Source organism: Cupressus sempervirens, chromosome 4 (assembly GCF_028749045.1).
Source record: "Cupressus sempervirens isolate cs-2001-9-10 chromosome 4, ASM2874904v1, whole genome shotgun sequence".
In the NCBI taxonomy this organism is placed as follows: Eukaryota; Viridiplantae; Streptophyta; class Pinopsida; order Cupressales; family Cupressaceae; genus Cupressus; species Cupressus sempervirens.
Window position 1 is genome coordinate 558154834 of NC_143121.1, and position 144179 is coordinate 558299012.

The window sequence follows — 144179 nt, forward strand, 5'->3', positions numbered from 1 at the left end:
TTGCTAAGATATATGACACAAATGGGAAACTAATTGGAAAAGGTGATCAAACTAGAAATAATCTATTCTATCTTGATATATAGGGTGCTACTTGTCTTATTGTAAAATTTGATGATATATGGCTATGGCATAAGAGATTATGCCATGTTAATTTTGATAACTTGGTTAGTATTAGTGACATGAAGAAAGTTAGAGGTTTGCCTAAGTTGAAGAAGCTTGATAATGAAATGTGCAAACAATGTTAGTTAGGTAAAATGACAAAGTCAAGTTTTAAGAGTAAAACTTATACCTCTAATGAAATACTAGAGATTGTTCATAATGACTTGTGTGGACCAATTGAAGTGCAAAGCTACAAGGGAGATAAGTACGTAATACTATTTGTTGATGACTATTCTAGGATGATGACAGTTATGTTTTTGAAATAGAAATATGATGCTTTCCAAATGTTTGAGTGGTACTTAGCAAGAGTTAAAAAGGAAACAGGTAAAAGAATGAAGTGTTTAAGATCTAACAGAGGAGGAGAATTCACATCAAATAAATTTGAGATGTTTTGTAATGATAGAGGAATCAAAAGACAAACATCTGCCCCTAGAATCCCTCCACATAATGGAATAGTTGAAAGGAGGAATAGATCTATAATGGATTTTTCTAGAACACTCATGATGGAGAAGAATGTTGCTTTAAAATACTGGAGAGAAGTTTTAAGTACAACTGTCTATACCTTGAACCGTGTGCAAATCAAGAAAGGTACTCATTTAACACCTTTTGAACTATGGTATGGATACTCACCTAATGTAAAATACTTTAAGGTATTTGGAAGTAAGTGTTATATTATTAAAGATGTTAGGAATGGTAAACTTGATGCAAAAAGTGAGGAAGGTATATTCCTAGGATACTTCACAAGAAGTAAATCTTATAAGTGTTTGAATACTAACACTAACAAAATTGTGGAAATTGCAAATGTGAATTTTGATGAATATACAGAAGTGTATGAGGTTGAACCCATGAAAGAACCAAAATAATACAAATAATTTTTTATACTTTTATAAAGGTATGTCTATTGAAAAGGATGCTACAAATCAAGTTACAAATCAACAACAAGTTACAATGACTGTTGAATCACACCCTATGAATGTCGAGTTGCATTCAGGAACTGAGTCACATTCAGATGCTGAGTTACAGAATGAATCGGATGCACATTCTGAATCTAAGATTAGCATACATGAAAGAGATACTAAGATACTTGACAAAGATATACACAATGATTATGAAGTTGAAAGACAAAATGAAGAAACAAGAGCTGAACCAAGATTGTCCAAGAATGTCAAAAGACATCATCTTGTTACTCAAATCATTGGAGATAAAGATGGTAGACCAATGACAAGAAACATATTGAGAAGTGAAACGTGTTTTCTAAGCATGAAGGAACCCAAAATAGTAAAAGATGCATTAGAATATGTTGACTGGTACAAAGCCATGGAAGAAGAGATTGAACAAATAGAGAAGAACAAAACATGTACTCTAGGTCCTAGACCAGAAGACAAAAATGTGATTGGTACCAAGTGGGTATTTAGAAACAAGCTAGATGAAAATGGTGAAGTCAAAAGGAACATTGCAAGATTAATTTGCAAGGGATATGCACAAGAAGAAGGAATTGACTAGCGAGAGACATTTTCCCTTGTTGCTAGAATGGAAGGAATAAGAACTCTACTTGCTTATTCTGCATACAAAGGTTTTAAAGTTTATTAGATGGATGTTAAATCTATATTTCTAAATGGCATATTAGAGGAAGAAGTTTGCATAGAATAGCCAAAAGGTTTTGTTGATATTAACAATAAGAACATGGTATGTAAACTGCATAGAGCTCTATATGGTTTGAAACAAGCACCAAGAGCATGGCATGAGAGACTTCATAATTATCTTGTGAAGATTGGATTTGAAAGGATTGATGATAACAACAATCTATACATGAAGATAGAGAAAGGAAAAGGTATTTTGTTATTTGAAATATTTGTTGATGATATCATATTTGGAGGTCAAAATGCTTTATGTAAGGAGTTTGCAAATCAGATGAAGTAAGAATTTAAAATGTTTGTGTTTGGAGAGGTCAAATTTTTTGTGGGTTTGCAAGTATATCAGATGAAATATGATATATACATTGCTTAGTCAAAGTATTTCAAGGAAATATTGAAATTTTTTGGATTAGAGGATTCCAAACCAGTAAGTACACCTATGGTGACAGGACACAAGTTGTCAAAGAATGATGATTCTGCTGAGGTGAATCAAACATTGTACAGGTCTATGATTGGCAAATTACAATATGTAGTATAGAGCAGACCTAATATTGCATTATCTGTAGGGATAGTTGCAAGATTCTCTAGTAAACCCAGGGAGAATCATTTAATGGTTGTAAAGAGAATAATGAGATATCTGAAAGGAACATAAGAATCTGGTCTATACTACAAGAAGAATGAAAAATTTGAACCAAGGACCTACACTAATGTTGATTGGGTTGGAAACATTGATGATAAAAAGAGCACTAGTGGAGGAGCATTTTTCTTAGGCAAGAGACTAGTTGCATGGACTAGTAAAAAATAAAATTGTACGTCACAATCTACTACTGAAGCTGAATATTTTGTTGCTGCTATAAATTGCACAAACATTGCATGGATCAAACAACTACTCAAAGGAATGGAGGAAGAAATCACAGCACCAGTGATACTTTATTGTGATAATACAAGTGTTATCGATATATCAAAGAATCCAGTAATGCACACAAAGACTAAACACATTGCAATCAAATATCATTACTTGAGAGAGTTAGTTCAAGATTGAGAGAGTTAGTTTGGAATATGTTAACGAAAAGGAGTAAATTGATGACATCTTTACAAAAGCATTACCTAAGGATGCTCATGAGTATCTAAGAGGTAAACTAGGGGTGATACCCCTATCAAAGGCTATCTAAGTAACAAGAGGAGTGCCCTACATCAAACAAACTGATGTTCATATGTTACATGTTGATGCAGAGGATCTTACTTTAGGAGCTACCTAAAGTAATCACAGAGCTGAAAACTTTAAATCAGTCACAAGTAAGGTGACAAAGGGAGAAACTAAAGAAATTGAAAAGCCTACATCTACATGTTTAAAATGACAAGTTTTTGGCATATGTCTTTGGCATTGTTGTCAAAAAGGGAGATATTCTACTAATCAATCCAGTATGCACAATTACAAAGGGAGATAGATCAAGCTAGTATAAATGCAAAGGGAGTGATATCAAGAGGGAGATATCAAGAGATTGTTGTCAAAGAGATGGAGAGCAAAAGCTAGTTGATGATATTGTTGATCAAAGGAGAATACAAGTATGATTAGGGAGATAGAGAACAATATAATTAAGAGGGAGAAATCCTAATCTACCTAGTCAGAGGGAGATATAGTAAGAGGGAGTTATAAGAAAGAATATTGTAACCTAATCATTAGATGGAAGTTGTTGATAGTGGAAGAGATATCAATACAAGTTTTCTTTTTTGTATTGTCTTACTATTTTAACCTAGTCAATTTGGTTGAACAAAGGTGTCTACCATTTTGTTGATTTGGTTTGCCATCAATGCCAAAGAGGGAGATTGTTGAGAACTGATTGAAAAGATCATTGAAAGAGGGAGATTGTTGAAGAAGACTATGTGTTTCAATCATTGTTTTTTCACTAATGTCAAACCTACTATTTGCTAGTAAGACAACTACTTATAAGATTCAAGTACTATCACTTAGTTGATTGATGAACAGGATTTGATCAAAAGATGTAACAATAGCACCTAGAGGAAAGGTTGAGTAATGATTATGTAATGAAGTATAGGGATCAGTTAAGATAGTGATGACATGATGTATTGATAATCTACTTAAGGTTACAAAGGTTGGTTACACTTAGAAAGTTTAGAAGAACAAGTTACACAAATTTTGTCTGCCAAGCTTGACCGAGTAGATAGTAGCTGCCGAGAAAAGTTAGTACAAGTCAAGCAGAAAATTAGTTGGAGCTAAGTAAAAGTTCATTCTAGTGTATGCCAAGCAAAGTAGTTAATGCTAAGTAAAGTTTAGTTGATTTTGAGCACTAGTAAACTTTAGTTCGTGTCAAGTAATTTCATAGTTGATGTTGAGCAATGCAGTCTATGCCAAGCATCAAAAGGTTGATAATGTTGAGCTACTACATTATTTAAAAGATCATAGATTTGATGAATCTAAGTTGACAAGTTTATTTTCTTGGATTTTGTGAACTAGGTGGAAGTTAAGGTTGATGAGCTAGTGGCACAGAATTTTTGAGGTAAACCATTTTTAGGCAAATTCAAAGTGGATTCTAGGAGAAGTTTCTAGAAGAGATATGTGATATGGGGTAGATACATTGTATCCTACCTAATCCATCTGAACCCTAAATTGGATGTTGGAGAATGAGCGAAAAAATATCTTAATTTCTCATTTATAGGGATGGTTGGTCATGAAGCAAGGTTGTCATGTGTGAGAACCTAAGGAAGGAGTCAAGGGTTTTGCTTCATCAAGTGACCTAAGAGAAGAGTCTGCAATGGCATGTTAAGCAAGAAGGCTAAGGGAGATGAACACTTGAAGGATGAACAAGCTACCAAAGCTATGAAGTATGAAGGCCAAGCAGAATTGAGGACTGAACAAAGATTTGTAATCTGTAAGAGAAGTTGTAAGTTGTATCATATCAAAGCCTTATTGTTACTCTCTAACAATTGTATTAGTCTAGGGTAAATCCTTTGGATTAAGGTTGACCTAACAGTCATTTGTAAATCCTTTAACTGAATGACATTCCAAGTGAATGGTCTAAAGTCCTCTAATGAGGCTCACTTCTAACAGGGTGATTGAAATCCTTTAACAGGGTCACATTTAACAGTGTGTATTGTAACCTTTAATAGGTTCGGCCTTTCATAGGGCATCACTTCATAAGAGTGAAAAGAGTATCATGTTACTGAGTGGTTTTTCTCAAATTAGGTTTTCACATAAATCATTGTTTTAAGTGTGTTGATGAATTTTAGTGATTATGGATGCATGCATGAGTATAAATATTTTATGGGTTCACTAAGCTATGAAATTTTTTATTTATACATCTCGACCTTGGATAACTAATTCACACACACCCCCCCCCCAGTTATTCTAAAGTATTCCAACAAGAAGAACATAATTATTCTATGCTTTAAGGTAAGGTAACACATACTTTGGAGAGAAGTAATTAATACTATAGTATACACCTTGAAAAAAGTATAGATAAGGCATAGAATTGGTAAAACTTCTTATGATCTTTGGTTTTATCATGTATCTATAGTTAGGTACTTTAGAATAATTGGAAGAAAACTCTATATGGCAATAAATGATGAAATATGTATGTTTGATCCTAGAAGTGATGAAGGTATCTTTCTTGGTTATTCTACTAAGAGTAAAGATTACATATGCTATAATATAAGATTAAAGAAGATTGTTCAGAATGAAAATGTGAAAAATAATGAAACATTTTAGGTGCAATAAATAAATTTTGATATGATTTAGGTGATGACGAAAGCAAGATAGGCACAAGTTAGAGACAAAACTTAATTTGGAGTTAGAATGTAGAACATGAACAATTCTTTGAAGTAAATAATAGGATTCATGTTTAGATTGAGAAGCCAAGAGAAGAACAAAGAACATGAAGGTATGTATCCCTAAACTACCCTGATGATCAGAATATTGGAAATTCAAATAGTGGAGTAATGACTAGAGGAAGAATGGGAAATAAGCTATTTTTGATTTTATAAGTTTAATCTAAGAATATTGTTGAAGCGTGAAAAGATGAATAATGGGTTAATTCAAAGAAGAGCTAGAACAAATTAAAAAGAAAAATGCATGGGAGTTTATTCCTAGCCCTACAGGTAAGAATGTTATAAGAACTAAATGGGTTTTCATGAACAAGATGAATAAACAAGGAGAAGTAGTAAGATTTTTATTTTTTTTAAAGGTTGGAATGTAAAGATTACTCAAAATAGGTAGGTATTAATTTTGAAGAAACTTTCTCTTGTGGCTAGATTAGAAGTAGTTAGACTATTTTTGGCATATGTAGCCAACAAGAAATTTAAAGAGTATCAAATAAATATTAAATAAACTTTTTTAACCGGAGAATTGGCAAAAAGGATATACATTGAGAAACATGATGGATTTCCATTGATAGAGAAAGAAGACATGTTATATAAACATATGAAAGCAATTTATGGATTAAAGAAAGCTCCAAGAACTTAGTATACAAGGTTAGATAAATTCTTGTTGTAGTTGGTATTCAAGAAAGGTAGTGTAGATAGAAAGTTGTATATGATAATTTACTTTGATGGTTTGTTAATAATTAAAGTATTATGGATGATATATTATTTAGAGGAAATGATAAGACAAGTAACAAATATTTTGATTAAATGGAATGTGAATTTGAGATGCCAATGATAGGGGAAATGAAATACTTTCTTTGATTTTAAATAACTCAAACTAAAGAATGGAATCTGTATATGGCAAACTATTTATCGTAAGGAATTGCAACTAAATTTTAGTTTAGAAGATTGTAAACTAGTTGGGACACCTATGGTAATATGATGTACACTAACTATTATCGATGATTCACCTAGAACTTTTTTGACAAGATATAGATATATGATTGCAATACTTAAGTCATAGTAGACTTGATATAGGAAACAAAGTTGGTATTGTGGCAAGATATCAAATAGAACCTAAAGAATCTCACATGGAAATAGTAAAACAAATATTTAGATACTTAAAAGGAACTTTGGATTTTGGCTTATGGTATGAGAAATATAACAATTTTAAAATTTAAGCTTATACCAATGTAGATTGGGTAAGAAACAATGATGACAAAAAAAGTACAAATAGAGGTGCATTTTTTTCTAGGAGGAATATTGGTTTCATGACTAAGTAAGAAAAAAATTGCGCATCTCAATCCATTGCAAAAGTAACATATGTGGCAACAATAAATGATTATAATCAATTGATATGGATGAAGAATGTGATTAAAGACATTGGTATAACTTTTTATGATCCTATCATTATGAATTTTGATAATATGAGTACTATAAAAATGTTAAAGAATTCAATGTTACATTGAAAGAAAAAATATATAGCTATCCAATATCTTTTTCTAAGGGAATAAGTTATAGATAAAGAAGTATGATTGAAATACGTGTTCACAAAAGAGAACGTTATAGTCATCTTTACTAATCCTTTTCCTAAGAACACTATTGTGATTCCACAACACATGCCCCATTTTCGTACTTGAAAAATGGGGGTCCCTCCTTTTTCTTCTGTGGTCCAGCCTTTTAATCTATAGCCTTGTGACAAGTCAGATGATATCCACTCTCGAGTGTTCTTGATAGAACAATATATATGAGTAATGATTATAGATATATTAAATACTATAATACATAATATAATAATACCTTTCATATTCTGGGTCTACAAAGTAATGTGCTCTTGTGGGTCTCCTTATATTGGTGATATTGTCTACTCTTTCATAACTAGGATCAAAGAGCATAATATAGATATCAAGTATGAGCATGTGTTCAAGTCTTCCTTAGATGAGCACTCCTCCTCCACTAAGCATCACATTGTTTAGACATCCCCTCATCCTTTCTAAAGAAGAGATTCTTTTTTTTTAAAGGAGGCTTAAAGAGAACATTAAGATATTTAACCATCCCACCAATCTGAATTGGGATGAAGGATGCACTTTAAGATCCATGTGGCACCCCTTGTTGTCCTCGATCAATCTCCATCATCATCCTCCCTTACAAAGTTTCATCTCTTCCTCTCTCATTTCTTCTCTTCCCTCTATCTATTGTTTATGCCCTTGGATTTCCTTTATATCCTATGGGTTGTGACACTTCATCTTCCTTTCTCCCCTTAGGTTTCTTTGTTTCACCTTTTTCTAGTGGTTTTTTTCCCTTCATTCAATATTCTTTTATTTCTATTCCCCTCTTTGTTTCTCTCCCTTACCCTTTTGTTGATCTTTAGTCTTTCATTTCTATTTGATTGCTTGGATGTATATATATAGATAGATATAGATATATATTTGATCTTAATAGTATTTGTTTATTTATATAGTTAGCCTTTTTTCAATTTTTATTTATACTCTTTTGTGTTATATACATACATACATACATACATATATACATACATACATACATACATACATACATATATATATATATATATATATATATATATATATATATAATTGTTTTTCTTTCTTTTTTATTTATTACAATATATTTGTGCATGCATTATTTTATTTTACTTTTATTATTTTTTCTCTCTGTCATATATTATTTATTTCATCCTTCATCTATCCTTTTTATCCTTTGTTTAGGTTTTCTTAAATATTCTTTTTAAATTTTCCTCTTCTTTTGTTTTTTTTGTCCCTCTCTCTCCTCTTCTATTTCTTCTTACATCCACTTCTCTACAACCTATATATTTTTCTCCTTGCTTCTCTCTTGCCCTAATAATGGTTCACAAAGAGTGACCCAAAAAAAATTCTTGAAAATATATGCAAAATATGAATCTAGAAGAAAATATTTAATACTATGGATTGTGTAAACACACTTACAATTCTTGTCCATTATGTTAAGCTTTAGTAATACTAAAAGGGATTAGAGCTTTGCTCTTCATGAAACATGAATGCTAGGAAGAGATGTTTTATGTGTTTTTCTTATGCATTTGTTATTTATTTATTATATGGATGGGTGTCAAATATGGTTTAACAAGGAAGGATATGTATTTTATTTTAATATAACTTCTAGGAGAATATGTTAAAAATAATGCTTTGGCCAAAGCGACCATTTTCATTCATATGATACTAGTGAATGTGTATTGTTATACTCCCTACCATATTCACTATGTAAATGCTACATTATTTCATTAAAAATGTTAGATAGGACACAATGTTGCACTAGATTCCATTCGAGCATCAGTTCTAGTTTTCTAGGTTCTTTATGCATGGTCTGACAGACAACCTCTCATTTTGAGCACTAAGGGATCTAATAACTCTAAGGAGATAACTACTCTATGGTTGAGTGGAGAAAGTGTTTGGATCTCATTCTTATCCCTTGGAATAGAAAATAGAGAGTACTCCAATAGTTAAGGTAGGTGAGGTAGTGTATATTATTACTTTATGTCTCATATTATGTATCGATCTTTTCCATTGTATTATTGTTGTGTCAATGAGTAGGTCAGTCTTCATGAATTTTTATTTTAATAACTCCTCATGTGTGAGAAAATTTTCACAACATTTATCATTTTATAATATTAACCTTCATTAACTTTGTAGTGACCTATGTTTTTTGGGTCTAATTGTGATATGTGGATTTTAGTATATTACATTCCTCAAATTTAGGCTCATCAGTATCTTCATATTCATCCTCTTCCTCTTATTTTGTGCCACCTACAAGGTACTCCACAACATATTCTTTCTTTCCTCCATTCAAAATATCACTAGAAAAATAAAAAGAATTATTAGCATTTTTATTTTATGAAGGTATCTTCTCCTTTGCAACTTTGCTTATATTTTGTTCACTTGTTTTACTAACTATATCATTCAAACTATTATTTCTTCTTTTTCTTTGTCTCTAACTTTCCAAAGTCTCTCTTTTATCTCTCAAGCCTAGGAATCCTAAGAAATAATCCAATGAAAAATGTAATTTTCTTCTTCCTCTTTTCCATACTCAAGCCCTTGTAAATACTCTACATAAATCCCCTTATCAACTTTTTTTTCTATTGAAAACTATCTAAAATTCAGCAATATGTTTACAAACTTATGAACCTCTTCTTTTTAACACTTTAAGTATATCTTCTTGCAAGTTTCACATACATATGAAGTAAACTGGCATTCATCTATCCTTTACCCAACGAAGATTTTTAAAGGACATGCCTCTCAACTACTCTACCTACTCTCTCTTAGTGAAGGAACAATGTGTACCTTCTACCAAATTTGAATCTCTATTAGAGGACAACCAACATGTTATTATAAAATAATCATCCAAACAAAAGTCTTGATGTAGATTGCCTCACATTCAATAGTCTATCTACACGCTCAAGCTCTCTAGCTTCAATACCACTAATGAAGAGAAGTTCCCTTATAAACTCAATGTATGTCTTGATACCACTTGATGAAGGGTCATACCAGACTTACAAACTCATACACAAAAACATAACAACATAGAGACAAATTGAGAATAAAAATGGTTCACAAGGTATACATTGATAATACATTAAGATTATTACAATGTTGCCAAATGCTTAAGGATGAGATCCTTAGAACTAATTACAAAATAAGATCAGTACACCAAATTACAAAAAGAAATCATTACAACATCTAAAATATGAGATTGTGTCAACTCTAAAAAATGATATCAGTACCTAAACTTATTAAAGAACTAGAGATAGTTTCTTACAAATTCTCACATGCCTTGCTTGGATAAGCACTTACCACCCAAGAAATTATAGACATAACCAATGTGGGATAAAATTTTAAATAGTAGATATAACTATCCTACAAAAAACATTAAAGGCATGAGGTAATTTAATAAATTGCTAAATTAAATTAGTATATATGAAACTTTCTTTTGTCTTTTAAAATTCCATACATGGGATACCAATTACTTCTTATTCATATTCAAGATCTCTAAAGGTATGAGTAACAATTTGGAGAAGATCTGAAGGAACTTCCTTTGGATAAGTATGGAGGAAAAGATTAGACTTAGTCTAGTTGATTGGGACATGGTTTGTAAGCTCAAATCAAAGGGTTGGCTTGGGATCCAAAAGATAATAGATTTAAATAAGGCCTTCCTATCCAAGGTTGGCTAGAACTATGGCCTATGATTTGACTGATTGTTGTAGGATCATGAGAGAAAAATACCTTAGGAATGCTTCCTTTGTTTCCCCCTTAATGAGGTAGGATCTCCCCCTAGGCTCTAGAATTTGGAAAAATATTGTGAAAAGATGTAACTTCTTAAAGTAGAGAGTTAGATATCATATTGGTAATGGAAATAAAATTAATTTTTGGGAGGATAGATAGGTGGTTGATAAGCCTTTGATTAGAAGCCACTTAAAACCAAATTATAATGCATACCAAGCATTTTTTTTAGTTATATGGTCAACAACTACATCTCTTCTACCAGGGACTAAGCCATACTTGTTATGACATTCCTTGGGGACTCTCCCCATCTTCTCCACTTGGTGGAGGGCCTCTAGGAAATGCTAAAAGAGATCAAAGTACCCATTTTCCAAAGGGATGGTATCTTTATTTAAGACATGAATTGCTTGGGTGAGTTCTCCATTAAAATGACTTACAGTCTTCTGATTAGCCCTACCAAGGACCCCATTTGTTCAAGTCAAGTTTGGAATTCTAAGCTCATCCCCAAGACTAATTTTTTTCTAGGATGGATGCAACTCCATAGCAAAATATTGGCTATCAACAACCTAAGATAAAGGGAATTCCAACTCACCAATTGGTTCATCTTTTATAAGTGTGAGGATGAAACTATCAACTATGTCTTCATCCTTTGCTCATTTGCCTCTATAGTTTGGTGCATGATCCTTTCAAGATGTGATATCCCCTACCCCTTCAAGGAAAATCAACAATAGCTCATCCATAGCTTGGATTGCCCTTCTAGCCACTAGATCTAGAAGGGCATTCCACCCTACGTTTGCCAAAACATCTAGAAATAATGAAATAATAGAACTATTAGGGACATTGAAAATAACATTGCAACAATGGTGGCTATCACTAAAAATTTGAGAATGCTTATGTTTATAGGTGGAAAACTCTGGTGAATCCCTCCTCCTCAATGGATTATATGTAGGGAAGGAAATGGAACCTCCCTAAATCCTTAAAAATGGACAACTCCAAGAAAATTATAAGACTCAATGCTAAACTATTGGCCCTTCAAGCTCTTTGGTTGAAGTTAAATTTTATGGTGATGTCTGAAATAATGTGGCTATTAGAGGTGGGGTGCTAAGAAATCATAAGGTGGAGCTACTTTTGGCCTATGTGAGGAATTTTTGATCTTCCTCCAGCAACTTGATTAAAGCCTTGGCTCTCTTTTGGGGTCTAAAATTTTTCTTAGTTGTGGGAACTAATTGCCTATGCATTGAAGGGGGCTCCAAACTAATCATTGAAGCTATTAAGGGAAACATTCAGACTAGTTGTCAAGTGAGTAGTATAATATATGACATTTGGCCCTTGCTAGCATAGTCGAATGAGTTATCTATACAACACACCTTTAGAGAAGGAAATTCAGTGGTTGACTTTATTATCTTAGTTGGTCTTGGAATTAATGGAATGAGATGTTGGAGACACTTGTCCTCTGTTATAAGCAACACCACCTCCCTTATTGGGAAAGAGAAAACTCATGAAAATCCTAAATGACTTATAACCCCTATGTTGTAAGATTTCTAAAGAGGCCATGAAGGGTGACAAAATTGAAGGCGGGTTATTCCATGCTAGCCTTTTAAAATTTAACATGGCTCCCAAGGAGGGATGGGGTGGGCCCCACTTATAAGGTAACTATAATGATACAGAGGTGCAAGCTCATATGACCCTTGGTTGTGCAATGATTATTTTAATTTGTGGCAATATGACTATTAATTAGTTCACCCCTTTTGAGATAATTACTAATATTGGGCCTCCCCATCCAAATATTGCTAGGAATGAAGATCAAATTTTCAATTTAGACACTTCACATGTGTCTTCCAATTGTGGTGTACCTAACATGTGAAGAGATATGAAAGAGTATAATTACACGCCTCATCATTTTTTGAACAACCTTATCAATACTTTTTTTTATTGTTAAAGCTTCTCTCTCCATCGCATTCTTTTATCTCTGTATTTTTTCACCATTAACATTTTAGAGGATACTAAGATGGTAGGTGATTGGGTCTAGGTGGAGCTAGACAAAATTGATGAAGATACCTACAATGACCCAAGACTTTGTATTATGTTGGACAAGGGAATGAGCATGCCCTATATGGAAGTTATGATAAGGTTTTATAAATATCTCTCTCTCCAATTCACCAACAACTCAAATGAGAGAAGAGTTACCATGGGAAGTATCTCTTTCAAGGTAAATGAAGAAGTTATTGCATAAGCAATCAAGATTTCTATTAATGGTTGCAAGTGGGAAAAAACTAGTAGGGTTCCTAACAAAACCAACTTGAAAGTTTTTTTCCAAAAGAATGAGGCATTTTTCAAATTACGTGATGGGTTCAATAGAGAGAAACTCCCTAGGCCATGTGACTAGGTATGTATGGTTATCATTAAATACTTCACCCTTGAAGGTAGATTTGAGTTTATTATTATTATTATGACTTTCCTTTTCTTAATCAATTTAGAAATCATGATATTATATCTTATCCTTTCTTCTTGCTCCACTCACCAGAGTTTAGTGTGAATGATGTAAAGGAATTCCACATCTAAGGAAAGAATTACAACATGTAGTACCCCTCCTTTGCTATCATTGTAGACTTAGTTGTTAAAGTTCTATATGACTCTTCTATAGATGTGTTAACCCTTATTTGATATTTGGAATGCAATACTTTGATATGTTGAGTAATTTCTTATGTTAGGTTGTAACAATTTCCTACTTGTAGTGATGATGTTTTAATTGCTCTTAGTTAATTAATGAAATCACTTTTATGTTGTTGTCATATAGCGTGTCTTAGAAAGATGTTTATTATGTCCTCATGATGATGAGATGTTCATGTTAGAATATGATGTTATTTATATTTAGGATTTGCTATTATAGTTACCCCATACTTGTATGTGTATAGTGTGTGTGTCTATTTTAAATTTAGTTTTGACATGTTTGGTGTGGTTGAGGGAGAGAGTCATAGTCACTTGCTAGTCAGGATCTACACAATGTACCACTCCTTGCCATTGCTTGTTTAGATTACTCACACACACACACACAAATGCTCATCTTTTATACAAATTTGTTGGTACTGGGCATTGACTTCCCTCAATTGTCAGGATGAGACTGTCCTGTGACAATAATTCAATGGTAAGAATGAGGAGAAAATGTGATGCAGGAGCATCCTAGGTGTAAGAGCAATCTTGCATCACCCAAACAAATATTTTATTTTTAGTCTTTTCTATTTTAATAAGGACTAGTAGATAGGGTGGTTACTATTTATGGGAACTTGCTATTTTTAGTAATTTTGCCTTATGAGCTTGGAATGTTCTCATTTTGTACAGGAAGGTTCATTTTAGAGTTATAAGCCTACCATAAAGATCTCATTGCTCTAGCTTATGTATCAGAGAAGTTATTACAGATTTTTGGTGAAAAAATTTCAGGCTCACTGTTGGAGGCCTTAGAGTGCCCAGATGAGGTCCAAAAACTTGACATATGGGTGTTTGCCCAATTTCATGCCTATAGATCAGGAGCTAACATTTCTAAAAAGTGATTATAATAGCCAATCAAAGGTTCGAGAGTTATGGCCTTCCAAAGTTGGGCTATCGAAATATCTAAAATAAATTGTCAAAAATGTATTTAGCCAACTCTATATGTATTGTTAGGGTCCGTTGGCCCTAGGTATTAAGTTTGAGCATCTAGAAACTTTTCGAGCGGCATAAAATTACCTATTTAAGAAAGACTCAAACATTGTCTAAAACAGCTCTGGGTGATAGTTGGCAACTTGTCTTGTAGATTATTGTAATGAAGGCACCCATGTCGGTTACCATATTGTATTTGTGAATTTTGTGATTTCGCATTTGAAGCGCAAATAATAAGTCCATATTTTTTGTTCTCACATTTGCTGCTGTTTCTTTGTTTTATGTTATGGTTTATGGTATTAAGGGGAGCTTCCTTCATCAAAATGTTCAGGTCTAATCCCAACCATAGCATAGTTACTTGTCCTAAGAAGAAGGACTCGTATTTGATTATCTACCCTTTTTAAACCCATGAGTTGATCTTTGCGTGTGTTGTTTATTTTGAGTTTTGGTAATGTTGTTTTTATGTGAATTTGATTATGTGATTTATTTGGTAAATGATTTAATTATAATATTTGGGTTAATCATATAATATTGAGAATTATAAAATATTATTCGATTACAAATAAAATATTAAAATATGAGAATATTTAATCAATTGAAAATTAATTAAATATGTGCTCCAATTTAAAAGATTTAATATAAAATTCTAAATGTAGAAATTGGATAAAAAGAAATTTAATTATTAAAGAGTTCATAAAGTGTTATTATAATTCTTTAATTAATAACAATTAAATTAGAAGTGCATTTAAATAATGAGCTTGAATTATTATTATTGATTTAAATAATAAAATTATGTTTTTTTATAACACTTACACAATTTAATAAATTGAAGAAAAATAATTAAAATAATGTTTTAATTAAATAATTCTTTGAGTGTGCATAAAAGGATTAAACCATTAATATACTAAATTTTTAATAAAGTTATTGGCTTTTGAAATATTGGAGAATATAAATGCTAGTTGGGTTATGGTTCTTTATTAGAGGGTTTGTAGTTCATCTGAGGGACACATAGGTTTTGGGGAGCGAATTTTGGAATGGGAGCAAAAGAATTACTGGAAGCTTCAAGGGTTTTGGACTAGCAAGGGTTTCACCAGATTGCTCAGATTAGTAGCAACATATTTAGGTAGGGTTTGAAACTCATGGTAGTAAATTCATTTGAAAAGGTCTATATTCTTTGTGTTCTCTTGAGTGCTTTCAATTTGATTGTTTAATTTATTGTAGTAACTTGGATATGTGCAAATGGTAGAAAAATTCATATCTAAATTGGAGGAATTGGAAAACTTGTTATTAACAAATCCTCACAGAAGAAAAAATGGAGAAAAACAAATACATTCAAGATAGAGAACAAAGTATATTATGTTTATGTTTATTTTTATTTTATAAAAATATAATATAATTTTTTTAATGATTAATTATTAATTTTATAAATTAAACTTTTTCATTAAAACTTAATTTAAAAAATCTTATTTATTTATTTCAAAAATTAAATAAATAAATACTACTTATTTTCTTAAAAGTGAGTTTTTTTATATTAATTCTTTTTAAAACTCTTAGTTGTTATAAGTTAATAAATATATATTTGTGACGTAGTTATATTTTAAGAGAAGTTATAGTAGAGTTTGCTATATAATCATTTAGTTATGAATATTTAATATTATGACAGAAATTTTAGATAACTCTACAAAAAATATAATTTCAAGTTTGAGTTATCTCTAGTTGCATTATGAATTAAGGAAAAGTAAATATTGACATTAGACTTAGATATAAGTCACATTTATATTTTAGAAATAAAATTGATATCACTATTTAAACTAATAATATACATTTGTGTTATTAACTAAGCCATTTATTATTTAAGTTTTTTTTAATTAATAACATGATAATGTTGCATGATATTTTATATGCACAAAAAGATTTGACATTTAAATACATGCTTTCTTAAATAAGTATATTAACCTAACTATTCGTGTAAACACATTGTCTATTCTTAATTCAATGCTAAACACATCTTTATGGCTCAAACTAAAAAATATAAAATGATGGAATTAAACCATATGGTTGAAAACTATGTGTTTTCTTATATTCTATTTATACTCTTCTGATGTTTATTTTTGTGATAGTTTTTCTTTGTGAGTTATTTAGTTGACCAAGTTAGGATGTGCATCAGAGGCATTTATGAAATTCTTTTACGATCATTTGAATGGAAGTCATGATGTATTTTATGATTCAAATTGAAATTTATTTTGATGAGCATTTATGAGAACTTGGGTTTTGAGAATCAATGTCATTTTTGAAGTGTCTATTAAGGAACTAAATTTGACTAGTATTATTTTTGTGGTATGAGAAACAATTGTGGTTTGTGAGTTTTGGGAAGGTAGTCTAGGTGCATGTCTATGGGAGTGACTTGCAATAAGGGATGGGGCCCAAAGTAGTTGCTAGGGTAACTCATTGGAAGTTGTGTAACAAGTGATAACATAGTAATTAAAATACTTTACTTCCCCATGCCTTGAGATAAATTTAAAAAGACAAGTTAGAGATTTTGCCTCAACCATGCCTTGAGTGTTTGTACAAGCTAAGGATGTGAATGGGATGATAGCTTGAGAGGTATGACTAGTTTTTCTCATCTTCATGAGAGGGTATTCTGGTTCCACATAGAGTCACTAGGGTGTTGGGGTTTTAAGAAACTACCAATGTAATTTTAGAGTTGGCTAATGTGATGACATTCCCTAGTATGTAGCTCGAGTCTCCTTCATGTTTTCTTTAAATTTGTCTTTAGTGGTGTATGTGTTGGATGTTACTTTTGATGATGTATTTATTATGAGTTGTTACTTATTGATTGGATGCCATTTATTATTGATAGTTGACTTTTATTGATGAGTGTTAGTTATTCATTAGTGGTGTTTTATTGTCAGATGTTATTTATTGTTGGCAATTTACTTTCATTAATGACAATTCATTCTTTGTCGATTATTGTGCTTTTGACATTTGGTACTTGGTTTGGAAATGAATATTCTTTCAATTTTATATCTCTTTATTTTGAGACTTGATTTATACTTGGTGTTTGATGTTGACCTTGGTATGTGGTGTATGATTGGTTGGGCATCTCTGTTTGACTTATGTTATCTTTCTTTATCAGTAGTTTCTGTTACCCTTGAGGTTGATTTGGATATCACAATTCCTTGCCTAAGACTATTTTATTATTTGATTATCTATGTGTTGATCATACATTATCTCTCATGCACGATGAAAGTGATAGCCCGATTAGGTGACCACATGGTTGGGAGATAATGAGTTCTCACCATTGGGTTTCCCCACATATTCACAATTATTAGATGTTCATGAATGCGGTGTACCTTTTATCATTCTTGTTCTTGTCTCAGAGACTTCCATTCACTTGATGTATCTATGTATCATGTATCTTGAGATCCTATGGAATATTGTATGTATATTGATGTACTTATATTTATTATTACATACCCTATGACATGTAGTGGATGATGTTATCTAGATGTTCTTTATCATATAAGTTGTTTTTATATATGTTTTGATGAGATCATGTATTTATCATTCATTTATGATCATGGACAATGTAGTTGAGACTTAGACTTATTAATAAAGCTCTCTTAAATATGACTCAACGTGAAGGAACCCTTCAGGAATGAAATCTGTATCATAATTGCTTATATATGTAAATGATGTGTATGTGTATATTGCTTCTATATTGTTACTTTGATGTTATTTAAACTTATTAAAACAAATATTTTAGTAAACTTTGTAAGATATTAGGTTTATTTCTTTTAGGTTCCCAAGTAGTTCATTACACAACATCCTCCACCAAGGGTTAATATCATGTTTGTATAACTTTAACCACATCCTTTTCCCTCCTAGGGACATCATGGTTGAATTTTTTCAACCCCCCCACTTCTAAGCCCCCCACCAAAATCCTATTGAAAATACCACCAAAAATCCTACAAACCTCTCCTCCTATTGAGTTTCCATCAACTGCCCTACCCAAATTTGGGGAAAATTCCAAAAAGGACCCCACCAATAATTCCATGACCTCAAAGAAACCAAAAATTAAAGCCCAGGTCCATGTTGTGGGCTTCGAATGAGAGGTCAGGGAAAACCCTTGTAGGTCTTACAAATTTGCCAACAAGCCTAAGCCTAGAATGAAAGAAAAAACCTACAAGGAAAAGTATGTGGATGAGGACCATGCGGATATTGGGAATGAGGAAAGTGACTCTAGGAAGTAGGATACCAACTCCACCCATGTCTCAACCAACTTCAATGAAGATACTGAGGACTGCCCCCCAAGGCTGAGCCAAAGAATAATAAGGTTGGGTCCCATGGATGCAAGCTTCCTAAAAAATAAAGTTGCACCTACTTAGATTTTTGAGGAAATTGTAAGGCGATGGGTCCTATGAGTTTTGTAGTGCACCCCACTTTAGAAGTTTCAACGCTTAAGTGTAAGGATAACATTTCTAAGTGTTGTTTTTTTTTTTTTTTAAATTAGTTTTGGTGGGAATAGAGTGTATCAAGTTTTGACAAGTTACTAATTTTTTTCCTGAGTTGGTGGGGCTATTTCCAATCCCACCCCATTTTTACCTGCTCAAATTAAGAGGCCTAAAAGAGCGGGGCTCCTATTTTGAAGGAAAAGATTCTAATTAATCATGTAGCCCCTCAAAAAGATTCGTATGGGACCTCCTGGACCTAAAAAATAGACTTTTCAGCCCCCCTTATGGGACCCCTTCCTAATCCCTCCCCCTTCCCTAATTAAGGTAAACATATTTAGATGGAATATAATGATGTTGCTACTGGGAGCAACCAAAAAGTGTTTGTTGTTTGTGAAGGTTGTACAATCAATGCTAAGGAAATCTACAAAATCAGGGAGGAGTTGGATACCATGGATGTAACATACACCAGATTAGCCACCTATGTGCTAAGGCTCATGAACTCCTTTGCTACTACTCTAAGCTTGTTGTAGGAAGAACAAGTTAAAAATGAGAACTTAGATGCCATGACAACAAGGGAGTTGTTTTCCTTCCTTATTGAAGATTGGACTTAGGCTCTGTTGACTAAGCCCAAAGAGGGCAAAAATTGGAAACGATGGTTTCTATTTTGTTATTTTTTATTTTTACTATTGCTAGAGGATCCTTGGGATCTAATTTTATGTTTTAAAAATTGGCCTTGCATGGCACAAAATTCTAATGATTATTTTTTAGATGAACTTTGTTGACAACCATAATGGCCATGATATTGCTTACAATAGGAGGGTGGATGGTAGCTACTTTTCTATGCTTTTAGTAAATAGTTTGCTTAATGTTAGTAGGTAAGTTGAGGGGATTAACTTCTTATGGGTGGAGTTTGTTATGTAAAGGGAAGAGATAGACTGACAATTTGACAATTTGTTGCATTCTATAATTATGTTGTTACTATTAGTGTACATTAATTGATGATTATGTCTTTCATAGATTAGCCCCCTTGTGTTAGGTACTTTTAATATATAAAAAGTAAGACCTAGAGCATAAAAAGCCCAATTATATCATTGCAATACAATTTTAACAAGATCAAGAATGGTAACGATATCAAAAAGTTAACATGCTACACCTCTACCTTTTAAGTATTTTGCAAAGAAGGACAAACTAGTCATGGAATCTCCATGAAATATGCTCTCTAGTGTAGAATTTGTCTGTGTTGAGAAATGAAACATTGTGTAGATGGGTGATAAAGAATTTGTACCTAAGGAGCCAATCTTGACTCTTAAAACTCTTAGGTAAAATATGAGAATATCCATTTTTAGAAAAGAAAGGTCCTTAGATTTGTATTGATAGAGCACTAAAAATGTAATTTTCTCCGTAAAAATGCTCCCTTTCAAATGGCACAAAGAAAACTGAGGGACATTGTTAATCTAACCATTTGAGGAAGCCAAATTCATTAGGAGTATCAAACTCTATGAGAATCAAGAGACCTACTTCTTCAAGTCATTATCTTGTTGCTCCTAATGCCATCTAGAGGATGACAAAAAATGTATGTGATATCAACTTTCCTACAACAAACATTATCCAAAACATTTGTACAAAGATAAAAATTAGTGATATAAATGTTTGTTTCAATTCCAAAATCTCTAATGAAATTAGTGGTAAAAGCATCTACTTCAGATGGATACACGTCAAACTAATATGTGGCAACATTGCAATTATCTGCAATGGAGAAGTAGACAACACAACAATTAGATTAATTACATGTCAAACTAATATGTGGCAACATTACAATTATCTGCAATGGAGAAGTAAACAACACAACAATTAGGTTAATTAATTATTAGAGTATAGGATAACTTCAAAGCATCTAGAAAAATGTTGGCATCCAATTAGAATAATGAAATAAAAAAATTAGAAACTTAGAATATCAGTTTAATACAAAAATTTCTAAGATATAGTTTAAGAAAATATTTTGAAGTTTATCCTCTAGTGAGACATTGATTAAACTCAGTTGTTGGCTTCTAATATATTTTAGGGGTGTGGAAAATTGGCCTATTAAAATATGGAGAGAGATGGAAATGGGGAAAATTGTTTATTGTGGGAGAAAGAAGTAGCTAGACCAAATTCTTAACATTGTGGTTTTATAACATTTTCTCGATATATCATTTTCTAGAGGAAAGCAGCAAACTGGTTGAACTTCACAATCTTATTGCCAAGGAGGAGATGTTTGGGAGACAACATTCCCAAAAGATCTTTTTGAAGGAAGGAGATCAGAAACAACCTTAAAGCGTAGGATGGCTAACAGGATTTCCAAACTCAATACAGATGAAGGTTTGACTGATAGTGAAGAGATAATCAAAAGGGAGCTTGTGGAGTTCTTTGGTAGATTGTTGCAATGTGACCCTGATTTGAACTTAGATAAGCAGAAAATATTCCTGGAGAGCATTCCTTCCTGCATCTCAAAGGCCCAAAACTTATCACTTACTTCCATTCCTTCTTTGGATGAGATTTCTAAGGTTGTTTTCTCCTTTGAGGGTGATAAAGCCCCTGGTTCGGATGGGTTTCCCCTTTTGTTCTTTCATAAATATTGGCATATCATTAGGACTGATGTTTGTAATGGTGTGAAGGAATTTTTTGGCACCAGAAATATCCTAAGAGAATTAAATGGGACCTTTATTGCCCTTATTCCTAAGAAGTCGGGTGCTACTAGAATGGATCAGTTTAGGCCTATCAATTTATGTAATTCTTTTTATAAGATTATATCTAAAGTGCTCACTCTTAGAATTCTTTCCCTTCTTCTAGCTATTATTTCAAGGCACAAAATGGGTTTGTTTCGGCTAGAAAGATCTTGGATTCCATCATCTCTATTCATGAAAATATACATTCTCTTGTGGTGTCTAAGAAGGAAGGGTTTCTTCTTAAGCTTGATCTGTCTAAAGCCTATGACAGAGTGGACTGGAATTTCCTTCTCAGGGGCTTGGAAGCATTTGGTTTTAATAAAAGATTCAGGGACTTTATCTTCATGTTAGTTTCCTCAGCTTCTTTCTCGGTGCTTGTTAATGGTTCCCCTACATCCTTCTTTAAGGCTTCTAGGGGCCTTAGACAAGGGGACCCGATCTCTCCTATTCTTTTTGTTATCTTGGCTGAATGCTTGGGGAGATTTGTGAATAATATGGTGGTGAAAGGGGACTTTGTGGGCCTCAACCCTTCTTCTTCTACTCTTGTGTGTTTGCACCAACAATTTTTTGATGATTCTATTGTCATGGGGGAGGCTTCGATGAGGAATACTAGGAACATAAAGAAGGCTTTGACTGATTATGGTATGGCTACTGGTCAAACTATTAACTAGAGTAAAATTGTGATTTACTTTATCAGTGTTAGTGAGGCAAGACAAATAAAGATTAAAAGGATTATTGGTTGTGAGAGCAAATCCTTGTCAGGAACCTATTTGGGTTTACCTTTGGGCTTATCTCCTCCTAACAACTTTTGGAATTCGTTGATTGATAAAATTCATTTGAAACTTGTTGGTTGGAAGGGTTCTCTCCTTAGTCAGGCTGGGAAGGTTATTGTTTTGAAATCTATCCTTCAAAGGGTCCCGCTTTATGCTATGAGTGTTTTTAATATTCTGAGAAAGTTTTCCCTTGCTATTGAGAAAATTCAAAAGACTTTCTCATGGACTGGTATGGAGACTAATAAAAGACTTCCTCTTATTGCTTGGGAGAATATGTGCATTCCTAGGGGGAAGGGAGAGCTTGGCTTGTGTAGGATTTCAACAATGAATGAACTCTTACTGGCTAAATTACTTTGGAGATGGCACAAGGAAGAGGGGGAGTGGAGGAATATTTGGGTTGATAAATATAATAGGGACCACTTTGATTTTCAACACTTCCTTTCTTCTAATGCTGATCAAGGGGGTTCTCTAATCTGGAAGAATGCTCAGAAATTTAAACATACTTTAAGGAGAGGGGTTAAATGGAAGGTTGGAAATGGAAGGAAAATTATTTTTTGGGAAGACATTTGGATCTTGGATTACCCTCTTTGTGATGATCCAAGGTGGAATGAGTATATGGAGCAGTGTAAGAATTAGTATGGTACTTTTGTGAGTGATTATTGGAAGGATGATTTGTGGATGAATCTTCTGAGGGTGGATCAAAATTTGGTTGAGCTTTCTAAGTGCTTGAATGCTCGCTTTCCCATGAAGAGGATGTTTTGATCTAGAAAACTGATCCCAGTGGCATGTACTCTATTACCTCAACCTTGGCTAACTCTTTTGATGATCATGATGAACCTTGTTGGGCTAGGGCTTGGGTGAAAGGTCTGACTCCCAAAGTTAATATCTTCTTTTGGATTCTTTTGCAAATTAAAATATTAACTCTTCACAATCTTAAGAAGAGAGGCTTCATCATTGTTAATCGATGTGTTCTTTGCAAGAATGATGGGGAATCAATGGATCATATTATGCTACATTTTCCCTTTACTAAGAAGGTTTGGGATAAAATTTGGAGTTTACTGAATGTGGTTTGGGTTTCCCGTGCTACCATCCAGCTATTCTTTTCTAGTTGGAAGGCTCCTTCCAAGAATGCTTTGATCATTAAATTGTGGTACTTTATCCTTCCTTACCTATGTTGGGGCATTTGGAAGGAGCGCAATGATAGGATCTTTAGAGAGGTGGAATCCAATCATGCTCAGGTTTTCCACAAATTCAAAGTCCTTTTGATTGAAAACATGAAAATTTGTGGTTCTGGACAACAACCTTGTAATGAGTGGGAAGGTGGGATGCATAATAACTGGAATATAAGGAGTTTGAGTATGAGTATAAAGGATCCTAATGCTAGGGATACTGCTAGATGGGATTGTCCTCTGCTGAATTGGTTTAAGATTAACTTTGATGGGGCCTCGAAAGGGAACCCGAGCACTGCAGGATGCAGACTTGTAATTAGAAATTCGAATGGTGATTTTGTTGACAGTATGGCTATACCCTTAGGGAGTCAAACTAATCATGTTGTTGAAGCCTCTGTTGCTCTTCATGGTCTTATTTATGCCAAAGGTAAGAATTTGAAGAATATATGGATTGAAGGTGACTCCCTCAACATCATTAACTATTTAAATAAAATTAATCCACCTTTATGGACTATTAGTAATATTATTTCCAAGGCTTTTAACATTATTAATTTGTTCCAAAACTGCATTATATCTCATAATTATAGAGAAGCCAATGGTTTAGCTGATTGGGCTTCGAATGTGGTGTGTTTAAATGATCATATTATCATTTGGGAGTCATATGATACCTTACCTCCAGATGGCTACGATCATGTCAATCATGATAAATGGAGATCTTAGAAAAAATTCTTTAATTATGATGCTTTCAGCAAATTATGAGATTTACTCCTTTTGTGTGAGATGGGTTATAACATTTAGAAAGGTGGGCATTTCGCACGGATTTTGGGTTGTTTATTTCTTCCCTCTTTTTGGTTGTGGTGTCTGCAGAGAGTTTTGGGGTTTTCAAAGAAATAAAATTAGTGAATTCGGCTAAGAGATTATGGGGGGAAAGAGGAAAACGGTGGAGCTGCCTAGCAACACGGAGTGGAAGAACAAGCCAGAGGTATGGGACATTTTAAGGCATGGTAACTTCACTGCTTACATGGAAAGGCTCATAAGAAATAACCCTGCAATTACACACCAGTTTGTTAAATCATGGAAAGGCGACTCTGTGATGGTCGGGAACCAGGGAATGGATGTCACCGAAGAGGTCATTGCGGAGGCTACAGGGTTGGATATGGATGGGATAAATTTTTATAGGGAAAGGAAGCTCTTGGATAAGGCTATCGATGACTTTGTTGAGACTAAATAGGAGAGAAATCAATTGGTTAAAATAGGTAACTCATATTATAACTCAGCATCTGTTTCTCGTCCTTGGCATTTTGTTCTCTTTGTGATTATGGAATACTTGACTTTGGATGGGAGATTCACCAAATTGTATGGTTATCACTTTATGTTGGCAAATCATTTCCGACATGATGTTAGGATCAATTTTCCTTTTTATCTTCTGCAGTCTCTTAGTGTTTCTACCCAGGCCATTCAAAATGACCCGAATGGAGAGCATGTTTGCCATGTGGGTCTCATGGTTCTGATTATGAATTTGTTAAAATTCAAAAAAGTTTTAAAACCTAAGACTTTGAAAGGAGCTGATTAGGATAGGAAGGGAGTATTGAGGAAAAGGGCTATGATTTTGAGATGCAAGATGAAGCTGAAGGGGGTATGGTAAACCCGAAAAAGGGCTCGGGTGGAAGCTCAAAAAAGAAGAAAAAGACTATTGAGGATGTTGATTCTTACCGTGACCGGGAAAGTGACTTTATGGAGGAAATTGTCAGAGACCATTTCAATAAGAGGAGTGGTGGCAAAGGAAAGGGCAAAGGCTGTCAAGATGAGCAGGTTTCTCCTCCTTTTGATGATGAGCCTTTGGCTCAATGATTTTAGAGGAAAAGAAAACACTTAAGGTGACAAGAGGATAGGTCTAATATAAAGAAGAACGGGGAATTAGATAATCAGGATGACGGAGAACATGGGCATATTTCAGATTTGGATGATAAGGCCGAAGGTGGGAGAGGGTCTTCTAAGGGTTTATTTGGCAACCCAGGTTCTATTCTGAAGGAGATTGGTATCCTCAAGTAGCAAATGCAGTTGCTGGGTAAGGAAATGAAACAAATGAGCAAAACTTCCAAAGGGGAGCAAACTTTAGGTCAATATATTGATAACCTCTCGGAGGTTATAGGAATGTTGAAGAAGTGAAAATCTCATGCATAAGGTCCCAGTGATCGAAGCTAAACAAAGGGTCATGGATAAGGATATTAGCAGCATTCAGGGGAAGGTGTCCAAACTGGAAATGAGGATGGGTAATATGGAGAAACTGGTTAAAGAACTGGTGGACAATGTGAGTATTCTCTTAAAGAGGAATGAGACTGATAAGGGCCAGGATCCCCCTCTAGGGGTTGATACTTAGGGACCAATTAAATGTACCTATGCTCACTCTAAGAAGAATGAGGAGATCAGTAAGAAGGAAAAGGTGAAGGCTACTACTGATAACATGCAAACTCTGGTGGATCAGGCTATTGACTTGATAAAGACTTCCTAGTTGGTCGGTTGTTGTTCCATTGTTGTACTTTTGCTATTTTTTCTAGCGCTGTCTATTGTGACCTCTTGGATGTTTTTGTTGGAGGTCTGTCTCATGTTGCTTTAGGATACTTCTCTCTATTGTTCTGTTATCATGCTTTTCTCTGGATTTATGTTGATGTAAAGGTTTCAGGTTCTTTAAAACCTATTTTTACTTAATCAAAACATTTTCTTGATATAAGGAGAGAGCTAAGGCACATGATCAAACACTATGAAATAATTTCCACTCATTCCACTACCAAAACTTGTTCCTTGACATCATAATATAGCTCTATAAAAGATTGTTTCATAAAATTAATAAGCCATGGGAGGCAAATTAAAAGCTCACATACATATAAATTCCTTGAATTATCATGTAAAGAGTAATTTTAGGGATACATTAACATGGGTATATAGATGATAAATGAAACCCTAAGTGATATTCTCAATATAAATAGAATAGACAAATTCAAATCCTCTAAAATAAAGAAAACCTTTGTCCTAAAGATCAATGGCTCACTGGATCAGGAGACTGCTGCTAGTGGATATACTACTATTGATGTGTGACACAAGGGAGGATAGAGAAAACTAGGGCCAAAGGCTCACCCAACTATCCAAACCACCCTGCAAGAGTTAATACAATGGAAGCAAACACAAGGAACAACAACCAAAGGAGGAAGAAGAGAGAAATACTTTTATTGATTCATCAAAACATCTTCATACATGCTCAACTATAAGGCCTTCTGGGTTATGACCAATTACATATACATTCACATTTAAAGATACAACTGTAAATTTGCACTTTCAATTTTGCTCTCCAATCCTCTTCCCAAAAACTTGCCTAACTCTAAGCCTAAACACTCTATATATACTTGCCAAAATGGCTTACAGATTATTCTAGAACATTACATAAGAGGATCTCAAAAGGTGTCTTCCTTGTACTCCTATTCACAAAATTGTTATATGCAAATTCAGCTTGTGCCAATACCATCTCCCAATTACTTGGCTTATTCCCAACTAAACATCTCAACAAATTACCCAACCTTCTATTCACAACCTCTGTTTGTCCATCTATGTATGGATGGAATGTAGAATTAAACTTCAGCTCAGTACCCATCTTCTTCCACAAAATCTTCCAAAAATAACTAACAAACTTACTATCTCTATCACAAATAATACTCTCTTGGTAATCCATGCAATCTCACAATCTCTTTAAAGAAAAGTTCAAGAACATGCTCAACATCTGATGTCTTCTTACATGGTATGAAATGAGCCATCTTAGAAAAATTTTCCACTACAACAAATATGGAATCATACCCTTTCACTGTCTTAGGCAATCCAAGAACAAAGTCTATACTGATGTCAATCCAAGGTTTCTCAGGAACAATAATAGGTGTATATAGACTAGTATTTTGGTTCACCCCTTTTGCAACTTGACAAACTCCACAACTCTTTACAAATTTTTGAACATCCTTATACATTTGTGGCCAATAATATATCTCTTTCAACAAACTCAATGTCTTATCAATTCCAAAATGTCCAGCTAATCCACCACTACACTTTTCCTTTATCAGATTCAACCTCATAGAACTTCTAGGAATACACAATTGAATACCTTTGAACAACATACCTTCTTCAATGAAATACTCATCATACTTATTTATGGGATTTGTAAGATTTGGTGCTCTGCACTCTATCCATGCCTCAGAAGAATTAGGATCATCATCATACAACTCTTTCATTTCATCAAACCAAAGAACTTCAACCATCATTTCAGTCAACAAAGAACGCCTTCTACTCAATGCATCAACAACTCTATTAGTAACTCCACGCTTATGCTTGATCACAAATGTAAAACTTTACAAGTACTCAACCCACTTCATATGTCTTTGATTCAATTTATGTTGACTTCCCAAGTATTGTAAAGCTTTGTGATTAGTATACAATACAAACTCTTTAGGAATCAAATAATGTCTCCACTTCTTCAATGCTTAGACAATAGCATAAAATTCTTGATCATATACTTAATATTTTCTTTTAGCATCATTCAACTTTTCACTAAAGAAAGCAACGGGTTTACCTTCTTGACTTAATACAGCTCCTATTGCATTACCACTTGCATCACATTCAACTTGAAATACTTTGTTGAAATTAGGTAAAGCCAATACAGGTAATTCAACAACCTTTTGTTTCAAAGTCTCAAAACTCTTATTAGCTCCATGTGTCCACTTGAAGTCCTTTTTATCTCCACTCATTGTCTCAGTCATAACATTACAAATAGAACTGAAATTATATATAAACTTTCTGTAAAAACTAGCCAAATCATGAAATGATCTTACCTCACCCACATTCTTAGGTGTAGGCCATTCCAAAATTTCTTTAATCTTTTTAGGATCCATCTTCAAACCATCATCTGAAATCATAAATCCTAAATACACAATTTCCTCTTGCATGAAACAATACTTTTTAAGATTAATCAACAACTTTTCCTCTTACAACCTCTACAATACTTGTCTAATATGCTCAAGATGTTCTTCCTTAGTCTTGCTAAATATTAGAATATCATCCAAATAAAAAATCACAAACTTACCCAAGAATCTTTTCAGAACTTCATTCATCAACCTCATGAAAGTACTAGGTGCAATAGTCAAACCAAAAAAGGTATAACCAACCATTCATATAAACCATCTTTTGTCTTGAAAGTAGTCTTCCATTCATCACCTTCTTTGATTCTGATATGATGATAGCCACTCTTCAAATCAATCTTGGTAAAATGCTTTGCTCCACTCAAACAATCCATTATGTCATCCATCCTTGGCATAGGAAACTTATATTTCGCTGTTATCTTGTTAATGGCTCTGGAATTAGTACACATTCTCCATTCTCCATTCTTTTTAGGTGCTAATACAATAGGTACAACACATGGACTCAAGCTTTCTCTAATCAAACCTTTCTACAACAAATCATGCACTTGTCTATTAAGTTCTTCATTCTCTGTAGGTGTCAATTTATATGGTGCTTTGTTTGGAAAACTAGCTCCAGGAATCAGATCCATAAAATGACTTATACTTCTTATTGGAGGTAAACCATTAGGAATGTCATCAACAACAACATCTTTGTACTCATTAAGAAATTCTACAATTTTTGCTGTCACTTTGTCATTACCAACTTCTGCTACTTGGTCATTACTACCAACACTTGGTCCTCTAAGAACTATGGCAAAACAAACTTGATTCTTTTTTATTTCCTTTTCAAATTGCTTTCCATTAACCATGTAAACTTTTATTTCAGTACAACTGACCTCAACTAGACTTTCAATCAAAGGCAACCATGTTTGTTTCTTCCCATTTACCCAAAGAGTATATTGATTCAATCTTCCATCATGTACAACATATCTATCATATTTCCAAGGTATACCCAACAAAATATCACAACAATCCATGGGCATGATATCACACAAAACTTCATCAAAGTAATGTTCAATTTTGAACTTCACAAGGCATTGCTCACTTACCAATATCTTATGCTCATCTTTGGTCCATGAAACATGACAAGGTTTGGGATGTTTCAGCCTCTACAACTGCAACTTGGTAATTAGCTCTTTTGATGCCAGATTTGTAGAACTTCCACTGTCAATGATCACTTTGTAGCATTTTCCAACCATCTTACATTTGGTCTTGAAAAGACTCCTCCTTAAAATAGATTCCTCATTACTTCCCTTATTACATAAGGTTCTTCTCACCATTAGAATTTCTCTAGCCTTAGGTCCAGTTGGTGAACCCTCATCATCTCCTTGAATCACAACATTTATGTTACCTTGCCTACTTTCAGAGGATCTACATTCAAAAGATCTATGTCCCTCTTTACCACATCTAAAACAATTACCATGAAATCCACCTCTAGAATAAGAATTACCTCTTCCTTAGTAAGAATTAGTACCTCCTTGGTAAGAATTACCACTTTTCCAATTGGTCTTGCCTTTGTCATCATTCTTCCATTCAGATTTGGCTTTATCCTACACAAAATTGTCAGATTTGCCACCTTCACCATAAGATCTACCTCTGCCTCTCTGGAATCTACCACCTCTACCTCTTTGTCTTTGTTCATGCTTCTTTGCTAAGTTCTCAGCTTTTAAGGCATATTGATATGCTTCTTCAGCACTTTCCAACTTGACAAAACTTATTTCATCTTGAATTCCAGATCTTAATCCATTTAGGTACCTTGCAATTTTCTCAACATCATCATCCAAATATCCAGATCCGATGTCCAATCTATAGAATTCCTCAGTATACTCTTTCACAGTCATGTCTTTTTGTTTCAAATTTTGCATCTTTCTCAACAAGCTAACTTGGTAATCAACGAGAAGGAATTTGTTCTTTACCTTGTTCACTATCTTTGGCCAAGTTTTGATCTTCTCCTTTCCTCTCCTTTGTCTATCAGTTTGCAAGTGCTCCCACCATAGTGATGCATGACCTTTCAACCTAGTGACTACAATCTTCACCTTTCTATTATCAAGAGTGTTTTCATTCTCAAAGAACTTCTCCATATAAGAGATCCAATCCAACACAACATTGGCATCAAATTTTCCATTGTAAGGAACAACTTCTACAGTAGGCTTTGAATTTTCCCTAGACAACACTCATAATAATCTTTCCTCATCTTGATCTTCTTTAGGTTCTAGGTTATGGTTTGGTGTTGTTGCTTCGTTATCACTTGCATCATCAAGATGTGCTCCTCTCCTTTGGGTTGTCTCCACAACATCTAATCTGGCTACAATTTGTCTTAACTGATCCAATATAACTTTATCAACATTATTTCCTCTAGCACGAAGCATCTTTACAAATCAAGTTCTTGCAAGATTGTAACCCTCTGCAAGTTATAGGTCAAATCCATAGATGTGCAACCCTACAACCGAATCCGAATCCGAATCAGGGTTCTACACAATCCAATCTCCACAAGGATGAACCTCAAGCTCTGGTACCAACTGATGCAAGGAAGGATAGAGATAACTAGGGCCAAAGGCTCACCCAACTATCCAAACCACCTTGCAAGAGTTAACACAATGGAAGCAAACACAAAGAACAACAACCAAAGGAGGAAGAAGAGAGAAATACTTTTATTGATTAATTAAAACATCTTTATACATGCCCAGTTGTAAGGCCTTCTGGGTTATGACCAATTACAAATACATTCACATTCAAATATCCAACTGAAAATTCACACTTTCAGTTCTGCTCTCCAGTCCTCTTCCCAAAAACTTGCCTAACTCTAAGCCTAAACACTATATATACTTGCCAAAATAGCTTACAGATTATTCTAAAACATTACATAAGAGGAAGGCCAACCCAACAACGGTCTGGACACATCCTAAGAAAAATTCTTAACATAAATGTTGTGATCGAAATAAATCCTGCAAGTGGTCTCGCAAAAATCATGTCCAAATGCTGACACTTGACATACACTGGGTAACTCAGCACATGAAGAGTCATTCGACATACACTGGGTAGCTCAACACATGAAGGAATTGCTATAGTAACTCAACACATGAAGGAATTGCTAGGCACATGGAGGAATTGCTACAGTAACTTGGCACATGAAGGAATTGCTAGGCACATAAAGGAATTGCTACAGTAACTTGACACATGAAGGAATTGCTACAGTAACTTGACTCATGAAGGAATTGCTAGGCACCAACTTCCAGAATGAACAAAAACGAGCAAGATAACAAGGCAACCTAGGATGCTCCTACATCAATGTGATAAAACATAGTTGTTGGCAACAACTTCATATACATAATTAAATTCAGAAGAAAAAAACCTATCTTCAGTTATTCAATAAGTTAGAATAAAGTGCTGGGCGAGAATCGTGGGTGGGTGGGAGGACAAAAGGGCATCAGGAAACAATTGCTGGAAAAAATAATGAAAAATAGAAAGGTTTTGGAAATTCTTGTTAAATAGGATTAGAAATTCATGGAAGATGGATTGATTGTGGTACCTATGAGAGCAAAATTGACAAAACTTGTCTCCATTGGAAAAGACAATGGCAAGCTCTGCTTTGCAGAGCACTGATAATTCCAACTACAATGCCTTGTTTACAGTGTTGTCTATCTAAGTTGTTCCATGACCCATCACTTTGTGCAAACAAATGTTGAGGCAGAGACAAGCAAGAACCACAAATATAGAAATAAAACCACAAAGAACCACACACACAAAAACATAGATAAACTATATTGATTCAAACATAATGTTTTGTATATAACATATGGCCTTTGTTTTGAGCAACCACTTCTATTTTTTCAAAAAATAGAGTGTTATTTCTATCAAATTACCAGAGTGTTGTTTTTGTCAAATTATCAAAACAAAGTTGAGATACAATTTTTTTTAACAAAATGAAGTTATAAGTAGGAGATATTTCCACAGCAAGTCAAATGGCTGGAGTAGGTAGCAAATGGAAGGGAAGATTAAAAGAAAGGACTAGCAGAAGGCTTATGCGATCCAACAACAAATAGAGATAGATCTGCAAAATCTTAGAATTCCTTGAAAAACATAGACAAAAAGACAATTGTATACTTAAGATACTTTGCCTTGCCATCTCAATCAAGGTATTCAAGTTTCCATCATGTCCTGCCTAATCAACTCACTCAACCAAATTTTAGAATAATTATGCATATAATAATACATCAACATCTTCCATTGACTATAGATATATAATTTTCCCAAAAGAAAAAAGAAATTACACACCTTGCCAAGAAAGTACCCAAATAACAACCAAGTGAGCAATGCTCATACCCTATAATGGTTCTAAGTTCTCTTGGAAAGATGGAGCTCTCAATTTGCTAAAACTGGACCAAAATAAATAGTTTAAATGACACCTATCAAGTTCAACGCATTCATTTGCTATTGTAGTAACATAAAAGAATCCAACTTCAATGCAAATGGAAAATACAGTAAATAGAAAGGCCAATAAGCAACCAAAAAAAAATTAAAAAAATCAAACCTAAGAAGTTAGATTTAACAGTGGGATAGTCCATAATCTTTGTTTATTTTTCTGCTAGTGATGCTATAGCTCTTTTAATAGTTTCCCACTTATGGTAAGAATGGTAGTTGCTGAATCTGAGATTTATACCTTAAAATGGTGAAGAAACCATGAAACTTGGTATACAATTAATTCATCTTGCTAAACAAGATTCCTTGCAAGGGAATTTTAATGTTTGCAAAATGTCACTTAGCCATTCTTCCATCTCCTATTATTGGTGCATGTAATTCATTGAAAAATGACATCTGTATCATCATGGAAAACATCTGTTTACATGTAATCAACACTTAGAATCTATATGAATGACATTTGGAGTGTTATTAAAATAATATATTTTTGCTACTTGGAAGCATAGACAATACACAATTGTACTTGCCCTTGCATGTATGTCAATCGTGGAAGCATAATGATGCACCTGAATAGTTTTCTTAATGCCACATGTAAATCATATAATTTTTATCAACTTTGTTAATTGAGAAAGAAAATACTACCGGTAAAAATAGCTCTAACCAATTAGAAAAATAGATATAACAGAATAAAAATCAACCAATTAAATAAAATGAACAAGACCATAGGTTAAAATTTCCTTACTAATTGAAAAAAGACATACGGAAACTTTAGTCTCCTCCTTACGACAGGAACTAATAAATCATTTACAAACAATTACTATATTATATTCTTATTAAATTTCCAGCTAAATATCATTATTACTCATCCAAAAATTAATTCAATATATTTACATTAACATAATATAAAATAAACTTAATGATATTTATTTATTCTTCCTTTGCCCTAATGGGTATGAGTCGCTTTCTATTAAATTAATTTAATATGAAGGCAAGCAATCTCGTAGATAGATAGATAGATAGATAGATAAAATTTTAACGTCCACGAGGCCAAAAATAGCCTATGGGACAGCAAGACAACTCAAGCAGACTTAAGTAGCGCTGTTCGCCTCTTGTGTAGACTAATGATGAGCCCCCCCAATTGCTCAATGTACTCTTCGTTGAACAGGTTATGCCAAGAACTGTCACATATAGTATCCGCAAACTTATCCCTGCTATCCTTGTAGGCCTCACATTCTAGAATAAAGTGCTGTTCAGTTTCCACTTTCCCAGAATTGCAAAATCTGCAAATTCTCTCTTCCCAAGCCTCCTTTGGCCTCTTCCAACGCCCGGTCTCACAACGAAGTTGGTGAGAGTTGGTTCTCAGCTGAGCAATAAGAATTTTAGCTCTCCAAGAAATGTTGGCTCCTATGTACACTTTTTCGAGTTGATCACAAGTGGAGTTGAACTCATTTAGCTAAAAGAGTTATTGCAGGCTCTCGAAAAAATCTTTTGTCCCAAGTTGGTGTAAGAAAGAATATGCCCTCATGTAAATTCAATGTTCTGGGTCGAGTGGCAGATTTACGAGGCGCAAGTTAACATCATAAAATAGCTCTTGATGACTCTCATAGGTAAAAGGACACTTATGGGGACGGTGCAGACTTGTGCCAAACAGCGCGGAATTAAGCGGCACCACCTTCACAAGTTATAAATATCTTATTCCTAACGCAAGATGGGGCCTCGTTTTCACCGATCTAACGTAGTCATCATCTTTTTAAACCCAACAAAAACAACAACACTTTGCTCTGCATCAAGTCATAAACAATGGCCTCGTTAAATTTTCCTTCTCTTTCAACACTACCTTCAAATTCCATTTCTCGGCATCATTTTAAGAGGCAGTTAGCAGTGACTTTAACTGTGGGAATTGGAGTGGGTCTGGCTGTTGCTCCCCAGCTTGCCAAGCAAAGAAAGTGGTTGGCAAAGAATCTCTGGGAGGCTTGCACTCGTGAGAAAACAAAGAGAAGCAGCTCTGGTTATCTTTGGGGTTCCCTGGCATGCATGTCCTTGTCAGCTGAGGTTGCTCACAGTGACAGTTCGACAGTGGAACCCAATACGGGCGTTTCTTTCCCGTCTTCCTTGGATGAGACCAAACACCTGGCTGGGGTTGGAGTAAGGAGGAAGAGTATTTTTGGCCTTAAGAACATCAATGTATATGCCTTTGGTAAGATTACAATTCGATCTCAATTTCGTTGTCCTTGCAATTCTATGGGTACCAAATCTGTTTTCTGAATGTGGGTACTTGTAAAGTAAAGAAATTGAACTATGGCGTAATTGATCAAATCTTAAGAGTCACTTGTGTTTTTGGCAACTTGTGCGTGACTATCGATCATAATGTGGCTACAGGATTGAACATTTTCTTCGATTTCTTGTTGGTAATGAAGTGTCGTCTTCAGATCTCACTTTGATCCTAAGCCTACATTGTGTACAAGATAAACAATCGAAAAGAAGAGAAAGCTAAGGTTCACTGCTCGCTAATCGTTATTGCTTCACGCGCCCAAATAGATCGAACCCAGTTCAGACATGATTGTCATCCGTCGGAACTTTATAGCACAAAAAACTGTTCTTTCCACTTTCCATTAAGTATGTTGGCTGGAGAGGCTAAAACTTTGATATTGTAATAGAGTTGGGCTTTTGAAGCTGAAACCCTGATGTTTTGAGTTTCGATTTTTCTGCAAAAAAAAAGTCAATTTTATTTATTTCTGCTTTCTATCCTTCACACATTTGCTTGTCCTTTCCCATAGAAGTTTCCCCAAGTTTTTACTGGTTCCTCTGTTACCCTGTTGAAATTTCCCCAATTTCTGTCAATTCCCGACTCTACCTTTCCTTTTTCCTCATGCCTTTTTGTCCATCTAACTCTGTTTTCCGGGTTTGAAGTGCTATCTTTGGTGCCAAGCTTAATACTGCACCCTAAATTTTACAGTACTAAACGAATACCGTTTCTGTGATTTCTCCTAATAGCTTTTAACTGATTTTGAAATCCATAATGGCCAATGTCTTTGTGAGAGATGCGAATTTCTTCTATTCAAATCTAATGATAACGACTGGTGATTATATTTGAAGATTCATAGAAAACCTTTAGAATCCTTTCAAAATGATAATCTGCCTAGCAATTAACAGTCTACCACTCAGGGATGGAATGCTTGATGCATGTAACCGAAAAGATTGGGATTTAGTCACTCAAGGCGGGTTAATACGAGATATTTGAGTACCTTGACTCAGTTCTCTTTTAATATTACTAATCTTTTGGTTTTGAGTGATTGCTCAGTGTCTCACTGCGTCAGAAACTTGTGCAATCGAGTGTGTAAATTTTGTTTTATCTGATGCTCAAGTTCTGTAAAGGATCATTCGGATAAATTTGAAGCCAAGACTTAAAGAAAAAGAAAAGGATATCGTTTCGTGTAAGTGTGCTTTTGGGAAAATGGGGGGCACTAGGTCATCTAGAATGAAGGCAAGGTTAGAAATAGGATGGAGAATGAAGGAAAAAATTAAGAAGAGGAGACTATGGGGAAGGGATGCGGTTGGTGACTGGGTTGAATTTTTTCTTTTATATTGCAGATTTTTATAACAAATTTTTCTTTTCATATGAGCATTAACATGAGACTAATGGAGGTGTTCATCATATAGTGTGATGGTTAAGTGGTTACATTGTTAATGGTGCAACCAAGGTTTAAATCCCTGCGGGGCTCACATGGTGTTCATGTCAGAATTAGGCAATAAATGTGTATGGATTGTTGGTGGTGGAGAAAGGAGGAAAGAACATATAGAATAAGGATAGGACAGAGTGAGGAGGAGAAGAAGGATGTGGAGGAGACAGAGGAGAGGATAGAGGACAAAGAAGAGGAGGAGGACGTGAAGGAGACAAAGGAGAGGAGAGAGGAGGAAGAGGAGGTAGGGGAGAGTGTGGAGGAGGAGGCAGTTGGAGGATAAGCAAGACGGCCATGCATTAATGGCACTACGTTGGACGAGTGTTAATGCCAGATGAGATCCCTCATTTGTAGACTCAGCTGGAGCTAGGGCCAAGCTAAAATCCTTGCACTTCACTCATTAAAAAACATGATACCAATACAAACTCATGCAAACACTTAATAGAGACTAATGAAGTCACTCACAAGAAAACACACTAGAAATCACCAATGGAAGAGCAAGTGTTGTTACCTAAAAATCGACTCATTTACAAGCACATCCATAGTAGAAGCCAACTACTGGAGACCAAAGTCACAACTTAGAGTCCCGTGTTAGATGTCCCTATGGGGATTTGAATATTGTTCTCCTAAATGAGAAACAAAAGCTTTAACTGATTAAGATCGATCACTTGGACACTAGTTAACCTTTAAATAATAAATTAGTTAAATCACTAATTAAGAAATTGTACAGCTAACTTACAAAGTCTATTATTTTGCTAACGTAATAGTAATTGATCTATAAACTAGCCTAATATGTTTAGATTATGATTTAGCTTATATTTTTGAAGGTCTGCAAGAGTGACTGAGCTTCCATTCACAATTTTTATTAAAATTATTTTCTTGGTTTTCTATTTCTATGGCTTGCCTGATCTTTCTAGCTTTCTAGTGACTGTAGATGTAGAAATTTTGACATAGTTTGATGGAGTTTCCTGACAAGGGGACGTGGGGATGGGTTTCGGGGATGGGGGGGGACCAAGGGCCCATGTTTGGGGATGGTAAGTGGACAATGGAGGAACAGTGGCGCAACGCCAGCTGGGGGGCAGCGTTATTATACAAATTGAGGTGAATTAAACAATTTCAAGGCAAAATCTGCAATATAACAAGTGACCTGGTGCTCCCCAGCGGATGTGGCAAAGGTGGAGGCGCTCTGGGGGGGACATTTCTCCCAAGCCCCTGAGCCTTGGGAACATTCCCCTAATGGGGTTGTGGGTTTTGTTGAGGGGATGTGTCCCTATCGAACACTGACTTTTTTGTATCCCTGATATTTATGGGCTCTTCTCATGTTCAGTTCGCGTATATTATTTGACCCTAGATCATTGGATGTCTCAAGCAGGCCAGTTGATTCTGGCTTGGAAAGAATACCACCTGCAAGGAATCTCATTAACAACTTTTCTGACTATTGCTTCCAATTTTTTCTGTCACTTTTAAGGCTGGTTGGGAGTTCTTGAAAGTTTCTAATTTTATAATTTTGCCCATTTTCTGAAAACTTTCCTAGCCAGTTTTTTCTGTAATATCTTGAATATAAGGTAAAATCTTTCTTCTCCACATTGTCCTCATCAGTCCTCGGAGTACTATCATTTTTTGCTTGTTTGGGGTCTTTAGACTTTTTTGACTTGCCAGTTTTAAAACAATTCTTCTTTAGGATTTTTTTAAAGATATTTTTCATCATTCTTCAAGTGTTCTGGGTCAGCAATTCGGAGAACTCTAGTAGTAGGGTGTCTATCATTTTGGCTGTTTGTAATATAGTTTGGTGGGGAACAACTCTAAGGGACATGTATATCTGTCTTTATCTTGTGGATATTTTTGGAGAGAGATCCATTAGCTCCTTAAGGTGATAGAGACATCTAAGAAGGGTTGACAATGGTTTCTTTCAATTTCATCAGGAATTGAATTTGCACTTGGACTGAGCATTAAAGTTTCACAAATAACTTTTCAAGCAACTCTTTGTCACATGGGCAGTAACATTTGTTTCTTTCACCTTAGTATACCATGGCTTAGGTTTTGAGTGAGAGGATTCTAATGCAGTCTATTTAATTTTTTCCCCTAAATAAGCTAGTTACAGTGGTTGAGAGAGGTGAGCAGATGGCTACTCTTATTGCTTGTACATAAATACCTCTTAAGATTCTAAAATATGTTGATCATAAGCAAAAACTTATCTTGCAGTATACTTCTCATCGATATCCCTGAAAGCTTTAACTGCTCTTTTCAACAGGGTTTCAGTGAAGAGAAAGACCATGCCAAAGCTAACCCATAAGTATGTTCTTCACATGTATGGTTCATAAGGATGCTGGCAAAGCTAGCAGTGCTCTTGGGGAATGACGAAGTGTTATCCACAAAAGGATTTCACTTCTTGGTTAAGTATCTAGCTAGTTGGGTGAGTTTATTGTACTGCAAACGATCAAAATGAGAGGATAAATCTCATTATTTAGTGAGGAAATCAAATTGGTTGCATTCCTTTGTTGATCAATTTTTGTCATCTTCCCTGTGATCTTTAATTTGACCTTCAATGTGCTCCACTAGGTTAAGTATCAGTGTTTGTAATGCCCCTTTTAGGGATAACTATTTTTCCCTGTAATGACAAGTTCAATTAAAATAGGAGATATATTTTATTCCGAATACAAACTTACAAATTAAAAGATTCTTTTCTTATGTAAATCTTGTTTTAGGTCCTGCAATCACATTAGACAACATTTGAAATGTAATCCATGAGACCAACTATTTTTGGAAGATTTGATTATCTAATAACACATAAATGCATATTCTCTAGAGCCTTCCAGTGTATGATTTGAGTCTTTTCAGAATTCCTGCTAAATTCGTAGAGGCTATTGAAAGGATTCAAAAACTTTCCTTTAGTCTGGGGTGTGTTTGTAGACCCAAAAGCCTAGGAGGCTTTTGCCTGAGAAGTATCAAAACCCTTAATAAAGCTCTCCTTGCCAAACAAATTTGGAGGACTTTTGGCCAGAGTCGGGAATGGAACTCTATTTGGAGAATTTGCCTGAGAAGTATCAAAACCCTTAATAAAGATCTCCTTGCCAAACAAATTTGGAGGACTTTTGGCCAGAGTGGGGAATGGAACTCTATTTGGAGAAGCAAATATCTTCATCCTCATCTCTCTTTGGCAGGTTTGTTAAACTCTTCTGATATTCCCTCTAGCTCTTTGATTTGGAACAATGTTCTTAATGCCAAACAGACTGTAGCCCTTGGGGTGGCCTGGAAAGTTGGAAACGGAAGAAAAGTTAAATTTTCTGGAGATAAGTGGCTTATTGAGACCCCCCTTACTGAACATGCTTCTTTCACTCCCTTTATGCAGGAGTGCAAGGTCAGGTTTGGAGAGATGGTTGTTGACTATTGGCAGAATGATCAGTGGGTTGACTTGGATAGGGTCAGCTTTAATCTCCTTGCTTTACAGCAGACTCTTTACTCCACTATGCTGGTTTCGGATGATGAAGACATGGAGATTTGGAATGGCACCCCGGCTGGACTTTTCTTGATGCTGTCATCTGTCATTTTGCTCTCTAATTTCCAGAAGCCTCCTCCCTGGTCTAAGGCCTGGTTCTGGGGCCTCATCCCAAAGGTTAACATGTTTTTGTGGATCCTCCTTCAAAATAAAATTCTTACTACTGACAATCCGTGCTGCAGAGGTTTTCATTATCCTATCATATTATCTTTGCATGGAAGATGAAGAGTCTTTCAATCATATCTTGCTCCATTGCTCTCTTTCTTCCCAGATTTGGTCTAAATTTCTGCAGATTCTCAATGTTAACTGGAATTTTTTTCAACCTATTCTACATTGTTTCAGGGATTGGTGCAACCCTTCTTCCAATAAAACAATTAGATCACTGTGGGCTTTTGTTCTGCATCATATCCTTTGGGCCATTTGGAAGGAGAGGAACAACAATATTTTTTAGAGATGCTGCTGCCCCTCCTGACATTGTCCTTGAGAAGATTTTCAGAGGCGTAAAAGAGAATATGCAAGTGTTGGGTAAGGTCCACGCCCTTGCTAGCCAATCCGACCAATTCGTCATGATGCAATAGAAGATTCCTTTCCGTCCTCCTCTGGGCAATCTGAGTAATGGTAGAGATAGATGCAAGTGGAATTATTCTCCTAAAGGTTGGGTTAAAATTAACTTTGATGAGGCAGCTAAGGGTAATCCTAAGGCGGCTAGGTACAGGGGAGTAATCAGAGATGATAATGGCCTATTTGTTGTGGTGCTGGTGCTCCCCTTGGGAATCCAAACCAACCACTTAGCTGAGGCAATGACAGCCTTCCAGTCCCTTCTCTTTGCCAGAAAGTTTAAGGGTTGCAAAGTTTGGATTGAGGGGAACTCAAATAATATTGTTAGGTGCTTGAGGAGACTCACCCTTCCCTCATGGACTGTCAATAATATCATATCTTCGACCAAGGGGATAGTTAATTCTTTTGAGAAATGCCATATATCTCATGGCCATAGAGAAGTGAACACTGGCGGATTGGATTGCCAATATGGCTGTCAAAGTTGACTCACCCATCATTTGGCATTGTGAGATGGCATTTCTGCACGATGCCAAAGCCATCCTAAATTATGACGGAATGCATGGCTAAGAGGGAGCAATCTTTACTGATTTCAATGTGCTTGAGACAGCGTAAGACATTTATACTCAAAAAGGTTTCCGTCTGACTGATAGACTAGATGGCACCTGTGACAAATGTTTGTTGGGGTAGTTTGGACAGTTGTTCATTCATTTGCTAGGATTTAGTAAATAATTTTTTTTCCAACAAATTTGTTGGGAATGAGGACAATTGTTTATTAATTAATTTATCTCTTTTAGAAACACCTAGAAATTAATTGGTTAGGGTTAGTTAGGGTGTTATTAATCTCAGGCGTTGATTGAGAATAACTCTTGGTCGTTGGTTTTCCAACAAGAGTGGTATAAAAGGGGGTCAGTGGGCATTTGGAGAATACAAGTTTGAGAAGCATTTGCAGTGAGAGCAAATGAATTTGTAGCGTTAGCAAATAGTCTTGCAGTGTTAGCAAGGGTGCAGTGATAGTGTTCGGGATAGTAGTGGTGGAATCTCAACAGGAGAAATTGGGAGATTGTCGGAGCTCTGCCAGTAAGGGGCAAGTAGTTTATGTATTTCTTAATTTGTTGAAGTTTAATATAATTCATCATTTGCAGTACTAGTTTTCTCTTTTGGGGTTTTCTGGGAACAATTTGTCCAAAAATATTGTGTTCCTTGTGTTGCATAATCTTTTTCATCATTTTATTTGTGAAGTTGTAGTTGTGTAATTTTTCAATATTTTCTTTTGAGTAGTCAAATAATCTATACAAGGTAGGAGATTAATAATTAGTAACTACAATAGAATTTTCACATGGTATCAGAGCTAAGTTGAGGGAAGAAAAGATTTAGCATCGACAAAGGAAAGAAGATTGAGGGTTTATAAAACCCAGATTGAGCTCTTTAGCATTGTTATTTCCTTTTATCCTTTGAGATGGCCTCAATAAGTTTAAGAGATTAGGACAGATTGGATGGAGCTTCTAATTTTGGTGTCTGGAAAACCATAAATTTTTATGTTGTTCGAGGGGAATGGTATCAAACAATTTGTGACTAGTGTTGTAGTTGTACCTACAGATCCAACACAACTCGCAACATATAAGGATGACACCAAGGCTAGGAGGCTAATCCTTGATAGTGTCAAGGATCATATAGTTTTGCATCTGCTTAGTTAGATACAACAAAAAGATGTGGGACACCATTTTGAATTTGTACCAGAGTGCTACCACTAATTGGAAGAAGATGCTCAGAGAAAAAATGAAAATACATGGAGAAGATGTGACAAGTTGCCTCACTAGACTTAGACTTGTCAAGGGCAATTTAGTGGCTATTGGAGATAAGCTAGATGATGACGAGCTAGTAAGAATAGCCCTAGATAAGTTTACTAAGCAGTGGGATGTTTTTGTCCAAGTTGTTAGTGGACGAGACACCTTATTGAGTTAAGATTGAGTATGGAGTGATTTCACTTAGGAAGAGCTTAGACTAGTTCTTGCCAACAGAGCCAACAATAAGAGTCAAAAAAGTGAGGTGGAATAGTAAAATGTCATCCTAGCCAAAAAAGGGAAAGCAAAGAAGGGGTCTAGCAAAGGATCAAATGCATAAAGTGAGAAGGACTTGTCCAAGATCAAGTGTTATGGTTGTCACAAGTTTGGCCACTATGCCAATGATTGCCCACAAAGGAAGAAGAGAAAGTGAGCTTTAAAAAGTGTAGATGAGCTCACTAGTAGAATGGAGGATGATTTTGCACTCATAGCTTGCATGATTAGCTTAACCTCGCCAAGCATTTGGTATATAGATAGTGGGCTGTCATTTCATATGACAAGATTTAGCGAGTAGTTTTCTAGTTATAAGGAGGAGGAAACCCGAATCTAGATTTCTATGGGGAACTTGTCCAAACTCAACCCAATTGGGAAAGGAACCGTTCAGTGTCAGAGGGAGAATTGGAAGATGATTGCCTTTCATGATGTGTTGCATGTGCCAAGTTTAGGTATGAACCTTATTTCTGTATTTGTCCTTTAGGATGAAGGCTATAATGTATTCTTTAGAGGGGCACATGTTTGATTAAGCACAAGAATTGGAAATTGCCTATATCTATTGGAGTTAGGAGTGGTTGACTGTATAGGTTGCAGTTTGATACTCCTAAGGCACTCATGAGCAATAGTAATTCTAGAGATCGTAGAGAGCTATGACGTAGGAGGATGAGCCATATACATTATGGACCACTTAAATTGCATCGTGACACAGTGATAAGTATTCCAGAGTTAAGCACATAGCATGATGATGTATGTAAGGATGCATGTTAGGGAATTTTATGAATGCTACTTTTCCAAGGAGTGACACCAGATCCAACGATGTTCTTGATTTAGTACATATAGATATATGCGGACCAATGTCGACGAAGTCTTTCAGAGGATATGACTACTTTGTCACTTTTATTCACAATCTCTCTAAGAAGACTTGGATACACTTTTAGAAGACCAAGGATGAGGTTTTCAGTAGTGTCCAAGAGTTCAAAGCTCTTGTGGAGAATTCGACAAGAAGGAACATAAGGCTCTTCAGTCAAACAATGGAGGCAAACACAAAGGGAAAGAGTTCCAAGAGTACTGTACTAGCAAAGGAATCAAGAGAAAGTGGATTGTTTCTTATAATTCACAACAAAATGGGGTTGTTGAGAGGAAGAACCATTCTATATTGAAGGCAACAATGGGTATGCTACATGACCAAGCCATGCAACGTTAGTTATGGAAAGAGGTGTATAGTACGCAGTATGCATACAAATCAGGGTTCTACATAAGGTATTAGAGCAAATGACAACAAAGGAGGCTTTCACAGACAAGAAGCTAGATTTCAATCACTTTAGGGCATTTGGGAGTCTAGCTTATTGTTATATTCCAAGAGATACACGTATCACATTAGATCAGACTATAGAGAGAGGGTACTTTGTTGGGTATAGTGAAACCTCAAAGGCATATCAGATATTTATTCTAGGAACCAAGAGGATTATAGTGAGACGTGATGTCAAGTTCATGGAAGACAAAGAGTTTAGGAGGTCCAAAGATTTTCTAGCAATTGATCAGTGTGAGCAGCCAATGGAAGCTCTGAGGATGGTTCATTCGAATTAGGGACAACAAAGTACTAAAATAATTACTAGTGCAAGCACAAGCTCAAGTGGTGAGAGTTCATAGAATATGGAACAACAAGAGATGCCTCCAAAAGACGAGGAGGTTGACATATCATCCTCTACAGTTGGCAGTGAGGTTCAAGAGACACATAGGGATATTCAGGAGTTTGAGGGAGCTTTGGTGGAGTACTAGACAACGGAGACAATCAACCAAGTTTAATGTGATGTCCCTAGTTTTAGACTAGGTTTTAATAAGAGTTAAACAATAATATTCTATTAATTTAATATATTTATATAGATAAATATATGATGTAAATCATCTAATACATTTTATGATATATTTAAATATAATGATAATATATTATCATTTACTATTGATAATATAATTCTACTAATATAGTAATATTAGAATATATATCTACCAATATAAGAATCTTATGATATATGTAATAATGATAATAAATAAGGATGGTACTAAATGAATGGTGATAGCATTATTATGTTGTCTAAATAGCTTATATTATCCATAATCCTATGGATACACTACAAATAAGGAAATTTAATAATTAATAAATGTTATACATATAATATATATTAATATATATTGTTAAATATATGTTAATTAATAGCTATTAAACCTTAACCATAACAACTAGTTAATTATTATTGAAGGGATGCAACCATTCACGACTATTCACTACTAATAATATATATAAATAGAAGAACAGATGATAGAGGAAGATATATTAGATATGAATTATCACAAAGGCTTAGGGGAATAAAGAAGCAAATCAGATGAAAATATAATGAAAAGGAAACAAGTTGGAGAAAAACTGTAAATGTCCCAAAGGGGACATTACATTTAATGACTATGAGGCCTTAGTCAGTGAATTGGTAGATAGTGAGCTTTCCAACTATCAAGATGCTGCACAACATCAGGTGTGGCAAGATGCAATGGTTGAGGAACATATCTCAATAATGCAGAATGATGTGTGGGAAGTAGTGCATAGACCAACAAATAGGGTGGTGGTTAGATCACACTTAATCAATAAGATCAAGCATGGTGCAGATGGTAGCATCGTGAAATACAAAACAAGGTTTGTGGCCAAGGGGACATTTTCTCCAGTGGCAAGGTATACTTCTATACGAGCTGATCTCATTTGCAACACAAATGAGATGGAAAATCCATCAAATGGATGTCAAGACAACATTCCTTAATCGTAAGTTAAAAGAGGAGGTATACATAGAATAACCTAAAGGCTTTGTAGCACACAGCAAGGAGACCTACGTGTGCAGATTGAAGAGACCCTTGTATGAACTCAAGCAGGCTCTCAAAGTATGGTATGAGTGCATTGATACATACTTGTTGGGAATGGGCTTTGTGAAGAGTGAGGCAGATGCTGATCTCTATTACTTAGTGGTTGGGGGGTGAAATTTTCATTTTGTTCTATACGTGGTTGACTTGCTTCTAATAGGTTTACTAGGGTTCATAGAGGAGTGCAAGAGGGACCTTGCAACAAAGTTCAAGATGAAGGATTTGGGACTTATGCACTACTTTGTAGGGCATGTGTGGTAGAGAGATGGAGATATTTTTTTGGAAAAGGGAAATATTGCATCAAAATCTTGAAAAGGTTCAAGATGGAGGATAGAAAAGCCATGTCAACACCTATGATCACAAATTGGAAGAAGGTAGACATGTCAAGGGAGAAGGATTTACACCCACATTATACAGGCAATTGATTGGTTCTCTCATGTATTTGGTTAACACTATGCTAGATATAGCTTTTGTAGTGAACTCCCTTAGTCAATTCATGGTTGAGCCAAAGAGAGTGCATTAAACAACGACAAAGCATGTGTTGTGGTATCTACAAGGTGCAATTGAGCATGGGATTAGATATTAATCAAGTTGATAGACCATACTGACACAGATTGAGAAGACAATACATCGGACAAGAACAATACTTTGGTTGTTGCTTTAGTTTGGGATTAGGAGTTGTCTCTTGATTCAAGAGGAAGCAAAAGTCCGTGGCTCTGAGTTTTACAGAGTTAAAATACATAGCGGCCAACATGGCAATGTGTGAAGCTTATGGCTTCGGAAGTTGTTGGTAGCCTTATTTGGTCAAAGAGTTGAGACTATTTTGATACACTGTGACAATCAAAGTTGCACTAAATTGTTTGAGAATCTTGTGTTTATTGATAGGCTGAAGCATATAGACATCAGGTATCACTTCATCAGGGATTGTGTACAACGAGGGATCGTCCAACTACAATTATACCTACATTGGAGCACGTAGCAAACATTTTGACTAAGTCACTAGGGAAGGCAAAATTCATCTTCTTTAGAGATAAGTTGGGTGTCATGCAGAAGAACTTCCTTGCTAAGAGGGAGTGTTGGTTGGGGTAGCTTGGATAGTTGTTCGTCCATTTGCTAGGATTTAGTAAATAATTATTTTTCTAACAAATTTGTTAGGAATGAGGACAATTATTTACTAATTAATTGATCTCTTTTTGAAACACCTAAAAGCTAATTTGTTAGGGTGTTATCAATCTCAGTTGTTGATTGAGAATAAATCTTGGTCATTGGTTTTCCAATGGGAGTAGTATAAAGGGGAGTCAGTGGGCATTTGGAGAATACAAGATTGAGAAGCATTTTCAGTGATAGCAAATGAATTTGTGCAGTGTTAGCAAATAGTCTTGTAGTGTTAGGAAAGGCACAGTGATTGCGTTAGGGACAGCAGTGGTGGAATCTCAACAGGAGAATTTGGGAGATTGTCGAAGCTTTGCCAGTAAGAGGCAAGCAGTTTATATATCTGTTAATTTGCTGAAGTTTAATATAATTCCTTCTCTGCAATACTGGTTTTCCCTTTGGGGTTTGTCCAGGGACAATTTGTCCAAAAATATTGAGTTCCTTGTGTTGCGTAATCCTTTCATTATTTTATTTGTGAAGTTGCAGTTGAGTTATTATTCAATATTTGCTTTTGAGCAGTCAAATAATCTAAATAAGATAGGAGATTAATAATCATGAACTGCAATAGAATTTTCACAACAAGACCTCACATGCTTTTTGGGTGTTAGTTTCCTTATTTGGGCTTGGTCTTGTCATTTTTGGCACTAGAATTTTGGTCCATCTCTACAGAAAGCCCAATGTCTTGAGAAGTTGTGTTGTAGCAAGTACTTTGAGATGGGAGGTAACAAAAAGCGCATGGAACCCCTTTCGTACGATGAGTAGAAGCAAAAGCCTAAGGTTTGGAGATTACTGAACACCAACAAGATGACCAATTTCATGGAAAGGCTCCACAGTTGCAATCCTACAATTACTTGGATTTTTAAGTAGTGGAGGGACAAGAAATTAACTATCTACGACATAACTGCCAAAGTTAACGAAGGGGTCATAGCACAAATTATTGGCCTTCCTCTTGAATGAAAGAAATTTTATAGAGATTGCAAACTCACAGACTCTATGGTGAAAAGGTTTGTTAAGGAGGGTGAGGAAAAATAGAAATTGTTTAAGATTGATAAGACCTATTACTCTGCTAAGGCCACTAAGAAAATATGAAGAAGGGTTTTGTTCGGTGTTATGCAGTACATTATGTTTGATGGGAGGTTCACGAGGCTATATGGCTCTATTTGTGCTCTTAAGTCACTTTCTCCATGGAGATGAGGTTTCTTTTCCTTTTTACCTCCTTTGTTCAATGAAGGCTAGCATTAAGGAAGCTAGGGTTAATCTTGATAGTAATCCTGCACTTCATGAAGGTCTTATGGTCCTTATCTATGATTATTTTAAAGCTTCCACTATCAAGCACCATATTCTTGATTAATCGGACTTGATGAAGAAATCCATGACACAAAGGATGAAGATGAGGAGGGTTCTGACACTGAGGTGGACGAACTTGATTCATCCATCTGTTATAAAAATCCTAGGAGTTCTCGTAAAGGTAAAGGGAAAGTCTTTGTTTTCTGTCTACTAGAAAGAAAACCAAAAAAAAATCCTACCTCTAGAGCCAGTAAACAAATAAAATTTGAGGAAGAGGTGTGATCTGAGGGAGAAAAAGATGATGACGAGGGATGGGATATAGAGGTTAAGGAGGATCTGGTGTCTTCTCCTCCTAAGAAGAAGACCAAGCACTTGGCTACTTTCTGTGTTAGGAGATTGGGTCAAGATTTGGGCTACTCTCCTACCCTCCCCTCCTTCGGCTGCGAATAGCCTTGCTAAGTCTACCTTTGGAGACAACAATTTGACGAACATTGGGGCTTGTTTCTCCAACTGGTGATAAGAACCCTGAGGTTGATAAGAAACCCTCCAAGGAAGATGCCACATTTACCGATTTGGACAACTATAACAAAGAGTCCTCTATCAATGAAATGCAGACAACTAAAGACATGACTTTGGATTTTTACAAGATCGTTAGGTGGGTATTCCATGAAGTCAAAGATTAAAATCAAGCAAAGGGCTTTCACTAATAAGCTAGAGTTTTTGAAAGCTCTTGGTGTGGCTAAGGACAACTCTTTCCTGATAACGTGAAGGATCTCACTAAGGTTAATGATGCAGATACCATGATTGAGCCCTATGAGACTAGATTTGGTGCCGTTGATACCTAGTTTAATGTTATGGAAGCTAGAGTCTCCAGCGTAGAGACCAATCTTAAGAAAATTGGTGAGCAGAGTTACAAAATTCTCAAGGCCTCTATTGGGCATCTTAAAATTCTAATTGGGAAGCTTGAACAAAGCCATTGTTGAAGTGGAGGATGATAGAGATACTATCCCTCAGGATGCGACTGCTAGGCCAGGGAAAAGAACACGAGCTAGCACCAAGAAGAAGGCACTTAAAGTCAACAAGGATATTGAAGACATCAAAATTGGTGTGGCCTCCTCTTGTGAGGTTTTCACACCATCGCCCCAAAAATTTTTGGGAACCCCCCTTTTTTTATCATCTTGGCAATAATTTTTGAGGTTGTCCAAAAATTTTACTTCTTGGATGCCTTCAGGTCAAGAGGGAGGAGGTTAAATTTATTTTCATCCGGTTTTAAGCTTGATTTTCCATAATGACTAAATTTATCCTTAGGTTGAACAAGTTTCAAAGAGCAACACTTGGCAAGATAAAATTGTAAATTTTGTACTTAGACGATTTTTTTTGAAAATTTGGATATAATTGTATAAACTTGAGTAATTTTCAAAAAATGAAAAATTTGTTAGATTTGGGTTTTTTGGAAAATCTTGAATTTTTCGATGAGAAAATTAATTTTGTGATGATGAAATTGAATTAGGAAAATCGATTTTGGATTCTAGAGAAATGATTTATTTTTGTTAAAAAAAATTAAAATTGCATAGCAAAATCGATTTTGGATTTAAATTGCAAAATTTAGCATTAAATGGGTTTAATTTGCCTTGAAGATTTTAGAGTCTTTAAAGAATTTAGTAATTTAAAATTGAAAGACTTGCTTTTGGCTTGCCAAATCCAATTTTTAATGATATATTAATTACTAAATCGTCATTAAATGAAAATGTTTAGCATCTCCAAGGTTTTATTTATTTTATTTTTGCAATTTTGGTCTAATTTCATTGTGGCAAAATTAATTTTTAGCTTATCATTTAATTCGGGCCATAATTGTGCATTAATTAATGTTTTTTTTTCCCCTCCTAGGTGCAAGTTGGCCAGCTAGAGAATGCAAGTGAATTGGGTATCAGAGGGATCTCCTTCCCCTTACCTCTTCATTCATTCCATCCTCCTCTTCCATGCTTGGGCGAATTTTGAGAAAGGCAGCAATTGTTCTTAAGGAAGGCGATTTTTTCTAGATTTTGGCATTCTTGCAAGGTGGATTTCCATTGTTGGCAATCTGAATTTTTTCTATGAAGGCTGCATTTCTGTCCTAGGCAACTTCTTGTGGCAAATCAGAATTTCTTTCCCTAAGGCGAATTTTGTGGAGCCGAAACTTGTGGAAGTCTGATTTTCTTGAGGAGCTGTAATTTTGCATTAGATCCGAACAGTATTATTTGGCAAAGGAAATAGGCGATTAAAGTCTGATTTTTTGGCACATGTATGGGCAATTTCAAGTGGCTAAATTCTGATTTCTTCAGCTGGGGCATCAATATTTGCAAGGGCTTGAAATTCTTAGGTCTGATCCGAAATTCAAAAGAAGACCTGGCCATTGGTAAAGGTAAATTCAATTCATTTAGAGTTGAAAGTGGTCCTTAAGCGGATTTCGCTCTTTTGTTCTTGGTTTAGTTTTGCTTCTCTTGGTTCTTCTTCATCATCCCATCCTAGGTTAAAGATTGGAGATTGATAAGTGTAGAATTCATGATAGAGCATTTGGTGAGGCAGAAATAAGCTAGAACACCATAGGTTGAAGTTGGGAGATATAAGTGTAGTCCATCTTAAGGTAACGACGAGGTAGAAATAAGTGTTAGTCCCATTTGTCATGTTCAAAATATAAGAGCAAAAACGCACACAAATTTTTTTTTTTTTTGACTAAGATTTAATAAGATAAAATGGTTGACAGAGATTTAGATGTTTAATCTATGATGGAACTAATTGTTCGAGTAGTTTAAAAATTCAGATAGCCATAGGTACTTTGAAGTTAGATGCAAGTTCTCAACGATATAACGAGGTTACAACTCAATTTGATCATATCATAAAATAGATAGTTGGATGAACTAAAAGTTTCTAGTAAATCAATTAATTAATTAATTTATTATTTACCATTAAAAATGATGACTAGAACAAATTCAATAAATCTATAAGTTAAACTAAACTTTATTTACTCTATTATAAAGTTAAATTCAACATTAAAATGTCAATATTAAGGTTTATCGAAATGATCTCTCAATAATAGAAGACTAATTAGTAGCATAAAATAAAATACAATAATAACAAAGGGTAACGGAAATAAAACTACTATTCCTTTTTATTTAGAATACAAGGAGATGCATAATTCTTAACCAAATTTGATTTTGTCAATTATATAATTTAACAAGGAGACGAATGAATATGTTGTTCACAATGTAGGATTGTTCATTTCCTCTTAATACATATAACATTGAATTGAAAACTTCAACATATCCAATTTACTCATCCTTTAACATATTTGAAAACTTGAAATTCATAATTCAATAACATTAACCATTAATCTATTTTCTCACATACATATGCATAGTTTGAAAACACATAAGAGCAATGCAAGGAGGTTTTCACAATCTTTTCCTTTCTCTATTATTTAACCTGGTTCAAGGCTCCATCGGGAACGAATCAGTAAGAAAATCCGACGTCTTTGCCAATACATCAAAGTTTAAAATACAATTTTACAAATATTACAATTCAATCGAATTCTCTTCAAGGGCTTGCACAAGAGATCTTTACCAAAGTCTTCAATGCATCAAAGAAACCATGGGGGAGACAAGAACCAACATGGAGGTAAAACAACACAATAAGATGAACAATTCAAGCATGCATTTCCCACCCGGTTTTGCACAATAGGTTCAACAATGAACCAAAATAGGGGGGAGGTGGATTTTCTCAATAGGGGATGTCAATCACCATACCATAACGTAGCCTTTTCGGGGCTAAAATTCAAGAACTTCCGTTCTTCTACAATTGCCCTTTCAGGGCCAATATAACAAGGGTGTTCATTCCTTCTATTCTTCAAGAATTCAATCTTTCATACAAGGTATGGGATAACAAGTAGGGGCCCATACACCCTACCCTCTTTCCCTCCTCTCACCATGAGAGGAGACTCCACACTATTGAGGTCCAACTAAGGCCCTTCCCCCATACATGGCCACTTCTTCCCTATCCAAGGGTGAGTGATGCCAAAACAATCCCCATGAAATGCCCATAAAATACAAAACATCAAAGCAAGTATGAGAATAACATCAAAAGTAAAACAAGTTAAGATCCCTCCAAATCAATCCCCAACACACAAGCAAGCAATACAAAAACAACACAATGCATTATGCATTATTCAAGCAAGATTCAAGCATGACAAATAAAGAAAACAATTCAAAGAAGTGAAGAACTCCTACCTTCACCAAAAGAGTTATGGCAAAATAGTGGTTTGAGAAGAGCTTTTCCTTTTCTTCCTTCAATCTTCCAACTTTCTCCAACACTAGAGATTGGGTGACAAACCCAAAACTACTTAAAAATGCCTCTAAGTATGATTTTTAACTCAATTAGACTTTAAGTAACCTCGAGGTGGAGTTTTGGGTCACCAACTCAAGTAAAGAGACAATCCATTTTCGCAATCAACCAAAAGTAGGGTTTTTGAGTGACCCTAAAAGTCAACCAAGGAGGCTAAAGGGGTGGAAAGTACTCTCCACCCATACCCTTACCCCTAGGGTACTTAAATTTAATGTTTTTAGGCCTTAAACACTTAATAGGAACAATTAAAAGCTAGGAGAATAGTAAGACCAAATAACAAACTTCAAAGAAAGACAATGCAAAGATAACACAAAATTAACAAGTGGTTTAGTTTCGTCTTTCCATTGGGTTTTCCTGGCTAAATTTCCTGCACACTCATTGCACACATCAGTAGATCAAGAAATCACATGCATTATGTAAATTACGTATCAGAAAAATCATACAAATTAAAACATCCATTTTATTAATAATCAATTGTTTATCTAATTCTACTCATATTTTTGACTATTAGAATTGCATAATCAAGGTGTTAGTTTGCATTCATTTACTTCATCATTACACATGTTCATAAAGCATTAAATGACGAAATCAAATAACTGAAGTAAAGCATCACACAACGTAAAATAGCATAATAATGTTCAGTGCATCAAATAATGTTCTGACATATCGAGTCATGAGTATCAAAATAATAATGTATCATCGATGCTAGGATGGGTCGGAGCGAGGCCTCACATCCTCCCCCACTAGGCATGAACTTCCTCTTGGAGTTCATCAAAAAGATATGGGTACTGAGATTGCATCTGTGCTGCATCCTCCCATGAAGCCGTAACCTCATCATAGCAATCCCACTGGACTAACCTGGTCCAGCTCTTGACCTCGAAGTGATAGGGTCCGTCGGGCAATAATACGGATAGGCTCCAGCGCTAATTGGTCGTCCGACTCCACCTGCAAAGCATCCCAATCTATAATATGAGACTCATCATAAATGTATCCTCTCAATACTGAAATGTGAAACACATCGTGAATGCGTGACAGGCTAGGTGGCAAGGCTAAATGGTAGGCAACTGGTCCTATTCTCTTTAGGATCTCGAACGGTCCAACGAATTGGGGTGCCAACTTAGAGCCCTTTCCGAATCGAATTGGACTCTTGTGCGGTCGCACCCTCAAGAACACTCTATCACCAACCTGATACTCTCGATCTATCCTCTTCACATCAGCATACTTCTTCTGCCGATCCTGTGCCTCTCTCAAGCGCTGTCTAGTCAGAGTCACCTGCTGCTCCGTCTTCTTAACTAACTGAGGGCCAATAGATACTCGATCCTCGATCCTGTCCCAACTCAAAGGCGTCCTGCAAGGTCTTCCATACAAGGCCTTATAAGGCGGCATACCTATGGAGGAATGGTGCCCATTGTTATAGGCAAACTCGACAAGATGTAGATATTCCTCCCACTTGACCTGATGGTCCATCACGTACATACGCAACATTTCCTCCAAAACTTGATTCACTCGCTCGGTCTGCCCGTCGGTTTGAGGATGGTATGTTGTACTGAAATTGAGCCTAGTGCCCAATGCTGTTTACAACTCTCTCCAAAACGATGAGGTGAACAGAGAGTCCCTATCGAAGATGATCTTACGGGGAACACCATGAAGTTTGACAATATCCTGTAGAAACACCTGAGCTATGTTCCGTGCTGTGTATGTAGTACACACGAGAGAGAAGTGGGCAACCTTGGTCAACGTGTCAACTGTTACCAAAATGACATCATGGTGACGAGACGACAAGGGGAGACCAACAATAAAGTCCATAGATATAACATCCCACTTCCACTCTGCAATCTCATGAGGTTGAAGGAGCCCAGCGGGATGATGATGCTCTGCCTTCACCCTCTGACACTTGAGGCATCTTGCAACTATGTTAGCAATCTGCACTCTCATGCCTGGCCAATGATATAACTGCCTCAAATCTGCATGTAACTTCTTAACACCGGGGTGCACTGCATAAGGTGCTCTGTGAGCCTCAAGTATAATGAGCTCGCGCAATCCCCCAATGGAAGGTACATACATACGTCCTCTATGACGCAAGAGTCCATCGGACTCCAAGGAATACTCTGAATACTTCCCTTCCAAGGGTCTCCGAGAATGCACCCCCTGACTAACCTCTGCGTAAAGCTCATCCGCTGGCAAGTGCTGAAGAATCCTCTCTCTCAAATCGTTACTAGTAGTCATAGAGGATAACTCATGGTGCCTTCTACTTAAGGCATCTGTAACTACATTCTCCTTCCCTTTGATATAATGAACATCAAAACTCGTACTCACAAAGGAACTCCATCCACCTTCTCTGCCTAGCATTAAAGTTCGGCTGCGTGAATATGTACTGCAAGCTCTGGTGATCGGAATGAAGCTCAAATCGATGACCTAGTAGGAAGTGTGGCCACCTCACGAAGGCATGAACCACTGCTGCAAGCTCTAGGTCGTGAGTAGGGTAATTGAGTTCATGAGTCTTCAACTTCCTAGACTCGAAAGAAATAGGTCGGCCATCCTGCATAAGAACTATCCCAATACCATCCAAAGACGCATCAGTGCACACCACAAAATCTGCAGATGGATCTGTTACTGCAAGAATCGGTGCATTCGTGAGGGCTCTCTTGAGCTCTTGAAAAGCTCTATCACACTTCTTTGTCCACTCATACTTCTTTCCCTTCCTCTGAAGAGACGTGATGGGGTGTGCCAATCTAGAGAACCGTGCAATGAAGTGTCGATAATAACCTGCTAAACCCATAAAGCTCCTCACCTCAGTGACACTGGTGGGTTTTGGCCAATCCATGATGGCCCTAATCTTTGATGGGTCTACTAAGCCACCATTGCCTGATATGACATGACCCAAATAATGTATCTCAGGTCTAAAGAATGCACACTTCGACAAGCTACCAAACAACTGGTTCTCCCTCAACTTCTGCAATACCTGTCTCAAGTCCTCTTCGTGCTATTCATCATGAGAATATATCAGGATGTCATCCAGGAAAACAACCACAAACTTATCCAAAAAGGTACGAAATACTCCATTCATGAGGCTCATGAATACAGCAGGAGCATTCGTAAGGCCAAATGGTACCACGGTGAACTTGTAGTGACCATACCTAGTGCGAAATGCAGTCTTAGGGATATCACTATCCACAATCCTCCACTAATGATAACCCGACTTAAGATCAATCTTTGAAAATACTTGAGCACCTTGCAACTGATTGAAGAGATCATCAATTCTAGGAAGAGGGTATGGGTTCTTGATGGTTACTTTGTTCAATTGCCGATAATCAATACACAACTTAAGTGATTCGTCCTTCTTCTTTACGAAAATCACTGGTGCGCCCCAAGGTGACACACTAGGTCGAATATGCCCCTTCTCTAAGAGTTCATCCAACTGAATCTTTAGTTCACTAAGCTCATGAGTAGTCATCCTGTAAGGTGCTCTCGACACTGGCTCTGCTCCTGGCACAAGATCAATATGAAAATCCACTGCTCTAGGTAGAGGCCTACCAGGGAGCTCTGAAGGAAAAACATCTGCAAACTCCTGCAATATAGGAAAATCATCGAGGGATGGCTCCCCCTCTGAATCTTCCTTCCTGTCGCTGATGGTGATAGCGAACAACTGACATCCCTTTCGCATGCACCGTCTAAGCTGCATAGCGGAAATCATAGGAAGAGATATGGGTCTCCTAACCCCAAGGATCACTCTAAAGATGCCATCCACATCCACACATTCCACCCTCTTCTGTCGACAATCCATTTTGGCGTTATGGGCATAAAGCCAATCCATGCCAAGAACAACATCATAAGAACCTAGAGGGGTAATGCGTAGATCAGACATCGTCGACATGTCTCCAATCTGAATCGGGCAACTATGCACCATGAAACTAACACACACCCTGGTTCTTGAGGCTAACTCTACCTCCCAACTGACATCCTGTCTAATTGTCACTAGCCCGCAACGCTCCACCACAAAGGGAGATATAAATGAGTCAGTAGCTCCAGAATCAAATAAAATAGTAACCATGCTAACCCGTATACTACTTGTAGCCTCAATAACTGTAGCCTGATGCTTGGCTTGGCGATTATCAACTGTTGCAAAAACTCTGTGGGATCTGCCTACATTGCCAACTGTCGGCTTTGAAAATGCCCCTCTCTGACCATTGGAGGACTGTCCGTGAGGACACTCTCTAGCTATGTGACCCATGCCACCACAAGTGTAACATGGTCTTCGCGTGTAAGATCGTGCACCTTGTGATCCAGACTGCTGTGGGCCTCCTGACCTGCTAGATCCATTGAAACCACCCCTAGAAGACTGCTGAGTCTTTGCTGGTTGTGACTATGGGGTCTGTACTTTGTGATCTTGCCTCGGACCCTGTGAATGCCACTGCTTGGGCTTGGAGCCTTGATAACCCTGTGAGGGTTTCTGCTGTTGCTGCTGAGGTTTCTGCTGCTGAGACTGTTGGCCCTTAGAGGACCCTGCTGTGTAGTTCTGATTCCCTTTCCAAGGGGTTTCTGTTGGGTAGAGTTTCGGTTCTAACACCAATCCCGTGACTCGTCTACCCCGAGTATCCTCTGCAACCAGTGCAACCTCAACGACCTATCTGAAGGTAGTAGGAAAGGCCATATGAACTGGACCTTGAAGGGGGAAATTCAGGCCCATGATGAAATGATGCACTCGCAATTTCTCGTCCTTCATGTACTTGACATATGGAAGGAGCTCGAGAAACCTGCTCTCATACTGCGCTATGATGAGACCCCTCTGATGTGGAGAGTGAAACTCCTCAATCTGCTTCTGTCTGAAGTGCTTAGAGAGGTACCTCTCCCTGAATCTCTTTAAGAATGACTCCCATGTGAGGGTATCCATGCTCACTCCTCCTATAGTCTCCTCCTGATGCCACCAATTGGAGGCATCTCCTCTCAACTAATGAACTGCAAGACATGCCTTCAGATTACTCCAATAAGGACGTAATCCAAAGCATCGTTGAAGACTCTGTAACCAGGCCTCTGCTACTGTCCCCTTTGTGGAACCGGTAAAGAGTGGTGGTCCCAGTCGTATCAACTCCCTGATATCATCTCCTATATGTCTAGGAGGTCTGTCAAGTGGTGCTCCTCTCTGATGTATCGACTCACCCTTATGCTCACCCTGACCCTCAACCTGCCTCGGTGGAGGATTCCTACTCCTCTCCCTATCTCCAGCCCCACGTCCTCCGAGAACCTGTGCTTCCCTTCCGGGAATTTGCTGCCTTGGCTGTACTATAGGTGCTACCCTCTGCTGGACTACGCCAATCAATGCCTGCAGGGCATCCAAAATATCCTGATTCGGATTCGGTGGTGGAGGTGGTGGTGGTGGTTGATCCTCTTGTCCTGGTCTACCACCTCTCGCCCTACAACCTCTGCCTCGTCGGTTGCTCCGAGTAACAGGAGGCATCCTACACAATTAAGGCTTTAGTTAAGTTTAGAAGCATAATGGTTTAAGGTTCCTAGTGTTGAAACACGGGCTCTGATACCAAAATGTCATGCCCAAAATATAAGAGCAAAAACGCGCACAATTTTTTTTATTTTTTTAAATTTTTGACTAAGATTTAATAAGATAAAATGGTTGATAGAGATTTAGATGTTTAATCTATGATGGAACTAATTGTTCGAGTAGTTTAAAAATTCAGATAGCCATAGTTACTTTGAAGTTAGGTGCAAGTTCTCAACAATATAACGAGGTTACAACTCAGTTTGATCATATCATAAAATAGATAGTTGGATGAACTAAAAGTTTCTAGTAAATCAATTAATTAATTAATTAATTATTTACCATTAAAAATGATGACTAGAACAAATTCAATAAATCTATAAGTTAAACTAAACTTTATTTAATCTATTATAAAGTTAAATTCAACATTAAAATGTCAATATTAAGGTTTATCCAAATGATCTCTCAATAATATAAGACTAATTAGTAGCATGAAATAAAATACAATAATAACAAAGGGTAACGGAAATAAAACTACTAACCATAAGATTCACTAGCTAACAACATTCTAAAACTATTTACCAAAATCTACATTAACATACTAAATATTCTTACTACTTTCTAATGTCAACAAGATATCCACTTAAATATTTGAATTTCAAATGTATTTGATTTATATTCTTTTTAAAAGATTTAATAATGATTTTTAGTTGCAACACAAAGAATAATTCAGAGAATATTTTTTGTGACTTAGGGGGGAATTAAAATTTTACCCATACATTTTCCAGAGAGGTTTTTCACTCCTGGAGATGCACATTTTTATTTTGAAGCCAATTTTCTAAGTGATGATATAACTTGCTTCTTGCTATATATATATATCTATATATATATATATATATATATATATTTTTATTTTTATCAAGAGTGCATTCTAGCCTAATGACAACATAGATTTCCTATGAACAATATACTAATACAAGGATATGAATAGGGTTATTTCTTTCCTTTCTCCTACCATTCATGTTTCATCAATCATCATATAACAAGGTGTATGTTTCTTTTTATTTAGAATACAAGGAGATGCATAATTCTTAACCAAATTTGATTTTGTCAATTATATAATTTAACAAGGAGAGGAATGAATATGTTGTTCACAATGTAGGATTGTTCATTTCCTCTTAATACATATAACATTGAATTGAAAACTTCAACATATCCAATTTACTCATCTTTAACATATTTGAAAACTTGAAATTCATAATTCAATAACATTAACCATTAATCTATTTTCTCACATACATATGCATAGTTTGAAAACACATAAGAGCAATGCAAGGAGGTTTTCACAATCTTTTCCTTTCTTTATTATTTAACCTAGTTCAAGGCTCCATCGGGAAAGAACCAGTAAGAAAATCCGACGTCTTTGCCAATACATCAAAGTTTAAAATACAATTTTACAAATATTACAATTCAATTGAATTCTCTTCAATGGCTTTCACAAGAGATCTTTACCAAAGTCTTCAATGCATCAAAGAAACCATGGGGGAGACAAGAACCAACATGGAGGTAAAACAACACAATAAGATGAACAATTCAAGCATGCATTAACAACCCGGTTTTGCACAATAGGTTCAACAATGAACCAAAATAGGGGGGAAGTGGATTTTTTCAATAGGGGATGTCAATCACCATATCATAACATAGCCTTTTCGGGGCTAAAATTCAAGAACTTCCGTTCTACAATTGCCCTTTCGGGACCAATATAACAAGGGTGTTCATTCCTTCTCTTCTTCAAGAATTCAATCTTTCATACAAGGTATGGGATGACAAGTAGGGGCTCATACACCCTACCCTCTTTCCCTCCTCTCACCATGAGAGGAGACTCTACACTATTGAGGTCCAACTAAGGCTCTTCTCTCATACATGGCCACTTCTTCTCTATCCAAAGGTGAGTGATGCCAAAACAATCTCCATGAAATCCTTTCAAAACACAAAACATCAAAGCAAGCATGAGAATAACATCAAAAGAAAAACAAGTTAAGATCCCTCTAAATCAATCCCCAACACACAAGCAAGCAATACAAAAACAACACAATGCCTTATGCATGATTTAAGCAAGATTCAAGCATGACAAATAAAGAAAACAATTCAAAGAAGTGAAGAACTCTTACCTTCACCAAAAGAGTTATGGCAAAATGGTGGTTTGAGAAGAGCTTTTCCTTTTCTTCCTTCAATCTTCCAACTTTCTCCAAAATTAGAGATTGGGTGACAAACCCAAAACTACTCCAAAATGCCTCTAAGTATGATCCTTAACTCAACTAGACTTCAAGTAACCTCAAGATGGAGTTTTGGGTCACCAACTCAAGTAAAGAGACAATCCATTTTCGCAATCAACCAAAAGTAGGGTTTTTGAGTGACACTAAAAGTCAACCAAGGAGGCTAAAGGGGTGGAAAGTACTCTCCACCCATACCCTTATCCCTAGGGTACTTAAATTTAATGTTTTTAGGCCTTAAACACTTAATAGGAACAATTAAAAGCTAGGGGTTTAGTTCCGTCTTTCCATTGGGTTTTCCCGGTTAAATTTTCTGCACACTCATTGCATACATCAATAGATCAAGAAATCACATGCATTATGTAAATTACGTATCAGAAAAATCATACAAATTAAAACATCCATTTTTCTAATAATCAATTGTTTATCTAATTCTACTCATATTTCCGACCATTAGAATTGCATAATCAAGGTGTTAGTTTGCATTCATTTACTTCATCATTACACATGTTCATAAAACATTAAATGACGAAATCAAATAACTGAAGTAAAGCATCACACAACGTAAAATAGCATAATAATGTTCAGTGCATCAAATAATGTTCTGACATATCGAGTCATGAGTATTAAAATAATAATGTATCATCGATGCTAGGATGGGTCGGGGCGAGGCCTCACGCCATTCTAGGTTGAAGATTGAAGATTGATAAGAGGAGTGATAGGACTTGGTGAGGCAGAAATAAGTGTAGAATCCATCGATAAAAAGAAGGTTGGAGATCGATAAGGGTAGTCCATATCACTTAGAACGAAGGGGCAGAAATAAGTGTTTAGGATGGTAGATGTTAGTGCAAGCAAGAACCCTAAGGGAACAAACACTAAGAAAGACAAAAAGGATATGATGCCCAAAACAACTTTCTTTACGAAAATGAGGCGAATGATTGATACCAATATCAGTACAGTAAATATGACACAGGTAAAGGACATACTAAAGAAAGGACAATCCTCCATGGCAAAGAAGATATATAGAAGTGGAATTGTACACACAACAGCTTTAACTCCTACCTTGCCTTGTCCATAATTGGTTATGGGGTGCGCATCCGGGTTTGATCTGATCAGTAAATCCATCATTTTTAATGAAGGGAAGAGGGTGTTGGCCAACATTGGCGGGCAGGCGATCAAAGAAGCATTTAACATTCCCCAGTACAAGAGCATGACAATGGTGATGATGGATTAGGTAGCCAAATTATTTCAGGATAACCAAGAAGCTTATTTCACACCTCTAAAACAGGATTGGTTACATGAGGGAAATAAATGAGTCACCAGATCATCGAGGCTCATCGTGGCACACTTCAAATCAAAATATGGAGATCTCATCGTGCTTCTCTGTCGGATCATGGGCCTAGCTCAAGGTACGCAATTCGAAAATTGGATGTACTTCTTTATTGATGAAATTGAAAAAGGAAAAACAAGATTTGATTGGGCTAGGATCATAAGCGAGAATGTAGAGTTGCAACTTAGAACCGTACAAAACCAAAAGCAATTCTACATGGGATCCTATTTGTTTTACCTAATTGCTAAATTGTATAAAAGTCTGGGACTTAAGGTCTTAGGAGAAGTTGGCAGTGGGCCGAGGCAATATTTGGTGCATGAATGCTATCCATAGCTTCATTTGCACAACAACAAATATTACAAAATATTTTGTGACGCCTTTGCCATGAAGACAGTAAGGGTATTACAAGGGACACCCGCTAAGAGACTTTCATCAGAAGTAGAAGCAAAGATTAAGAAATATGAGAGTTGGTTCATCCAGTTACTGCAATTTACATATATTAGAAGAGCAAGAAGCATAGTTTGTCCCAAGAGACTTCCAAGGTACCCATCCAACAAAGTAGTTTTGATGGAATTGGCTAGGCAACTTAAGCATTATGACAGAATAATGAAACTCAAGGATGAGACAACATTACCTTCTCATTCGGAATTGGCAATGATAGTTGCCCCAATCGTGTCGCCTTTGCAACTGTGGAGAAGGAATTGGAATGGTATCATCTAGGATGGTATAGAGCAAGGCAAGGATTTGATCCTAATGGTCTTATCAAGGTATCAGATGGAAATGCATTTAAACTTGTTCCCCACTATAAAAGACTTTTGGGCCAATGCCAAGGATGACTTTCACGTGAGAAAGCTAGTTTTTTCAAGATTGTCGGTGAACATGATGAGAAATATCAAATGGAGAGGCCTTGATATTCCTGATCAATTGGAAGATGATGGAGATGTGCTAAGAGAAGATTATGTTACAGTAGAAGGAATAGAGTTGAATCCAGTATATTGGGATGATCATCAAGATCCTTCCTTGGAGGTAGTTACAAGAGCAGTTGATTTGCATACTGAATCGTGGTATAATGGAAAGTTAAGGAAACTACAAAGTCAAAGGGTACACCTTATTTATGAGCAGATGAAGCCAAAAGAGGGTCCAGCGGAATCAGTCGGACAAAACGGTGAAGGAAGTAGCCAGTAGCAAGAAACAATTAGGAGCAAGAAGAAATCTCTGGGGGTTGAGAAAAGCAAAGAACATTTGGAACCTCCAACAAAGAGATAGCACGTAACACCGTCAAGGGAAAGTATAATTGAGGCTAGAGGCCAAGAAGATAACACAAGTGAACAAAGGACCGCGGTAGAAGTGAGCTCTGATTCAGAGCAAAGTGGTTACAGTAATAGCACCAAGTACTCTCCTCTCTTTAGAGAACCAACGTGGAGATGACATGGCAATTACTAATGAAGAAGAAGATGAGCCAATTAATATTGAGGAAGTGAGTTAGGCGCCTGAGGCCATTGGAGATGCTTTGTTAGTTGAACCAAATCCAGATTTGGGCAGATGCATCGCACCACTATGGTTAAGGCAAATGCTTATGCCAAGAGGTGAGGTAGTAACTGCCCGAATAGTGGAAGACATCCAAGGATTAATAGAGAAGGGTGATAGCGAGAGCCAGAAACAGATTGCAAAAACAGTGGCAAAGGTGATTAGGAGCAACAATAATAGTCACTGAAAGGTTCAAATTGCTATACCAACAGTGAACAAGGCATTGGATGAGATTGCAGCTCAAGAATATGAAATAGTAGAACATAATTTGGAAAAAAACACAGATGACATGGAATGTGAGGAGATCCAGGAAGGTATAGCTTCAATCAGAGAAAGGTTAAGGAAGGCAAATGAAAGGATCATAAAGTTGGAGGCCGAGAACAAATATTGGAGAGATTGCTAGCCTATCCAACAATTGCACTAGGCAGCCCTTCCTCAAGACAACAGGAGCAACCTACAAGAGATATCGGCTCAGTTACATGAAGTCAGGGATTGGATCCATGATACAATCCAAGATGGGCAAAATTTCTTGCCTTCCTCGTTCTCGACATTTCGATCATTAGTGACTGTCAGAAACAAATACAAAGTATTTGGAGAGGAGTGAAAGGATTTCCTTCCAGTCAAGGATTTAGCTATTCCCAGGCTACAGGCGTTCATTGGGCTAACAGAGACATTTAAAAAGGGCCAAGTTGGTTGATGAAGGAGGATTGAGTATAGTAGAGTCTTGGTTTGTTGCCTTGACTACCAGATTGAAAACACTCGAGGAGATACAGAATGCAGTTGCACAGTGTAGCCCAAGTGTCGACACTTTCATTTCAACCATGATGAGTGACATTGGGGCGACACTTGATTTCAAGACATTAGAGAAGAGGACATCAATGAGGCAGGGCTTGTATCAAGATTGGACGAGTTAGAAAAGGATGCTATCAACAAGAAACATTTGGGCATCCTTTCCTCCCTCAATGCCTTTATTGATATGCAAAGGAGTATGAGAGGGACCATGAGAAGACACTACAAGCAGCAAACAACATGGTGAAATCAGTTGAGCTCAAGATAAAGCATACACCTTTCCCTCCCATGAAAGAAGTCAATGAAAGGCTAGCTAAGTTCATTGCCTTAGCTAAAAGAATGAAAGAAAAAGGGAGATTTATATTAGAAGATCATTTGATGTAAGTGCAAGTGGCAATTTCTCTTTCTTCTAGGGTAGGACAAGTGTCTAATTTTGATTGGCCACCATTTTGGTGCCTTCTCAGTGGTTGCTACTTTTCCACTTTTTTCATTGGTCTGTTGACGAGGTGGCATCTTCTCATTGGCTGATGGGATGGCAACCCTAATTAGGGTTTCTAGGATTCAATTTGGATCGTCGGTTTTGCCTCTTTATCTCTGTCGTCAGTTGTACATTTTGGCCTCTATATAAGGCCATTTGCTTTCATTTGTAACGGTCAGAGAAAATTGTTGCATAAGATAATGCCAAAATTGCCTCTCTTTATCATTGTTGTGACTTGCATGGTGATTAAGAACATTTGGTATTGTTGCATGGTTTCTACTTCCACTAGTTAGAATAAGATTTTCATTTTAAAGTTGCTAAAATAGATTTCATTTCAAGTTGCTAAGTAAGATTAAGAGTAGATGGATAGTTGCATGGTAGCATTAGTGGATGTTTGATAGGGATCAATAACTAGGCTTCTAGCATCCTAGTGGCTTGTTGGGAAGCCTTGTGTGGTAAACGAGTTTATTTTCCTTTGAATCATTGCATCTATGGAGGTGGATCCGATGGTTAACTTTCATTAGATTCGATCCTCGTCCATTTGCTAATCTTCCATTCATAGGAGTAGGAGTAGAATAGCAAGTAGTTAGGAGTTGGAATTTTGAAAAGAAAAGTTGGAGAGGCGTAAGGCATAAGAACATTCACCCTCCATCACCATCACCTTCTCCATCAACATCATTTGGCATTCACACCGAATCACCATCACCATCATTCCACCAAAGACCAAGTTATCTTCGAATGAATAACGTAAGCCCGCCTACGTGATTACCAACAAATCACATCGATATACTGAGTTAGTATCCACAGGTGTAAGGAAAATTGGAGTTATTCTCATGTGCCATGAGTATTAACTTTTCAAAAGAGGAATTGTGTGTTTGATACTCCGTATTAGATATTCAATTGCTAATATGTTATGTGGTATAAAAACTGACATCAACACCTCCGTGGATCAATTGGAACTCAAAGCTGTTGAGCTTCTGAAGAACTTTGGGTAGTTATGTTTTCTGAGCTAGCACCAAGAAGAAGGTACTTAAAGTCAACAAGGACATTGAAGACATCAAAAGTGTTGTGGCCTCCGTGGATCAATTGGAACTCAAAGCTACTGAGCTTTTGAAGAACTTTGGGTAGTTATGTTTTCTGCTTTCTTTTGCTTGTGTCTATCTGTTGGCCCCTCGTTGCCCTCTTTCTTTGTGCTGGATTTTTGTTTGTTTGAGCCAGTTGGTTTGTTTTGGTGTGTGTTTTTATAGTCCTGTCTATGTGGATCTCTAATGCTCTATCTTTAGCTATGTTGATGTAAAGCTTTTCAGAGCATATAAATGTATATATAATTAAAAACATATAAATGTATATATAATCAATATTATTAATACTATAAAAAGCATATTCCTATAGTAACCATATTAGGAATTGAATGGAAGCTTCGCAAACCACAACCTCAAGGATAGTTATCCTTCTATGCAAGAGCATGGGGGAAAATGGATGACTCAATTCCTTTGTCCACCTTGTAGGTGCTCCATCCTCCTTGATCAAGCTTAGGAGTGTTAATCAGCTTCCCAACCCACAAGTGCTCCATCTTGGGGTGGTGTACTTGATAAGAGTATGTGACTATGTCCTCCACCAAGCTTGAGAGCATACATATGCCTCCTAGTCCATAAGAATTCCATCTTAGGTTGGCATACATGATGATGATAGATAGGTTGAGTCTTCAACTCTTATGAACTCGAAAGGTTGATCATCCTTCCTGTTTTTCAACCATTTCTATCCAATTTCAAAGAGATTGACTATGGAATATGTCATCACATGTTTATCAAAATAGAAATTCAGGAGTTTCATTTTAATCAAGAGGCAATACTCGAATTGGAAAAGAATTGCAACTACTTACAAATTATCACTATATGAATTCAGCAAGGTAGAAATAATTTCATACTTAAATTCACATGCTACACAAACTTGCTAATTCAAGGCTGAAAGTCATAAATCAGACTTCTGCTTTTAATTTCCAACCGAATGTCTATTCCAGATCAGATTATTTATTTTCTTATCTCTTCCTCCTCATTTGGTTGATGATCTTTTTATATGAATTGATCTGTCTGTTATATCTCCCATCCCCCAGTTCACTTCCTTGTTCAAAACATGTAGATATTCCTTTTTCTCCTCTTCAAAAAACTCACCTTGTTATCCAAAATCTAATCATCATTTTAAACTAAAACACTTTCAATCTTGTGATTTTCCTCTACGCCTTTAATGTGGAAATTCATAATTAAGCTGGAGCTGCACAAGATAGGTTGGATTCCCACAAACAAGCTGGAAATGAGATCTCAAGGAGGTCGCAAATCTAGAGGGAGCTGGAGATGAGCAAAATTTAGGCTGGAATTCTAGCTTGGAGCTGGAAAGGAGAAATTTTTTCTTTCCTTTTCACTTGCACAATCTTGAAGCTTTTGCAATTTTTGACTAAGGACTTAAAAATTTTCATTTGTTCCTTGCGTAGGCATTTACATTTTAACTTCCAATAGCATTTCCAATTTGAATTTTCATTTCCACTTTTAGAAACCTTTCACAACATGTTCACAATTTTTTATTTAGTGATTTTTTCACACCTTTACTCTCAATTCCAACTTTGGCAATCACAACTTTATTCCTCATCCTTGGACCTTTGCAATCAGAAGTCAATCCTCAGACAATTCTTTACTTGAGATCTCAAGCTAGAAATTTTTTCTCAAGTCACCCACTCTTAGGAAACTAAGAATACTGAAAATGTTGCCAACCTAAGGACACCAAAACCAAATACTAAGCAACTAAGAAAAAAGTGGGGTTCCCCATTCCCAACCAGGCGTGTTTGTTTACAACACAACCTACCCTTTGGCTTTCATTGGATAAGCCTTGTAAGCTTACTTCTTGAATATTATGTTAGAAGTAACATTTCGTTTTTTTGGAAATCCTAGCAATATCTTACCAAAGAGTGTAACCAATAGATGGTCAACACCACCTTGATATTACCCATGTTCACTTAATAGAAGTCTTCTTTAATTTGGTGTCTTCCCAAGGTGATGCTTAGTTGTAGAACACTTTGTGTACACGAGATTGTGAATTCATCTAACATAAGCACCTTAAATTCTTTGAAGTCTTTTAGTCTCTAATTTCATCCTTGCCACCAATTTATATCAATAAAATTATAGGTCACACCACTGTCTTTGGGACAATCACTTTTTGCCCTCGTGGGACACTATGGATTCAAAAAAGTGTGGTATTATGAAGCCCCATAAAGTGTCGCCAAAGTAACCTCTTCTTCAACATTTTGTTTTCTTTTCCTTTGAGATTCAAATTCTTCTTTAATGATCTCTCCATCTATTAATGTTTCTATGTTATTTGGCTTTCCTCATTTTGTGTACCTATGTCCCAGTTCCCAATTTTCCTTGTCCTTAAAACCGGATCCTTTTCTTTGGAGTTTTGTCCTTCTTCCCATGTAGTGTTTTGTTGAGAAGCTAAAGTCTTTTTCCCCAATTTCCTTTCCAAGGGGTTGGTTTTGTGATCTTGAAGGTATGTTGTTGGGTTCATTCTTTTCCTCAATTGATGTGGTTTCCAACCTCAGGCCTTTTGAATTGCATCTTGAAGAGACGGGTGGTCAAAAGAACTTACTAAATCACAAATTGACTTCGACAGTCCTTCAAGTAGGTATGCCAGCCTTTTCTCCATAATCCTAGGTACCATGATTGAGTTCTTTTGAATTTTGGGTACGTAGTCCTCTACAAATCCTTGTTTTAATTGTGTTTCTTCAAAATGCCTTTCAAGGCATTTTTCGTCAAATTAATTTATGAGCCTTTGCATGAATTCAACATAGGTTGTTACATTTTGGTACCTTTGAGTAATCAAACCATTGTGCCACCAATCGTGTGCAACCTGTTCCAAATGTAGATTGCAGATTTGATGACATCTTCAATCATGGGACTGACAGATAGATATGCATCCAATTGTTGGATCCATGAATGCATGATAACTTTCTTTGACCCATCAAAGTTGGGGAGAGTCATTTTACTTACTTTATGACATAAGTCTTTATTAGATTGATCCCTTTCTCTTCTAGGATTACATCTTGTCCCAACCGCACATGTAACATATATATATATTATAACAACACAACAAGTGCATAACATAGAAACAAATGCATAAGCAAATATTCAAAACAGCAATGATGGTTTCATGGTTGTGCACAGACAGAAGTCTTCAGATAGTTCCAAGGGTTCCAAGACAACCCAAACACACTCAGAATGGAGTATACATGTTCTCAAGAATTACCTAGCAGCTTTAGTATTTTATTCTGTGTCGTGTGGTGTCACAAAACACTCACCAACACCTCCTCCACCAAGCCAGGGAGCACACATACTCCTCTTGGCTCACAAGCCTCCATCTCAGGGTGGCCTATTTGATGAAAGATAGGTCAAGTCTTCACCTCATGTGAACTCAAAAAGTTGATGGGCCTTCGCAACCATTTCTAGCCAATTTCAATCAAATTGACTGTGGAATATGTCACATGCTTATAAAAGTAGAGATTCAATAATTTAACAAGAGGCAATACTCAGATTGGTAAAACAATGCAAGTACTCACAAATTATCACTAGATAAATTCTGCAAGGAATTCATTATTCTGTCCTTAAACTCATATCCTACACAAACTTGCTAATTCAAGGTTGATAGTCATAAATCAGATTTGTGCTTTTATTTTCTGTATCCTGATCTCCTACCAAATGTCTAGTACAGATCAGATTATTTGTTTTACTTTTCGTATATCTTCCTTCTCATTCAATTGTGATCTTTTTGGATGAATTGATCTTTCTTTTGTATCTGCCATCAGGAGATGGTCAGATCTTTTCATAGTGTCCATTACCTTTGCAAAGGACACATCCTTCTATGATTAAAGTGCTGTATATATATGTTCAAGGTGGGTCAATTAAGCATTCTCGACTGATCCAGTTGATCCTCTTAAATGAATGGGTGCTATGTAAAGGTGGTTGTTGATATCCTTAGTTTAGTTGGTCCTGTTGATGTGAGTTTTATTCCACTACGACATGCAGAATCAAATACTTGGTATTCTAGCATGAAACACCAAATCTATTTTAGCATGAAACACCAAATCTCCAACTCTCTCTTGAATTAAGGATGTTCATGTGCTAAACAATGTAGATAAATTGTGTGATCAAATGAGACAGCCTCAAAGTTCCTTCTTCATTGCAGACTTTCACTTAGTTTTAATGATGTGATATGTTGGTTATCACAAAGTGGCATACACTATTAATTCAATGGATATCAACTTGACTTTAACTTCTTCAATCACTTCCAACCAAACAACTTGAAAAGTAAAGAGTTTAGAAAACTATTCGATTCCTAGAGTGTAAGAAATTGTGGATGTCTTTGTAACTCTACTAGACTTAGTATAGCCTTCTACATCAACCAAGCGAGTGCAATCTCCTAAGGTAAATGTAAGATTTTAAAAATATCACCTTTCCATTAAACACAATCCATTGATGCATATCAATGTGCACGCAATAATTGAAGTTAAGTTCACAAGTATGTCATTCAACCACACAAGGAAAATCTATAATCGACAAGTAGCTAGTGGTTTAGTCTAAGTGAGTTCACCAAAGAAACATCCAAAATGTCTTCCATTCAACTAAACACCATGTCTAATCTAATCTAATTGAGGAATTGAAGAAATCATGCAACACACCGAAGCAACACAAGTAATCCACCATGAACAATTACATCGATAGCATTATGGCAACAATTTTAACAAGTCTCCTACTACCCTATTCTCTAGTTAATGAGTTACAAATTGGAAGGCCTTGGCCTTTTGTAGTTGTTCAATTACAATGAAGGGACAAGGCAATTCAAGATCACTAATTAGGTTTGTCATACTATCATCCAATTGTAGGAAAGCACCACATTGTGGGCTAGTAAGAAAATTACAATGCTTTTATGAGCCACTGAGAAAATGGATAAGGTAGAGGTACACTTGGCATAAGGTAGTTGATTGTGCTTGGACATGTGTAACTGATTTTTTTTTGATTGGCTGAAGGTGCCACCTCAACATTCCTATCTCATAGGCTTGATCAATTTTTAAGATATCTCTTGATACTCAACATTGTCAAGCCTTCAATTGTGATGACATATTCCCAAATTTCTTCATCTTCTCAAATTTTTTCCATCTTTCTTCTTGGAAATTCTCTCATTTCCTTGATTTGAGCTTGATTGTACTTGCAATCTTGATGTCTCTTTTGATGCCTTGACCTTGATCTTCTTGGAGTGATGAAGTCTTTAATGTAGATGGATCTTTCAAAGTGAACTTGGATTCTAGAGGCAATTCAAGTTGGTGACGATCTCTTTCACTTGTAGACATTGATTGTTTTTCGAATTCCACTTTGATCTTGGTCTTGGATTAAGATCCTTTATTTTAGCCTTCATTCTTGAATTAACTTGCTTGCCTTGGATCCTCGAACTTGTTCTTGCAGCATCCATTTTTTCTCTCCTTGTTTGAAGTCTTGAATTTGGCCTTGCCATTGTCTCCATGCTTTGCAAGCCTCTCCATTTTTGTAGATCACCTTGCAAAAACAAAGGGGAAATTTTATCAAGCGCACAAAATTGATGTATAAACGAAATGAAGAAAATCTGAAATCTTGCACGATATGAGATTACATCTAAACTTTCTTTAAATTAACCATTTTACATCAAAACAAGGATGCAAAATGCATTTTGATCATGAATTTTGATATAGAATGGTCTCAACTTCTGATTTTCTCTAAGTTCTAGGTTTAATTGAGCCCGATGCTTATGTATCTGCCTAGATTTTGCTTTTCTCCAACACTTAAGATTTCTGGGAAGATTAGTGAATTTGCTTTCTAAACAACCCAAAATCATTTTTCTTGATTGTAAAGCTGCTGTCCAAAAAAAGAAGTTGCTGCCTAGAAGAGGGAATTATGCTCAGACGGAGAAATAAATTTCTCTCTCCTCTTATATAGGTGATTTCAAAAGTGAAGAGGCATGTCCCTTATCTTGGCCGATTTGCCTCATTTGGACCAATAAAATCATTTTTATTTAATTCTTCTGATTATCCACGCACGCCAACTTGTTCAAGGCTGAAAACCAAGTTTTATACACCCAATTATGTGTAAAGCGTACTCTTCTTGTCTCCCACCAATCTATGATTTTGCTATCAAGATTCAATTGTGTAGTTTTCGAGTCAAACTCATTGACCCATGTTTCATGAGTAGTGGTTCACAAGAACCCATCTCTCATTAGAATGAATGGAACACTTAGAACTCATTGCATCTAGGTGATGCTCATAGAGGTGAAGCATCGAGACTTCCCAGGAGGTCAACAATCCTAGTACTACTTATCAATATCTCCTAGTTTATTAATTGACGAGCTTAAGGGGCTCTCTTATGAATGGTATAGAAGGTACAACACTTTTGAAGGTTTTGCAAATGGGGTTGCTCTCAGTGTGGGTTTAACCATGGAGGAAACTTCGTAGTTAAGCACGCTCAAGATGGAGTAGTACTGGGATGGGTGACCTCTTGGGAAGTCTATGTGCTTCACCTCTATGAGCATCACCTAGATGCAATGAGTATTAAGTGTTCCATTCATTCTCATGGGAGATGGGTACTTGTGAACTACTACTCATTAAATATGGGTCAATGAGTTTGACTCAAAAAATACACAGTTGAATCTTGATGGCAATATAATGAATTGACTTTTTGTTGAAAATATCTCCTACTTATACCACCGATCTTATTTTTAAGCCTGATTAAGTTGGGCAGAAATCGGAATGCCCTTAGGATTAAGAATCTTGACTAGGGGTGGAATCCACCACTTTGTTGGGATTAATTCAAGGTTTGTTCATGAGTTCAAATCGCCCTCTCATCTTCGCTTAATTTATCCAAACCTCTACCAAGGATTGGTCTTCATTTTATTCTGTGTAATCTGCATTTGAGACATTCTTGAAGTCATATTGGTCTGCATTTTGCTCATTCTTTGCTCAAAGTTTCATTCTTGTTCATCAAGCTAACCACCATTTCTACTTGTCACTTCATTTTCTGCAATTTTGGATGATTGGGAGTTCAGGATATACTTAAAACAAAATATGGCAGAAATTTCATGTATGTTGGGATTAAGAATCCCAAGAGGACAGTTTCCACCTCTCCCTTGAGATTGTTCCTTTGTCTTTCTAAATTCACAAGTGTATCATTCTGTTCTTGATTTTTATTGGACCACCTCATGGTTTTGAAATCATTGTTGTGTCTTGAATCATCAACTCAACCCATGTTTAGATTACCCCCTTTCGCTGCTCTAAACTGGGAGGCCAAAATCTACCTTGCATTGGGACTGGGAATCCTTACTAGGGGGTGGATTCTGCCCCCAAGTCAGGTTTATTCCACTTTCTCTTAGTTTCACTCTGCTAATTCTGCCTTCCTCTTCTTACATTTCACCATTCCACATGACTTTGAAGGGCCATTTTAATGCTTTGTCCAATCTGATTTGATACCTTGGTTGACTGAAATACATTCCAAGTTTTGATTTTTTTCGTCCTCACTTTTCTTTGAACCAAATCACTTTCATTCAAGATTTCATTTGACTCTCATCTCCCATCCTCAATTTTTATCATTTTATCGTTTTGGAGTGGAAGTTCATCATTGAAACACCTCTAGGCATGGGTGAAGATTTGGGGGTTGTTGAGATCTTTACAAGGACAAGAGAGGCATAAATTTGGGGTCTCTCGAGATTGAGAATCTTGAGAGGTGGCTGGGTTATGACCTAGTGTCATGATTTTTCATTCTGTAAGTTTAACTCCAAATCTTACAAGTCAAGTTCTTCAGCTCAAAGGGCAAAATGATTTATATAACATTTAAGTATAAGTTATATTGAGTTATATTTTATATAAATACTGTTAGTTAGGATGTTTGAAATATGCTTTAGGTTGATAGGAGTTATAATAAAGATATTAGATATTTTTAGTTTCTAAAAAAAATCCAGACTTCAGCCAAATTTCAGAATTCAACACATCTCCAATACTGTTATTCCGCACAACTTTTCCTGACTTTCTAAGATCAAAATGAAACTAGAATAGGGATTCTCTAAAGATTCTGACTCATTTTATCACAGATCCACTGATTCAAACTTACCTCCTTGACTAGCTTGGCCCAACTATCATTCACACTCTTGATAGACTTGATTATCCATTTGGAAAAGTTGCTCAAACTAGGGATAACTTTAAGAAACCCCCCTTTGTAAAAAACTATGAAACTTTGGCGAATCCAACATTATTTCCAGAGGGGGGGGGGTGGGGTAATTTATTTTCTATTGGTGAATTTTTTTTCCAAAGTCGGAAAAAATTTAATCATATTGGCGATTTTTTTTCCAATCCTATTGAATTTCTATAAAATGTTGGGAAATCTTTCATTATTGAAGAAAATCAAAGCTAATAAGCCACAGGCGCATAAGTACACACACCTAGAAACTATTATTCTATTATCATTATATGTAACCTAAATAATTATCGAACTTGAAGGTTAAATGAACCAAAGTTAATATTATATCGTATAACATATAAAAACCCTATTTATAACTGTTGGATGATCCTTAATCAATGGCCCAAATTCCATTTTGGGCAATTTTTTCGAAGGACACCAAGTTTTAGAGAGTTCTCGAAATAAAGACGTGTTTACAAATAATATCTATTTCAGGACAAAGGGAGAAAGGATATAAAGTTCTAAGGAAACTCTCCAGAATAGAGACATGTGTCATATGTATGTACTTAAACTCTAACCTAACTTAAATTTATACCACATAATGGTGAATATGACTATCAATATAGGCAAGCCTTAGAAATTGTAGGCAAAAATATTTAATGTACCATGTGAAAAGATTAAATTCTATTGGCGAAAACATCACTAAAAGTAAAATAATTTTGTATCATTATTGGCGATTGGTCGAATCATGGGACCCAATTTTCATAAAGTGTGGATGATACGACCACCTCGAAAGTGCAATTTTTTTTGCCAAATCTGGGGTCCCCAGTGAGTGAGATTCACCACTAAAGTAATCCTTGGCTCAAACTCATCTTCAGACTTGGAGACTTGAAAATGCTACCAAGACCACCTAAGACTACTACTCCTGCCAAAGCAAAAAGAGGCAGTCCCCATTTGCAATTGGGCGGTGGTGTGAAAACCTCATAATAGGTTTATTATTCAAATAATATTTTTATTTATCATTTCAATTTTCTTTATTTTTGGTTTGTTTTGATTCTTCAGCCGCTTAGTGTTACATCCCAAATTTTTGATCTTTTAAAATAACATTATAGCTGTTGTAATGGTTATAGTTAAAAACTCTTGGATATCTTGATCTTGTGAAATGGGAGTTATGATTAACCGAATTGATTCATGTGTAAATGACTTTTAGTTGATTATTGTTATTTCAACTAAAGATGAATGCTTATATTTTAAGATAAATGTTAGTGGTGGTTAGCGGTTGTGATAGTTATCAGTTATTGTGTTTTCTTGATATTTAAATTTAAATGGAGGAACATGTTATTATTGCGGAAATATGCATTTTTGGTTGTAGGAGCAGAGGAAGGGGGAAGCATTGCTAAATGTGATTCAAGGAACGAGACACCAATTTAGTCCATCGTTAGACCATCAGGTATGGGTTCTTACTACCTTGGTGAAGGTTTTAACGGCTAGGCAATAGAGTACACCTTGGACAGTCATGAGCTACTTGGTCGGTGCTCAGAACAAGAGAAAACATTAAACATTTGATATCATGAGAAGAACTAATACCTCTCTTATATCTTGGGATTGTGGTATGGTCAACAATTGTGTGTGTATATATATATATATATATATATATATAATGACACCATCTTTTTTGCGAACATCTATAAGTTGCACCTACATGTATATATATGTATATGTGTGAGTGGACGAGCAATATAAGAATTATACATGCTCTTAAAATTACACATGCATGTATATCTATATATCTATATATATATATATATATATATATATATATATATATCTATGTATGTATGTATATGTTTACGTACAACTATAGGTAGAATTCAATAGCATGATGACATTATATATATATAGATATTATCGATGAGCATTTGCCACCTTATCAACATCAATCTTTTAAATTTGAAATTATGAAGTTCTTGTAACCAATATCGAGCTATTTCTTGTAACCAGAAGCACATGAGGCTTTATCTTTTTCCTCGTGGCTGAAGGATATCATTCATTCATTCACTTTCTTCTTGTCACGTGATTACTTTGAACCAAAGTATCTTTCTCTTCTTTCTATCCACATTTTGGAACATATTACCATACTTGATTTGCGCTGTTGGGCCACGCTGGTGAAAGTACTATCGGGTGGAGTTGTTGCCTCAGGATCACGTCAACAGATTGAATCGTTTTCTCAGGTCATGAAACCAGTTTCACAAGTCTTTTCTTATTTCATGCTATGCCTTTTTTCAATGCAAACGTTTTTTTAAAATCACTACCGAATGAAGGAATATCATGATCACGAGCCTGGTTACATATCTGGGCTGTAACCAAGGCTCAAAAGTAGTAAGAATTTCTGATAAGCACTAGCTTTGCTTATCCTTTATTTACAACTAGTTTCTTATCTATGCATATTGGGTGCATACATGTAGGGATTGATCCAATATAGTTCCCTTAAGAGTGAATGCTCAATGATTTTTTAATGCATAATGTCATACGTTTGTATAAGGACCGTTCCATCATTTGGCATAAAATATTTATCCCACTTATACACCGGTATTTGCTTTATACTAGTTGTGATAAGAATCAGAATGGTATACACAAAATCTAATTGATAAGGATCTCATAATTACTAGCAATCTCCTAGGATGCACCCAAGACCAACAAAGTCAAGTGTAAATGGGTGAAGAGGAGAGGTATTCTTGTAAAGAAGAATGAACTATTAATCAGTGTCTAAAGTGCATGAACATTTAAAAAAGGAAAATTGTTTAGTCCAAGTCAGCTCATAAATGTCCAAAGTTTATTCAGTTGTCAAGTTGAGTGGTGGTGATCGGGCTGTTCATTTGTCCATCTAAATCCTTGGCCACGGTAGGTTAGAGGCATGCTTGCCACAATCAATCACTAGAGGTCGAGAGTGCTAGCTGACAGAGGGGAGGTTGATGGAGGAATTTCTTAGCCTTGTTTGCTGCTTTGCCGACACTTTAACACCGAAATGCTTGGATGACAGTACTATGATGCCCCAAGCCTAACTCGGGGCAGGGAGGGCCTTTCTCATAAGGGATTGTGTTGGGATATGTTATAGTGCGTGGTTGGGAGGTTAAGCCTATGTGAATGCTTCTCCTCTTCACCAGATGCCGAGGCTTGCACACCACATCAACAATTATTTCAATACATGTATAAATTCTAAATCTTTTACTTGTACATACTTTTATGTTACCTTGAAATGTATAATTGTAAATTTAGTTAAATTCATAAGTTTTTTTCAAAATGTAATCGTAGATGTTAGTTATGGAAGTTAAATTACGTGTCTTTAATAGGAAATGGATATAGTCGTTGCTTAAATTCTGATTTTATATCTTGTATAATAAATTCAGTTAACAGTTTCATTTCTGTATGATGTAATGGTTTTTCAATTACTTTATGTCATTCCGTTATGACATTTGGTTATAATCTTAGAATATGTTTTTTACTTTCAGCTTGGTAAAAATTGTATGTTACATATGGTATTAGAGCGCTAGGTTCAACTTTGAACCTTGGGCTCATCACTTAACAAAATTAGGAACAGTGAAAATACAGATTTAAATGTCGTAGGATGTGTATCTTGTATCTTGTATAATAAATTCAGTTAATAGTTTCATTTCTGTGTGATGTAATGGTTTTCCAATTACTTTATGTCATTTCGTTATGACATTCGGTTATAATCTTAGAATATGTTTTTTACTTTCAGCGTAGTAAAAATGGTATTTTACATATGGTATCAGAGCACTGGATTCAACTCTAAACCTTGGGCTCATCACTTAACAAAATTAGGAAAACTGAAAATACATAATTAAATGTAGTAGGATGTATATCCGAAAGACTCCCCACAAGAAAACCCGACATCCCATATTCTTTTATTTGGTAAAGAACATGCCAAAGTATGATTATTCCTATTCATCCATATCGCGGGATGATGAAACCCTAGCATAGGCCATGCAACGAATGAAGAAGGAAAGGGTTAGATGGAATACTTCTAAGAAGGCAATACTAGGGGACAAACTTATCAAGGCACGGAACACCTGACAAACTGATCCTTGCATGATTTTTAGTAAAACTTGGATAGTGCGAGATAAGTGCCAGATTGAAACTGAACGAAAAACTTGTGAATAGGGTACTTGAACATTTAAATTAATATTTCCTTTTGTAGTATCCTCAAAAGAGGAGATTATTTGTAAATAAAAATTGTTACAGATGTAACTGGCAAATTAATGGATCTAATAAAATGAGCAATTAGTAAAATCTTATGGTCTTGTATTTTTCTTTGAACAAGCATATACACGTCTCAGTATGAACATGATATTGATTTAAGAAATTTATTTACATCTCAGGGGCTTTTAAAATGGGAAACATGAATAGCAACGAGAACACCGTAGACAATGAAGTGAACAATGAAGTCAACCCATAGATTCCCTCGGATCTGTTGCTTCAGGTTTTGCAAGACACACAAATGAAGCTGGAAAACATGGAGAAGAAAATGAATGACCTGGCAGCCCAAATAAGACAAGGTCATGAGGAAATGCAGTCCTCGCCTCCACCTAGAACTGAACATGAAAATTATGGCCACAACAAGAAAAGTGCTCAAGTCTCGCCCACACAAACTGAGAAACAGAGGAAACTAGAAATAGTTAGCGACTTGTCCTCAGATATTAAAAAGACCAAACCATCTAGGTTCTTTGGCTCCAAATCTGAAGAAGACATAGAAGCCTGGTTAACGGAGATGGAGTAGTACTTTGAAATCAAGTTCCGAGACCTCCAAGGCAGTATGGGGAATATAACACCTTTGAGGTGAAGTAGCTACTTGGTGGGGAAACACTAAGATAGAACCTAGCATCAAGACAACTAAGGTTACATGGGATAAGGTTGTATCTATCTTTAAGAACTGATGGTTATCTCAAACTTTCTACGTCTAGAAACTATTAGACTTTCAAAACCTTAAACAAGGGGATATCTTGGTACACAAGTACTGGGAGAAGTTCACTCGATTACTGAAGTATGTACCCCTGTATCAACAAGACAAGAACTTGAAGGTTAGGAAGTTCATTATGTGATTGAACAATAGGATTGGGGGGGGGGGGGGGCAGTGGATGTTCTCTCGCCTCGCACTGTGAGAGAAGTCCTCAAGAGAGCTGTCTGCCAAGAATACAAAGTAAAAAGAGACGACGTTCATTATGGGTTTTAACAATAGAATCGGAGGGGGGGCAGTGGATGTTCTCGCTCCTCACACTATGGAAGAAGCCCTCAAGAGAGTTGTCTGCCAAGAACGCTAAGTAAAAAGGGACGACTTTATCCGGGATAACGAGAGGAAAACTAGCTGGAACACGGAAGGATCATATTCAAGGTTTCACAAAAAGCAATTTAAGAACTTCAAGCGCAATAAACCAGAGCCTAGAGGAAATGGTGGTAAAGAATTCAAGGTTAATTCCAACACAATAGGGAGCAGTAAGGGGAATGAAACGAAAGGACCACTGTTAGGATGTTTTACTTGTGGTGGGGATCATTATGCCAACAAGTGCCCTAGCAAGCCAAATACCAATTAGCCACCTTGATCCCCACTACCGCTGCAGTAGACCGTCTACCATTAGAGGATTCATGCAACACTGGACAATCGACAAGTAGAACAACTAGGCCCAATAGAAACTCTGGGTAAGATCTACGGAAACCTTATTTCTATATTAATTGATACAAGGGCAAAAAAATGTTTGATATCCCCAAAGTTATTGAGTAGATTTCCTAGAAGAACTAGTTTTTTGGCAAACCTATGGACTCTTGAGTATGCAAACTAGTCAAGGGCTAGGGTAGAGCAGTGTCTGTTTGAGGCTTGGGTGGACTTACCAAATCTTTCAACAAAACTGAATTTGTATGTAGCACCTCTTGGGTCTTATGATATCATGGGTATAAACTGGCTTAGTGAACATAAGGCTAAGGTCGATTGCCTCGCCAAGACAGTAGAATGTTTAGATGACCAAGGCAACCTTGTTACCATCAAAGGAATTAAGCATGAGGTCAAATCACACAAGATATCGGCCATGTAGCTTAAAAGATGCAGAAGGAAAGGGTGTGAAATATTCACGGTAAAAAATGAAGACTTGAGAGAACCTGTAGTTATTACTTATGGAGATGACTACATCTTCAAAGATGAAGAAATTAGAGAGAAATTGAGGGAATCCTTTGAGGAGAAGTATCCATATCTCAAGAAGTTTCAGGATGTGTTTCCAAAAGAACTCCCTGTATTACCTCCATTTATAATATTTGATTTTACCATAGATTTGGTATCTAGGGCAGAGCCTATATCCAGAGCACCTTATCGAATGACCACTACTGAGTTAATGAAGCAACAAGTGTGACTACAAGATTTATTAGATAAGAAACTTATTTGACCTAGTGTCTCACCTTGGGGAGCTACAGTGTTGTTTGTCAGGAAGAAGGTTGGGACCATGAGACTGTGTATAGACAATAGGATGCTTAACAAGGTTACCATTAAGAATAGGTATCCACTTCCTAGAATTGATGACTTATTTGATCAAATGAGAGGTGCAATTGTATTTTCTAAGATCGAACCGAGGTCTGGTGTCATGAGCCAAGATTAATGTATTTCTTCTTTATCAAACATATGTTGTATTTGTTTAATTATTAAAGTTAATATATTCAATACATTATCATAATAGCACTATTGTTGAATTATATCAATCAATCATACAATGATAATTCCTAGTATTAATGTTGAATTAATGATCACCGAATAAAAATGTTGATCATTCATCTTTATAATTATATTACAGATATATTACTCATTCCAAAATACAATAATTAAATAAAAGCTTTAAAATACATTAACCTTTACCATTACTATAAATTATAAATATTTCAATAAAATAAAACAAACCTAAACCTAAACCTAATTAACCACATAACATTCAATAACAATGGAAAAACACCTTATATTGTGGGCACGATTTTTCATCATGTCTGCTCAAAATAATATTAATTAGGGTTAGGTCAAATTCGAAATGGACAGGGAGAAAGAACAGTGAATTCGAGTAATAAAGAAGAGTGGACTCTACATTCACGTGAAGATCTGCACACGTATTCAAACTATCATCCGGCGCCCAAGGATTGACCCAAGACCCAAACTATCATCCGGGGACTGTCATGACCCAAGATTAATGTATTTCTTCTTTATCAAACATATGCTGTATTTGTTTAATTATTAAAGTTAATATCTTCAATACATTATCATAATAACACTATTGTTGAATTATATCAATCAATAACATACAATGATAATTCATAGTATTAATGTTGAATTAATGATCATCGAATAAAAATGTTGATCATTCATCTTTATAATTATATTACAGATATATTACTCATTCCAAAATACAATAATTAAATAAAAGCTTTAAAATACATTAACCTTTACCATTACTATAAATTATAAATATTTCAATAAAATAAAACAAACCTAAACCTAAACCTAAACCTAATTAACCACATAACATTCAATAACAATGGAAAAACATCTTATATTGTGGGCACGACTTTTCATCACGTCTGCTCAAAATAATATTAATTAGGGTTAGGTCAAATTTGAAATGGACAGGGAGAAAGAATAGTGAATTCGAGTAATAAAGAAGAGTGGACTCTACATTCACGTGAAAATCTGCACACATATTCAAGCTATCATCCGGCGCCAAAGGACTGACCGTCCCTGCGTCACGGCTCTGATAACCTTTGCGTTCCAAGAGTATAGTCGTACGGGTCAAGCAGTGCTAACGTTACCTTGCATAAGAGCTGACGTCGGGTGCAACAGGTGTGATTACCATCAACTTTCATTCTACTCCGGATTAATGCATTTTCATATAGTTTGATATTAATTCGTGGATAAAGGTATCGGTATTGGATTACATTTGGAATTCCATTAATGATGATTCTATGATATGAGTTATGTTAATTGCTTAATTTGTTCAATTCAATATAGTTACGAAATGATTAATGAATTATATAAGCAATTCATATGAGTAAAACATTAAAGTGATATTGGAAATGTCGATACATGCTATAAGTGAATATGTATATATAAATGAATATATATAAGTGAATATGTATATATAAATGAATATATATATGTGTGTGTGTGTGTGTGTGTGTGTGTGTGTGTGTGTGTGTGTATACATATGTATATATGTGTATATATATATATGTATATGTCTATATGTATATGATGATATATACATTAGAATAGATGTAAAGGTATGACATAAATAAATATTGCATTAAAAGAACACTGGTATATTATATTAAGATGTGAGTTATAATAATTATCGAATCAAAGGATATATGTATATATATACTAGTATAGATGTTAAACATAAATAATGTTGATTTAAGGAAAACACGCATAGCATTTTAAAATATAGCAATTAGAATACATTCCAACTATAGTATAGAGAGTCTATCTCTCGTCCGAATTACGAAATCTTAAGATAGGGGGTTGGTGGAGGGAGAGGCGGAGTAAATTCGGGCACATGATGGATATCCTCCAAGGAATCGCTTGTAGCCTGTTTCACGCGCCCTTTGCACCGTAAATCTACCATCTCAAGATGATCGTAACAAGGAGAGAGAGTTGTTTGTGTACTATAAGACATAGTAATGGGACATATTCAACCTAGTTCTAGTCCTTTTGCATCACCGGTGGTACTTGTGAAAAAGAAGGATGGGACAATGAGGATGTGTATAGATTATTGAGCACTAAATAAGAAAACTATTAAAAATCGCTATCCCATTCCTAGGGTGGATGAACTCATAGATGAACTTCATGGAGCAGCGTATTTTTCTAAGATTGATTTACGATCGGGGTACCACCAAATCAGAATGAGGAAGGAGGATGTTCCCAAGACAACATTTAGATGCCATTATGGGCATTTCGAGTTTCTAGTTCTACCCTTTGGCCTCACCAATGCCCCAACCACCTTCCAATCATGCATGAATCATATCTTCCAGAAACAACTCTGGAAATTTCTCCTTATTTTCATTGACGACCTTCTTATCTATAGTAGGTCATGGTCAGAACACCTCCAACACATTGAAGAAGTCCTAAGCATATTAGAATTTGAATCCTTATTTGCAAAAGCATCAAAATGTGAATTTGGGTTAGAAGAAATTCTCTATGTGGGTCATAAAATCAGTGCCAAGGGTGTAAGCATGGATGAAGAAAAAGTTAAAGGGAATGGCCAAAACCTAAAACCCTAACTCAACTTAGGGGATTCTTGGGCTTATGTAGCTACTACCAACGATTTGTGAAGATTTTTTCCAAGTTAGCATCTCTGTTAATAGACTTAACAAAAAAGGGAAATTTTGGATGGAATGAGGCAGCGCAGGAAGCTTTTGAAGAGTTAAAGGAAAAAATGAGCTCTTGCCTAGGCTTAGCTGTTCCAGATTTTACACAACCTTTTGAATTACAGTGTGATGCTTCTGGTGAAGGAATTGGGGTAGTACTAATGCAAAGCAAACACCCTATTGCTTTCGAGAGCCGGAAACTTTCAAAGATAGAAAGGCACTACTCAATAAATGATAAAGAAATGTTGGCTATCATGCATGCATTGGCAAAATTCAGACAATACCTAGTATGTGGAAGGTTTAATATTAAGATGGACCATAATAGCTTAAGGTTCTTCATGAATCAAAAAGACCTTAATGATCGCTAGCGGAAATGGGTAAGTAAAATCCAATCATATAATTTTGATATTGAGTACATCAAGGGAACCCATAATGTGGTAGCAGATGCTTTATCTCGGTAAGGCCAATTGAATACCCTTACTAGTATCACGGGCGATTGGAAAAATGAAATTGTTGCAGAATATGCTAAAGATCCAAGAACTAATGAGATCATGGAGGGAAATATACCCAATGATGAATTCAAAATCATTGAAGAACTCATACTATACAGGGGAAGAATATTACTTGCAGCAAATTCCAAAGTTAAAGGAAAAATTATGAAGGAATATCATGACAACCCTCTATTTGGACACACTGGATTCTACAAGACTTACAAGAAGATAAGGGAGAGGTACACTTGGAAGGGCCAAAAGGACATTATGAAATATGTCCAAGAATGTATGACATGACAAAAGAATAAGTCTGAACAGAACTACCCAGCCAGTTTATTACAACCATTACCCATCCCAAACCAAAAGTGGGAAAGCGTTCCATGGATTTCATTACAAGATTACCAAAGGTGCAAGAAAGAGATTCCATCCTTGAAGCAGTAGATAGATTGACCAAATATGCACATTTCTTTCCCATATCCATTCATTATAAGGCACCACAAATAGCAGAGTTATTCTTCAAAGAAATTTTTAGACTACACGGGTTGCCAAAGAATATTATTAGTGACAGGGATAGCAAGTTTCTCAGCTTATTTTGGAAAGAACTTTTTCGGTTAGCAGGAACTGAGTTAACTCCTAGCACCAGTTATCATCCCCAAACGGATGGACAAATCGAAATTGTTAACAAATGGATAGAAGGTTATCTCAGAAACTATGTGAGAGGACAACAAAATGCATGGATCAAATGGTTATACATAGGAGAATACTGCTATAATAACACCCATCACATGTCAATTGGGATGAGTCCATTTAAAGCATTATATGGATATGAGGCCACTACATTTGGAGATCTGATCATTCAAGAGAGCAAGGTGCCAGGAGCCAAGGATTTCATCCAACAAAGCATTGATAATATGAAAACTCTCAAGGATAATCTCCACCATGGTCAAAACCAACTGAAGATATATGTTGATCGAAAGTGAGTGGAAAGGTCGTTCCAAGTTGGAGATTTGTTATTCTTAAGACTACAACCCTACAAACAATCTTCACTCAATGTCAGCAGAGCAGAAAAATTAAAACCACGTTTCTATGGACCATACTGGATCCTAAGAAGGATAGGAGAAGTAGCCTACGAGATAGAATTACCCGAGAATAGTAGGATTCATAATATCTTTCATGTATCCAGACTTAAGAAAGTCCTTGGGAAACATATAAACCTTTGTGTTGATTTGTCACCACTAGACAATGAAGGAAAGCTCATCTTGGAGCCTGAGATTATTCTTGAAAGGCATGACAGGAGATTGAGGAACAGGACTATTCCAGAATACTTGGTGAAATGGAAAAATCTCCCCAGGGAAGATGTGACATGGGTAGGAGAAGAAGTCATTTCTCACTCGACATTGCTTGGGGACAAGCAAATTCAGGAAGGGGGGACTGTCATGACCCAAGATTAATGTATTTCTTATTTATCAAACATATGCTGTATTTGTTTAATTATTAAAGTTAATATCTTCAATACATTATCATAATAACACTATTGTTGAATTATATCAATCAATAACATACAATGATAATTCATAGTATTAATGTTGAATTAATGATCACCGAATAAAAATGTTGATCATTCATCTTTATAATTATATTACAGATATATTACTCATTCCAAAATACAATAATTAAATAAAAGCTTTAAAATACATTAACCTTTACCATTACTATAAATTATAAATATTTCAATAAAATAAAACAAACCTAAACCTAAACCTAAACCTAATTAACCACATAACATTCAATAACAATGGAAAAACATCTTATATTGTGGGCACGACTTTTCATCACGTCTGCTCAAAATAATATTAATTAGGGTTAGGTCAAATTTGAAATGGACAGGGAGAAAGAATAGTGAATTCGAGTAATAAAGAAGAGTGGACTCTACATTCATGTGAAAATCTGCACACGTATTCAAGCTATCATCCGGCGCCAAAGGACTGACCGTCCCTGCGTCACGGCTTTGATAACCTCTGCGTTCCAAGAGTACAGCCGTACGGGTCAAGCAGTGCTAACGTTACCCTGCGCAAGAGCTGATGTTGGGTGCAACAGGTGTGATTACCATCAACTTTCATTCTACTCCGGATTAATGCATTTTCATAGAGTTTGATATTAATTCATGGATAAAGGTGTCGGTATTGGATTACATTTGGAATTCCATTAATGATGATTCTATGCTATGAGTTATGTTAATTGTTTAATTTGTTCAATTCAATATAGTTACGAAATGATTAATGAATTATATAAGCAATTCATATGAGTAAAACATTAAAGTGATATTGGAAATGTTGATACATGCTATAAGTGAATATGTATATATAAATGAATATATATGTATATATATACACATGTATATATGTATATATACACATGTATATATGTATATATATATTTATATGTCTATATATATGATGATATATACATCAGAATAGATTGAAAGGTATGACATAAATAAATATTGCATTAAAAGAACACTGATATATTATATTAAGATGTGAGTTATAATAATTATTGAATCAAAGGATATATGTATATATATACCAGTATAGATGTTAAACATAAATAATGTTGATTTAAGGAAAACATGCATAACATTTTAAAATATGGCAATTAGAATACATTCCAACTATAGTATAGAGAGACTATCTCTTGTCCGAATTACGAAATCTTAAGATAGGGAGTTGGTCGAGTAAATTCGGGCACATGACGGATATCCTCCAAGGAATCGCTTGTAGCCCGTTTCACGTGCCCTCTGCACCGTAAATCTACCATCTCAAGATGATCGTAACAAGGAGAGAGAAAGTTGTTTGTGTACTATAAGAAGAAATCTTCCAAATGAACTAAGTTAATTAAATTAAATGCTCATCTCCTCAAACACTTTGTTAACAATGATGGTCATAGGTTTGCTAAATGTTAGATTATTCCCTAACTTATGCCCAAATTTTGAATTTTAGGTCAAAGGGTTAAAAAGGGGACATCACATCTGGATATCATCAGCTCCACATTAGAGACGAAGACATTCACAAGACTGCTTTCAGAACTAGATATGGACATTTCGAATATAGTGTACTACCATTCAGATTGACTAATGTTCCGACAACTTTCATGAATCTTATGAATAACATTTTTAAAGATTGACTAGATAAATTTGTGTTGGTTTTATCGACGACATTCTCATATACTCTCAAAATGAGGAGGAACATCAAAAGCATTTAGAGATAGTCTTACAATGGTTACGAGAACATAAACTGTATGGAAAATTATCCAAATGTTCATTCTTTCAAAAGGAGATCCAGTACTTGGGGCACATTATATCAGCTCAAGGGATAGCCGTAGACCCCACTAAGATCAAGGCAATCAAAGATTGGCCTGTATCTAGGAACGTGGCAGAGGTAAGAAGTTTTATGGGTCTAGCCGGATTTTATAGAAAACTTGTCAGCGATTTCTCTAGGATAGCTTAACCCATCATCTCACTTCAAAGAAAAGTGAAGAAGTTCATTTGGACTGAAAAGTGTCAAGTAGCTTTTGAATACTTGAAGGAGAAGTTAACTACGCCCTGATACTAGAGTACCTGATCCCCGAGGCCAATTTATGGTTATAATGGATGCATCCAGGGAAGGGTTAGGAGGTGTATTGATGCAAGAAGATCAAGTTATTGCCTATGAATCTAGGAAGCTGGAAAATTATGAACAAAATTACACTCCACATGATCTGGAATTAGCAGCCATTGTTCATGCCCTCTAGATGTGGAAGCACTATTTGATAGGAAAATCCTTTGAGCTCCAATCAGATCATCATGGCTTGAAATATATATTTACACAGCCTAACCTTAATGCTTGATAAAGGAGATGGCTGGAATTTCTAGCAGATCATGACCTTGACATCAACCACATTAAGGGTAAGGAAAACAAGGTAGTAGATGCTTTAAGCCGGTGAAGGCATGTGTCAACTATGGTAGCCATAACTATTGGGCTTAGGGAGCAAGTATTGCAACACCTAACCAGAGATGATTTCTATAGTTAGTCAGCCAAGAACTTATTAGAGACCCTCAAAATCCCAGGTATGAAGATTATAAATTAGAAGAGGATGGATTGTTGAGATGCAAAGGTAGGATTTATATATACCCAAGGCTCCGAAAATTCGAAGAACGATTTTAGAAGAATTCCACACAGCTCCATATTTTGGACATCTTGGGGTGACCAAGATGATGACATATATAAAACCCTTGTATTTTTGGAAGGGAATGAAAAGAGAAATAACAGATCATGTAGCTGGATGCCTCGAATGTTAGAGAGTTAAGGTAGAGCACCGTTACCCAGCAGGTTTACTACACTCGAACGGGGTTCCCAATGGAAGTGGCAGATAATTACCACGGATTTCATTCAAGGGTTACCCATGACCTAGAATAGACACAACACCATCTTAGTAGTGGTAGATAGATTTACCAAAGTGGCTCACTTCATACCAAGTAACTTAAGAGATGGAACACTTGAGATTGCTCACAAGTTTGTTCGAGAAATTTTCAGATTTCATGGAATTCCAAAAAAGATTATATCCGACAAGGATGCTGGGATAACATACAGGATTTGGCAAACTCTATTTTCAGCCTTGGGAACCAAGCTAAATATTAGTTCCGCTTACCATCCGGAAATTGATGGTTAGACTGAGAGAGTAAATAAGGTTTTGAAGGATCTTCTAAGAGTGTTCTGTATGGATCGACAATACCAGTGGGAAAGCTATCTTCCTTTGGTGGAATTTGCTGATAATAATTCATATCAATTCACTATCAAGATGACACCTTTTGAGGCTCTCTATGGTTGTAAATGTAGGACTCCTGTAAGTTGGACAAAATTATTGTTGCACTAGAAATGTTAATAGAGATGGAAGAATAGGTAGTTCAGATCCGTCAAAGGCTGAAAGAGGCAAATGACAAACATAAGAGTTATGTAGATACTAAGAGAATACCTAGAGAGTTCTTGGTGGGAGAAAAGGTTCTATTAAAGGTAAAGCCACAAAAGAGTACTATCAAGTTTGGAAAGAATGCCAAACTGGCCCCAAGATACATGGGACCCTTTGAGGTGTTAGAAGTTATAAACCCGGTAGCCTAATGGGTTGCACTACCTCCAGCCCTTGCCAAGATGGATGATGTATTCCATGTATCATATCTTAAGAAGTATGTCACCCATCATGAGCATGTAATTGATTGGAATCGTTTGCAGGTACGAGACCTAGGGGTGGTGGAAATGGAGCCGCTCAAAATACTTAGGTGTGTAAGCTCCACTTATGAAATCAAGACATAACTTGGTGCAAGGTTCAGCGGGACCAATATATTGAGGAAAATGCCATTTGGGAAGATTATAATGAGATCTTTCAAAAATTTCCCCATCTCTTCTCCAAGATGGGAGCATAATTTTTCTTGTGACTATTATTTAAAAAAAAAACAAAAAACTATGCTATGTTTACTTAAGTAGAATTTTGTTTTCCTTTTTGTAAAGCTCATCGAGGACGATGAAACACAAGGGGGAGGATATGTTAGTTACATCCCAATTTTTTGATCTTGTAAAATAATATTATAGTCGTTTTATAAACTCTCAGATATCATGATATTGTGAAATTGAAGTTATGATTAACTGAATTGATTCATGTGTAAATGACTTGTTAGTTGATTATTGTTATTTCAACTAATAATGAATGCTTATAGTTTAAGATAAATGTTAGTGGTGGTTAGCCGTTGTGATCATTATTAGTTATTGTGTTTACTTGATATTTCAATTTAAATGGAGGAATATATTATTGTGGAAATATGTATTTTTGGTTGTAGGAGAAAACGAAGGGGGGAAACATTGCTAAACATGATTCAAGGAATGGGGCACCAATTTACTCTATCATTAGACCATCAGGTATGGGTTCTAACTACCACGGTGAAGGATTTAACAGTTAGGCAACATAGTACAGCGTGGACAGTCATGAGCTACTTGGTCGGTTCTTAAAACAAGAGAAAACATTAAACGTTTAATATCATGAGAAGAACCATTACCTCTCTTTTATCTTGGGACTGTGGTATGGTCAACAATATTGTGTGTGTGTGTGTGTGTGTGTGTGTGTAATGAGTCATGACACCATGTTATTTGCGAACATCTATAAGTTGCACCTACATGTATATATACATATATGCATGAGTGCACGAGCAATATAAGAATTATATGTGCTCTAAAAATTACACACGCATATATATATGTGTGTGTGTACGTATAACTATAGGTAGAATTCAATAGCATGATGATATATGTGTGTGTGTGTGTGTACATACAACTATAGGTAGAATTCAATAGCATGATGACATTATATATATATATATATATATATATATATATATATATATATATATATATATATATATATTTGTTTTAAACCATGAGAAAGTATAATCTTTATGTTTTTATTATGGCTTCATATTGATGAGCATTTGCCACCTTATCGGCATCAATCTTTTAAATTTGAAATTATGAAGTTCTTGTAACCGATATTGAGCTCTTTCTTGTAATCGAAAGCACGAGAGGCTTTATCTTTTTTCCCTGTGGCTGAAGGATCATTCATTCATTCACTTTCGTCTTGTCATGCAATTACTTTGAACCAAAGTATCTTTCTCTTCTTTCTGTCCACATTCTAGAACATATTATGATACTTTATCTGTGGTGTTGGGCCACACTGGTAAAAGTACTATCTTGTGGAGTTGTTGCCTCAGGATCACGTCAACAAATTGAATTGTTTTCCTAGGTCATGAAACCATTTTCACAAGTCTTTTCTTATTTCATGCTATGCCTTTTGTCAATGCAATCCTTTTTTAAAAATCTCTGCCGGATGAAGGAATATCGTGATCACGAGCTTGGTTATGTATTTGGGCCATAACCAAGGCTCAAAAGTAGTAAGAATTTCTGATAAGCATGAGCCCTGCTCATCCTTTATTTACGACTAGTTTCTTATCTATGCATATCGGGTGCATACCCATAGAGACTGATCCAATATAGTTCCCTTAAGGCTGAATGCTCAATGATTGTTTAATGCATAATATTGTACATTTGTATAAGGACTGTTCCATCATTTGGCATAAAGTATTAATTTGACTCATACTTTGGTATTTGCTATATATCAGTTGTGACAAGAATCAGAATGGTATACACAAGATCTGATTGATAAGGATTTCATAATTACCAACAATCTCCTAGGATGCACCCAAGACCAGTAGAGTCAAGTGTAAATGGGTGAAGAGGAGATGTATTACTGTAAAGAAGAATAAACTATTAATCAATGTCTAAAGATGAACATTTAATAAAGGAAAATTGTTTAGTCCAAGTCAGCTCATGAATGTCCAAAGTTTATTTAGTTATCAAGTCGAGCGGTGGTGATCGGGCTGTTTATTTGCCCATGTAAATCCTTGGCCAAGGTAGGTTAGAGGCATGCTTGCCACAATTGATCACTAGAGGTCAATAGTGCTAGCTGACAGAGGGAAGGTTGATGGAGGAATTCTTCAGCGTTGTTTGCTGCTTAGCTGACACTCTTATATCGGAATGCTCGGATGGTAGGACTGTGGTGGCCCAAACCTAACCTGGGGTAAGGAGGGCCTTTCTCATAAGAGATTGTGCAGGGATATGTTAAGGTTCGCGGTTGGGAGGTTAAGCCTATGTCAATGCTTCTCCTCTTCACCAAATGCCGAGACTTGCACAACGCATCGACAGTTATTTCAGTACATGTATGAATTCTGAATCTTTTACTTGTACATACTTTTATGTTACCTTGAAATGTATAATTGTAAATATATTTAAATTGATAAGTTTCTTTCAAAATGAAATTGTAGAAGTTAGTTATGGAAGCTAAATTAGTTGGCTTTCATATCAAATGGATATAGTCGTTGCTTAAATTGTGATTTTATATTTTGTATAATAAATTCAGTTAATAGTTTCAGTTCTATATGATGTATAGGTTTTTCAATTACTTTATGTCATTTTGTTATGACATTCGGTTATTATCTTAGAATATGTTCTTTACTTTCAACGTAGTAAAAATTGTACGTTACATTTAGGGATTATCACTTATTAAGGATGATTGTTGTAACATATGAATTTTCATAACCAATTTGAATCTCATATTAATCTAATTTTATAAGTAACTGATTCCAATTCACATGACAATGATTTTCTACCAACTGATTATAACTGAAAGAAACTCCTCCCAATCTAACTATCATTTTCTACCAACTGATTATAACTGAAAGAAACTCCTCCCAATCTAACTATCTTACATATTCTGCTGATTTCACGAGAAATAAAGAAATATATATGTATTGCTAACAATTTAACTACCTCTAACATATTTAACTGAAAATAAAGTGATTGCTAATTATATTAACTGAAATGCTTATATAACATAAAAATAAATGTTTACTCCATCTAGCAATTATAATATCTAACTATTCTTCTAAGGGTTAAAAGTAAAAGAGACATACAGTAATAATGAAAGAATCCATTTATCTTGTTGTCCAAGCCTCGGGATTGGTGAGAGGAGAAGCATTGACATAGGCTTAACCTCCCAACCGAGGACCATTGCTTATCCCCACACATCCTAACTTAATAGAATGTCCCTCCCTACCTCGGGGTCGGGCTTGGGATGTTCATAACCCTAGCCCTCTAAGTAATCAGGTGGTTTGAGTGTCCCAATAGTTATTCTCCAAAATAACTGAAGCGTCTGGACAAACAACAAAGATCACATTTTCGACACATTTGCCTATTTCTACTCTAGCCAAGTATTTCAAAGTTGGGTTTGTAAACCCGATCTCCACCACTCAACTTGACAACATATTTCATAATTGGAACATGCATGAGCTATTATAGTTTTTGTTTATTATTAACTTATTTTGATTCCATTCTTGTTTGTGCAGACTCTCTACACCTCCTCACCTTCTTAGGCTACCATGCCGGTGATTCCTAGGTGCTCACGAGTCATATCCACTATGTTTGCTTTACACCTCTTCACCTATAATGGCTTTATTGCCGGTGAATTCCTCGGTGTTGGATATAATTTCCATCTTTGTATGGTATAAATGAATGTAGTAAATTCTGAGCAGAATTAGTTGTTCATGGTTATCATTGCATATCCATCCCTCATGCACATGGCTGATACTCTATTATGAATAAAGAACATCAGTGACATAATAGATAGATTCAATGGACTAGAAATCTATTAATATCCACCTCGATTCAGTCTATAATAAATTGGCATCAGTATTTTGGATATTATACAAAACAAAATACACGACTGGTATAGAAATATGAAAGGAATACGGTCATGGTTCGATGGTTTAGCAATGCTTCCCCTCTCTTCAGTCTTCTTCTTGCAATCACTGAAACAAACATTCTTGCCAAGACATTAATTCAAGATATATTAATTGTTAATTCAAAACCATTGCCGATCATCTAGTGACTTTTTAGAGATTTCATTAACGTCTAAATAACTAACTCATTTTACATGATCATGGAAATATCTCATTATAAATTGATACAATGACAATAATTAACTAACTCACTTCACATGATCAAGAAGAAATAAATTGATACAACGGCTATAATTAACTAACTCACTTCATATGATCAGGAAGAAATAAATTGATGCAATGTCTATATTTAACTAACTCACTTCACATGATAATAATTCGTTAAACCGACGGCTATGATCAATTTAAAATTTGGGGCAAAAATTTGGGATGTAACAATTGTGATCTTTCCTTATCTTGGCAGGGCATGACAATGCTTAATTGCTTGTATCTTCTTTAAGCACAGTTGGATGCTTGTTATCATAAGTTTCTCAAATTCTTGATGTCTTTCTTTAGTGATTTTGTGTCTTGTTAGTTTGTTCTTTCTTAGTATTATGGGACAACTAATTTCTTTAGATAAATGGTCAGGTGAGCCCTCTATAGCACTCTATCTGCTGTTCAATAGTCTCTCAAGTGAAATGTTATGCAGTCTGATAGTGAAGCTAAGGCCTCTGTGAAGTTAACTGAGCTGCCCATAAATCCTTGGCATGATAAGGTCCTTCAGGATCATCTTAGGCCTAATCTCATTGGTAACCTTCTTTAATGGACCTTTTTGTAATTGTTTGTAGCTACCATTCTTGTTCAGAGGGTCCCTAGTATTTTCAATGCATTCGACTGTGGTACACTATCACTGTTTGACTGCCCTTGTCTTTTTCAGTACAATTTGTTCATTCTTATCATACGTTTCTTAAATGATTGGTGTTTTTCCTTGTTAATATTTCTTCTTGGTTTTTTGTCTTTCCAGTGTTATGGAACAATTAATCTCTTCAGATAAGTGGTCAGCTGGGTCCTCTGTTGCACTTCATATACCATTCATTAGTTTCTCAAAGTAAATTGCTTTACAGGGTGATGGCAAAACTAAGGTCTCTATGAAGTTTAACAAAGGAAGAATCCCTTGAGTTACATGGAGGAGAGGTGACTACATTGTCTGCACCATTTTAACAAAGTTATCATAAGTAACCATGTCATTCCTTTCTACATTATTATCTCTTGGTTATGTTCTAAGCTATTTCCATACATATTTACGTCCACATTAGTGGTACTAATTATTACTAGTATTGGACAATGAATTTATCATAGTATCGGCCACCAAGGTTGGAAACAATCTTTGTTATTTGCATAATTAAAAGTTAAAACATAAAAACATTGCCAGTCTCGTGGGTAGAATTATTATTGGTGTTACCATACTAGAATTTGTGCTATCTTGGTGCTTTAATATCCCATTTTCAATTTCTGCAGTTAGTTATATCATTATGGTCTGCTGGTCTAGAGAGATCAGAAAGGGAAATGAGCATTTAAGGCACATGTGTATGATGTTGCGACACTAGCCCTACCGATATCACATCTCCCTTTCTATCATCATCATTATTGACTAATGTGCTGATTTCTACTTAATCTTGACCCATGGTTACTAAACCAGCAGTATCATATGCCCATGGTGCTCCATCACACCAGTATTATGAGCATAACGGTGCAGAAATATTATGCCACTATCTGGATTCTGTACAGCTTGCTGCCTGACTTTTCCACTGCATGCAGGCCAAGATTTCTGCTATTGATGCACTGCCACTGTGATTTTGAATTCATCAAGTAACCTATTTGTTTGGTCCTAATTGTCCTTTGTAAATTTAAGTTCACTAGTTGCTGTATCTGCAGTTCCATTTCATAGGTCCCAGGCATAGTGAGGGGAAAGTCATCTTAGAATTTGTGGGACAACAAGAATTAATGTACAATGTTCTTTTACTTGAGAGAGGATTGGAGCTATATTTTTACATAACTCCGTTTCTCTGAAAATAGAGTGTTCTGTGCATTTTACACATGTAATAATTAGTTGATGTGTACTTGACTTTGAGTATTAAATAAACACTGTTTGAATTGGTATTTTTGTTTATTTGTATGCTCAATTTGGCATTTAAGCAAGAGAATTAGATCCCCAAGTTCCTGTCATATTAGGATAATCTTGTTGTATGCATATACAATTTTCAGAACAATTCTTTGTTGGAACTGATTGAAGCTGCACTGTCTATACGCAGGATTGTACGCAGATGAGCACAGCCTGAAGGAGAAGTTAGTTGACAAGTATGGAAAGCAATCGGCAACAGAACTGAAAGAAAATAAATATTTTTATGAGGATGTTATTGGAAATGATCTAGGGTTGATGGTGAGGCTGGAGATTGTCTATGGTAAATTAAGTATTGGTTCAGTACGTAGTGCCTTTGAAGATTCAATTGGGAGTCGGCTGCAGAAATTTAGTGGAAATGAGAATAAAGAATTACTGCAGAGGTTATTTCTTTTATTTTAACAATTCCAATAAATATTTTTTGCTGAAATAATTATAAATAATGACCAAATTATGATAGAACACAGCTAAATAGTCCCATATCTAGATTTTTCATACAGGAAAGGGAATATAGGTAAAAGTAAACTTTCTCAGCTTATGTATAAATAATCCAGTCCCTCCACACCAAAAGGGCAATGTATCGATCTTTTCTGCGGATTAATGTTTATATGAGTGTTGATTTGAGGGTGCAGGTGAATGGGTCCAAAAACAAAAGCAAGTTTTTGACATGTAGAGATCCTAACATGCTTTCTTCAAAGATTCACACATTCATTGCTTGTTTAATCTGGATGAAGCATCCACTCTAGATATACCTCATTTTATTTCTTATTTCATAAGAATCGTAGACAATTCTTATGAGAAGTCATATTATTTCAGCTTTCTTAACCTCTGTTTGATGTTTGAGCTCGATCTACTAGCTTTTAGAGCTTGCGTTCTTTGATCTTTCATGACTCAGTTTCCTGTGTTGCAGATTCCATTGAGTTTTATATCCTAATATAATACATAATTTGAGTGCAGATTCACTACTCAATTTAAAGATGATTACAAGCTACCCCGTGGCACAAAAATAGATATATCTAGGCTCCCTGGTCATATCCTACAGACAAAGAGTAAGTGATATATGTACTTCTTTCATGCATTATTTTGGTTATCGTTTATCTTTCTCAGCAAGAAGATTAACATGGAGCAAGAACATAATGATGCATGCTGTGGAATCAACTTACAGGATAGGAAATGAAGATAAAGTTGTCCATCTTTTTATGTACTCATTTTACATTTAAGCTTCTACCTACAAGGTTATGTCTTAAAATGCGTCAGGAAAGTTCTGCAGTTATAAGCAGCATTGCCTTTAGATTTATCCTTCCTTTCAAAATATGATTCGTTTGACTCCTTGAATGGAATTTAGTTCTCAGTTCATTAAGATTCTAAATCTATCCAAGAAAAAGATATTTTAACTATTCATGGCACATTATGTTTATTTTTTTGGATTGCAACTGCTCATACTGTTTTGCATTTTCCTTGAGAGAATTATGAATTGGCCTTTCCTCTAATATCTTGGAAATAATATGTTTGATCTTAGTAAATTATGAATATGAAAATATAAAATTTTGTAAGACAAATACTACATGGAATATTCTCAGACATATCAATTCTGGATGGATTGAATATGATCTCTTCAATTTTTATATGAAATTCTTTTCATGTACATTTTGTATAGATTATAGACAATATTTGGAATTGCAGAACCTAATTTTCTTTGATTGCTTCCATACAGTCGACGATAAAGAGATTGGCAGCATTCAGAGCAAGCTATTATGTCAGTCTTTGTTTGACCTCTATATTGGAGAAGATCCACTTGACAAGCTGGCGAAAGAAGAAATTAGATTGGGTTTAGCATCCCTTCTTATCCAGTAGATGCATACCTTTTGCTTCTCTTGCTCAGGATAAAGCAATGTTCCACTTTCTATGAAGATTTAATGTTTTTGACTTAGAAAAATAAGCTGCATTGTCTAGGGACATGCAAGCAGTTTGTATGTTATGAATTTTCCAGCTGTTTTAGAAAGTATCTTACAGCTCTATACAACATTGGCATGCAACTTAAACATGACTCCATCTATATTTATGTGACTTCCTCATATGATTCAATGCTTATTAATTTTTTATTTGCCTTTCAGCACAAAGTGAAGGGATAAAATGTTGTATATTTTTGTCAGCCATTCATTGGCAGAGATTAGAAAACATATAGAAAGTTTTTACTGCACGGCAGTTCTGCTCGTTTGCATGTAATAATGAATAATTGTAGAGATCTTTCTTCCCAATCATTTGTAAAATAAAAGTAGTAAAATACTTGTAATATAGTAGAAATTTGAAGGAAAGGTAACATTGCAGATGAGCAATGCTTTTACCACTGAAAGTATGAGACATTTTAGGGAAACATTCCTTGCTTAGATTGGTAATAACATTAAAAAAGTTTCAAAATCCTCTGGTTTGGTGCATAAGTTGTGTAAGAACACAATTTTACCTTCTCTTCATTGTCATCACAGCGATAAAATTTCGGAGTCCTACTGTATTGTTTCACTTAAATTTTAACCTCTACCTTTAGCATTCAAACTCATTACATTTTGTTAAATGTTAGAAAATAATTTCCAATGTCTGGCATTAAACATTGTGGAATATTATCCACAACTACATTCATGGACTAAGAAATTTGAATGGGATAAAGCGGATCTAAAAACCCCATTTGGACACAAAATTTGACACTATGCAAGACTTTTCTACTACCTAGGATTTCTTATCAAATCTTATTAAATCCAATTCTTGTAACCAACAAGTGAAGCAATTTTAAGATAAGAACATATGACAGTGACACAGATTTATTAACTAGGGAAACCCTTTGATTAGAGGGAAAACCCTAGTGGGGATGGTATCCACAAGATGTTCTAATATAAAAGTTTCTTGTAAGAGGATATGATCGTGTTAGGAGCCAATCACATACAAACAATACAAATGAGTCCCTCATAAGAGCCTTTGAATCCTTTTTAGAAGATTCCAAACTTGTTAGGATTTGTTCCAAACCTGTTAGGTACTGAGAGGAAGACAACTTAATTCACTATCCAAACTACTTCATAATTGTTTTACAAAACATATCCCTAGGATAAGATATCCCAATAGTGAATTGACCAATACAACTTTGTTGCCAATACAATTCTTTTGAAGTTAGACATAATCTCAACATCATTTGCATATCTTCTTTGATCAAATTCACATTCTTATCATCAATTTACACAATCACACAATTACACATAATACACTTACAACCAAGGAAACAACCTTTTCTTTGTACCTTGTCCTAAAACCCAATTGAGTTGGCCTTAGGAATTTCCAATATACATTGAATTATGTAGGATCTCAATAAGATATTACAATAAGGTCTCATACATTACAATACACTTTACAACTTCCAAAATAAATCTCAACTACACAATAGGTTGCCAGTGAATATATCACACGTTACACTTCAACAACTTCCATGAAATGATCTCCAACATCTGCTATCATGATCAGAGCATCATAAGCATGTCTTCAACCACGATCTAGGCTCGCTTAACCTCATTCCATCTTGCTTAATAGATACAATTGAAATATTAGTAAGTTGTTTCCTATATGTTGGCTTGCAACCAATCTTCATTGAATCAACTATAACTCATTTGAATCTTCGTACTAACTTGAGCGAACACAGATGTAGCACTCGAACACATCCATGAATACTAATCTAAGCCCACATGACTTAACTAGCTATACCCAAACCTTGTTGATCAAATCTATCTTTGGGATAAACTGCAACTTCGTTTGTCATCAACTATAATACATCAATGTCAAACCAAAGTCATGAATGCAACACATAAGAAATCAATCCAACCAAGTGCCAACCACTCAACAATCTCTCAATAATCTCTCTTTGGTATATACTCAACATTCATGCTAACAATCTCCCCCTCTAGCATTGATAACAACATATGCTGAAAAACCATGAACGCCAATTCAATACAAATTTTTTCGTAAATATACTATTCTTCTAAATATTCTCTCCCATTGATATCAACCTACTTTTGAAGATGAGTTTTTCATATATATACTTTTCCTCGTTGACATCAATGACAAAGGTGTCACAATGTCGATCTAAAGACTCTGAAGTGCTCTCATTATTAAAATCATATCCAAAACAATGTGAAAATGTTGAATGCTAACATACATTGTTATTTCAAAATATTACACAAGATTTCTTCACTAACTCCATCCAATGCAACTATTGTTCCCCCGTGGGAGTAGCACCAATCATCCAGTCCAACTGTATGAAAAATGCTTTGAATAATGTTGGATTGAGGCAACCTTGCATCAATTACTCCGACATAGGTTGGGGCATCAACCCAAGCATGCTTCTAAGATACTCAAAGTATCCTTAACCAATGATTTTGTAAAGATGCTTCCTATTTGTTCCTTTGTGCTGACATACTCTAATATGGTTTCGTTTTTTGCTACCTTCTCTCTCAATAAGTGATACTCTATAGCAATGTGTTTAGTCTTTGAATGTAGTACTAGATTCTCTGACATACCAATTATGCTTGTGTTATCACAATGACTAATAATAGGTTCTGGAAACTCAATATCTATATCCTTCAACATTTTCTTCATCCATATGATTTGATTGCAATTGCTTGCTATTGCTACATACTCTGCTGTTGTGAGATGCAATCCTATTTCTTACTTAGTCATGAAACCAATCTTCCCTTCAAGAAGAATGCTCCACCACTAGAACTCTTTCTGTCATGCACATTTCTTGCCTAATCTGCATTAGTGTATGCACATAAAGTGAAATCATGTGATCTATCATACTATAATCCATAATCTAATGTTCCCTTCAAATATTTGAATACCCTTTTTACTGTTGCTAAATCTATCTTTTTAGGATCTACTTCACTAATTGACATATTCTTTCTTTCTATTATCCCATTTTATTGTGGTGTCTTAGGAGCTGAAAGTTGTCTCTTGATTCCATTATCCTCACAAAATATGTTGAATTGAGTTGATGTAAATTCCCCTCCATTATTTGATCTTAAACATATAATTCTTAATCCTGATTCATTCTCAACTTTAGCCTTCAAAATCTTAAACTTCTCAACTGCTTCAGATTTCTCTCTAAGAAATGCTAGCCACATCAATCTTGTAAAGTCATCAATGAAATGAATAAAGTACTTTTCACCATAAAATGCGGTTGTTCTTGTAGGACCATATAAATTTGTGTGCGCAATTTCCAATTCGCTTGATGTAGAGAATAACTTGCTCGGAAAATAATTCTTTTGTTTAACTATCACACATTCCTTGCAAACCATGTTAGAAGGTTTCACAATCTTAGGTAGATCTCTTACTACATTAGTAGCACTAATCTTCACAATATTATCAAAGTTTATATGACAAAATATTAAATGATAATCATCTATCATCCACTTTAGCAACCAGACAAGTCATCTCTGTAGGATTCAATTGAAAAATATTACCTTTACTTCTTGTACCTATTCTAACTAGTTTATCATCATTACCTTTGATTGTGCATGCCTTCTCAGTGAATTGCAAAAGATATACCTTATCAACAAGTTGTCCAACACTTAACAAGTCATGTTTCAATCCATCAACAAAGTGGACATCCTCAGTGTTAGTTTTGCCATCAAGTCTAATAGATTGTTTGTCTTTAATATGACATGGCACATTGTTACCAATTTTGACTACTCTACTATCATAAGCGTTAAACTCAACTAACTTATTTCTATCACCAATCATATGATGCAAGTATCCACTATCTATGATCCAATTTGACTTTTTCTTTTCTACGTGTGATACTAGTTCTTTTTCTTCTCTTTTAGGACTTTCTTCCTTGATAGAAAAATTCTATATGATTATCTTCATCATCACTTTCTACAAAATTTATCTCTTTAAAATTGAATTCACCATGTTCATAAGCAAAGAAGCAATCTTTTGCAATCTTTGACTTGTAAGGCTTCCTAGGTTTTACCTTCTTTTCTCTTTTAGGATATTGATATGAAAAATGAACAAATTCTTTACAAGTCTAATAAGCAAAAGCTTTCTCAACTCTAGGTTCTCTTTTCATGAGTAGTGCAATAGCTTCATCTATCTTCCTTTCTTCTTCTTGCATAATTGCCCACTCTCAAGCATAATCTCCATTGGTGCTTGCACTCCTGGTTAATGTTCTTTCATTCTTTTGTACACCAATTCTAAAGGCTATCTCTATCCTGGTCTAATTATGTTTTAGTCTATACTTAGATGCTTGTAACTTCCCAATCAATGTTTCTCTGTTAAAGCTACTTGTGTCAGTAATAATTTCCTCTATAGCTATTACCTTATTCTCATAAGGAGGCAATGAACTCAAAATTTTCCATACTAGTTCATCTTTTGTAATAGTTCCATCACAACTTTTGATTTCTAAAACAATCTCTAATATTCTTTGAAAATATGACCTTATTGATTCATTTTCCTACATTTTAGCATTTTCAAGCATATTCTTCCAATTTTGTAATTTAGTTTTCTTTGCATACTAGTCACCTTCATAAAGAGCTTCTAATCTATTCCAAATGTCATAAACAAGTTACAATTTCTTTCCTCAACAAATCACGACTCAGGTGTTGGACACAATTGATGTTGATAAATGGAAGTGATGCTGATGAAGAACACGGTCAAGTAATTGAGCTATGAAATATATGTATAAGAGTTAGATCAGTGGTTATGTTGTTAGTGATGTCAAGTTGACTAACAATACTGATTCATGTAAATTTGCAAATCATCTGAAGGATGTGGTCGTTGAATATAAAAGTGGAAGACAAAGATAGAAGATGAGATATAGAAGTGATGTTAAGTATGTGAATCTAATTGGACAACTAATGAAGTGGTCTATGACAATATAATATTGGTTTGATTATTTTACATGATTTGATGAAGTGTTGAGATGATGCACAAGTAAGCTAGTTTGGTTGGTATGAAAGGAATGAAGTTGGAAAGTGAAAAAGCTAAGTAATAAGTGAGTTACACCAAGATAGAAGTGGTGGTCAGTAAATGAAGAGAAAGAGAAAGGTTAAGCAAGAACCATATTAACCAAGTAGAAGAAAAAACCAAGCGAATGGCAATGAGAGATCTTACATCACTATAGGTTTTGGCAATAAGGAATTCGGTGATTAAATGAGTTAGGTGATCAAAGGAAGCAATATCTTGTTATTTCAATAAAGCATTATTTACAAAGGTGGCGAGGCAATGAAAGGTTCATTTTCACATCTTCACGCGATGAAGGTTGCTATTAAGTTTTATGATTGTGAAGTTGCGAAGACAACTTAATAGTTAAATAACAATAGCTATCACACCATTGCAAGCAACCTGGTAAAATATCAACTTCAAGTTGTGAAGTAGCGAAAATCCCTATTTTGCAACATCATAGCTTATATTCCATATGATTAAAGTTGAGTTACAAAGTTGTGAGAAGTAACCTAGGTGGTTAAGTGTGTAGTCATCACAACAACGCACACTTCAAAGGTGTTATATGTGTAGCAGTTGCGAAGTGGAGATGAAGGTTAGAAATTATGGTTTTCCCAGCATCGCAAGTGATGAAAGAGTTTAACCATAAGCCACAACGAAGTCATGAAAAGGTCAGTCCAAAGGTTTTCACTAGTTCTCAAGGGTTAAGTAACAATTTTATTTCAGCACATTGATGCTACGAAGGGATGTTAAATAGTAGTTTCTCTTGATCGCCACAGTTAGTAAAAGAGAGTAGTAAGTAGTTGTGACAAAGTGATATGGAGTTAAAAGAAGTCTTCACATTCTCGCGGGTCAACATGGTTAATGAAGAAAGAGGGTTGTGAAGTGGCGAAAGCAATATGATGACAGTTCTAGGCTATCATATTATAACATATGGCACCTAGGGCATCAAAGAAGCTCCAGTTAAAAAGTGCCAAAATAGATGAACTAACAGAGATGCACAACTACTAAATGATTCAAACTGACAACATAATCATCCCAAGTGTTAAGGACTTGGCAAAGTAACTGATGCTATGAAATCCTAAGAGCTAATGCAGTTACTCCTAGAAAGGTATGCTGTTTTGTTTTTCTTCCAGACATCTATCTTTCTCTCCTTCTCCTTCTTTTTGTAGCCATTATTGGTATTTTTTCAGTCTCTATAATGAACAATGATTCAGGCTTGTCCTATTTTTAACTTATTCTATTCAAAAAGACTTGGTGATGCAATCATCTATTTTAACTAACCATTTTGAGAAGGCCTATATATGTAACTTTTTGAGAAGTTAATAAGATTGACAAAACTTACTTTAGGAAAACCCCTATACTTGGGACTATTATGTGTGACTCTAAGTCCATTTCTAGTTTTTCTTTTCATCTAGTTTCAGTGTAGTGTATGGAATGAATGTGCTAATGTTGAAGATTGAATGAATGTGAATGAACTTGGTTTTGTTTCCTTCATTCAATAGATTGCATGTCTTATTTCTTCATTATAAGAATCTATTTTATTCTCTATGTTGTACACATTAGTTGGGGTGTTTAGTATAGTTCATTCCATAAGGAATCTATAAATTGGTGTGTGGAGTAGCTGAGAGATAGATAGTCTGGGTTTGTCAAAACATCAGCTAACTGTGTAATCCAAGAGTTACTTATTTCACCATCCATTCATTTCTTCCTACTGTCATAGTTGGTTATGCATATTTCCATTCAATGCCTTGTAGGTTATAATAGATTTCATCTTGTGAGTTAGTCCCCTTTTCAATTGTCTAGGTTGTTTAAAGTGTTGAGGAACTTCATTTTTGCTTCTTCTTCTCTCTAGTTAAGAGCATACCCTCAAATCCAAAAAAAATAAATTTATTGCATATCTTGCATTCAAAAGGGAGCTGTACCTTTCAATTTAGGGGTCTTTGATAGATTACTACACCAACCCATTCTGTTGTTAACTTTTTTATTTTCCAAAAGCCATTGGGTACTCTAAGAGTCAAGGTATAAAGCAAAATATCAAGGAAGACAAACTATTAATCAATAGTTTTTGGCGACTCTACTGGGGACGATACTCACACATCCTAAGTTTTCTTAAGTAAGTATGTTTGTGGCTTTACTAAGAAACTTAGAGATTATCTTTGTGGCACTCAAACAGTTGAGTCATGCATAGCAATTTATAAGAAAAAATGGTGTTGCCTCATGAAGGACAAATTCCAGTAGTGCAACCTAATCTTTTCTTCTAGGATGAACAAGAAGACATAATAAATTAGTTGAATACGCTCGCTTGAAAAAGGAGAAAGTCCCTTGACCAATATAGAAGAGTAATCTTCGCCCTTGAAAGAGAGGAAGCAAATGTTGCATATTGGGAGGGAGTTTTATGGGAAAGAAGATTAATAGAATCACACCCATTGTGAGCTAAGATAGTTAACCCTAGATTCTACAGATACCTACATCACTTGTGGTAAAAGGAAAGTCGACCTTGTGTTTGAAGAATTTTAGAAAGCTGAGTTCCCTATATTGGAAGATCCTATAGGAAGAGGGAGAGCCCGCTCTCAGGATCTAGTATATCAAGGTACCCGTGGTGCTCTTTTTCTACCACCTCACCCTTTTTCTTGGATATGTAGCCATTCATATTCACCTCCTATATTCCACACTCAAATCCCACCATTGTGCAACAACCTCACTCTTCACGGAGTAGTTACCCCTACTAGTATCACTTTTTAGACCATACCAGTTATCCTCCCTGCCTTGATGGCTATTCTCTAGGGTAATGCTATTGGCCCTTTGTGACTTACTGCCAACAATGACCTCCCTAGAGATTCTCAAAAGAATTTTCCCAAATTCAATGGTGATGGTAATGTATCTATAGATGAGCACATTGTGACTTTATTTTCCACATGCAGTGTCATTTTTCCTCAACATAAGGATGTAACAGTGAGGATGTTTGTAGAAACCTTGGTTGACAATACAACTGATTGGTTTCAACACCTTCTAGTAGGATGTATCATGACTTGGGATGACATGCAAAATTGATTTGAAGTATGCTACTAGAGTACAGAAGATGAACAGACTCTATTGACTCAACTCACCCAGATAAAGAAGGAACCCAATGTTCCTATTAGAGACTTCATTGCAAAGTTCAATAAGTTGGTCAATACGATCCCTACTACGAGCAGGCCTATTGTAGATAACCAGAAAATGTTCTTCATTAGGTCCATGCCCCTTGACATAAGTTTTCAAATTAGACGTGCACATGCGGCTAATTTCTTGGCTGCTCAGACCTTGGAAATTGAATTAGAGGATGATTTGATAGCAACCGGGCAATGGAAAAGAGAAATTCATAGTAGAGCCTCAACAAGCTCTGCTACTGGCATAATCAATAATACTGAAAAAATGCTTTAGAAGCTATCTAATGAATGATTTCCATTAAGAGACAAATGGGGAAGCCCATTTCTTTGCTCCAACAGCCATATCAAGACATTTCCTGAAGGCCATATCAAGGCAAAGCATTGCAAAAGCTTGCTATTGAGGTGCCTTCCAAGAAGAAAAATATGTGTATATTTCATTTAAGAGCAGATCATGATGGTGACTCTTGTCTAGAAATTAATAGATATAAGAAGTTCACTACTAGTAATGAGCTAACCATTGAGTACCTCGAAAGTGAAGACAATTCCACTCTACATGGCTACTCTGGAACATTATTTTTGGAGTATGAATCATATTCAAAAGTTAGAGGTGGCTGCTTTGCCACCTTAGATGGAATACAGATGACTGTGGCAACCAGAAGTTAGAGAGAGAAGAATCAAGTGAACTCTGTTCCTACTCAGAATACAACCAATGGCCCTTTATTGGCCCTTCACTAGGTGCAATAGGAGCATCCACTTCCTCATCTTGGAGGAAAGAGCAGACAAAGTTTGAGCCCATTAGTAAATCTCATTCCTCATTTGACATAATACAATATTCTAAAGATGCTCGTATCTAGGTGTCTCCCCTTGACTATCTCAAAACTCATCCTGCTGAATTGCAAAAACTAACAGATTATTGTAAGAGTGATGCTAATGCCAAAACTTAGCCTAATGTCAATTCTACCATTAGCAATGACCAACCCCAATTGAATAGCAACCCACTAGTTGATGAAGAGCATGTCTTTCCTTAACTCTTCAAAGAAGAAGAAGCATTGATTTTGGCTACCTCCCCTGGTCAGAAGTCTAATTCATTTTATGTGTCCTTATATGTAAATGGTCATAAGCTTAGTAACTACATAATTGATTCTAGAACTTTTGACAACACCATGCCCTCTTCTGTTGCTCATGCTCTTGGCTTGACCCTTACCAAAATGTTTGGATGTTTCTATTCCATGGATGTAAAGAAGGTCCCTCTATGAGGACAAGTGAAAGATGCACAAGTAGCATTGGTCACACACCCTACAAAGAGAATGAAGCTGGCCATCCTAGTAGTTGACATTCTGACTAGCTAAGGTATTCTTTTAAGTAGACACTTCTATAGAGACATGGGAGGGGAAATCAAGATGGATTGTTCTCATGGTATAGTTCCCATAGGTAACAAGAAAATCAAGTTGGAACGCAAGGAAAAGGACAACTTCATGGTCTTGAAGTTCGATGATCGTAAGGCATAGATCCTATATCAAGAGATGGAGTTCAAAAATTACATGTTCTCTGACTTCAATTATTTAGAAGAACAACCAGAACCTCTTAGTGAACCAAAGATTTGGACCCTAGAATTTGATGGCAGTTGTTCTACTACTAGGTCTGGAGTCGGCGTGGTGCTTGTATCCCGAGATCGAGATGTAACTCAGCTTGCATACAAGCTGTAATTTAAAAAAAACAACAATACAATAGAGTATGAAGCCTTGTTGTTAGGCATTATTGCTACAAAGAAGAGAGGAGTGAAAGTATTAAGAGCTCAAGGAGATTCAGAGTTAATAGTTAAGCAAGTTTGAGCTCAGTATGCTATGAAGAATGCAAGGCTCAGGAATTACAAAAATAGGGTCTGGGATGAGATCGAGGATCTGGACGCCTTCTCAATACAAGCTGTTCCAAGGGAACAAAATGCAAGGGTGAATTTGTTAGCTACCTCATCCTCACTTTTACTTTTGCATCTAGAATTCATAGATAATGAGTACAAGGTTGAAGTCTTATTCAGACTCAACATTCCTGACAACGTTGAAATGTGACAAGTTTTCAATAATGATAAATAGATCTAGTCTTTCCTGTAAGGGTCCAAACCTTTCAGTAATCAATACTTTGAAGGAAGAAAAAATTTCTATAGAGATTTCTCCCCTGAAAACAAAAAGGAGTTGGGGTTTGGAGCTGAGCAACTCAAAGGTAACAAGATCCTCTGATATCTTATTTCCCTTGAGAAACTATTTGATAGGCATGATGTATTTATCAAAAGGAAAAGGGGAAGGAAAGGTGGAACTTCCAAAGAATATGAAGGAATGAACACAGGCACCCAATATAAACCTAAGATGGTTAATAAAAGTAGCAACTACTCAAAGGAAGAAAGAGAAAAAGAAAAAGGATTTCTATCAGAATACTAGGATGTATTCGCTTGGGGATATGAGGACCTAAAAAATTTTAGGAATGGTGGATTCAAGCACAACCTTGATTCAGTTGTAGTTCTCAATAACCTACTAAGCTTGGATTCATAAATTCCCTCAGGCTTGAAGCTACTCCCTTTAAAAAAAGCATCATAACTACAACCCTATGGTCTCAGATGCCATCTTTAGGGAAGTTAACAAGATGCTAGAAGCAATAATTATCTATCCCATACACCATTCGACATGAATAGCCAATATTGTACCTATTAAAAAAGAGAATGGCGAGATTAGAATTTGTGTGGATTTCAAGAATTTGAATTAGGCATCTTTAAAGGACAACTATGCCTTTCCCAATAAGGATCATTTATTGCAAACAATGGCTGGATCTAAAGTGATGTCCATGCTAGATGTTGTAGGAGCACCTAGGAAAAGGTAAAACCCTAAGCCTAATTTTGGTTTATAAATGGTCTAACCAACTATTTCGGTAATAAGGACTAGAAATAAAATCCCAAGATGTATTTAGGTGGTTTCGATTGATACATTTTTGATTAGGAGTTTGAATTTGTCAATTAGGTCCTGATAAGGGGAAATTGCGTAAGAGAAAAAATGAGGAAAAATTCCTTAAAAGGAGGAAAGGAGTATGTAAAGGTGGTCTTTAGGTGTTCTAAGGTCATCCTATAAGGTTTGGTAACATTCTTTGCACGTTTGGAGAGTCTAGGAGAAAAATTGCAAAAAATGTCAAAAAGTTGCATTGACAACTTTGCAATTTTGAAAAATTGCATGACAATTTTTAAGGCAGTTTTGAAAATCAACAAATTGGGGTAGTTATGGATCAAAATGCAGGATAGAAGGAAAAATTAATTATATTTAAGACTTTTCCAACTTAGTTCCAGGGGTTGGACAGTTGGATATACAAACAACATTCAATAGTAGGACAATTTTTGAGCAGTTTGAGCATTTTTGGAGTGTTTGATTGGATTTTTGGATTGAATAGAGGACTAATTTTAATGAAATAGAATCTTGTAAATATTTCTTGAATCTGTGTGTTATTTTTTTGGTTTTAAGTAATCTTTTAATAGGGTATAGAAAATTATTTGTTTTTGCTGATCTTACTATCCAGTTTTGAATAGCAACCAAGAAATGGGCTATGGCTTGAGTGTCCTTGATCTAAACACCATGTCTCTTGGAGACCAAGAAATAACCTCTACAAATGTTGTAAATATGGTTTGTGGAGGTTGTGAGAAGCTTTTTTCTATTTTTACAAGTGAGCCCTAGACAAGTAGACAAGCTTGGCAATGTGCAAAGAGAAGCTTGTAAAACAATTTGTGAGGAACATTGGATTAATATGGATCAATCTTGACATGGAAATGTAGGAGTAGTGTATGAAGGTAGTAGAACTCAAAGGAGGAGTTTGAATGAGGAGTTTGACACCTTTGGAGGAAGAAACACCAACATTGCTCTCAAAACCTTTGAAAGTAGGGTTTTCTGTCCATACTGTACGAATGTTACTAGAGGCCAAGACCTAAAAAATCTTCAAGGATTGGTCATGTGAAAAAAAATACTAGTATATACCAAGGTGCCTTGTTAAGGGATCCTGTGACTTATAGCATTTTCCTTATTTCTAGGAGGACTAAAAGGGGCTCTTAGGGCTACAAGGCCTAACTAGTCAAATTGATGGGTTGTGAGAGAAAACCTTTGAAGGATGGTGTATAAAGATAGGAATTGAGATAAGAACAATAGTGGGAGGATTCAACCTTGTTTTTGGGGCACTTGGTACATTTTAGTGAAGTTTTGGAAAACTAAGCCAAAGAATGCATATTGGGTGAACTTGGGGAATGTGGTGCAGGAGCATCCAGAGGTATAAGGGCAATCCTGTGTCACCCAAAAAAATGTACTTAGACTTAGTTTCTATTTTATGTCTTTACATTTTTGGATACCCATTTGGCTCAAATAAAGGTTCCAACTCTCATAGTTCAACTATCAGTGCATTTAAAAATCCCGAAAAAATAGGAGCATGCAATTTGACCATCATTTTGGTGACCTAGAAGGTGTGACTTGGCCAGATGAATGTAATCGAGATTTAGAGCATTCCAGAAAAAGAATCAGGTCAAAAGGCCCCACGGTTTGAAAGTTATTGCAATTTTTCGGGTTTTGGAGACCCCCTAAGAATGCTTCAGAGTCAGGTTTGGGGCATTAAATGACCTCGAAAAGGGTCGAAAAATGGGGGACAAGCCAAGCTTGTCCATAGGGCTATAGAGCGCTTCGAGAGCTTTTCGAAAATGTAAACGGTTTGTCAATCGGAGTTACGGTTCAAAAGTTATGCCTCCCGGAAGTTCGGCTACCGTTTTTGGATTCTTCTAGAATTGCACCGACTTCTAACGCAGCTTCCGGAACCTTCTATTTTGTCGGTGGATGCCTACTAGCACTTTCTAGAATGTACTCCTAGTCCTTAACCCTCCGGGGTCTATTTAAGGAGATTTCTGGCATTGTAAAAGGCAGTTCGGATTGGAGCTTGAGAGGAGGTGCTAAAAGGAGAAATATTCTCCAGATTTATGCTATTGTAAGCCCGCAGGGCATGTTTTGAGTTTATTTTCTCTGCACTGTTTGTACCAGCTTATTTTCTCAGTTAATATATTTCCCCTTTCTATTGTGTCTATTCTGGTTGTTGGGTTGTGTTCCCATCAAGTGGTATCAGAGCCGGTTTTCCTGAGTGTGTAGACAGAGCGCCGACTGTGAGGCAGTTTGCACCAGGACTGTGTGGTTGTGGGTTCAAGTTAGAAGATGCCTCCACGAAGAGAGCGTGGTGGAAGGGCCAGAGCTGTTGATCCTGAGGAGGTTAGAGCCCTCCAGAGACAGGTACAAGCATTGCAAGAGGAGCTTCGTAGAGGAGCAAATATTGCCGCAGATGACAATAGTGAGGATGACAATGAAGAGGAAGTAATGGAAGTTGACGGGGAAGTTCTGAATCCTGTAGAGGAAAGGCTTTTTAGGGCCATTTCTAGGTTTGGGAAAAGACCTACAATTGAAGTGGGTATATTTTTGGGAAATTTGAAACCAGATGAGTTGATCGATTGGATCAATGAACTGGACGAATACTTTGAGTATGAGGATATAAGGGACCCAGATAGGGTTAAGTTTGCAAAGGCCAAACTAAAAGGCCATGCCAAAATCTGGTGGCAAGAGGTTCAACTGGAAAGACTTAGAAGAGGAAAGGAGAAGATCACAAGATGGGATCGCATGGTGGACAAATTGAAGAAGCAGTTCATTCCTGTGGACTACGAGCTTGATCTGTTTAAAAAGATGCATGGATTAAAGCAAGCAGGAAGATCAGTCCAAGAATATACAGAGGAGTTTTACAGACTCCTGATTAGAGCGGGGCATGCAGAAGCAAATAAGGAGAAGGTTGCTCGTTATATCAGTGGGTTACGACCTAGCATCCAGGAAGAACTAAGTCTGGTAAGAATGACCAGCGTGGAAGAAGCATACCAGTTTGCCCTACGAGTTGAAGAGAAGCTGAGTAAAAGGTTTGAAGGAAGACAAAGAGGGCGAGGTCAAGGAGGAAGGGGAAGCGGTAGATCATCTGGAGGCCGCAATGAAACTCAAAAGAAAAATGAAGATGAGGGTACTAGCAGGAACCAGAGGAATGAGGGTTTCAACCGCTCCCGTGATCAAGACTTTGGAAATCAAAGAGGAAGAGGTAGAGGACGTGGACAAGGAAGAGGAGGCTTCCGTGGTACCTGTTTCCATTGCAATGAAGAAGGTCATCATGCCTTTGAATGCCCTCAACGACAAGGAAGGACAGATAGGAGAGCTGAGGGCCAAGCTAGGGTTGCTCATGTGGATGAGGATGCACAATCATCACATTCAGAGGATGCAGAAAGAGGAGAGGCCTTGGTAAATGAAAGAGTCCTACTAAGTGGTGAGAATGAACCAGGACAACGGAGGAGTTTGTTCCGTACTAGATGCAAGTGTGAGGATAAATGTTGTGATGTGATCATTGATGGTGGTAGCACTGATAACCTGGTATCAGAAGAGATGGTCTCTAAGCTGAAGCTCAAGAGGGAGAAACATCCCCAGCCCTATCGGATTTCTTGGGTAAAAGATGATCATAAGGTCCTGGTAAGTGAACAATGTTTAGTAAAATTCAAAATTGGTAGTTACCATGATGAAGTCCTCTGTGATGTTATTTCGATGGATGTTTGCCATCTATTGTTGGGTAGACCATGGCAGTTTGATAGACATGCAATACATGATGGACATGCAAACACATACTCTCTGACAAAGGATGGAGTTTGCCACAAATTGAAGCCCATGAAAAAGGAAGGTGAAAAGGTATGTAGCAGTGCTAGGATTTGTCTTGTTGATGGAAGGAAGTTTTTAGATGGCATGAAACATCAGCGTATGTGCTATGCTTTGATTCCTAGGAAAGATAAAGAAGGTAGTAGTGAAATACCATTGGAAGTTTCAGATTTACTAGGAGAATTTGGAGATATTATCTCTGATAATGTTCCAGATGGATTGCCACCAGTAAGGCAAATCAGTCATCAGATAGATCTGATTCCAGGAGCTAGTTTGCCTAACAAGGCTGCTCATAGGATGACTCCTACTGAAACAGAGGAGCTAAATAGACAGGTTCAGGAGCTGTTGAGGAAGGGCTTGATTCGAGAGAGCCTGAGTCCATGTGCAGTACCTGCAGTACTTGCACCAAAGAAGGATGGAGAGTGGAGGATGTGTACAGATTCTTGAGCTATAAATAGGATAACCATCAAGTACCGGTTTCCTTTACCAAGGATGGATGATCTTATGGACTGCTTGAGTAGAGCTCAGTACTTCACAAAGATAGATCTGAAGAGTGGCTATCATCAGATACGGATTCGAGAAGGAGATGAGTGGAAAACAGCCTTCAAGACCAAGGAGGGTCTTTGTGAGTGGTTAGTCATGCCCTTTGGATTGACGAATGCCCCAAGCACCTTCATGCGGCTCATGAATGAGGTACTTAAGAAGTTCTTGGGAAAATTTGTTATTGTCTATTTGGATGATATTTTAATTTTCAGCAAGACTTTGGAAGAACATTTACTGCATATTCGTAGTGTCTTTGAAAGGCTAAGGGAAGAGAAATTGTTAATTAATCTAAAGAAGTGTGTCTTTGCAAAAAGGGAGTTAGTCTATTTGGGATTTGTTATATCACCTGAAGGTCTCAAAATGGATCCAGAAAAGGTAAAAGCCATCTTGGAATGGCCTACTCCAAGGTCTGCTACTGAGGTAAGATCATTTCATGGTCTGGTTAGTTTTTACAGGAAGTTTATTAAGAATTTCAGTGGCATATGTGCACCTCTAACTGATACAATAAGAGGGGATAGAAAAGAGTTCAAATGGACTGCAGCAGCTGCGAGAAGTTTTGAATTGCTGAAGAAGAAGGTGACTGAACAGCCCGTGTTGGCACTTCCAGATTTTAGAAAAGTATTCCAGGTGGATTGTGATGCTAGTGGTAGTGCTATTGGGGCTGTATTAAGCCAAGAAGGTAAGCCTATTGCATATTGTAGTGAAAAATTGAATGATGCAAAGAAGAAGTATTCTGTTTATGATCAAGAGTTCTATGCAATAGTTCAAGCCTTAAAGAAATGGAGGCATTATTTATTGCCAAAGGAATTTGTTTTGTATACTGATCATCAGGCGCTACAGTACCTAAATAGCCAAGGTAAGTTGAATCAGAGGCATATGAAGTGGGTAGAATTCTTGCAGAGTTATACATTTGTGTTAAAGCATAGAAGTGGAAAATCTAACAGGGTTGCAGATGCATTAAGTAGGAGACAATTGTTGCTTACAACAATGCAGGTTGAAGTAGTTGGGTTTGATGAACTCAAGAATTTGTACCCTGAGGATCTTGATTTTGCTGAAGCATGGAAAGCTTGTAAAGAACCTGTTGCTGTAGATAGAACCAAGTGGTTAGACTATTTGATTTAGGATGGCATGTTGTTCAAAGGTAGTCAATTGTGCATTCCAAGGAGTTCCATGAGGGAAAATCTGATTAAGGAGAAACACAGTGGAGGGATGGCAGGACATTTTGGTCGGGATAAGACCATTGCCATTCTTAGAGAACATTATTTTTGGCCTCAAATTACACAGGATGTGAAGAAGTTTGTACAGAGTTGCCAGGTTTGTCAAGTGGCCAAGGGGTTTAGTCAAAATACTGGCCTATATCAGCCATTGCCTGTTCCATCAAGGCCATGGGAGGACATAAGTATGGATTTTGTTCTTGGATTGCCAAGGACCCAAAGGGGTAATGACTCAGTATTCGTGGTGGTTGATAGGTTCTCCAAAATGGCACATTTCATTCCATGCCACAAAACTCATGATGCTGTCCATATTGCAGACTTGTTTTTCAAGGAGGTGGTAAGACTACATGGTCTTCCAAGAAGTATAGTTTCTGACCGAGATACTAAATTTGTGGGGTATTTCTGGAGGACATTGTGGAAGAAGTTGAGAACAGACTTGAAATTCAGTTCCACGCATCACCCACAGACTGATGGCCAAACAGAAGTGGTAAATAGAAGTTTGGGCAATTTGCTGAGATGTTTAGTTGGGGATAAGCCCAAGGGATGGGATTTGATTCTACCACAGGCAGAGTTTTCTTATAATAACTCTGTAAATAGGAGTACTGGAAAATCACCATTTCAAATTGTATATGGAAATAGCCCAAGGACTGCACCAGAATTGAGGAAGATAGAACAAGGGGAGAGAACAAGTGCTGAAGCTGAGGAATTTGCTGAACACATCAAGCGTCTACATGAGGAGGTTCAAGCACACATAACCAAGATGAATCAAGAGTATAAAGCTAGGGCTGATGCAAGGAGAAGACATAAGGAATTCCAAGTAGGGGATCTTGTCATGGTGCACTTACGAAAAGAAAGATTTCCAGTTGGTACTTACAACAAGCTGAAAATGAAGAAATTTGGCCCCTGCAAAATTTTGAAGAAACATAACTCAGGAAATGCATATGAGGTGGAGCTACCAGATGGTATTCACATTTCTCCCATTTTCAACATTGCAGATTTGACAGAGTATCATGATGATGGTGCTGATGAGGAGCTAGTTTTAGAGCCATGTCCAATTCCTGCTTCTAAGAAGGAGGAGATAGAAGACATTCTAGATCATCGTGTGGGTAGGAGTACCAGAAACAGACAGTATGAAGAGTATTTGGTCAAATGGAAAGGACGGCCAATCGAGGACTCAACTTGGATTTCAGCATCTGAGGTTTCCCATTTGGGATTTCCTCTACCATCCATAAAGTGACAGGGTCACTTTTCAATCTACCCTGGGTGTCTGGTGCAGGAGCATCCAGAGGTATAAGGGCAATCTTGTGTCACCCAAAAAAATGTAGTTAGACTTAGTTTCTATTTTATGTCTTTACATTTTTGGATACCCATTTGGCTCAAATAAAGGTTCCAACTCTCATAGTTCAACTATCAGTGCATTTAAAAATCTCGAAAAAATAGGAGCATGCAATTTGACCATCATTTTGGTGACCTAGAAGGTGTGACTTGGCCAGATGAATGTAATCGAGATTTAGAGCATTCCAGAAAAAGAATCAGGTCAAAAGGCCCCACGGTTTGAAAGTTATTGCAGTTTTTCGGGTTTTGGAGACCCCCTAAGAATGCTTCAGAGTCAGGTTTGGGGCATTAAATGACCTCGAAAAGGGTCGAAAAATGGGGGACAAGCCAAGCTTGTCCATAGGGCTATAGAGCGCTTCGAGAGCTTTCCGAAAATGTAAACGGTTTGTCAATCGGAGTTACGGTTCAAAAGTTATGCCTCCCGGAAGTTCGGCTACCGTTTTTGGATTCTTCTAGAATTGCACCGACTTCTAACGCAGCTTCCGAAACCTTCTATTTTGTCGGTGGATGCCTACTAGCACTTTCTAGAATGTACTCCTAGTCCTTAACCCTCCGGGGTCTATTTAAGGAGATTTCTGGCATTGTAAAAGGCAGTTCGGATTGGAGCTTGAGAGGAGGTGCTAAAAGGAGAAATATTCTCCAGATTTATGCTATTGTAAGCCCGCAGGGCATGTTTTGAGTTTATTTTCTCTGCACTGTTTGTACCAGCTTATTTTCTTAGTTAATATATTTCCCCTTTCTATTGTGTCTATTCTGGTTGTTGGGTTGTGTTCCCATCAGAATGACATTGAGTTTTGAATTGTTGGGAGAGTTTCTTGGGCAAGGGGATAGAAGAAGGATCCTCTAGATTAGGGTTGGGAGAGAAAACCTTACAGTGGGCTAGGGGTAGCTTGAGAAGAGCTAGAAAGCTCTTAGTTGAAGAAGCTCCTCATCAAAGTGGTATCAGAGCCATAAGATTAGGCTTGTGGTGGTATGCTATATTCCACTAAATCAAGCAGATCTTCCAAGACGGTTACCAATGCAGAGTTGGAAAAGGAAGTAGATAAGAAGAAGAAGCTCTTAGAAGAAAAGACCAGGATTCTAGATGAGGCCCTAGAGGAGGTGAAGGATATTATGAACGAGATAGAGGATGCAACCCAAGCTAAGAAAGATGAAGACTTCAGCAAGGGTAAAGAAAAGGTGAGTTTGGAGGATGAGATACTAGAACCAAATCTTGCAATTGATGAATAGAAACCATTCCTAAAAGCCCTCAAGACATTTGGAGGGAAGAGTCTAGCGAATTTTTTCTTATTTTGTGGCAAGATGGATGTAGAGGTAGTCTTAGAATGGTTGGAAAGCATTGAGAACTACTTTGAGTGTGAAGGGACAATAGAGGTCTAAAAGTTGAGGTTTGCAAAGTCTAGATTGAAAGGCCAAGCCTTGACATGGTGGAAGTCTGTGCAAGAAGAAAGGAGAAGTGAGGGAAAGAAACCTATAGCTAATTGGAAAGCAATGGTGGAAAAGATCAAAGAAACATATCTACCAGAGGATTATGAGATTCAAATTCATAAGCAAAGGCAAAATCTCAAGCAGAAATATCTTGATGTGGCTACTTATACTAAGGAGTTTCAGAAGTTAGCACTAAGATCAAGGGTGCAAGAAGCAAACAACATCAAGGTGGCTAGGTACCTGAATGGCCTTAAATGGTCCATCCAAGATGAATTGAGTTTATTTAGCCTCACCACTCTTCAAGGTTGTTTTCAAATGGCTAGGAAGGTGGAAGGAAAACTGAGGAAGAAAGGAGACTCAAGCTCCAAGAATAGGGGTAGAGGAAAAGATTTTAGGGGTGGCTAAAGGGGAGGCTCTAATAGGAGGAGTAATGAGTAGAGAAGCTATGGGGACTCTAAGTGGAGTGAGAAAACCAATGAAACTAGTTAGAGAGGAGGCTCTAGTAGAGGCAAAGGGTCCAACAATTGTGGCAAAGGAAAATATGGTAACAACAATAAAGGATCACACTTTAGCAACATGAAGTGCTACAACTATAGTAAGTTGGGATACCATTTTTACAAATGTCCAAAGAAGGCATCATCTTCTTATGGGGAAAAGAACATCACCTATGTTCAAGAAGAGGACAATCAGAAGGAAGGAGAAGTGGAACTTGATGTGGAGAAATGTGAAAACCTCATGTTGAGGAGGATATTGGTTAAAGAGCGAGTCAAAGATGAGCCTAAGTAGAGGAGAGCATTGTTTAGGACAACATGCAAAATATTGGGCAAAGTGTGCAAGGTAATCATAGATTCAGGGTCTACTGATAATGTTTTGTTTGAGGAGGCAGTACAAAAGCTTGGGTTGACCAAGATTCCACATGTATGTCCTTACAGAGTGACATGGTTGAATAAAGGACAAAACATCCCAGTGAATGAACAAGTGTAGGCAAACATTACTATTGGCAAGTAGCAAGATAGGATCTTGTGTGATGTGCTTCCCATGGATGCTTGTCACCTACTATTGGAAGAGCTTGGAAATATGATAGGGAGGTAGTGCATCATGGGAAGGAGAACAAGTATTCCTTTAAAAAGGATGGTGTAACATATATAATCTAGTCCATAGTGGAAGAAGACAAGGTGAAGAAGTCTACTGCTAAAGTCTAGTCTCATGAGTGGAAAGGAATTTCTTAAGGACTTGAAGGAGAGTGAAGGAGTAGGTTATGCTATTATGCTAAAGCCTAAGGAGGAGGAGATAAAAACATCCACACCTATACTTGCAGAAGTGCAAGGGCTATTGGACTAGTTTAAAGACATCATTTGTGATGGAACACCTCCTACTCTACCACCTAAGAGGGCCATAAGTCATTAGATTGACTTCATACCAGGAGCATCATTGCCAAACAAAGATGCATACAAGATGACTCTAGAGAAAAATAAGGAGATTGCAAGGCAAGTTCAAGAGTTGCTCGATCAGGGGCTAATTAGGAAGAGCATCAGTCCATGTGTGGTACTAGTGGTCTTAGCACCCCAAAATGGAGGTAAGTGGATAATGGGTACAAATTCTAGGGAAATTAATAGAATCGCAATTAGGGATAGGTTTCATATTCCTAGGATAAAAGACCCGATGAAATGTCTAGGTGGAGCTAGGTACTTCTCCAAAATTGATCTAAAAAGTGCATACTATCAAATTAGGATGAAATAAGGGGATGAATGGAAGTCTACATTTAAGAATATAGAGGGTCTCTATGAGTGGTTGGTAATGTCATTTTTCCTTACCGATGCACCAAGTACCTTCATGAGAGTCATGAATGAGGTTTTGAAGGATTACATTGGGGTGTTTCTTGTGGTATACCTAGATGATATTCTCATCTTTAGCAAGACCAAGGAGGAACACATGAGAGACCTAGAGTTGGTATTGAGGAAGTTGAAGGAGGAAAAGTTGACAATAAACTTGGAAAAGAGTGAATTCATGAAAGAGGAATTGGTGTATTTGGGGTTTGTAGTATCCCAAGGAAATCTTAAGATGGATAAGGACAAGGTAGAGGCTATTTTGAGTCGGCCTACACCTAGATCTGCTATTGAGATTAGGAGTTTTCATGGCTTAGCACAATTCTATAGAAAGTTTGTGAGGAGGTTTAGTGAAATATATGCACCTATGATGGACACAATCAAAGGGGGCATGAAGACTAAATTTGTGTCGACCAAACCTATAGATCAGAGTTTTGAGAGATTGAAGAAGGAGGTAGAAACCCAACCTATCTTGGTTCTACCTAGTTTTGAGAGATCATTTGTGGTGGAGTGTGATGCTAGTAACATAACAGTTGGGACTGTATTGAGTCAAGAGAGTAGACCAGTAGCATTTTTTAGTGAGAGATTGAAGGAAGCCAAGACAAGGTAGTTACCTAGAGATTTATGCACTTGTCCAAGCCCTTAAGAAGTGGATGCATTACCTCTTACCTAAGGAGTTTGTTGTCTTCATAGATAACCAGGCTTTGAGTTTTATCAACTCACATGAGAAGTTAAGTCTGATACACATAAAATGGATGGAGTTCTTGTAGTCCTATACTTTTACTATCAAGCATAAGAAGGGGACAAACAACAAGGTGGCATATGCTTTGAGCAAGACATTGCTGACAATGTAAGAAGTCAAGTTATAGAGCATTGGCTTAGGTGGTTTCAAAGACCTATATGAGGAGGACACTAATTTCTCAGAGGCTTACAAGGTATGTATTGACTTTGCTAATTATTTCCATGGGGATTTTGTAGAATACACATTGTAGAATAGAATATTGTTCAAAGGACAATAGTTGTGCATCACAAGGGAATCCATGAGAGAAAACCTCATACAAGAGAAGAACAATGGGAGCATGAGTGTACACTTTGGTCTTAATAAGACTTTGGATCTTGTAAAAAGATTTTATTTCTAGTCTAAAATGTAGAGAGATGTTAGAAGGTATGTGGAGTAATGCACTATATGTTAGAAGGAAAAGGGACTTCATCTAATGTAGGGCTCTACCAACCTCTCCCTATTCTAATAAGCCTTGGGAATGCATCACCATGGACCTCATAGTGGGATTACCAAGTACTAGGACATGGATGGATAATGCATTTGTGGTAGTAGATAGGTTCAACAAGATAATTCACTTCATACCATACAAGACAACATAGAATGTTAGTAATGTTCCCAATCTATTCTTTAGGGAGGTGGTTAGGATACATGGCTTGCCAAGAAGCATAGTAGCTGATAGTGATGTCAAATTAATGGGGCACTTTTGGAAGACCTTGTGGAAAAGGCTTGGAAAAAATTTAGCACATAGCTCTGCCTATCATCCTACAAATGATGGTCAAACAAAGGTAATAAATAGGGTATTTGACAACCTACTAAGGTGTCTTACCAGGGAGTATGGAAAAAGTTGGGAACAAGTTATTCCTCAAGTTGAATTTGCATACAATGATAACAAGAATAGGACAACAGGGCTAAGTCCTTTCCAAGTGATATATGGTACCCACCGAAGAGGCATAATAGAATTGAGGGACCTAGCTTCACACGACAAGGTTAGTACACAAGCTGATGACTTTGTGAAATCAATGAAAGAGGTACATGACTAGGTCAAGCAAACTCTAATGGAAGCCAATCAAAGGTTAAAGGAGAAGAAAGATGAGGGGATAAGAGAGTTTTAGTTTCAAGTAGGATACTTGGTGATGGTATACCTCAACAAGGCCAGGTAACAAAAAAGAATCCGTAGCAAGTTACAGATGAGAAGGATTAGGCCATGCAAAATCCTTGAGAAGTATGGACCCAATGCTTATAAAATAGATCTACCCAAGGACATGGCTCTCTCCCAAATTTTCAATGAGAAAGACTTAGTACCTTACAAAGGTCCTAAGTTGGATGAAATAGAGCATCAGGAAGAGTTAAAAAAAGATGTTTTAGACATGAAGGTACCTGAAAAAGAAGCAACCATAGGTTGAGAAGATCTTGGATTCTAGAGTGAAGAAGAGCACAAGAAACAAGGTCTACAAGGAAAATTTTGTAAAATGGATGGATTTAATTGAGGCTAAGGAAACTTGGGTTTTTGAAAGTGACTTTAACAAATTAGGCATCAACAAGGAGCTCCTATCTCTAGTAGTACCTTAGGTTTATCCATGCAGGGGGAGAATTGTGTAGGAGCACCTAGGGAAAGGTAAAACCCTAAGAGTAGTTTTGGTTTGTAAATAGTTTAACCAACCATTGGGGTAATAAGGACTAGAAATAAAGTACCAAGATGTGTTTAGGTGGTTTGGATTGATACAGTTTTGATTAGGAGTCTAAATTTGTCAATTAGGTCTCGATAAGGGGAAAATTACATAAGAGGAAAAATGCCTTAAAAGGAGGAAAGGAGTATGAAAATGTGGTATTTAGGAGTTCTAAGGTTATCCTAGAAGGTTTGATAACATTCTTTGCAAGTTTGGAGAGTCTAAGAGCAAAATTGCAAAAGTTATCAAAAAGTTGCATTGACAACTTTGAAATTTTGAAAAATTGCATGATAACTTTTCAAATAGTTTTGAAAATAAATGAATTAGGGTATTTATGAATCAAAATTAAAGGTAGGAGGATAGAGGAAGTCTATTTAAGACTTTTCAAACTCAATTTTAGGGGTTGGACAGTTGGATGTACAAACAACATTCAATAGTAGGACAATTTTTGAGCAGTTTGAGCATTTCTGGAGTGTTTGATTGGATTTTTAGATTGAATAGAGGAATTTTTAAAAAAAAATAGAATCTTGTAAATATTTCTTGAATCTATGTGTGATTTTTTTGGTTTCAAGTAAGCTTTTAATAGGGTATAGAAAATTGTTTTTTTTTGCTGATCCTGCTATCTAGTTTTGGATAGCAACAATGAAATGGGCTATAGCTTGAGTGTCCTTGGTCTAAACACCATGGATCTTGGATACAAAGTAACAGATTCTGTACATGTTGTAAATATGGTTTGTGGAGGTTGTGGAAGGCCTTTTTATATTTTTACAAGCAAGCCTGTAACGCCTTGCCAAGGAACCCAAAAAAAATTAACCTAAAGTTTCACTAAGTTTGTCAAACATTTTTTTTTGAAAGATAATAGCATAAATAGATAATATAGTGGATGTAATAACAATAAGAGATAAAATAATAGTGGAAGCATCAACTCACATACATAAAAACCATCATAAACAAATTGCAATTCTTAAGGATCCCATGTCGTTGAATTACATTTAAGTTTAATTAATACTAAATCTAATATATAACACATCCATATTAAAGAATAACTACAAGTACAAATCCATATAAATAGTATACAATTATATAAAATGCCACTTGGAAATAAATAGAATGCACAATCATCCACTGTACAAGTCACAAGGTATGAAAGGCTGAAATAATATACATCATGAAATAAATTACATCATCTCGTAAGATCCATGAAATAAAATACAATACACTTAAGAGTATAGCCATCCATCATGAATACAAGATCAAATAGAAAGGAACATCTATATAAACACATCTAGCAATGACATCCAATGATCAAATCTCAATGGTATAAGAAAAAGCACTACCACCTGACCTCGTGGAACCTAAATGGCCCACTCTTTTTGTGCCGAGGAGATAAACTCAAGTCCCAAACATGATAACAAACTCAAAAGTCAAAACCAACATCTAGGTTCAAGGAATCACCTAAAAGCAAACTATCTCAAAGGGTATCTAGACACAAGTATCAACTAAACCCAAAGGCAATATAGACACATGTTGGATACAATTGTTCAATTGTGTGTTGTCTTTGATGTCACACAAATGTCATATCAGTCATCAGATAGTGTCTACCGAGCTCAAAAGATTAGCAAGGAAAAGGATAGTGTCTACCGAGCTCAGAAGGTTAGCAAGGCAAATGATAGTGTCTACTGAGCTCAGAAGGTTAGCTAGACAAAGGACAATGTTTACTGAGATTTCAATCAAATAAATTTAGTTCTTACTGAGCTCACTCGGTAATGAAGAAAATGTGATAGAAATAGTTCTTACCAAGTTTACTCGGTCATCAAAGGTAATTTGGAAGAAGCAGTTCTTACTGAGCTCACTCGGTCATCAAAGGTAATTTGGAAGAAGCAGTTCTTACCGATGGTATTTAATTCTTATCGAGTAAACTTGGCAGCCAAAGGATTTTAAGGATATTACAATGTTAACCAAGTCAAGAAGGTTAACTCAGGAAATTTCTAGAAGAAGTATTTACCAAGTAGGGTTGGCCAGTAAAGGATTTCATTATTTTATGAAATATTGTTTATTTGTTCAGAGTAATATCTATAGCTGACTGATGTATGGTTTATTGGTAAATGTAACATGTGAATGAGCCAACTTGACAATCTGAATGGTATAAGTAAGAGGTCAAGTTGCGAATTGTAAGTGTGAAAGAATGTGGAATTAAGGTGATATGAAGACTGATTATTGTGGAAGCAGATTTGAAGGATGATCAGAGATCATTGAGGAGCAATAGATCCATATTTGATCAAGGAGGATCTAATGATGCTGAATAGAGACTTGTAACTAGCAATTCAGTTGCATCTTGTTCAAGTCAATTCATTGTTGCTTTCTAACCATTATACTAGTGATTTCAAATGTCTTAACATAGTTGATTTAACAACCATTTTGTAAATCCTCTAACAAGGTGATAGTTCAGTTGAATTGTTCTAAAGACCTCTAGCAATACCACTCCTAATAGGGTGATTAAATCCTCTAACAGGGTCACACCTAACAGTGTGTATTGTAGCCTTTAATAGGGTTGGCTCCTAATAGGGCTCACTTCAGAAGAGTGAAAAATTGGTGACTAGTTACTTGGTGGTTTTTCCCATATTGGGTTTCCACATTAAATCTGGTGTCTCTTGTGTTCACTTTGTTGTCAGTTACATACATGAATACTTGAAAATAAGTAATAATTTAATTTACTAAGTTACAACATTGTTTACCAAGTATCAGTAGTAACTAGATCTTTAAGACATCTAAGGGATCTGTGGATTAATTTTTGTTTGTAACTGATTCACCCCCCCCTCTCAGTTACTCTATCTTTAATCCCAACAATTGGTATCAGAGCTATTGGTGCTTATAGGAAAATATTTCAAAGATCAAAGCTAAAGATCAGGATGTCTTACAAAAGGGAAATTCCAAGACTTAATAGGGACAACTTCTCAGCATGGCAAGGATTGATGAGGCTTCATCTAGCTTCTATTGGTGATACAGGGCTAAAGTACCTTGATGAAAAATATGAAGAACCTTCTGGTACATTATTTGTCAATGATATTTCTGAAAAGAACACTCACAATAACATGATGATAGATATAGCATCTGCTCTGAGTTATGAAGAATTTGATGACATCAAGGATTGCAAAACTACCTTTGAAATGTGGAACACGCTGAAAGAAATATATGGAGGAGATGATAATGTAAGAAGAGCCAAAGCAAAAAGTTTGAGAGGACAATTTGATCAAATGAGGATGAGAGAGGATGGAAACATTGCAAAGTTTGTTGAAAGAGTTAAAACATGTGTTAGTGCAATCAAAGCATTTGGAGGAGATATCAGTGAGGAGACAATGATAAGTAAAGTTGTTAGAACTCTACTTCCCATTTATGCAATCAGAGTCTCTGCAATTCAAGAAAGAAGATGTGAGGCAAATCATAAACTAAATTTAGAAGCCATAGTTAGAAGATTGGCTGCATTTTAGCTAGACAACTATGACAATTATGTTCCATCTTTCAAGAATGTTGAATCAGCATTTGAAGCCAAGCTTTCACTCAAAGAAAAAGGGAAAAAGCTGAAGGATCGACAATCAAATAGTGATGAAGTATTAGATCAAAGTTCAGACAATGATTTTGAAGTGGTTGAAGCCCTACTAGCAAGAAAATATTCAAGAGACAAAGGGAAATACAAAGGTAAGGTTCCTCTAATTTGTTTTTCTTGTGAAGAAATTGGACATATTGCTGCCAGGTGCCCAAATAAGCTGAACAAAGATGAGAAGAAAGGTCACAAGTACAATGGCAAGAAAGACTTCAAATCATTCAAGGATAAAGTTAAGAAAACATGTTTTATGGAAAAAGATTCTAATGATTCTGATGATGAAGAAGAAGATGAAATTATCTACATTTCTGTAAAAGATGAATCTAATAATGATGAGGAAATGGCACTAATTTCTCATATGAGTAGAAATGATACATGAATAATAGATAGTGCTTGTTCTCATCACATGACTTGTGATAAAACTAAATTTGAATACTTTGAAGACTATGATGGTGGTAGTGTAAAATTTGGTAACAATGAACCTTGTTGTATAAGAGGAAAAGGAAGAATCTCACTAACCAAGGAACTTGTTTGTGATAATGCATACTGGGTAGAAGGACTAAAGCACAATTTGTTGAGTGTGGCACAACTACTCAATAATGGATTCAATGTAGAATTTATGTATGGAAAAGCAAGATTGTTGGATGGCAAAGGAAAGCTGATTGGATCAGGCACTCAAACAAAAGGTTAACTTAGTTTATCTTGAACTTGGTGAATGTTCATGTTTCATTGCTCAAATTGAAGAAAGTTGGTTATGGCATAGGAGGTTGTGTCATGTAAACTTTGATAACTTAATAAAAATCACTAAATTTAGGAAAGTAAGAGGTATTCCTTACATAAAGAAACCTAAGGTTGGTCTATGCAAGAATTGTCAAATTGGTAAAATGGGAAAGACTAGTTTTAAAAGCAAGAACTATCAAACTGAAGAAGTTCTAGAAATTGTGCATACTGATTTGTGTAGACCTACTGGCATTGAAAGTTCTACGGGTGAAAAATTCTTCATTCTATTTGTTGATGATTATTCAAGAATGATGACTATCATGTACCTTAGAGAGAAATCAAAAGCATTTGAAAAGTTCAAATGGTATTTGGCCAGAGTAGAAAAGGAAACAGGCAAAAGACTAAAATTCTTAAGGTCTGACAGAGGTGGTGAATTCATTTCACATGAGTTTAATAAGTTTTGCATTGAAAGGGGAATCAAAATACAGGTTTCAGCACCTACAACTCTAGAACAAAATGGAATAGTAGAAAGAAGGAATAGATCTATAATGGATTGTGCAAGAACCTTAATGATTGAGAAAGACATTGCTATCAAATACTAGAAGGAAGCTATCAGCATTGTAGTTCATACCTTGAACTGAGTATAGCTGAAAAAGAACTCATTCAAAACACCTTATGAGTTGTGGTATGGCTACAAACCCAATGTAAGTTATCTAAAAGTATTTGGAAGAAAATGTTACGTTTTGAAAGAATCTAGAGAAGGTAAATTTGATGTAACAAGTGATGAAGGAATATTTTTGGGATACTCTTGCAAAAGCAAAGCATATAGATGTTTGAACTTATCTACTCACAAAGTCATAGAAAGTGCACATGTGAAAGTTGATGAGTTTGTAGAAAGAATAGAAGAAGAAAGCAAAAAGGAACCTGAAGACTACCGAAGATTTGTTTAAATTGAACTTGATACAATACCAAGTATACCCATTAATCAGGAATCCTCAACTCTAGAGTCTTCATTAACCGAGTCACAAGAAGTTCAGACTGAGTCAACATCTACTAAGTTGCAAGAACCCGAGTTGCAAACAGAAGCTACAGAGTTAGCATCTACCGAGCCCAAGTAACCAAAATTAGAACTAGAAGTTGAGACACAAAAGGATAATAATGCAAGTCATTCAAAAGGAAAGGAGCCCATGTTAGCCAAGTATGTCATAAAGCATCATGCACTAGATCAAATCATTGGTGATAAATCAGAAGGAATAATGAAAAGAAGTAAGTTGAAAGGAACTTGTTTACTTGCTGATTTTGAACCTAGAAATGTCAAAGATGCACTAGACAATGAGAGTTGGATTGAAGCTATGAATGAAGAGATAGAACATATAGAGAAAAAAAAAACATGGACTCTTGTACCTAGACCCAAAGACAAGAATGTGATTGGAACAAAGTGGGTATTCAGAAACAAACTAAATGAAGATGGTAAGGTATCAAGGAACAAAGCTAGACTGGTATGCAAAGGATATTCACAAGAAGAAGGTGTAGACTATGGAGAAACTTTTGCTCCTGTTGCAAGATTGGAAAGTGTCATAACCTTACTTGCATCTGCTACATTCAAATGATACAAAGTTTATCAGATGGATGTCAAGTTAGCATTTTTCAATGGCATATTGGATGAAGAGGTTTACATTGAACAACTTGAAGGTTTTTTTCATCTAGACAAGAAGGACGTGGTCTACAAATTGTGTAAAGCATTATATGGTCTGAAACATGCCCCTAGAGCATGGTATGAAAGATTGCATAACTATCTTATTTAGATTGGTTTTCAAAGAACTAATGACAACAACTTGTACATAAAGGAAGGACCAGATAATAATATTTTTTTGGCAGAAATATTTGTAGATGATACTGTGTTCACAAGAAATGATGATCTTTGCACAGAATTTTCAGAACAAATGAACAAGGAATTTGAAATGTCAATGTTTGGTGAAATAAAATTCTTTGTTGGTCTTCAAATTCAATTGAATAAGAATGGCATCTACATCACTCAATCTAAATACATCAAGGAGATACTGAAAATTTTTGGTATGGAAGATTGCAAACCAGTTGGGACTCCTATGTGTACTGGATTAAAACCTACCAAGGATGATGAATCAAAGGAAGTGGATTAGACATTGTATAGATCTATGATTGGAAAGTTACAATCTGTAGTGCACACAAGACCCGACATTTCTCTTGTAGTAGGGATTGTAGCAAGATTATCAGCAAAACTAAAAGAAAATCACATGATGGCAATCAAAAGGATCATGAGATACTTAAAAGGAACTGAAGATTATGGATTATGGTATAAACTTGGAGGAAAATTGGATTTAAAGGTGTTCACTGATGCAGATTGGGCAGGAAATATTGATGATAGAAAGAGCACAAGCGGAGGAGCTTTCTGCGGAGGAGCTTTCTTTCTTGGAAAAAGGTTGGTTTCTTGGACAAGCAAAAAATAGAATTGTACATCTCAATCCATAGTAGAGGCTGAATATGTTGCAGCAGCAGTAAATTGCTCAAACATTGTGTGCTTTAAACAATTATTGGAAGGTATGAAGCAAGAAATCAAAGAATCAGTTGTTATGTGTTGTGATAACACAAGTGCAATTAACATCTCCAAGAATCCAGTGATGCATTAAAAAACCAAGCATATTGCCATAAAATATCATTTTGTTAGAGAATTGGTGGAAGAAAAGGAAATAAGATTGGAATAGGTGCATACAAAGGAACAAATTGCTGACATATTCATAAAGCCTTTACCTAAGGATGCATTCTTGTATCTAAGAGGTAAGTTAGGGGTCATTCCCTTATCTGAAGCTCACTAAAATATAGTTTTAGTGATGCATCAATAGGAACAGAATTGGAAATCTATCAGTTGATGTAGCAAACCAATGAAGATATTGCATATGAATCAGTACATCAAGTACAATGTTATTTAGTTGTTTTGAGTTTTCTTTGGCATGTGTTGTCAAAGAGGGAGAATATACTATCATATCTTTCTAAAATTTGCAAATAATAAGAGTTTGTGTAAGAGGGAGAGATTATTATGAAAGAGGGAGTTTTGTATTCTATCATTAAAAGACTTGTTTTTAAATTTCATTCTGCTATGACATGTTGTGTTGCCTTCAATGCCAAAGAGAGAGATTGTTGGATACAATTGTTCAATTGTGTGTTGTCTTTGATGTCACACAAATGTCATATCAGTCATCAGATAGTGTCTACTGAGCTCAAAAGATCAGCAAGGCAAAGGATAGTGTCTACTGAGCTCAGAAGGTCATCAAGGAAAAGGATAGTGTCTACCGAGCTTAGAAGTTCAACTAGACAAAGGAAAATGTTTACTGAGCTTTCAAGATAATCAAATAAATTTAGTTCTTACCAAGCTCACTCGGTAATTGAAGAAAATGTGACAGAAGCAGTTCTTACTGAGTTCACTTGGTCATCAAAGGTAATTTGGAAGAAGAGTTCTTATTGAGCTCACTCGATCATCAAAGGTAATTTGGAAGAAGCAGTTCTTACCGATGGGATTCAGTTCTTATCGAGTAAACTCAGCAGCCAAAGGATTTTAAAGATATTACAATGTTAACCGAGTCAAGAAGGTTAACTCAAAATTTTTTTGGAAGAAGTATATACCGAGTAGGGTCGGCCAGTAAAGGATTTCATTGTTTTATGAAATATCATTTATTTGTTCAGAGTAATATCTATAGTCGACTGATGTATGGCTTATTGGTAAATGTAACATGTGAATGAGCTGACTTGACAATCTGAATGGTATAAGTAAGAGGTCAAGTTGCAAATTGTAAGTGTGAAAGAATGTGGAATTAATGTGATATGAAGACAGATTATTGTGGAAACAAATTTGAAGGATGATCAAAGATCATTGAGGAGTAGTAGAGCCATATTTGATCAAGGAGGATCTGATGATGCTAAATAGAGACCCGTAACCAGCAAATTCAGTTGCATCTTATTGAGGTCAATTCATTTTTACTTTCTAACCATTGTAGCAATGCTTTCAAATCTCTTAACAGAGTTGGTTTAACAACCATTTTGTAAATCCTCTAACAAGGTGACAGTTCAGTTGAATTGTTTTATAGATCTCTAGTAAGGCCACTCCTAACAGGGTGATTAAATCCTCTAATAGGGTCACACCTAATATTGTGTATTGTAACCTTTAACAGGGTTAGCTCCTAACAGGGCTCACTTCATAAGAGTGAAAAATTGGTGACTAGTTACTTGGTGGTTTTTCCCATATTGGGTTTCCACGTTAAATCTGGTGTCTTTTGTGTTCACTTTGTTTTCAATTACATACATGAATACTTGAAAATAAGTAATAATTTAGTTTACCAAGTTACAACATTGTTTACCAAGTATCAGCAGTAACTAGATCTTTAAAACTTCTAAGGGATTTGTGGATTAATTTTTGTTTGTAACTGATTCACCCCCCTCTTAGTTACTCTATCTTTAATCCCAACAACACGTAGGAAATCTACTATGTAAGTGGGAAAGTGTCATCGCATGAGCCAACTCTAAGGTTTCCTTGGCAACGATTACAAACTCCAGATCCCCCTAGTGTCTCTATGTGGCATCACTATCCTTTCATAGAAACAAGATACACCAGCAAGTCAACTCTAAAGATACCCTAGTAGTCTTTTAATAATCTAGACCCCCTAGTGACTTTCTATGGTACCAATATCTTATTAATTTATTTTAAACCCATTTAATGAAATGTTATCACTTATTAAAATAACCTACAATGGGTTACCCGCCAACCTCTTTAGGCCTTGGCCTCCATTGCAAGCCACTTCCCAACATGACATATAGATAACCTACCCTAAGCTCAGTAAAAGCAAAAGATCTCAAGTGAATATAAACCACACATCAATTCTTAAACAAGTAACTGGAAAGATATGGAAAACATCATTGATCCAAATCACAAATTTCACCAATATGAGCATCCTAAAAGGACTGATCCAAAATCAAGTAAACATAAACCAAATCATGTCATAACATGAATCACCAAACAAAAATCATTTAATCACCTTAGTCTTATACAAGCAATTAGGAAGCAATCAAGGATAATTGATCAACAACTCTAAGGTCATATAAGGAAAGACACATCATCCACCTCAGTTCTACATAAGAACTGGAAAGCACATCAAAACATCTGATCAAACTCATCATAGCACACACATGACACATTACCATGGTTGGGTATAAAAAATTGTAATCAAAACATCATCATGACATCTCAAAACAAAACTCCCAAGCCTCTGGTAAACATCATGACTGATCAAAGCTAAGTCAACCCTAAAACCTAACACTAGTAAATCACATGTCACATAAAGAATATATACAAAAGTCATTGCCATAATTCATTAGGTTTGAAAACATAAACTTTCAATTTTCACTTATAGGTGTTCAAGTTCTCATTTTCATTTTCAAGTATTGTAGTTCATAATGTTTTCAATTTATAATACAAGGTTTACATTTTCATTTTGTTTTAAGTCAGAGATTTGCTAACGTTCTTGAGTCCATGCAAGTCTCAACACTCAACAAATCATAAAGAAAATTGTTTAAACATCATTTTTATAGTTTGATTCATTTTAAGAATACAAGATTCGATATACAAATAGGTTACAGTTTCGTATCCAAGTATTACCATTTATAGAGTTTTCGATTACAATCCAAGGTTCATGAAAAAAACAAAAGATGACCGATCAATTTCACAAAATAATAGAAATTTTTTTCGTCAAGACATCATCAAGTAAAAATCAAGTTTAATTTAAAATAATTATTTCCCAAAATTTCAATTGTCAATTTACTTTTCAAATCTGTTTTAATACTCATAAATCATTTTCATTTTAAATTTAGATAGTCAAGCAAAACTCGAGCTTACCAATTAACCATTCTCAATTTACGGTTCTAATTCATTTAATAATAATTTTAATTAAATACTTTAATTTAATATTATTAAAATTTAATAATTATCAATTTATTAATGATAATAATTATTTATTTAAAAATAATTTATTTTAAATTATTAATAAAATAATAATCATTAATAATACAATATTATTAATAACATTTAATATTTTAAAAGTCATTAATATTTAATGTATTAAAAATAACTAATATTTAATATATTAAATAATATTAAATAAAATTAATATTAATAAAAATAAAAATTTAAAACTATTAAAAAAATGCTAGCCTATTATGTACGTTTTAAGCACCGTGGTATGCTGCTGCAGTAGTAGTAGCAGTGTACTACTGTAAGGCAACATCTACTGCTATGACAACGAGAGGCTGTCATGTGGCCTGCTTTTGCTGCCCCAGGGGTGGGTGGGGGATTGGTGGCCCCGCCCACCTCCAAACTTATTATTATTTTAAAAAAATATTTAAAAAAAAAAAAAACTGAAAACAAACCCCCCCAATTTATTTTTATATTTAATAATGTAATTATGAATTATTGTGTAATTACATTATATATATATATATATATATATATATATATATATATATATATATATATATTTGACAACCAGTATAAACTAGGTATACAAATCTGGGTCAAGCAGTTAAAATTGATAAAATAAACTTGGTTTTCATTTCAAAACCCACATCCTAATTTTAACAAATTCATAAATGAATTCCCTATTCATCAAACAAGAGTTTTTAAAACTAAATTCATTCAAGATGTTTTCAAGAAACGAAGTGCAATAATTTCTACATGAGGGTTTCAAATTTTCAATTTACATATAGATGATCTCAAAATGAAGAACAATAATATCATGAACAAAGGTTTCAGATTCAATTCATAAACATAGGTTTCTCAAATGAAGAATAATAAATTGATCACATACAAGGGTTTCAAATTCAATTTAATTCTAAAAATAAATTTACAAACACAGAGAGAACAAAGAAACCAAAGAATGAGCATCTACTGCACAAACCCACAAAATCCTACCTAGATTTGATACTAAACAAACAATTGCACAAAACTCGCAAACAATTTCCTTCCTTTCAAAAACCCTCTTCTTGAAAATCAGCTCCTCCAAACCTGTGCAATTGCACAATGAGCTCTAGATCTCTGATAAAGAGTTCTCCCCTAAATTTAGGGCTTCAATTGTGCAATCATGTGAGAAGACTCATTGATCTTTAACTATTGTTAGTTAATCATATCTTAATTTTCATGCACACACTTTTTGCAATTAATTAAAATATCTTTATTAAATTAATTTTCTCTCTTGAATTAATTAATTATATTTTAATTTCATACGTAAGCTTTATGCAATTTAATTAAATAAACTTTATTAAATTTATGTTTTCTCTCAGTAGTTAATTGCAGGACGTTTTAATAATATCTTTATTAATTCAACTAATCATATTATTTATAGTTTATTATTAAAATTAAAACTCTTAAATAATTATTATTAAATTAAGTAAATATAAATATGCCTAAATTAGAACTTTAATAAAATCTTTAAATTTAATTCTTTTATTTTATTAGTTTCTCAATTAATTAAATATCGAATTACCTTAATAAGATTTTCATTGAATTAAATCATTAGATTATCTTTTAATTTGATTTAATTAAAATAGAAAATCATCACAGACCCACAAGACTAAATACAAAAACCTATCATAAAGTACACATAATACCAAAACAAACTCTAGGGTCAAAATCATGAATTCACATCACTTGACAAATTCAGAAAGGTGAAACTAATTTGGATACTTGTCCTATTTTCTATGACAATTGGCTTAAGGATAGGATTCAGACTCAAGAGTTATCTTCCCACTTATACCATTGATATACTACGATAGGGTACACTCATCCTAGCAATTTAGGAAAGTTGATACCTAGTACTTGCAATATGCATAAAATCTACGCATGTACAAACATATATATTTTAAACCAAACATACAATGGTAGGAAGTGGTACATCATGTAGATCCTGACTAGTAGGTGACTATGACTCCCTCCCTCAACCACATCAGGAATGCCAATCATAAACTAAAACATACACATACACCATACACATGCAAGTATGGGGTAAATAACCATAAAAACTGCATATAAATCATTCCTCTAATTAACATCATGAAAGAACTAAAATCACTATATGAGCATACATGTGACATTGTCAAAATAATTCTAAACACATGAAATAACTAAGTAAGTCATCACATAAATCAACCAAGTATGAAATAACATGTAATCAAATTCAGTAACCAAGTACCAATAATCATAAACATAAATGTAAAATAGGCCTAAAAGAATCTGATAATACAATTATAAAAGTCAACTAGGGGTAGGCATTACATCCCTAGGCAAGCAGACAAGCTTGACAAGGTGAAAAGAGAAGCTTGTAAAGAAATTTGTGAGGAACAATAGATTTATATGGATCAATCTTGACATGGAAATATAGGAGTAGTGTATGAAGGTAGTAGAACTCAAAGGAGGTTGGACATGGAGTTTGACACTTGTGGAGGAAAAAACACTAACATTGCCCTCAAAATCCTTAAAAGTAGGGCTTTTTAAATCTATACTATACGAACGTTACTGGAGGCAAAAACCTAAAAAATCTTCAAAGGTTGGTCTTGTGAAACAAAATAATTGTATATACCAAGGTGACTTGTTAAGGGATTTTGTGAGTTATAGTGCTTTCCTTGTTTCTAGGAGGGCTAAAAGGGGCTCTTAGGGCTACAAGGTCTAACTAGTCAAATTGATGGGTTGTGAGAGAAAACCTTGGAGGATGGTTCAAAATGATGGGAAATGAGACAAGAACCATAGTGGGAGGGTTCAACCTTGTTAGACATTTGCAATGCCTAAGTCCCAGTCGGAGCCAACTGTTGCCAAGTTTTAGTCCTACCCTTGAAAATATTGAAGTTATTGGTATGTAAGTGTGTTTTATTTAAGTGTGATGTCTAAGTATCATTTAGGTTACTTCTAATCTTTCCCAAGTACTTTACTTTCTTTTCCTTTTAAGTCTCCCTTGCATTACCTCCACCTTATCATTCTATGCAGGTCTTCTATTTTTTCTAGTGTACAATGGGTCTAGGTGATCTAGGCATGGTTGGGATGTGTTTTGGAGTCTTCTTGATGAGAAGTAAGTTATCCACATTTCATCATCTAATATCTTGCCTCAACATCCTTTTTCCTATATATTCTGAGTATTCGAGCTAGTTTTCCTAATTGGTGAACTTAATCAAGTGCATATCCAAAGTATAAAAGCCATGAAAGTGATTTATATGCTATGTTTAGGATTATGATAGGATGGGAAGACCCATGAAGCCACGGATCAAACTCAGGAAGAAGCCCACTCATATTGCAGAGATAAATTTTAACTTTACAAGGTAGAGTAGATCTATGGGTTTTTCGCTATGAACTAATGGAGGTGTTTTATTTTACTTTTGAAGCTACAACTATTTATGTGGAATCTAAGCCTTTACATACAAGAAGTAAAATCATGATGTTGAATGAACTATTTGTAGCTCTTAAATGAGGCATGCTCAAGATCTAGTGATGAAGGTTCAGATATCGAGGTATTCTATAGCGAGCATAGTAAGGTTAGCTTGAAGTTGGTTATGATAGGACTGTAAATGATCTAAGATGTCATGGATTTGATTGTGGTGATGATAGATGATTGAGATGTCATAGATTTTTATGATATCACTATTGTTAGAGTAATATTTTGTTTCCTTACTACTTAAATCATTTTGATTTAATTAGTTAAGTTATAATACTTTAGTGCTTAAGCTTTCTCTTAGGTGCATTAATAATTAATTCTTTTATTAATTATTAATGTGCAACCTAGCTTTCTTAGGCTTTAGGGTTTCATTCACCTTTAAGGTTGAACTCTTGTAATTGTTTTTATCTCTTCCATTTTTGAGAATTCATTAGCATATTTTTCAGAGCAAAACCCTTGCCTCCTATCATCTTTTTTTTCTGTGACAAGTTTTTTGCATGCATGTATTTGAAGGCTTTGTGGATTTGTTTTGATCAAATCCTTTATGGTATTAGAGTCAGATCTACTACAACTTGTTCATTATTTGGAGAAAAAGGAGAACGAGGGTTTGACAGAACAGATCTGAAGTATTTCAGGCTTTTTCTAAGAAAATAGGGGAGTAACTAATTTTCATAGTAGGTTGAGGCCAAACAAACATCATAGGTGGATTCAGAGGGTGTCAAAACCCCTATCCATATAAAATTTGTTTGTTTTGGAAAACGTTGGTCCGGGAGACAATTTTTTTGTCTGGAAGGCTGTATAGCCTCCTACACCCAGTTCGAGGTGATCTTTAAAAAATGAATTAAAAAAAATTTAAAAAATGGCCATAGGCCATTATATGGCCTGCAGACCCATTTTTCTGGGGTGCTTGCATGTTTTCCCGACATCGGTGGCTTTCATTTTAGTGGCCGATAGCTTTTTACCTTTGTAGCATTGTGTTTTTGTTTTTTTGAATGCTAGTGACCAAACTCTTCCTGAGCATCACTGACCCACTGCTGTCAGGCTACTCAGCCTCACCATGCTCTGGCCAAGTGTTGTGCTAGCTGCGCTCTGCCTCTTGGCCACCTTTTCTCTGCTCTGCTGTCGCCTTCGACAATGTCTTTAAAAAAAAATTATTTTTATTATTTTTTTACCAAAAAAGACAATTTCTCTTCTTCTGGGGGCCCTGTCAATTTTTTTGCAATATCTCGAGTATATGGGGATATTTTTTTGATTTAAAAGAAGCATCAGAAAGTTGGTTCCTAGATGGAGATGATGGAGAATTTTTTTTTGGGATTTTATTTCTAGATTAATACTTGTTTTGGCACCTGAAGTCTGTTGATGGATTCTATCTTCCAGGGGCATAACTTCTTTGTTATAGCTCCGTATTTCGTTCCAAAAAAAGCACTAGAAAGCTCTTCTTGAGAAGTTTATAGATTCTTAGTCTTTTCACTAGTATTTGGTATTAGGTATTTTTGATTCATATCTGAAGCTTTTTTGCTCTTCTCTCATTTACGCAATCTATTTGTAAATTGGGGTTCAGTTTATTGCATTGTGGGAGTATCTTTATATTATTTTCTGTTATTATATAAGTATATCAAAAAAAATAACAAACTCTTTCTAAAACAATGGCCGAGATCACTTCTCTAGAACTTTTGACCCCTCATAATTATCACACCTAGAAGACCTCGATGACTTGGCTTCTCTAGTTGAAAAGGTTGTGGCCATGTTTAGATGTAGTACAACCTATTTTTTAGAGGCCTTTTGAGATCATACAACATTGAAACAAAATGGATGAGGCAATTAGATTGATTGCATTACAGGCATCAGATAGTTTATAGCTTCATTTGGATGGTGTAATACTCCTTTGGATATGTGGACCAAGCTTCATGGCTTCTTTGGTAGTGTGAATGAGTTTAGGGCACTTCAGATAGAGATAGAGCTTACATCACTTTTGCTGGATTCCTTTTTGACTATTGACGACTTCTTGATGAAGTTTTCTCAATAGAGATCCTTGTTGTAGGGTTGTGGAAAGATGAAGATTGATGTTGAGTGCATCTATTTGATTCTCTCAAAGCTTTGAGTGACTTTTCAAATATTTGCTTCCACATTCTATTGCACCAAAGATGCTTTGGGGAATCAATTTGTTATGCCCTCTTTTGAGACATTCTCTGATAGGTTAACTCATGAGTAGTCAAAGCTCACTTAGATGGATTCACTTACAGGTTCATAGTCACAGGCATTTCTTGCCAAGTCACCTTCGGATACACAAAAGCTGAAGCAGATATTAGATTCCTCTTCTCGACACTCTACTAGTTCATTGTCTTCTTCTAAGAAGCAGAAAAAGAAGATTGAGACTCCTACCTATTCCTATTGTCAAAAGGGACCTCATGATGAGTGATATTGTTTACATAAGAGATTTGATGGCTATGAGAAATATATTATAGATTTGCAAGCTCTTCTTCAGAAGAGCACTGATTCCTCTCCATCCTCTTCTACCTCACAAGGGTCTACTTTTCAGTCTTCTTCCATCTCTTTGACATCTCCACTAGATTTTGGATAGGGTCATGCATTACTAGCATCCATTGCATCCCCTTCACAAGTCCCTTGGATACTAGATTTAGGTGCTTCTCACCATATGGCATCTTCTCAAGGGGTATTCTCCATTATTGAGGCTTCTCCCATTCCTCATATTCTCACGAGGAATAATACTGCCCTAACAGTTTGTAGGAAAGGTTTAGTTGGCATTCAAGCTGGAACATTCAATGATGTATTGTATCTTCCATCTCTGTCTACAAACCTTCTCTCAATTTATCAACTTACATGCAGTGGACTAGGGAAGATAGTTGAGTTCACTGAAGATTTAGTCTTCATTCAAGATAGTGCAAAAGGAGCTCTTATTGCTATAGGGATAGTTGATCATATCACCAATCTCTACATCTTCTTGCACTCTAGTCCACCATCTCAATTATCAGAGCACAACTCTTCTCTTTCATGTGAGCATCATGTTGTGCAGTTAGGACACTTGAACCTTTGTATTGTTCCTAAGATCTCTATTTTGACTACCACACCACATCTAGTTGCAATCTTTTCTCTTCAATAGGTTTCTTCTTTAGCTCTACTTGAACCTCTAGCTCCTTTCATCAAGCCTCCTAGTGCACTTGTTGAGGATTCTACAGAGGACATCTATCTCCTCCTTCATGATAGTGTCAACACACTTACATTGGGGATTCCCTTTCATGATACTCATGTTTTCTCCTTTGAGCATTAGTTAGGCCTTCCAGTCATTCAGTGGTTTCCTTGTTTTGTGCCCTTGTTTCTTTCGCATTGGAGTTCCATTAGTTTGTTCATTTCTATAGGGGCCCCATCATTCTGGGGGGGCTGGTTGTACATATGATTTTGAGAGAGTCTCTTGAGCTATTTTTGTTGTTGTTTTTTCATCTCTTTTTGGAGAGGAGTTTTTCCAACTGGGTTTTCTCCTTTGTCTTTGATTTATAGAGATTTCCTTGTATTGTACCTGATCAAACCTTATTTTCGGGACCCATTTCCTACTTTCATAGTTGTGCTAGGTTAGCTTTTCCCCTTCGCTTAGCTTAAGGGGGGGTGTTAGAGTAGTATTTTGTTTCCTTACTACTTAGATCATTTTTATTTAATTAGTTAAGTTATTACTCTTTAGTGCTTAAGCTTTCTCTTAGGTGCATTAATAATTAATTCTTTTATTAATTATTAATGTGCAACCTAGCTTTCTTAGGCTTTAGGGTTTCGTTCACCTTTAAGGTTGAACTCTTGTAATTGTTTTTTATCTCTTCCATTTCTATTAATTCATTAGCATATTTTTCAGAGCAAAACCCTTGCCTCCTCTCATCTTTTTCTTCTGTGACAGGTTTTTTGCATGCATGTATTCGAAGGCTTTGTGGATTTTTTTTGATCAAATCCTTCAACTATAGCATTTAGTGATTGGGTTAATTGTTGTGTGCAAAAGGGTCATTTTCTATATGGAAACCTGTGATAAAGGGAGGTATATCATTGTAACTTATGGTGATCATTGGTAGCTAGGATGTTATGGATTTGGTTGTGGTGATGGGCGATGATGCTATTGATAATAGTTATGACGATGGGTAAAGGAAGCCAAATATGAAGTTTGTTTGTATATGTTATGATGAATTGAATCATCAAAGGTCGATGAAATATCTTTTAGAATGAATGGTGATGAGAGATCTTATGTCTATTAGTGTAAATAATTATTATTTTCACTTAATTTTACTTAGGATAATTGTATTATTTTATTATTTACTAGGTCAGACACCTAGGAATTTGTGTACTCATATGAGTTGTCATGTTGACAACACAGGAGTAAGCAACTCTATTTTAGCACATGGTGTCTACAACATCAGAGTTTACATAAACAATCGAGTTGTCATGTTGATAACATAGTTGTTCACACTCTAAATTTAGCACATGGTGTCTACAACATAATTTTACATGACACACATTTGTAGGCTTATCCTCTCATCATCGCACTAACTCCTATGCTTGATGGAGGATAATCCATTCCTGGTGGACATGTGCTTAGTTGTAGAGCTTATCATATTGCTAACTCCTAGACATTCTAGATGCATCATAAAGGATTTTATATACAAGCACCTCTAGTGTACTATACAATTAATTGAATAAAATATTGTTATTCTGATCATACTCTATTGGTCTATTTGTGCTAGTTATTGTGCTTCTTGGTTTTGGGTGAATTTTTCCCTGAGGCAAATTGTTACATGGTATCAGAGTCATAGGTTTGTCATTTCATAGCCATTAGAGACTGATCTTGCTTCATCTCTTTGAGGACACCTTAATTCATATATCGATTATTCATAGATATTGGGAGTGTCTAGAGCCAAAGCAGACCTCGCCATTGCATTTAGAGCATCGATTTGGTGAAAATTGACTATAAATTCACCTATATTGGGCAATAGTCAAATTTGAGGCAAATTTTTTTTTGCAAACTGACACCTGAAGGCTTGATTTGCAAATCTGGTATGGTCATTTATTAGATCTATTAATTTATTTTCCAGATTTGAATTTTTCTCTGCAATTTTGATTTTCAGAGCAATTTTTTGAATTTTTTTAGACCTATTGGGCCTACAGAGAATTTCTTTTGGTAGGAATTGAGTAGTGAAACCCTGTCCCCCATAGGGAATATTCCCTATTATTTTGGAATATTCCATCAATATATTATTCGACATATTCCCTTCCATTTTTAAATTGGGGGGCACATTGAACAATTTGGCGAATATTCCCTACCAGATACTAGTGACAACAATCTGATAAGGCTTATACAACTCTCGATCGATATCATAAATTTGGTTCCCTCAGCTTTGTTTTAAGCCCTATGGGTTTTTATTTATATACACCCGCAGGGTGTTCCCACAATGAATGTGGGATTTTAAACCCACTTTCTGATGGTTTTTAAACTTTCCACCAATGTTTCCAGCCCTTGGTGATCTTTCTCCCCACTGAGCCTCCACATGTTGTGCCACACATTGATTTCTATAGCCTTGCCAATGTTGCAACATGTGGCCCAATCACTGTAGGCCACGTTAGACATAGCTGTACCCTCTACCCTCTTGACAGTTAGTCTGACATGTGTCATAGAGAGTATGCCCAGTCCGTAGAACCTAATAGCTTAGCTGCCATGTCACACAATGACTCACCTACCACATAGACGACTAGCTCATCTGACATATTAGCATCCCACGTAGGCATATCTATATGCTGATGTCATCTGTTTGTATAGTGACATCATTAATTTGTACTACCAAATTAGCAAGGGTTTCTTTGCTGATGTCATCAAATCACTGTCTTAAATTTGAAGACCATTAGACTATCACTTGGAGGCCAAATGGAACTGCTATGATGGCCATTTGGACGTCAAATTTAACCTCATGTTTTGCTGCTCAAACCCCTCTCTAGATTCATTTTTTGATTTGACAGTTCAACTTTGGGAGGTGATATCTTAGTCATTCAGGCTCCAAATCAACTGTAATTCTATTGATTTTGTATAAAATTTCCTAAACTTTTTAGTGGTGCTATTATTTTCTAGTTTTGGTGCATGAATTTGTTAGAAATTGTAGTTTTTGGTGACTGTACCTGTCCAATCTTGCATTTTGCAACTTCAAACACTCTGTACAGGCTCATCTAGACTCCAAATTAGGTTCCATTTTTTTGAAAGTGAATAATTTTTTGTGTACTTTCCAGATCTACAATTAGATTATAGGCTTGTGTGGACAAAAATAACACTTTTAGAATTAGGTTCTTTCTTTGCATTGTATTGCTTCAAATTTGTTGTACATTATAAAGTTCCAGATTTGTACTCCAAAAGGAGGGTGTAAACAACAAATTAGAAGACCACTAAGGCTAAAATTGGCAAGTGGCTATTGTAGTCACACTAAGTATAAAGTGCCAAAATCTTTCATTTTGGGGGGGGGGGGGTTTCTTGATTGGGTAAGCAGGGGGTTGTCTCTTGGTGTTGTGTTCCTCTTTTTTCTGTTGTTATCTTTCATTTCTTACATTATGGGAAATCTTAAGTTTCCAAAATTAACACCACATAACTATGCTACATGGTCTATTAAAATGTGGTGCCAATTGATGCATAACAAAGTTTCTCGATATATAGATGGTTCCCTTCCTAAACCAACAGGTGATCAAGTATCTAAAAGTGATATTACTGCTTAGAAAGAGGCATCTAGGAAAGCCCTAAGTGATATTAGGAGGAGGGTTGAAGATAAGATTCTCTATCAAACCATGAAGTATAATACATCTAAGGAAGCTTGGGATGCCCTCAAAAACCTATATGGTAAAGTTACTGAGGAGGATGTTTATAAAATTGAAGATTAACTTGTCTCCCTAGATCCTAAAACATTTGATTCTATACAAGATTTTATCATTAAGGTTAATGAATTAAGAAGAAAGCTAGATGATTGTGGTAGTCCTATGAAAGATGACATGTTGATCTATCTCATTCATACTAAGCTACCATCTGAGTACTCCACATTTGTTTCTTCTTACAACACCACAAAGACTACATTAGGGACTGCCTATAAGAAAATCACTTTTGATGATTATACTCAATTGTTAGAAGAAGAACAAGCTAAGTTGCAATCATTGGGGATTCTCAAGTCTTCAAAGTCTAAGGAATTGGTGGCTAATAATGAGGGTTCTCAAAATTCAATTGGTCAAAGTTCAAACAAAGGAAAGGGTAAGAAGAAGAAGTGGAAGAACACCAAACAAGAAGATACATAAAAGACAACACCAACATCAAATCAAAAAGGCAAGTCTTCCTCGAATACAAACAAGAAGGGGGACTCTAATCAGGAGAAGAAAAAATATGCTTATTGTAAAAAGATGGGTCATGATGAATGCCGATGTTTTCACAAGGAGATTGATGAGTTGAAGCACATTATGAAGAAACACAATGTTCCACTGCCTAATGCTTATAAGGAGAAATGATCCTCATCCAAAAATTCTAAAGGCAAAGGGCATGGTTTACTCAGAAACATTGTTAGTCAGGAAGAATGGATCATAGATTCAGGTGCCACACATCATATGGGTGCATCAAAGTGAGATTTTTCTTCCATGACACATTTAGAGGTACAACACATCTTTGTAGGTGATGATACTAAGGTGGATGTTGAAGGCAAATGTGAAATTGAGATGAACAATAGAGTGTTCAAGGATGTTTTATATGTTCCTAATCTTACCTCCAACCTTCTTTTAGTCTACCAAGGGTGAACCCACAATAATGGGTTCCACTTTAGTGGGATGAACAAAAATGAAAAAAAATTGTAAAATGCGATATCGAGTTTACCATATGTTCATTACGAACATATTTTAAAATTGTGTTCGCAACAAACATTGGTAATAAATATGTTCACTACGAACATATGAAATGTCAACTTCTGGCATTTTAAAATGTCAGTTTTACCCGTTTTGTTCATTTTTCATGGTGTTCACTATTCAGGCAAAGGTTGGAGAAAATGTGTGCTTTTCGTCAACGTCATTCTGTCATTTCCCTTCAGATTCTCATCTTCAAGTATGTCTATATATTATTATTTTAATGTTTCTTAAGGTTTTAAATGTTTTTAAAGCATTTTTTAATATTTTCTAAGCATTTTTTTAATGTTTTCAAAGCATATTTTAATGTTAATTTAATATTTTTATTATTTATTTATGTTAAACTTAATTATATTAATTTAGAAAACATTAGAAAAATATTATATAAAAACTATTAGAAATCAAATTTAGAAAACATTATAAAAAATATAAAAAAACAAATTTAGAAAACATTAGGAAAAATATTAGAAAAACATTAGAAAATTTATAATAATATAAAATTTAGAAAACAAATTTAGAAAAAACATTAGAAAAAATTAGAAATTTTATAATAATAAAAATTTTAGAAAACAAATTTAGAAAAACATTAGAAAATTTATAATAATATAAAATTTAGAAAACAAATTTAGAAAAAAATTAGAAAAACATTAGAAAAATTATAATGATATAAATTTTAGAAAAACATTAGAAAAAACATTAAGAAAAACATTAGAAAATTTATAATAATATAAAATTTAGAATTTTTTTTTAGAAAAACATTAGAATTTTTTATAGAAAATTTATAATAATATAACATTAGAAAACAAATTTAGAAAAACATTAGAAAAAACATTACATTTAAATAATAGAAAAACATTAGAAAATATATTTAAAAAATAATAATTTAGAATTTAATATAAGAAAACTACCAAAAATAAATTAGGATTTAAACATTAGAAAATATTAGAAAAATATAAGAAAAAATATTAGAAAATATTTTAAAAAACATTAGTCTTGAAAATTAGAAAACATTAGAAAAATATTAAAAAATATTAAAAAAACAATAGTGTAGAAAATAAAATTTAGAAAAATATTTTCAATATTCATATAAATTTATTAATGTTAATGTACATGTTATCGATTTTTTAATACATCTTAATCTTTTATGTTTGTACGTATATGTTTTATTCATGTTTCTGTATATGTTATTCATCTTAATGCCTTATTCATGTTGATGTATATGTTATTCATATTTATACTTTAATCTAAACTGTGTAATTAACTATATTTAATGACATACATCTTAAGGGGAGATCCTAAATTATACATAAGAATGCAGATTAAAATGTACATATTTTATTTCATAGATATATGTATATATGTTCATGTTAAATGTAGACATGTATGTTTTCAATATTCACGTTTATGTAGATGTCAAATTTATCTTAATGTCTTAATCTAAGTGTAATTAAATGAAATGTCTTAAGGGTCCAAATCCTAAATTATACATAAGAATGTAGATTAAAATGTATTTTTTATTTTGAACATAGATGTATGTATCTTTTTTCATGGTTAAAATTAGACATGTACATGTTTTCAATATTCACTTTTTTATATGTACATATGTTATTGATCTTAATGTCTTATAACTAAGTGTAATTAACTATATTTAATGACATGTCT

At 35.6% G+C, this 144179-nt stretch overlaps 1 protein-coding gene across 1 annotated transcript; it reads left to right on the forward strand.

The window, feature by feature from the left end:
* The first annotated feature begins 34867 nt into the window (after positions 1-34867).
* FAP1 (Chalcone-flavanone isomerase family protein) lies at positions 34868-97282 on the forward strand. Its single transcript, XM_089825923.1, has 4 exons — positions 34868-35286; positions 95282-95531; positions 96106-96197; positions 96863-97282. Exons 1-4 carry the CDS (start codon positions 34890-34892, stop codon positions 97000-97002), a joined length of 879 nt encoding a protein of 292 aa, XP_089682049.1. The 5' UTR covers positions 34868-34889; the 3' UTR covers positions 97003-97282.
* Positions 97283-144179: the final 46897 nt, after the last annotated feature.

Excerpts from the sequence above, each read along its gene's own strand:
- FAP1 (XM_089825923.1), top strand. The coding sequence starts at position 34,890 with ATGGCCTCGTTAAATTTTCCTTCTCTTTCAACACTACCTTCAAATTCC. Across the intron at positions 35,287-95,281 it reads CATCAATGTATATGCCTTTG|GATTGTACGCAGATGAGCAC; the intron begins GTAAGATTACAA and ends GTCTATACGCAG. Across the intron at positions 96,198-96,862 it reads TCATATCCTACAGACAAAGA|TCGACGATAAAGAGATTGGC; the intron begins GTAAGTGATATA and ends GCTTCCATACAG.